Source organism: Oryzias latipes, chromosome 6, assembly GCF_053564925.1.
Source record: "Oryzias latipes strain Hd-rR chromosome 6, Olatipes_Hd-rR_3.1".
Lineage (NCBI taxonomy): Eukaryota > Metazoa > Chordata > Actinopteri > Beloniformes > Adrianichthyidae > Oryzias > Oryzias latipes.
This window is the reverse complement of record NC_136242.1, coordinates 16,875,978-17,020,156: the sequence shown is the minus strand read 5'-3', so window position 1 is coordinate 17,020,156 and position 144,179 is coordinate 16,875,978. Positions and strand designations below refer to the sequence as shown.

The 144,179-nt window shown below is 40.1% G+C and overlaps 4 protein-coding genes and 1 pseudogene across 6 annotated transcripts; 2 read left to right on the top strand and 3 right to left on the bottom strand.

The window, feature by feature from the left end:
• Positions 1-32,489: 32,489 nt before the first annotated feature.
• On the bottom strand, positions 32,490-42,943 carry hbp1 (HMG-box transcription factor 1). 2 transcript variants are annotated; one of them, XM_011475958.4, is made up of 12 exons: positions 42,825-42,916; positions 42,376-42,435; positions 41,414-41,572; positions 41,136-41,313; positions 39,237-39,357; positions 39,030-39,144; positions 38,311-38,429; positions 37,638-37,794; positions 37,372-37,516; positions 34,802-35,089; positions 33,353-33,494; positions 32,490-33,275 (listed from the first exon to the last, which is right to left on the bottom strand). In XM_011475958.4, exons 3-12 carry the CDS (start codon positions 41,484-41,486, stop codon positions 33,258-33,260), a joined length of 1,356 nt encoding a protein of 451 aa, XP_011474260.1. In that variant the 5' UTR covers positions 41,487-41,572; positions 42,376-42,435; positions 42,825-42,916; the 3' UTR covers positions 32,490-33,257. The 2 variants fall into 2 exon arrangements, with proteins under 2 accessions (XP_011474260.1, XP_004069595.1); XM_004069547.4 differs by lacking the exon at positions 42,376-42,435 and having other exon boundaries at positions 42,825-42,943.
• A 269-nt stretch (positions 42,944-43,212) lies between these two features.
• hsp90b1 (heat shock protein 90, beta (grp94), member 1) lies at positions 43,213-61,357 on the bottom strand. The gene is made up of 28 exons (XM_078948567.1): positions 61,098-61,357; positions 60,425-60,530; positions 60,088-60,229; positions 59,868-59,984; positions 59,430-59,761; positions 59,199-59,310; positions 58,998-59,126; positions 58,648-58,764; positions 58,426-58,563; positions 58,258-58,335; positions 58,064-58,129; positions 57,639-57,908; positions 57,300-57,545; positions 57,058-57,194; positions 56,895-56,973; positions 56,666-56,821; positions 56,458-56,550; positions 54,475-54,793; positions 53,613-53,648; positions 52,845-52,897; positions 52,649-52,732; positions 52,278-52,384; positions 52,025-52,178; positions 50,834-50,935; positions 50,677-50,751; positions 50,513-50,581; positions 50,290-50,428; positions 43,213-44,473 (listed from the first exon to the last, which is right to left on the bottom strand). Exons 1-28 carry the CDS (start codon positions 61,144-61,146, stop codon positions 44,340-44,342), a joined length of 3,639 nt encoding a protein of 1,212 aa, XP_078804693.1. The 5' UTR covers positions 61,147-61,357; the 3' UTR covers positions 43,213-44,339.
• A 4,668-nt stretch (positions 61,358-66,025) lies between these two features.
• On the top strand, positions 66,026-79,144 carry nt5dc3 (5'-nucleotidase domain containing 3). Its single transcript, XM_004069928.5, has 14 exons — positions 66,026-66,461; positions 68,177-68,349; positions 68,497-68,571; positions 68,662-68,717; positions 69,552-69,642; positions 69,709-69,846; positions 70,515-70,575; positions 70,712-70,814; positions 71,029-71,130; positions 71,293-71,374; positions 71,475-71,561; positions 74,290-74,430; positions 77,799-77,863; positions 77,941-79,144. The coding sequence occupies exons 1-14, from the start codon at positions 66,170-66,172 to the stop codon at positions 78,200-78,202; spliced, it is 1,728 nt and encodes a 575-aa protein (XP_004069976.1). The 5' UTR covers positions 66,026-66,169; the 3' UTR covers positions 78,203-79,144.
• On the top strand, positions 78,568-82,344 carry LOC144992518 (pineal opsin-like; annotated as a pseudogene).
• Positions 82,345-86,364: 4,020 nt separating this feature from the next.
• Positions 86,365-137,831, bottom strand: LOC101165880 (A-type voltage-gated potassium channel KCND2). 2 transcript variants are annotated; one of them, XM_004069543.5, is made up of 7 exons: positions 136,617-137,831; positions 135,212-136,394; positions 91,973-92,135; positions 91,450-91,548; positions 90,415-90,513; positions 89,107-89,327; positions 86,365-87,884 (listed from the first exon to the last, which is right to left on the bottom strand). In XM_004069543.5, exons 2-7 carry the CDS (start codon positions 136,321-136,323, stop codon positions 87,710-87,712), a joined length of 1,869 nt encoding a protein of 622 aa, XP_004069591.1. In that variant the 5' UTR covers positions 136,324-136,394; positions 136,617-137,831; the 3' UTR covers positions 86,365-87,709. The 2 variants fall into 2 exon arrangements, with proteins under 2 accessions (XP_004069591.1, XP_011474258.1); XM_011475956.4 differs by lacking the exon at positions 91,450-91,548 and having other exon boundaries at positions 136,617-137,079.
• Positions 137,832-144,179: the final 6,348 nt, after the last annotated feature.

Genomic DNA, 144,179 nt, shown 5'->3' with positions numbered 1-144,179 from the left:
TTTTTGTTCACCCATGCAAGTGCTGTATATCTAAGTTGGAGATATTTATGAGGCATCTCATTCTGAAATCTAAGCCTCGTGATACAAACGGCTGATTTTTTATGAATTTTTAATTATCTGACTGCAACGCAATCAACCACTTCCTGTTTGGTGGTGGCTTGCGCAGGCACCGTCAGGTGTACACCCATGAAACTTTACACAATGAGAGAAGACCCTTATGAGTATCTCCTGCTGTAATTTTTAGAATGTCGGACAAAGCACAGAGAAAAGATAGGTCAGAATGTGACATAAAATGTATTTGTCAATATCTAGGTCGCGCTATGGAGTTCGTCCAAGATTGTCATATCCATTGGTTCAGAATGGAAGCCTCATCACCTCTATTGAATTTCAGTGAGATTGGACAAGGAATGTGCACGTGAGAGCAACTTTTCTGTGCATGGCGAGACGCCCAACTTCACCGCTCTGTCACGACCACACCCCCGCATTGAAAGTTATGGCTTTTTATCAGAGTAAACTTCAATGGCTTTTCAACAGGTGGACATCATTTTGAGGTGTGTCGGCTCATCCTACTCGGAGCAGTGATGCTCCAAGTAAAACATGTCATTTCCTTTTGCCAGCAGGTGGCGCTACACCTGTTCTGGATTTTTCCACCTCTGATGTGTTCAGAGTCAGACTACAATCATGCATATCAATTTTGGATCAGATTGGATTTTGCATGGCTGAGTAATGGCCATTTTTCTTTTCATGGCGTGTTTTCAAAATGACCTCCATTTTCGACGCGCCGCCACGGTCACAAACATCCGTAAAAACTTAAAAGCTTCGCAATTTAACATCGGACATGTGTTTAGTTTACAAAACCAAAGTTTGGAGTCATTACTCCAAAATCTCTAGGAGGAGTTCGTTCTAGAGCGAGGCCTGCAAATGTCCAAAATGAAGCAAAAATGACATATTGACCTCAATATATCAGACTTCCTGTGCGAGTGACAGGTGGGTCCTTTCAGACTTTTTTGTAGGTCTCCATCTGAAGAACATGCCCTGTAAAAATCAAGCTTGTACGTTAAAGCGTATGCGGGGCGTCGGGACAAAAGTCACTGTAGGTGGCGCTATCGAGCCGTTTTTGTGCGCCCATGCCAATCTCCTATAAAATACGAAATTTTTCGCGACTCCTGATGTGTGTGCCAAATTTGGTGAGTTTTGGGGTATGTTAAAGGCCTCAAAAAGGCGACTCTTCCGGTAGAATAATAATAATAATAATAATAAACATTCGAATTACAATAGGGTCCTTGCACTCCGTGCTCGGGCCCTAAAAAAGGGACCCTGGAAAAAAAGAAGGAACGTCACGGATATCTACATGAAGGAGGGATCCTCTCCCAGGACTGACAGGCGATGTACAAGAACTCTTTGAGAAGAATTAACTTATCTAACTCTACAACTACATATTTAAATAGTCCAGCAGATGGGCTTTATCCAGATGGAGCTGGGGGACGGTCTCGCCCAGAGGCGAGGTCCACAGCCAAGTTAAGGAGCACCGTTGAGCCAATTGGAATCTAGAATTAGTCCTGCTCCCCAAGAGGGGAGTGGGAAAGAGGGACAATACCACACTGCACCAAAGAGAGGCATGGGGAACTAAATGATAGATAAATGATCAGTAGTAGAGGAGAGAAGGAGAGGAGGAGTAGATGAGAAGAGAGGACAGAACCCCAGTGCACCATACTTCTTGCAGCCTTCTAACAACTAAATGTTATTAAGTTCAATTCAAACATGTTAATAGTAGGTTAAATATTCTTTTATTACTAGCTAGTCTGATAATAAGCCTGTCCAAAGAGGACTGTTTTAGGCCTAACTTTGAATGTAGAAACTGTGTCGGCCTCTCTTGCATGAGCTGGGAGCTTATAGAGCAGCTGGGAGCTACCATCATACCAATTTCTTGGTGTGATTTTAAAAAAAAGTTGTTTCTACACAAAAGGTCTTCATTATGGCTAAATCAGTAAACTACAAAGATGAGTGGGCCAAAATTCCTCCACTGTGCCACAAAAGACTCACTAGTAGTTATTGCAGTAGTTAGGTTGCAGTAGTTGAGGCTTAAGGTAACCATGCATGTTAGTAGGTTTAATTACTTTTTTTATTGAGGACCATCAAGCACACATTCAAGATATCGTAGTTTCGGCTGAAAAACACCCTGCACAAATTGCTATTTTTCTTTGATTATGGGTGGTTAGGAAAAATTTTAGCTGAGCAATATATGGGGAAAAAAAAACACGTCCAAATTTTAAAATGCTTGGAAATGAAAATCCCATTGTGTACTGTGGGAGTCAAAGTTTTGTTAATATTTTTGTAATTCTTACTTGCTCAGAGCTTTATTTTGCAATGACAGGGGGGACAAGTCAATAAATGAATCATGTCTGCCTCAACTCTTCCTCTAAACTCAATCCAAAAGATGGATGGAGAAAGGGACAGACAGGTGGGAAAAACTGAGCGATGGCTTCTACAGTTGATTAATTTGGTCTTGGGTTCAGAGTGTAAATATCGCCATACTACTGCGCTTGTTAATTTTCTTTTGTGGAGTTTTGAGAACGTTGCCCTTTTAATTCTGACATTTTAACAGCCTTCTAGCTATGCTGGGAAAGATGGCTTATCATGCTGCTTTATAATGATTATTTTGTAAACCAGCATTGGTTGTGCTTGTTTAAAACAGTCATTTTATATGTGACTCCAATTTTTTTTCACTCTTGAGGTTCTCGCCCACCATTTGCTTCAAGCTGTTTGACGCGATGCCCCTCCCCTGTTGGCACAGATCTTCTGATTCTGAAATCTGGAGGATCACGCCTGACCAAAATGAGGTCACCTGAGAAGGTGGGGGGAGAGAAACGGCTGCAATGGTTTAGTCACAGCCATCCTTACGGCCAGATATGGAGTGTCTGCAGGGATAAAAGTGATAAAAACAGGAAGCCAGCATGAAATATCAAGGTCGTAGACCGCTCTGTGAGCCTTTAGGGTGAAAATGTTCATACACAGTTAGTTCTACAGGCATACTGCCAGCAACATGTTTAGCAAACATTTATACAATATGTAAGGGTGAAGTAAGGGTGTAGTAAGTGAGATGCAGGTGTGTCGTACAGATTTTTCATGTTTTGAACCCCCCCCCCCTCCCAAACCCTATGGACTGCAAAAGCATCCCATTAGTGCTGTTCACCTGATAAGTGCTCCTTACTTGTTTGCCCATTTTTTTGCCAACAGACAGTCCATCTCTAGCCGTAAGGTCAGTTGTGACTACTGCCTCATGCCTTGGTCACAACCATTGACTGTACATGAGAAGTGGAGAGAGTAAGTGTGACATCATCCATAAAAAGGGACGTTCTTCCTGTTCCAACAAAATGAAGTCAATTCAGTTGCCATCTTTCCGGGATGCGGCCTTCGCCATGTATGAACCAGGCATTTTCTGAAGTCAGTCAGTAGGCAGTGATTGGTCAGAGTTGGTCCGAGTCCACGTGCCAAGACAAAACCCACATCACCTGTACCTGTGACCAACCATGGGGGAATTATTAACACCTAGGATTTGGTATAAGGACACCAGACAACAGCTTCACCTGTACCTCATAGGTGCAAGCAACTTACATTAGGCTTACGCAAATGTGCATTCCTAACTGCAAGACACACCCACACTTCCCCTAAGATTGATTTATTTGGTTGCTTCTCTCTAGACCCCACAGCACCTTTACAGGGTTGTACAGGTGAATGTGACCATACCTTTTCCCTCAGAAACACTGGAAAGTTGGATTTGGACCTTAAGACCTTGCTTATTGTAAATAACAAGAAATATTACAGAAATCCCTTAAAGTACATTAGGATTTATTTTATTTTAATCCTAATTTAATTTTTATAGTGTTGGCCAAAGTTGCTCGATATCCTTTGTTCTGAAGGAGCCTGAACACCTCAGTTCACTCATTGATCATGTAAAACCTTTTGAGGGGAGATCTCAAAATCTCTTTAGGCAATCAAGTTATGGTCAAGTTTGATATTTACAACTGAAAAACAACCACGCAAGTAATAAATTATACATTGCTTTACCATCAAAAGTAGAAATAAAAAAACAAAGAAAATATAGGACTGCAATTGCAGACAGCAGAGAGATAACACATCAAACGTAAAACATTTGGATCTGTATCTTAGAGGTTTATTTTTAGAGGATGCTTGGTCATGCTGCAGCTCACGAAAATTGTAAAAACAGAAATATATCAATAGGCCTCCTCCTGTTACGCAACAAAAGACTGAATCCTGTTACTTAACACCATGAAATTATTCCCTTTGATGCTAAAAACAGAAGTAGCTTCTTGACTATAATAGGTAAAGTTATCAATGAGTGTTCCTCTGTGCCAAAAGTCTGGAAAAGGTATTTTTAATCCACCAGGAAGTGCATAATTTTAGAGGTTAAAAAAAACATGGTTATGACCCAGTTTTTAAGGATTACTCACTCATTCTCTGACGTCACTGAATCACTTAATATTTGCCACTTTTACCACAGAGGAAGGGCAGCTTTTAAAATGTTAGAAGCTCCAATGACGATGTCAAAGAAAACTGCTTAAAATTCCTAAAACTAAAATGCTTGTGAATATTTTACGTAAACATTAGACTGAGTTTACATTTAAAAAAATATTATGCTTGCTCTTGATATTTTTCTCTTCTTCACAATTCAATTAAAAAAATAAACTATTCCCCAACAAAAAAATATAAAAAACATTTCAAAAAATGAAATTCTTTTGTCATATAGTTGGGGAGAAAAAGTAAAAAATAAGTTCTTATAAATGGTATTCTTGGTTGCTAAAGGATGTGTTAGGATTTTACTTTTCAGATCATCCCATTTATTAACTAAATATTTTTGGTACATTTGGTTTCCTGCAATTTGGATCTGCTGAAAAAGCCTAAGAGAAAATGTCTAGAGAATATCTTACACCAAAATTAAAAACCCTTCTGCTAATGTTTTTGCTTTTTTAAATGAAGTATTTAAGATTAAGATGATGAATCTATTTCTTTGCACCAAATAGATAGCACCCTAAAATGATTATAGCCACTCAAACATTATGATTAACTAGTATTTGTTTTGTTCTTTTAGGTTAAGATTTAACATTGACATTGACAATTACATTTTTCTGAAATGTTTCATCAGTAAAGCACTATAAGATACGCTTAGTTATTGTGTTGTTGTCTCCTGCGATGTGCAAGCGTGTCACTAGTTTCGGGGATTCATCTCAGTGGCTGTCCAACTGACTGCTACAAATGCTGGTGACAAGGCATAAAAGATGCACGCGACAGCTTTTCTCACTCAGCCTCTGAGTTATTCTGCCTGCCAGAAAAACAAATTAGGCATGTCCGTTAGCAGGAATTTAGAACAGCTTCGAGTCCTCCCATAGTCCGGCGATGGATTTCACAACACGCTGTTGTCCTTGTACATTGAATCTTTCCATTTTTGCATTCCCTAGTGGCACCAATTAGCCTTCGGCCTGCCAACAGCTAATGGCTTTTTAATTGAGTCTCCACAGGTAGTGTACCTGTTTGTGGAGGTTAAGTGAACACAGTAGGGACAGGACACAGAGCTCCCAACACGCTGGCCTTTTTTCTCTTTATCTACAGGAGCGAAAGGCTGTCTTTCATTCATAGGGGTCAAATGCTGTTGCACGCACTAAAATTGTCAGCAGTAAGCCTTAAATATTAACAATCCCTCCAAATATGCTCCTGTGTTCAGAAGCTGGTTTATTTCTGTGAGGCATAATGCAGTATTGATCACTTTGTAAGGAAATTGCTGCCCTCCAGGTTTCTCAAATTTATGATTATAGTTTTAGTGTTTGTGTGTTCCACTTCCCAAACTTAATGAAAGAATCCTTTATTTTTAATGAATATATGTGTGTTCTTTCTTTTTTTTTTCTTTTCTTGAAGCTTATTTCTCTGATATACAAACTCTGCCCTGGCCCAAGACCAGCTTCAATCTTCTTTCCAACATCCTAAATCACTTCTGTCCGTTTTCTACTTTCCATCATCATTTGCTTTTTTGAGCCAGATTTTGAAAAGCTTTTCTTTTTCTGACCGAAAGGACAGAACTTTGTCTATCAGTGTGGACTGTGACGTTTTGTCCCTTTTTCCATTTTTGGACAGTATTTCAAATAACAAATAGATTCTCTGCTTAAAAACAACTGTTTTAAATTACTACTTTACCATCAGTTTTTGCATAGACTCACATAGATTTTATAGAAAATATCCCTGAAGTCCTTGTATTGTTCTTTACCTTGTTGAAAAATGTAATAAATAATAATAATAAATTTAAAGCAAATAAAGAAAGTCATGAGATTGTACGCAAAATAGTAGAACATCGTATTCCTACAGTTAAGAAAAGCTGACCAATTTCATGGGAAACCCACAGGTTTTAAACTGGGATTATATTTAAGGTTTTGGCTCATATGCTCTCAATATTTTGATCGAAGCTTTAAAAGCTGTTTTGTAGTGAAACGTTTGAATGAATAAAGTCTTTGGTGGTGTATTGGTGTCCAAATGAAGTGTCTCCTTCAACACTTGCTACGAGGAACTGAGTAGGAATTATTTTCTCTGTCCTAAAAATAAGGAATTTCGGGGCTCCCTGCTAAATAAAAAGCACAATTTAAAAATAGTTTAGATTTTTATGAGCATCCGAAGGGGTTTTTGCCTGAATGCTGGAACAGGAAGAGCAAAGAAAACCATGCAGGACAGAGAGACTTAGAGAGTTGAAGAAAACAATATCCTTGAATGATGACATTAGTTTACTGCCTTATTATTCATGAGGCACACTGATCACTTCTGTGGTCATATTGATTTGTTTGCTGCATTAACTCATGTTACATAGTTTCTAAAAAGTATCATAGCGTCATCGCATCTCTTATCGCTGGGCATTATTGAAATGAGGAGCTTTCTGCATCGATCCGAGTCGTAAATGCATTTCTTTTTGAATGTGGAGTCGTTCAGTCTCTCGTCCAGCTTCAGTGATGAGGAGGTATTGATCTGACATGGATCTGTTTTGTGTGCGTGCGGTTATTCGCTCGCCTTGATGCTTTCATGTCTTTGAAAAGATTTAAAAATGTTAAAAACCACGATTTTCTGTTGAAGATTGAACCTGGTGTCTTTTCTTCCTGGCATTGAGGAAAAAAACATTCATTCAGACATTTGCGCATTTTGAGCTTCACTGTTGTTTATAAATGACATCACAGCCAAAGAAGGTATTTGAATTTTCTTTGGTTGATGAATGAAATCATTTGAAGTTTATTTTTCAAGTTTTATTAAATCTTGGAACTATGAGAGGAGGTAAAGAAGTGTAGCCATACTTTGTACATTCCACACACACTGTGTACTTTTTCTGCTGAAACAAAATCCTTTAAAATATCTGTTTAGTGTCACTGGATACAACACATTTGTGTGCGTGTTTGAATCCTTGCATGCACATCTATTGACCTCTGCCTCTGATTGACCTACCATTATATGACAGTCATCCTCAGTCAATAATCAACACAAATCCAGCTGTTCTGCCACAGCAGTGGGTATGACAATGATGTATGAAGACTGCTTTAGTTGAGAGTAAAGGCCCGTACACACCGGGACGAATATTCGCCAGGCGTTATTCGCCAGCGTTTTTCGCCACGTCTTTTGTGTTCACACCCAGGCGATTTTCGCTGACGATGAGCCGAGCGAACATGCAATTTCCTTCCCTGACATTAGATGGCGCTTAATGTAAACAGAAATACTCCTGTACACAAGGTGGCGCTGCGCAACTTTACGATTCTTAAAGTCGCTTTTCACTCAGAAGAAGAGAGCAAGTATTTACGCGCTTGTCAGAATCATACAAAGAAAACATGAATATTTCAAGCATCAGTAGCTCCAACTGGTACTTGGTAAGGGGATATTTAAGAATGTCCGTCATTATTTCTTCGCGGCAGTGTAGACGCTACTTGGCGTCTAACTTCTTCGCTGGTATGTGTGCTCAGCAAGGCAGTTTTGTGTTTGAGCGCCCCCAAGTTGTGTTTTACTGTAACTTCAGAAGCTCCAGACACGTGTGCAAAAGCGCCATTCTCATTGGTCGAATAGATTTCGACGCGACGCGTCGGAAAAAAAAAACGAACCCGCTGCGTTTTTTTTTTTGACGCTTTGGCGCTTGGCGTTTTTTCGCCTCGGTGTGCACACTCACATTGGTGCCCTTTGTTTAGTCACGAGGCGTTAAACGTCGGCGAAAATCGCCGGCGAAATTCGTCCCGGTGTGAACAGGCCTTAACAACATTTATTTTAAAGTCAGAACAATAGTATTTGAAATAAAGTTAAAAGTTCATTTTTTTACCCTTCGGTGTTAATTAGTCAAACTTTTATATTAACCTGTTAACCAGGATCATAGACATAATACACAGGGTGCAGAATCCCTGACATCACATGGGGGGGACCAAGGGCCTCACCTGACCTGGACCTAAGGCCTCAGGACCTAAGGAGCAGCTGGATCTTGGCCTCACCAGGTGGTACAGCAGTCAATAAGTAGGGTCAGAGGTGAATCCTGTGGGCTTGAGGTCAGGGCAGGAGACTGTTGACAGGCCGAGGTGGAATTTTTAGGTCGTAGCAAGAGGGACCAAAATCAACAAACAATTCCAACTTTAACTCTTGTGCCATCTTAGATGACCCCACTCCATGACAAAGGTGGATAAAGGTGGAAAGATTTCCTGTAATCCATGGACACCAGTGAGGTTCACAAATCATTGAAGAAAAAAGGTTCAGAGCACTGTCTAGTGGGTCTAGATGACCCAACTCCCAATGTTAAAGTGCCTAGGATAGCACAAGGATTACAAAAAAACAGAAAGGGTCATTAGTATGTCTGTTCAAAGAAGAAAGGATCCAATCAAAATCCAAAGTGAGAGGGCAGAAACAGGTCAGTGCTAGAACAGGCAGACATGAAAACAGACAGGTTAGCAGGGTCAGAGAGAAACAGAAGCTTGACTTGAGCTGATAAGACACAGGGACGATCTGTCAGGGACTGCACGAGTGCAGCCTGTATCTGAAGGGCATCTCCCCCCGGTGTGGCTGATGACAGCGATTACCTGAGCCAGGACCGGCTGATGAGGAGAAGCAGCGAGTAAACCGCAGAGCACCACCTCGCCCACAGCATTCTGAGCTGTAAAAACCAAACCTGCAGAAGGACACGTGTTTTGAACCCCCCAACACCAATCAAAGAAACATGCCCTTAAAAATAATGCTCAAATTTAAGCTTCAATTAAACTTCTCTATCTAATAATAAACATTGAATAACCCCCCCCCTCCCATCTAATCAAACCAAATCAAAAACTGTACTTATTCTTAAAGAAGCTGAAAAGACAACGGTGAGTCATAAAGTTGTCTTAAAAATACTAACATAAACACTAACGTACCATATTTTCTGCATTATAAGGCATCCTAAAAGTCTAATTTCTTTTTCAAAAAATGGCAGTGCGGCTAATAATCTGGAGCACCTCATTATTTATGGGTTATTGTGGTTGTGCGGAGTGATGACGTGAGAACTTTGGACAGAAGTTCGAAAATAGACCATTCATTGCCAAAGCACCTTATAATCTTTTGCGCCTTATACTCTGGAAAAGATGGTACATACTAATTTTAATATTCATTCATTCATTTTCTATTCCGTGTTTCCCTTTCAGGGACTGAAATCCCAGCCACTTGTGGGCGAAGGCAGGGTACACCCTGGACAGGTCGCCAGTCTGTCGCGGAGAAGAATGTCCACAATTACACACCCATTCACTCTCACACTCACACCTAGGGACAATTTAGATTAACCAATTAACCTATGAAGCATGTTTTTGGGCAGTGGGAGTACCTGGAGAGAACCCATGCATGCACGGGGAGAACATGCAAACTCCACACAGAAAGGTCCCCCATTGATGTTCTGGTTCAGGTCCCCCAGCCGGGACTTGAACCGGCTGGGGGCCTTCTTGCTGTGAGGCAAGAGTGCTAACTACTGCGCCACCGTGCAGCCCACTAATTCTAATATAACATGAACATCATTTTATAAACCTAAACAATCACAATTTAGACATAGAATTGAATCAGGTGTTATGGAATAATTAAAGTCACATTGAGGTGGTTTTAGCAAATATTTGTTATACCGACACAGCTAAAAACTTTAGCTAAGTTTGCATGGGTGCACTGTCACTCACACTTCATTTCTACACGGTGGGAGTCAGGTTTCGCGGTACTGAGCCCGTGACCTGATATGGGTAAAATAATAAATATGTCGTTCCCACGTATTAATTAATTTGTGCAAACGAAACAAGTATTCACGTCATAAGTCATTCATAAACACGGATGTGAGCAATATTTTGATTTACAGCAGATACCTTCAAATTTATGTCTGTGTGTGTCTCATTACAATGCATGAAAGACACAGATGATGTTTAGAGATCAAATTTTTTTTAATTTAAAAAGCACAAAAGCATCGGTAATCAGGTCTCCATGTCTGGATCCATTCACATACGCACTCCATCCTGCTGCAAAAGCCGCTTTCTGCCGCAACCTCCGTGTCTCTGTGACCCACATTTGTTCAAGAGGGGAAAAATAAAAACAAGAATGATCGATTTTTAATTGTCTCTATGAAAATAAGAAAAATATCATAAGATTTAGGATGCCCAAGCTTACTGCTTCGCCATACCGGTGTCGATAACCATTCGACCTGCAACAACAGTTCGGGGTCCTTCGACTAGTGCTGACGTCACATTATGTGATTGGCTGTCCATTGGTCTGATGACGTATCAGATAGTGATTGGTCTGGACAAATTACAATACTACCATAGAAGAAGATATTATGTGGTCCATTGTAAACAAACAGAGCTCTGACACAGAGCGAGATGATCTTCTAAACGTGCTTTTATTATTGTTATGATGATTATTAAGTGCATTGAAGTCAAACGGACTGCAGTCCAAACTCTTCTCTGGATCGCACACTATAACAAAACACCTTCCCTGCCTGCAAACCCAAAGCTACGAGATTCCAGCTGCTCTCCTCAGAGACACGGTTCATTCTAGCAGCCACAGATCTTTTTAAAAAGTGAGTTGTGACAAAACCTCTCCATAAACATTACAAAGAATAATGTCAGACACAACTTATGAGGGAAAAGAACTTTGGGTTACAAAAGGAAACGTGAAATGAAAATATGTGGGCATCCTAAATCTTACAATATGTTACTTACTTTCATCCAGACAATAAAAAAATTCATCATTCTTGTTGTTGTTTTTTTTTCCCTCTTGAACGAATGTGGGTCACAGAGACACGGAGGTAGTGGCAGAAAGCAGCATGGAGTGCGTATGTGAATGAATCCAGAAATGGAGACCTGATTACCGATGCTTTTGTGCTTTTTAAAATAAATACATGTATTTACTTGTGGGAACGAGAAATTTATTATTTTACCCATGTCAGGTTACGGACTCCGTATTACAGAGCTGCAGGTCAGAGAAAAAGCTGGCAACATCAGGTAATCTCTTATTTACTGTTTCTGGGACAAGACAAGTCACCTTTTGAAATGTTGAGTACTTGTTTGGTTTGATTATTTGAACAGATATTTGTTCTTTTTTTTAACTTTAATTAATATCTGCATGGATTTCAGCTAAAAATAAAGAAAACACCAGCATTTAATGTATTATTAAACTAACAAAAGGGGGTCTGTCAGTTGACAGCTTTACTGTTCACCAGCTTGGACAAAGTGGGAGGGTAACAATTTACACGTTTTTACCCAAAATGTGTTAATATATGATTTTAACACCAAGATTGTGTTAGAATTATACCAGGAAGTTGCAAAATAATCTGTTTGAGCAGCAACAATGTTTACATGGAATAAAAAAGTCTGAAATCTGGAAATGAGCAGTTCCACACAAGTCAGTAAAAGACATAAAAACTGGCAAATTATCCAGCATGTATCAAAACAATATCCATAATTCTAGCAGTGTGTTTATGAGAGGTTATAAATAATTCCTTGGCAAAGCTTTTTCCATGTTGGACCACCATTGTAGGTTGAAGGAACAGAACTTTTTCTGACTGCAAACTTGAGTCCATTCCTGCAAGTCACTCCTCCTTACATGACTTATATTCTTGAGGGGGAAAAAGAATGTTTGTCTTGTTTTATGGCTTTTATCTAGATTTTTTTTTTCCTCTTGATGTCACTTCAGGGTTATTACACATAATTGGTAAAATTACCCATCACAGGATAGCTTGTCTTCTTCTCTGACATCCATTAATGTGGAATAAAATTAATTTTTTTGCACTTATTGCGTCATTTTTTCGCATGGGTTCATGCTTCGGGCTGCAGGCACACTTTGTCGCACTGTGGGATGCTAATATGAGCACGCAGAAAGACGTTCAATATGAGCCTTTTGTCCGCTCATTTGCATTTGATCATTTCTGTTTCTCTTATTCTTTTTGCAGTGGAAAGCACAGATGCGACTGTGTGCTTCTGCTCTTCTTTCCCACTCGTTCCGCTCAGTGCGGTGGAGCAGAAAATGGCAGCGTTGTGTTGGATTGTGTTGCTGCGGGAGTGCGTGGGCGTTTGTACTTGTGCACACTTGGAGTGGGTGTTGTTCAGAAGACACGTTCGGTTGTAGACATGCGAGTTCCATGATATTTACTTGAGGGTCTTGGAAACATTAGTTCAGTTATCTTTCAAAGACAGTATAATTATTATAATTAAAAATGCTTTTTCAGGTTAAGTGTCATTTACATTTTAATGTCTGTCTCCAACGCCATCTATTATAATGATGCTGAAAAAAATTGTGTGACCGTTTCAGAGTGTGTGTTTTAGGAGAAGAGGCCAGAAAGCTGTGTGTGTGTGTGTGTGTGTGTGTGTGTGTGTGTGTGTGTGTGTGTGTGTGTGTGTGTGTGTGTGTGTGTGTGTGTGTGTGTGTGTGTGTGTGTGTGTGTAGGTGTGTGTGTGTGTGTTAGGGGGCAGGTGAGAGTGAAGGAGGATGGATGCAAATCTATGATTAATGCAGCATCGCCCTTTTTATGTTTCAAAAAGGAGAGAAGACAGAGGTGAGCACAACGGCATTAGAATTCTGGTTGTGCTTCTGGAGGAGTCTGCAAAGCCCCCACAAAGATCCTCTCCTGCTTTTTAGATCACTTAACAGATACTTCAGACATTTCACTGTAGATGCACACCAAAGTTTTCCAAAACTACACACTCCTACACTCACTTTGTGTAGTAAAAAGTGTGAATATATGCATTCCGTAAGTTCTTGACACTGATTTCTTTTTGGAATTGTGGTGCTACTCTATTAAAGGAGGTTGACGAATGTTTTCCTGACTTAAAAAAATTGTTTTTAAATAAACAGGCATAATTTAGACACACCTTGCTGCATATTTAAACTCATCACAGCCCTTTCTGTGCATGAATGACAGCAGGCAGAACTGTTCCTGGTCTGCAGGACAAGGAGCTCCAACACATGGATGAGCTGCCCGCCTGACAGTGCAACTTTTGACATTCCTGCTGCTGCTCCACTGCATAGTAATATTAGATCTATAAGCACTACTGAACCATTAAACTCCATTACAATTTAGCTTTTAACTTCACCAATTCTCATGTCAGAGCGGCAGAACCGTTTCAGTTGCCAAGAAAAAAGCAAACATTTCAGAAAAAGTAGAACAATTTTTTGACAGAAAAAGTTTTTAATAAGGGTCATCTGGAATTAGTTTTTGAAGTTAGATGTTTGGTCTCTTATGCCAGTTTTCCTAATTCTGAACCATCCAGGATGAATGAGAATTGGCTCGTTCAAAATTAACCAAGATCGATTATGAATTGCATCAGCAACCACAAATAATAATATGAATCCAATTGTTGTTAAAACAAATCTTTACCCCCTATTTGATTTGATTTTAAATGGTTTACTTCAAGCAATTAAAGAATAATGAACAATACAATACAATCAGCAAAGATGTATCAAACTTAGGATAATTAGACATTAAATGAAAGATTGCTTGAAAGGGAGTGGAAGGAAGCGAATTTATATAATCCCACCCCTGTAGTATTTTCATTACATGATTTACCATTATCTGGTTCCTAACTTCTATCAGTCAGAATTAAGAATCCTAAAGTATCAATAGTTCACAAGACAAAGAGTTACTTATTATGTAAAAATAGAAATAACTATTTTAGAAATCAACATAGCAAATACTGTGTCATGACTCTAGCGAGGCTAACAGACCCAGACGCTGGAACCCGGAAGGAGGACAGGAGATGAGTGAAAGTAAGTAATGGATTTAATGTTACGGGGAAATAAGCAGTCCTGTTGTGGCAGGGGATGGTGAGACCGACGACCCATCGGCGATCCTGAAGACGAGTCAAGGAATCCTGTGACGGCTCCGGGCGGACCTTGGACGAGGCGGGTGATTCGGCTGTGGCGTGGCTGGAGGTTCGGCTGTGGCTTGAGCTGAGGCCTGGAGTTCAGACGGCGCGCTGGAAGGAGGTAGGTTCTCTGGGGGTATCCTCCGCTTGGGTGGAAGTTGATTCAAGCGTCCACTCGTGGTTTTAGATGATCCTGAAGACAATGCAAAGGTTCGTGAGGCAAGAGCAAAAAACATAGAGCGAGAAACTATGAGGACCAGACTAAGCACCATCAGGGGCAACGAACTGGCGTTGAATTCTGGTCCTGGCGCTCCTTAAGAAAGACTGGCGGGTGATGAGATGAGTGGACGCAGCTGGGCGCAATCAGAGGCCAAGCAGAGAGGAGAGGGGGAGGAGTCTGCCAGAGGCACCATGACATACTGATCAGTTATCTAAAATATATGCAGATTATATTCATTAGAAAATCATGACTATGATTAACCCTTGTGCTATCTTAGATGACCCCACCCTTACATTGACGTGTTCTCCCTACCATGACAAAGATTTCATGTAATCCATGGAAACCAGTGAAGATCACAAATCATTGAAGAAAAAAGGTTCAGAGCACTGTCTAGTGGGTCTAGATGACCCAACTCCCAATATTAAAGTGCCTAGGATGGCACAAGGGTTAAAAATAATACTATATCAGGAAAAAATAGACATGACACTGTTTCAGAAATTTTCATAGCATGTGCAAATCAAGTGTCAAAAGTTATAAATATGTGAAATTATTTTTCATTTGGAAAAATTAAGAATCAGTCTTTGGATCAAGTGAAGTGATATAATTAGAGATAAATTATTTTAACCATCTTCAATAATTGTTTAAGCTTTTTTAATATATAATTATAAATTATATTTATATTACCTTTGGTGTTGAAGACCCTTTTTAGTCCAAAAAAGGGAAGTGAAAGTGCATTTGGCAACTTTTTCAGGCTTTAATGGAGACTCTGATAAGTATGGCAGATTATGAAAAACAAAAACTGCAAAGCAACAGGTGTTTCAGGAGGCCTCTCTCCCACGTCCCACCGCTCACACCATCCCCTGTCAATGAAACCACATCTGGTTGCAGTTTGTCACCTCAGCTGTTCACTGTTAACAGTTTGCAGGATTTTCTTTTTGCCAGTTTTGTTTTCTTTTCAGTCAGTTCTTTTACTGCAGTTTCTACCTTCATTTCTTTTTTAATTATTTATTATTATTGAAGTAGTTGATACGGATAACCAATTAGGTCTTAAAATAGATTTTTATTATTGTTTTATGGCTTTCAGTTGCTCAATGCACAAAAATGATGTAGTCTGTTAACACTATTAGATCAAATGAAGTCATTTTTGTTGTTGTAGGGGTTTGCTACTAAAAAAACGTTGTTTTTGTTCTATAGAGTGAAGATCATTACAGTTTCTCTTTTTTCGATCTATTCCAGCCTTTATCCGTCAGCGTCTTCGTGTTCACTGACTGGGCAAAAGAAGAATTTCACCGACACGCAGCTTGTTTCTGCCTCTGCCTCGGGTCAGAAGGCCGAATCTGACAGTAATACTTTTTCTGTTCCAGCCTGGACGAGCACAGCGGTGACTCAGGATGCAAAGCACTCGTCTGCGAATTGAAAAGTCATGGTCTGACTGCTCTTTTTTTCACAGTTCAAATATCGATGTGTCCGTGGGCAAAACGCTGACCTCATCACTGTCACTTCATCCTTTTGGGAGTCCGACTGGGAAGCAGACACTCCAAAATGATCAATATACCAGCTATATTTCCATCAAAAGACATCAAAGTGTCTTCTGATGGAAATATATTTTTGACAGATTTCAAAATTTGCATTTGTTTATTAAATTCTAATTAATTTTATTTATATAGCACCTTTCATGTAAAGGAAAAACAGCTCAAAATGCTGTACATAAAAAAAAACAAGAATGTAGAAAACACCAATCCCCATTCATGCAATAAAATAATTAAATAAGCCCTGCATAATGAAATACACAAAAACATTATATTACATTATTAAATTAAAAAAAATCATTATTAAGCTAATTTTTAAGTGATTGTATCACAGGTATGCAAAATAAATAAGCCTTATTTGAAAATAAACAGGACAGGAAAAATGATATATAAATCCGATGAGATTTTAATATACAAGAATGCAAAAATAGTTTTATGCCTATGTCTGAAAAAACAATTATTAAAGTAAAAAAGTCAACATTTACAAAGCTTAAAAGAAAAGATGAATAAGTCCTCCTAAAAAGTAAAAAAATAACAATATTTCAAATACATACATTTATCTTTCAAAAAAATGCACTGATAACTTGAACTGCAACTAGAAATTCAAACTGTTACAGTTTTTTTCTTGTTTTTTTTCCTTAAGTCCAACACTCTAAAAATGTCAACATATTCTCTGCATTAACTTAAGATAGATGTACAGCTAAGGGGCGGGCAAACCTTTTAACTCGTGGGCCAAATAGGGGTTCTAAAATTTGACAATAGGAAGAGGAGCAGATGATGAGTGTTTCGGTAATCCATCTCATAAAAGAAACAGATAACATGAAATCTGGACATAAACAGGCTAGAAATTTGATTGAAATTTTATATAAAACAGAACATTTTGCAGTTTTTATCTTAGTGGCAATTGCATCAATAGGTTGATGTCCAACAGGGAAAAATACAAATTTAGAGAAATATTCCATTCTTGTGCTTTTGGAAAGCTTGGAAAAAATAACTGTTCATCTCAGAAACAAAAAAGTCTTTCAACATCACATGAAGGCAAAACAAATGTATACGTATCAAAACTATTTCTTTGCAGTGCACCATCTCAGAAGAGACTCCAGAATTATAGGGAAAACATTTTTGGGGATTTTAAATATAATTTATTCCAGTTTGACAGGCCAGATTAAATTGGACTGATCTAGAAAGTCAAAAAATGATCTCTGTCGGAATTCCTACCCTAATCCCTAACTCCTAAAACCCTATATAGTGTGGGACTATAAAGTGCCCTGGATTTTAAAAGCAAGTCGGACACCATGCTCACTACTTTCTGTTTTTATTGGCGAAAATGATGTCATAGATTTCACAAAGAGAAAATCTAATTAATATGAAGGTTCTACAACAACTATTTATGAATACACTTAGTTCTTAAGATAATAATAGTGATGGTTTAATAAAAAAAAATTAAATGCTTTTTTTTGCAAAAACGTTTCAAACACAGTGCAATGTGGTCTAAATTCGCCAATCTAGCATCAATGCACACTGGTTTTTCGCAGAGACTTCTGGGAAATTTCTAGGGCACTCGATTATTGAATTGTAGCTTTGGAAAGCCCTGTGTTATGTACATAAAGCAAACGAAGCACCTGAAAAGACATCTTTGCAACTTTGCAAGACTGGTTCTGGTAGAATTTTTTTGGATCACATGCGTCACAGCTTGAAGCTGAAGTCCCGATGCAGAGAGACTTTGCGGTTCAGACAAGAGCAGTTTGTTTTGGTGAGATTCTGTGCAGAGCAAAGACTTGTGAAGTCAGAAGTTTGCGAATTGTCACTTGTACTGTTCATCTCCCATTGTAAGTGTGAACGTCTCAGCATGTTGCTCCATCTGTCAAGAGGGGTTGTTGATCAAAAGCTAGAGCTGAAGTTGTACCTGCTGCTGAAGTCGTGTTTCAGACCTGAGAGTTTTACCGTCACGTGAACGGTTAAAGATACTGCTGCTGTAACTTTATCTGTCCTTTTGGAGACAGAATGACCCTTTCTACCATTAATAACTCCTTTGTTTATCAGAATCAACAGTCAAATGATGACTGAAGGCGCCATAACAATCTCTTCATCTGTTTGTGGTGCTTTCTTTCCCTGCTTTCTCCTTCTTGGAGGATCCTCTTTCCCATTAATGTTTTATCTTTCATACACTTTCTGCACAGCCGTGAGACGAGCAGCCTTTTGGACATTGGATAGATCTCCTTTGGCCTACTGTGGTTAGCTGTGTGTAAAAGAATCCCTTTATTTCCTCTGTAAATGTGTTATCTTTGGGCTGTGTGAAAATGAAAAAAACTCCATTTATTCTCAAAACAGTGAGAGATTCAGAGTATAGAAAGATTCATTTTTGCTTTTATATCACCTCTTTTTTTATCCCCCTTTCGAATGACCTGAAAACTGGCTTGTTTTCAATTTGAACAACTTTATTGCTTTCCTGCTTTTAATAGAGATCTTCCAATGACTTTTTTTCCCTTCTCTGTGAACGGTTGAAGGAGCAGTCCAACAAACTGTGGCATCACACTTCTTCTTATTTACATAATATGTGAAATGAATCAGAGGGAACTGGAGCACGCTGATACATTCACTACCTTTAATGTTGGATTTTTTTTCCACTGATTGAAAAACATAAAACAACTGAATGTTTTTTATGTGATTTTATTTACAGAAAAAAAATGGTAAGAGATTCAAATTTTAAAATGTGAACTGTGCCAAGAGAACTGTGCATTCTCTCAAAATTAAAGTACTAACCCAAGAAGTATGTCACAGAGTTTATTGTAAACCAACTGTGACACACTTAAATTAAGTGAGGCCCCTTCTATAAATATTTTTTGTCAAACTCATTTGGTTTTAGCCAAGATATTTCTAAACTTTCCGTCAGAGAGGCATGAGTCACAATAAAGATAAATTAATTCAAAGGTATGAATTAATCTTAAATGTTCTGTTATTCAGAAAGAAAGATGTGCAGTGTTTTATTTAATAAGCTATGCGCTTTGTGTCCCATTTGACATCCTGTAGTAGACCTTTGTGATGCAGCCTGAAGCTGCTTTGTGAGATCACATTGCACAGGCGTTTTTCGTCTATGCAAAAAGTTGGTATATTCTTTCTATTTTTTATTGTAAAATAAGAACAAACATATCAAGAATGTTTTTAAGTTCTGCAAAACTATGTTTGTGTCTGTTTTGAATAGTTTTATGCTCTTTAACCTGGGAGAGCTGCACGGTGGTGTAGTGGTTAACGCTCTCAGCTCACAGCGAGAAGGTTCTGGTATGAATCCAAGGTCCTTTCCGTAAAGAGTTTGCATGTTCTTCCTGTGCATGGCCTGATTTCCTCCAGATACTCCCATTTTGTCCCACAGTCCAAAAACATGTTTTATAGGTTTATTGATGATTCTAAATTGATCAAAGGTGTGAACGTGTGTGGCCCTACTACAGGAGGGTGACCTGTTCAGTGTGTCCCCCGCCTTAGCTCAACAGAAGTTGAGAAAGGCTCCAAGCAACCCTTTGACCCAAAACGGAATTGACTGGGTTTAGAAGATGGATGATTAAATGTTTAATCCTGCGTCAAATTCACGCCTGTTGCCTCTCTTTTGACACGTGTCAAATTCACTGCTCGACACTTGTCCAAAAATGTTAACAATCATAAACCTGAATTTCCAGCTTCGTGTGGGAGGAGCCACAGTCTAAAGTTTTCAGCCTCATCACTGCATGGAAGCATTGACTCTTTATGTCATATACACTTTGACACATGGGCTGGCAGGGGGGAAACCGCTCTACCTCTGTAACACAGCTTAAGATTCAGCCACAGGCCCAGACAACCCAAAAACCTGCAGCACCCGGGCGGTTCAACCCCCCGTTGCAGGTGCATGCGACTAAGGCTTCAAATAAAAGGAAATGAATTCTTTCAAATCCTTCTGGTGATTCTGTTTCTACAGAGATGCTGTGAAATCCTGTGTGCGAACAAATTGGTGAAGGCTTAAAAGAGGGAAAGGAGAAAGCAGCAGACACCCTTCATGCCGTGTGTGTGACTGAGCGGCAGATCTTGTGGTATTTCCCTCACACTCCTCACATTCTCCTCGTGTCATAAGGCTGAAAATAAAAATAAAAAAATAAAGTCAAACTAATCCAGGCTTCTTTCCCAACACATCACACTCCAGAAATATCTGAAGGTGATAACTAGCTGAGGTTGTGTGGCAGGTGTCCTGTCACCTTCCCCATTATATACAGTATGTACATACGTGTGGGCCGAGGTGCTAATTAACTGTTATTTCGCCCTTTTTTTAGAATGTTGCCATGGCAGCTCTCCCCGGTTCTCTTTTATTTTCTGAAATACTCTTACCCACCTGCTTCGTTCTCTTCAGGTATGTGTTGTTGCATTGGGTCTCCTTTTCTGCTGCCTTTTCTTTTCTGCCAGTGCTCATTTTGAGATCATATAGAAAGACCCATTAGGTTTTTATAAAACCTTTCATGAAAAATTCTTTCTTTCACTGCAGCAACTGGAAAAACCTAGACACACTTTGCTCATTTTTTAACCAACCAACTGATAATTTACTCTTACAGCTTATAGTTAAAGGTGCCCCTGGAGCAGGACTTTAATGCTGCTAAAAGCTTGGACTAGGGGTCCTTTCAGGATAAGAACGAATGTCCAGGGTTTTGAATTTGTCCTCATAGTCCTTCTTACATTTGTTGCCCTCTTATTGTTACACAACAAATCTTCATAGTTGTTTCACAAGTGTAATTTTGGGCTTGAAACAAGTGTGTTTTGCCTGTTAAACAACTCAACTTCACTAATACAGACTAAAATTATATGTTTCTACCAAAACAAGAGGATTCGATGCCCAACTTCCAAAAAAAGCCACCCTGGATTTAGGGTGTTCCAGACATTTAAGTGTCTGCTGCACACCAGTGTGAACAATGATGTTGTGTGAACAATAATTTAAAAAAGAAAAGAAAAAAAAGGAAAATGGCTTGAATGTTTATGTTTTTAGTTTTGAGTCTCAATAATTTAGGGCAGAAGGTAGAAATCCAGTGGAAAGGTCTAAAAAGAAGAGGAGACCCGACTGCCAAACAGGCAATAAAGCACTTGTACTCTGTATTAATAAGCACCTTTTAAAACATTAAATGAATGATTGTCCTCTGCTCTCCTGCATCACCTTCCTGAATGAAGTATTAAACTAAACACCCTGTCAAAAACTGAATGAATTAAAAGCAGGAGTAGGATATCAAGAGGTGTTCATTATTTTGAGAGCGATATGACATTTAATTGATGATATCTAAGCTCCATGAAAAACCTCTTTACTGTCTCCCATAATGATGATGGAAAACAGGGAGAACGTGGACCAGAGAAGCTAACATTAACACAGCGAATCCATTAAGAACCTGTATTCTTTGAGCTTCGTTTTTATCTCTTTTTCTGAAGCTCATAAATCTTTGTTGTAACAACTTCTGGAATCATGAGGGACTGTACAATGTGTTCGGTCTGATCTCCAACAACGATGAGATGGCCTACCTATGATCAAAAACCTGGGCTAAACTCCCTGACATGTGGAACATCTACTACAAGTGGTGCCAGACCATGATCATGTAAATTGGGAAGAACCTCAGGCAACCCAACAACGGACTGTTTCCCCATCCTCCCAAGTGCCTTCGGTTCATGAAGGCAAGCAGAGAGAATGAAGAGCAGCTTCGATCCTCAGGTCATTTGGAGGGACACTTGAACCTTTTCCTCTCCTCTTCTGTCACCTTGTCACTTTCTAGCTTGGCAGAAGTCACTTCACTGCATATTACGACCTCAGCATATCAACACTTTGACATTTCCGACAATCTTGTCAATTTTAAATTTCATTTCACTTTTGTCAGTTACTGTTGCAGGTTGTACTGCTGACACCTTGTCCCTGTGCATAAATATGAACTCCAGTTTACACCCATACTGTAGGTGTTAAATCTGATATTTTTTTATTTTCGATTTAATAAATATTTATTTTTAGATAAAACAGTTTTGCTAGTAATTTTATTATTATTTATAAACTCTTCATCTCTAAAGCATCTTAATGCGTTAGAGATGGACTCTGAAATGTTTTTTTTTGTTTTCTGTAACTAATGAAGGTTTGCTTTGCCTTAAAATTTGATTTTTCTTACTTTTCTTTGTGAAATTAATATTTTATCTTGATTTTCTGATTTTCTTTGTTTTTTAATTTGCAGAAATTCTGTTGGCAAAAACAATATTCCAGTTTCCTGCTACGATAAACTGCCACAACAGTCACGACAACAGGGCAGACTTGAACTTGCAGCCTCCACATTCACCTCACGTTCACACACTTCTCCCTCGATCAACTGTCACACTAAAACAGTTTTTAGTTGGGTAATGTTCGCAGTTACTCACATACTGTATTATTTAACAGAGCTGGATGCATTTCATAAAATATGGTCCCATTTATCTTGAGAGAGACTATGAAACAGGGAATGCTTTGGGGCAAAGCTACTTCATCATAGCTGCTGCCTAAAGGTCTGAAATGTTTCACCGCTCAGGCATTCTCAACTCTCACTGGTAATATCCTGCTTTACAGTGCTATCGAAAAAAAATTACCATGAGAGACATAGCGACAAGATTTTATAACACAAGTAAAAATCACATTTTTTGTGTGTTTTTTTCTTTTTTTTTCCAAGTTGCTCTCATTTTTACTGTAGGGCTCAGGCTGTAAAATGGACACAACTTTCAAGAAACTGTGACCAGTCTGTACTAAAATATCCTTCATGCAAACGGAAATGTGGATATTGGGGACCTCATATGTAAGCTTGGGGTCATTTTTATTTTTTTTTACTGGATTTGATGTCTCCATGTATGAAATTAATGATAAACTGCCCAAACCCTGAGCAGTCTTCCCCATTCTTCCTCTGCAGCTTCCAGCAGTCTCTTTCCTGGTGTGAAGTTCAATGCCAGGTTACAGCCTCACTGTTCAAATACCTTTGGACTGTATTTAGCTCAATTTGTTTCAATTACAGGAAGAAAAAGTAGTGTGGTGGATTTCTAATACATGAAATAGAGGACTAAATAGCTGACATACTTACAAACGTGTTAAGAAAAAGAAAAAAATGTGACTTTTTGATATATTTTCGATCAAATCTCCAACATGTTGTAGGTTTGTAGTTCAGGCGTTCGCCGCCTGTAGTATGCATGATAACATGGTGCTTTAGAAGACCCAAATACAGGACAAAGTTTCAGAAACGTCATAAAAGCATATTTTTCAGACCATAAATCGCCTCGGGGTTTAAGTCGCAGACACCACAACATGCAGAATAAAGAGGAAGAAAAGAAAAAAAATCCTATTTGGGTTGCACTGGTGTATAAACTGAACTTTTGGGATAAATTTAACAAAAAACGAGACTAAGAACAGACGTTTTATCTTGAAAGGCAAAACATAATAATGGAATAGATAACAATATTAGACTGAATAAATGCACACTTCAGTCCCGTTACACACTGATGCTTATTTAGCCTCATGAAACATCAGAGGAATCCAGTATCTTAGCCCAACATATGGACAATTATTCTGATAACTATTTTATAAAGAAAATGTTAACAAGTCAACTAAACTCTTTTTATCACTTCAAATCACGAAATCTGTTGAATTCTTCATCCTCCGTGTCGCTTTGGAACATGTATCCCAAATCTGACATAAGACTGAGCGGCGCTTCTTTTTCTGCGTTGCTGTCAGTGGTAAATACTGATCCACACACCTACAGTGCCCCCTAGTTGTTGCTTTTTTATCCCAAAGAAGTCGCATCTGAGTATAAGTGGTACTCCCGGCTACACCATGCAAAAAAAAACATAACATACTCAGTTTAGCAGAAAAACAACCCCGAAAAACATAGAAACAAAGCTGAGAAATAATTAAAACCTAAAACATGAAGTACCACAAGGATAAAGACAAGAGGATCTGGCTGTGAGCAAATAAAAATTATTTTACAAATACACTGAGGACTATTTAACAGAACCAGCTGGATGAGTGGTGACCTAAAGCAGAAGCAGCAAATTAATACAATTTTTGTGCATTAACATCCTGAAAATGATGTCAGGGTCCCGCCTTTAACGCCTACCAGTTTTTGTTTACACCCTTTTTTAATATTGCGGCAGCTAAACATCTTCACGCTTAGAAAAACAGTCTGTTGGGAGATACTGACTCAAACCACAAGCAGTGTAGTTGCGGGCACTAATATCTATTAGAAGGGCGCTAGAACCATTTGCAGGAAGGTAATGCACAAGAACCACACTATTACACATAACCCGAATACAAAACATGACATTAGTAACTTTGAAGCAAAGAACCAAGAACACTAAATGGTAGCAATCTTCTTTCAATGTCTTAATGGATTGTAATTGAGTCCATTACAATGTGTTTACGAGAAAAACTTAATACACTTTCCAAAAACATTCTGCTTAGGTACATATACAGTTTTCTATGTGGACAGGAAAAATGTTTCTAACACACGTTTGACTGCATATTTAGCCTTGTCTGAAAATCAGAGAGCTCTCAGCAGTGGGAGGAGAGGGGAGAGCTGGGTCTCACCAATGGCACCACTCACAAATCAAAGGGGAATTTCTATGTCCTAGAAAGTGACCTTTTCTGTTGTCATTCATTCTGGCTCTAAACAGCATAATTTAAATGATAAAAAGATTAAAATCAAAGCAAAATGATGACTTTAAAGGCGTCCCTCCGAGCGTTCGTAATATTGAGAAATCCTGGTTTGGGCAATGTGACTATTTTAAAATCAGGTGAGTGCCATGTTTTATTTTGGGTCATCTAGAAAGGATCAGCTTGCATGTCTTTTTAGAATATCTTGTTTGTTTTAATCCGAAGATTTTTCATTTGGTGCAGGCTTAAACAATAAAACAAGAAATTATTGAAAGCTTAAATCAATCTGTTCTAAAAGCGTTCAATCTTTGTACAGAGGTGCCTTGAAGTTCAGTAATAGGTCTTTTACACAGTATGTGACTATAGGATGGGTTTACAGCAGGGGAGGATTTGATCTATTTTCTTTGTCATAGCTTTAAAAAAAAAAATACTATAAATGTTCTTGCTTTCTCAGCTATTTCAGACTAAAATCTACCTCCAGGAATTGTGTAGAAAAGGGAAAATTGTGGTTTCCAGGTAGCAAATCAAAAGGTTTTTGCTGATCCCTAGCTGTTTCATCACTTAGAACCACCTTCAGGCAGACTTTCACATCTTAAAAAATACTTCAACACTCGATAGACTCATGTTGTGTGCACAGCAGCTGTACTGCCCCTCTTCGCTTAGACAGATCAGCATGTTTTTTACTGCTTCTGATCAATATAAACTAGAAAAAATGTGAAATTCATGTTGGATTTATATCAGAATTTTCCGTTTGACTAATGAGCAAGCTAAATATAATACACATATGCAGATTTTCATGTTTGATTTTAATATCTCTATTTGTTTTTTTGTTTTTTATACAAATAGCTAAATGAAAGCAGCAATCCTCAACTTTACACTGATTGCTACAACTGTTGGAACAGATTTTATGCCTGCAGTAGGCAAGTGCGTACCACCATTACATTCAGGTTATAACCACTCTCAGTCACTCCCATTCATATGCAAATTGGTACAATTAAGCCAGAATTAAGATAATTTAATTAATTGCTGAACATTCAGATATGCTAATAGGTTTTTGATGGAGTGTATCGAGCACCTTTGGGAGTTTGATATTAGGCTGTGTCACGGCAGCGAGCTTATCAACCTGCATTGTTAACCTTCATGCCACCTTTCTGAGCTTTTATCAAGGATTCAGTTCATAGGGGCTACTTTTCTCCAAATGCAACTCTTTTTTTCTCCATTTTCATAGGAGTCAGATGTTTCTTATTCACTAATCCCTGACCCACTCTTCTCACGGTCAGCTTAGCTTGTGCGCCGCAATCCTGAAAGAAGCAAATCTTCCCTCAGTCAACCCTGCTATCACGTCACGATTAAAACCCAGTTTGTCTTCATAAATTGGCTGTCTGCATAATTCACTTATTGGTCTGCTGACACAACCACAGTGAGCTCGCAATAGCAGCTTAGACAGCTCAGGGGGGTTTATGAGCAAACGAAAAACATGCAGATGAGCATGGAGTGATTATTTAATATCAATGCTTATTTTTCATTTATTTATGTAACCCTGACTTCCTGCTGTCATTTTGTAAAGCCTCCCAGTCACAGGAAGGCAACATGAAGGGAGTCAGGTGACTCACTTACTTTGTCCCATCGTCCCTCGCTTTGTCATGTCTACATCTGCATGCTCCAGTGTTACGGATTTCTGCAAGATGTTAGGTTTGCTGTCAGACCTTTCACCATGTCCTTTAATTTAGCAAACACAGGAAATGAGGATGTCCGATTAATTGTACTTCCTGTTTTCAGTAATCGGCAAACATCACTGCAGAAACGCCCTCATACAATGTCCATTTTATACAACCAACAAATTTAGAAGTGCAAAATATCATGTTTTTTTTTAAGAGCATCAAGATCAAAACTTTTTTCTTACACAGAGCAAAGCCCTTTTACATATTTATATATATTTTAAAAACTTTTATTTTAAGAAATAAAAATAGACAGTAAATAATAGTTTATATATAAATAAACTATTCTCATCTGATTCCCAAAAGGATTAAAGTTATGGCGGTTGGTAATCATATTTCAATTTTAGCCATAACAATAAGAAACCTTCAGAGGAAAATGTGCCAAATTTTATGATCAGTTCTTAATAACTCAGATTCTGTCTTTGGTAAATTATTCTAAAAAACAGAACGATTATTTCTGCCAAATAATAATTTAGTGATTTGTTGAACAATTACTAATCATAATCTAAAAACTAACCCCATCCATGACCCATTTGAGGTCAATTGTTCATTTCTATCAGAGAAAGCTGAGCTTCTGTTTCTGTAGGAGGATTAAACAAAATGAATACACTGAAAGAGAGAGAAAAAAGCAGCATTTTTGTGTTGCTTATGATGATTTATAAGAACTCTACGGGTCTTTATGAGCTGGAAGCTGGCGTTCTTTCATGCTACACACCAACTCATCTTGAGCACTGCATGTAAATTAGCTGTTGACTTTTATTGTGTAGAATCATTTTAGCTTCCTGTGAAAATTGTGCAGCTATGACACTAGAAAAACTTCTGGAGCACTTTTTCCGGATCACAGATTTCAACTAAAGTTGACGAGAATACATTTTTGCTTTTACCAGAATGCTTGTGAACATTTTAAAATAAATTAATTGACTAGTTTTCTTTAAAAAAACAACAACTCTGGAGCTAATGAACTGTATATATCTCCATTGTTATTTAGTCACTCTTTTTCTGTTTTAGTAGTAAATTATCTTTTTGCATCTTTTGATTGGTCTGAAACAATTGAATTATTATGGCTGGAAAGAGAATACTTGGAAAATATCTACTGGCACTGTACCAATTTATAGCATAAACATGTTATACTAACAATATAAAAAATATGCTGAAAAGATTTTTCATCAAACACATGAGAACCCTGCATTGTATAGATCAGGGGTCTGCAAACTGAGGCCAACCTGAGCCAAGTGCAACTCTTTTCTTCCCTTATTGTGGATCTTTGGCTTTAAAGAAGAATGCAAATGCTTTTAAAAAATAACAGGCAAGTTAGTTATTTGTCACAGGATGCATTTATTTTAAAAGGAACTGAGACGTGCTGCTGTCTAAAGTAAAATAAATTAAAATTGTTATACGTACATATGGGAAAACTATAACACTGTTCTATTGCCATGACATAATGGCAACACAAATAAAAAGGTCTATCCTTTAAAAAGCTTTTTTTATTTTTACTTTATTTTTCAAAACATAATTTATGAAGTGGCAGAGAAATAGACATTTTCTTGGTCTTTCCAGATTGATTCATAATAGTTTAGAATAGTTTTTTTTATTCCTTCAGCCTCACATTCCTTTATCATAACCCCATTGAGTTATTAAAAATCCATCTATCCATTTTTTTGTTTTTTCCAACCTCATTCAATCCCTTCTGGGGTGAGAGGGTCGCTTGCAAAGTTATTGATAATGCTTTTGACTTCTTTTTATTTTAGCTCCACATGGTATCAACAGAAAAATCATGCAGGTGTGTCAATGAAAAGTCCTCTCAACATTTAATTTTTATCAAGCAGCTAAAGCATTTAAAGCGTGCCACGTCAACAGAAGGCACATTTGTTTTGGCTAATTTGAAGGTAAAAGCTTTTAGAGTTGAGGCCAAACTTACTCAGACTCCTGGCTTATTTGGATTGGAAGTTATTTTTATTCAGCCATCAGGAGCCTCCCAGAAAGATTGTCTTTTAATCTATTGCAAAACAGTTCCCAGTGGTCTTTTAATGCTGTTTTTAAGCCAAAATAAAAAAAATCTGTCATTTTCTAGGATACAATTTATTCAATAGTTCATCAGAGATTGCATTTGCATGGCATTTACAAATTGCATTGCATTTTGTCCATGCCAGGTACAAAATGTTCTGGGAGTATGAATAATATTGGATGTGACTGTAAATGAACTGTTAACTTCCTAGTTAATTGTGATTTAATTTGAGTTGCAGTTAGTAAAGTGGCTTCAACTATTTGACTGGTGTGGCATAAGGCATTTTAACCCAGTTGGGAAGAACGAAGGCGTGTATCAAATTAATGCTGACTCTGCTTTCCATATGATGAAGCCATCCGACACCACTTGGTTGTATTGTGACTGCAGCTGCATTCACTGCATGGCGAGCATTGCTGCGTATTATAATGAGGCAGCATTGTGTCCCCAGGATGTCAGTGGAGCTCTGTTTGACTCTTCCTTGATTTGAGTCCTTTCATCTGTGATGTTGCTCGGTTGTCTGCGAAAAAGCCTGTCAGCGCCACGGCGAAACCTCAGGACCAAGAAGGAAATAAATGGAACAGTCGTCGGCCATTTGACTTTGTCCACAAACCGTCCAATTAGAGCTATGAAACACAGGGGAGGGAGCAACGGGCAGGCAGATATGTGGGCATCATGAGAGGACAAAGGCAGTGAGGCTGTGAATATTGTCAGAGAAGAAGGAAGACGGGGATGGAGTGGATGTGGTGTCCACATGCTTGTTTTTGTGTGGAGGATCAGAATGTCTCTGCTTTATGTCCAAATTGTTCTCACACCTACATGTTTCTATGGAAAAATAATGCAAAAATCATCTCAACTTTGTAATGTGTCGGTTTATTTATCTCAGTAAGCCTTTTCACTGACAAACAAGAAAAAGAGCAAAATGCATTTGTGCTAAAACGACTGAATCCTCTGCCAATAGAACAAGGCGTCTTGCATAACCTTTTCATTGCTGAATGACACAAAAGCCATCCCACATGATCGGGCAGCAACAAATGCATTTCTGAAGAGGCTCTGCGAACACGTATATGCACAGCAGAAATCAGAAGACCGATCATCCGAATGCTTTTCTAGGGTGGTCACACCTGATCACATGCAGTTCCTAAAAGGATGTGATGAGCTGCACCTGCATGGCTGCTGTCTGCACTCATTTCTGTTCGTTAGACACAAGTAGCAATAAAGCATTTCAACAATGAGTAATCCTTTGGAAAAGAAAAATGTGAACAACTAAAAAAAATAAAAAGGTAGGACATCCCTTTGGATCTCAAATAAATGTTAAATATTTTTGTAGTTTGATATTTTGAATAAGTGATAAAAGGGATTTTTTTAAAGAATTTTAAAATATGACGAGTGTTATGTATGTGGAGGACCCGCATGCAGAGAAAGGGAAAGTTAGATTGATGGAATTAAAAAAAACAAAAACGTATTAAACTCATGACTGAAAACAAGTTGAACCTGTGGAAACAAAACTATACCAGCTGAATGCATGGAGAGACTATTTCCAATTAATTAATTAAATATTAAACAAACTTAGAAAAGCTTTGGTGATTGCACAAAGTGCAATCAAATCTGCTTATAAAAAATCAAAGCATATTAGAACCTCCATCGAAAAATCCAATAACTCTAACATAAGTCAAAAAATGTGAGGATTTTAAACATTTATCTGAATGTCACATTTATGTATGTGAAAATATTATTACTTTTTCTTTTAAATTTCTTTGTTTTATTGACAAATCTTCATTTGTAAAAAAAAAAAAATCTAACTAATCCATCAATCCTCACTAAAGAAGTTGCATACCATGATTTTGCGTTTATTTTAGCAAACTAACCAACCACAGAGATGGTTACATTCTGGTCTTTTGTGTCTTAAAATCCTTAAACTTCTGTCATATTTGTAAAAAAAAAAAAAAACTTTTTTCAATTATTCTGATGTAAATATTATTTCGATCAACTTAAACCTTTTTCTTTAAAAATGTTACAGTTTTAGGGTTTGTGCCTAATCATGCAGATTATAGAATATAAAGTATTCAGCTAATGATAACAGATAATATTATTAATGCAATCAGTGGGTTCTTCAGGACTTTAACATTGCCAACACTTTTTTTCTCCTTTTTTTTTCTTCCTGCGTGGTTTGCGTGTTTTCTCAATTGGCCAACCAGCTGGAAATAATTTTGAAAAAAAAAACGTGAAAAAATACTGTTTTCTAGTATGCATTTTTCCCTCCTGCTTTTCGTTTTTTTATTCTTTTGTATTCTCACTTTTTTACAGCAATTTGAAGCTGTTGGAAAGCAACAGCCTGAGCTTCTGGAGCCTTCCCTCAATGTAAAGACGGATGCAAAGCAACCAGATCCCTAATTCTTTATTATATATTACAACCCATGATCAATGTCTGTGTAATTTTTACGTAATCAGTGTCAAAAAATTGCCGTCATGGTCAAAACAAAATGATTTTTCCAACTCCACCTCTTTATAAAAGCCCTCCTCTCACAAAGTCACAGCATCTGCTGTCTCTCAGTGAATTTCTGCAGCTAATTGCTCCTAATTGGACAGCACTGATTGAGGTGAAGCCTCTGATTTATGAGGAGGCCATCGGTGATGATGTCTGCCTCAGCTTCTGCTGCTCTAATTGTTCCTTTTCTTATCGTCTCTTTGTCATGTGGCTTCATGCATAAATCCAGCCGGTTTGTCTCCCTGCTTCACCTGTGTGACTTTTCTGTCACTCAGTGACCTCAGATAAATTGATGAATACTTTGCTGCAGCTTGCAGCCTCAGCATGTAATGCCAGTGTGTGAAAGCCCAAAGAACACTTCTCTCAGGTTTTTTCTTTTACCCTTTTCTCCTCTAAAACCACATTAAATACAACTAAAGTGGGGATTTCTTTCAATAGTAGCACCTACAAATAGTTCCAGTCCTGCTCCAGCAATGTGGTAACAGACAGAGTAAACGCATCAAACTGTGACAAGGTCTCCAATTCCAAACAAACATCTGCTTTTCTTCAGGCCTGCTTTCCTTTAAGAAAAAAGAGGAAAAAACTCCAATGATGTTCAGCCAAAAGTGATGTTTTTCATTTTGCCCTCTGTGCAACGTAAACATAGAAAGTTTAATGCATATCCCTATAATTTTTTTTCATGCCAGCTCAAAAGAGGCCAAAATGTTTTCATAAATCAATTCAAAACTTCCATGAATCGCGTGAGGGATGCTCTTTCTTAACCACACTCAAAGTTTTCAGTCATGTTGCAGCAGCGTGTTACAGTTTCCTTACCCACAGATGCAGCGTTAGTGTTATCACTGGGCTGCCTTTCTAATCTAATTGTCCTCTACAATGAAAGTGAGATGAAAGACGTCCATGTCATAGAAAAGAGCTACTCCTTCATTCTGCCAAAAAAAATTGGAGATTTGGCGCCCTCTGGTGGTGATGATATGAATTGTTTAAAACTCCAATCTGCAACCAGAAAGGATTTTTATTCTTTTGACTTGTAGGGAAAAAACGGCCTCAATTGTGGTGTATATAAATTTTAAGTGAGAATATAAGTTACTTTTTATGTCATTTTGATTAACACAAGTGCTATCTTAGATGACCCCACCCTTACATTGATGTGTTCTCCCTACCATGACAAAGGTGGATAAAGGTGGAAAGATTTCATGTCACCCATGGACACCAGTGAAGATCAAAACTCATTGAAGAAAAAAGGTTCAGAGCACTGTCTAGTGGGTCTAGATGACCCAACTCCCAATGTTAAAATGCCTAGCATAGCACAAGGGTTAATGAAGTCCCCTTTATTACATATATACGTTTGATTATAAAAAGAACTTTTAAACATTTGAATCCAAGAGAAAACTTAAAATTGAAGATGGGTGAATTTTTGAAAAAGAAAAAAAAAACTGAAGCTTAACAAATTTTTTCCAGACTCCAAAAGAAGCAGTGAGGTAAAACCCTCTAGTGGACAGACACAGAATTGCACACATTGTGGAGGAGTTTTTACAAAAAATTATTTATAATATGATACAAGGTTATTTGTGCAAGAGGTCGTTGTTGGGTCAAAACCTGTACAAAATGAAGAAAGCAGTTTAAATTCAATGGCAACCTGAAAAGCAGCGCAGAGCATGGCTGCTGGACCATGACTGTGGTGATGTCACCAAACAATTACTGAGACATGTTTGCGTATTTATATAAAGTGCAGACAGGGTGAACACTCGCAGTGAGGCGCCGTTTGGCTGAGAGTGGACCTGCGTCGCATACTGGAGAGCAGGCCGCATTAAAAAACTCTTCACCAGCGGAATATAGACTCTATTACAAAGCGTATGAAAGGGTAACGGTTTTATGCAACATATTGAATCGTACAAATATCAATATGAACACTTGTAGAAAAAGGGTCTTCTAAAATTCCCATTTATACAGTTAATAATAAAAAAAATGATGCTCCGTTTATGGTGAAGCACCACAGACTTAGTTCTCCCCCACAATGACCTGAAGTAGAAGAAAGGCTTAACGTGTTGTTCAAGGGGAGAAAAACGTCTGAGCTATAAGAAAATATATGCAGTTAGTGACTTGATTACATGTTTTTGAATATATTTCATTGTTTTGGGGTTTTTTTTTCCAGGTTACAAAAACAAAAGCATCACAGTCGAGTCTGGAGAATACAGGCAAGAGAAGAGACACAAAGTGGTCCTTGGGACTCTTCAGCACCTCTCCATGCTAAAATAGCAGTTGCTGGGGGTTCTGCCTGGAACATCTAGATCTGCTGGGAACCCTGTGGACAGTAGGGTAACTGTGAGCAAAGTTGTAACGAGCTGCTTGATAGTGGTGTGTGTCGAACGCAGTCCTCACCGAGTTGGTTCGTTTGCGTTTCCAGCAGTCCGGGTTGATTCTTTTCTGTTCCTCAGCCAAAGCTTTGGCCTCCATGGTGTACATCCTCCTTTCTTCATTCTTCATCTTCTTCCACTTGTCTCCCAAGATGACACTTATGGCTCTGGGGGAAAAAAAAGGAAGAGTTGAGAGGATTAATCATCTTTTATCTCCAAAAAAGACAGAAAATGTAAAAGAAAAAAAAAGAATTGAAAGATGGAGATAATAATAGACAACACGTTCAATTGTTGGAACAAAAATGAAGGTAAAAACATCAACCTTACAAGCTAGGAAATGATTCTATAATTCATCAAATCTGAATTGTTTAGCTGCATAAGAGAAAATCACAGAAATGAAAACTTTTCTTTACCATCACGTTTAAAAAGGAGTCAATTACAATAAATATTAGGGCCACCATAGAAGAAGAAAAATAAACAAATGTTTGTACATTTATGCTTCAAAAAGTCACAATTTCCCAAGAATAAACCCTTGTTTTTTTTTTAGAAAATAAATGTTACATTTAGCATTGAAAATGTCTCAACAAAGAAATGTTTCATTTATGTTGCAGACGTTTCAGAGTAATCAGATTTCTTTTTTTTGTTAATTTAAACCTATTTTCATGAAATTACAACCTTATTTTTACAAAAGCATGACTTTTCCTAAGTAAAATTGTGGCTTTTAAATCACATTTTACAACTTTATTCCCATAAAATTTTGACTGTTTTCTTATCATTCTTCTCACGACTTTTCTCATAATTTTACGAGTGTATTTGTGAAATGTTGTTTTTTTTCTTTTGATTTATTTTTGTAACATTTGGACATATTTCTTATACTTTTAAGACATTTTCTTCTATTACAAATGTATTCTCCTTTATTTATTTATTTGTCTTTTATGATGGCCCTGACATAGTCATAGTCGGTAGCAATTGTTGTGTTTTTTGCTTTTTTAAGAAGAAATGGACCAAAAATGGAAAAAGGGTCCTAAATAGCCTCTATTTAGTATAAAGTACAATATTGTTTATAATAAAAACTAAATAAATTGTACCTTTTATAAACATCCATAAAGTAAATGTTCTTAATAGCAAATTTCAATAATAAATATAGCAAGCCCTAATAAATAAAGGTTCAAGGCTAGTGTCTCGCTTTTTACAAAATGTTTATATAGAAATGAATATTTGTGCTGGGTGGATGTAGACACTGACCAGAGGGTGAAGCCCCTCTGTGGGTGGAGGAATGCAGACCGCTCTACCAGAAGCTTTAGGACCAGGCGGCTCTCAGACACCTTTTTAATCAGCCTTTAAGGTTAAGAGTCTTAAACTCTGAAGAGCTTTGAACTTTTCTAAAGCTTCATACAACTTCAACGAGCCAGATGAGCTCGATCTTCAGATATCATTTCCTCAAAAGGTGCACCCAACGTGTCCACATGCTCACCTGTTGTCTTTCCCAGGGTACATCTGGGTGTACTCCACTCTGTATTTCTTGGCGAAGAGCATGAAGGCGTTCATGGGCCGCTTGCACTTGGTGGGCGTGGCGCCGCTGGCCGTCCCTGAGTTGTGGCTCCTGCTTGATTTGCTGCTGGAAGACTGCGGCGAGCAGGAGCGCTCCAGCTTCTCGCAGTCTGGACTGATGGCGCCCCCGCTAGAAAGGGAGGCCCTTCGCTGGCGGGCCATGCTGCTCAGGACGTATACGGCTGAGGAGTCCAGGGGGGTGAAGTCATAGCTGCAGACAAACAGAGAAACAGCAGCACTTGTTCATTCAATTCACCAAACACAAGTTAGCCGTTTTGGGGTGGATACCAATAAAAACCATTGTTTTCTCCCTCATTCTTAAAAATGTCTGCTCTACAACCATTGAACTCAGATGAAAGACTATCTTAGCTGTATATATTTTAGATACCGGAAAGCAAAACAATAGAAATGTGAACAGAAATCTTTGGAAAATATAGCAACATTTACTTTCTGTTCTACTCAGAGGAGGGTGGAAATTTCCATTAACAAAATAGTTTACTACACAGTCCAATCTCCATATAACGAAAAGCTGCTTTAAATCAAGAGGAAAGTACAGCCCTTTGGAAACCTGAGTCCAGAAGACTTTGTTCAAGAGCAAGCCTTGCATTTGCATTCAGGAGCCCAGTGAACTGCCTGGAAACATGCAGTGTCAACAGCTGGTCATGTGGGGGCAGTATTACCCAAAGTCTAGGGGACTGGTTAAGATTTTTTTATGCTTTTCTTCTTTTTTATTGCCTTCAAACAAGTTTCCTTCAATAACTGTGTTATCTCTGCTCAAGTGAGAGCAAATCAAACTGTTTCCAACGTTAAAGTCTGCCGTCCTCACGTCAAACAGCCAACGAGTCCTGTTGACGACCAAACGATAGTGTGAAAATGCCCTTACATTAAAGTTCATATTTTTAATGTCTTCCTTGAAATATCAACTGCATTTTAAATATGCAAAAGCTGCAACCTGAAGTTTTATTATACCGAGAGGCCAAAACTATTTATCAGTCACTAATTCTGTCCTATTTAAAAGGATGACAAAAGTCTGTCATGTTCATTATAAATACACTACAGAATAAAAAAAAGCATCCAGGAAATCCCATTGGATAATTTTCAAAGAATTGATTTGAATAATGGTGCAGAAAATAAGTATTAAGCTGCTATAGACGAGCAAGAACTCTGTCCCTCACAGACCAGTTCTTTCTTCTTTAAGAAGCTCAGACTGCAACCTCTCCCCCATGACCAAGACCAAAGAGCTGTCAAAGGACACCAAGAATAAGATTAAACACCTGAACAAGACTGGAATGAGCCAATCTACAATCAGAAAGCAGCTTGGAGAGAAGAGATCATCTGTTGGAGCAATAATTAGAAAATGGAAAAAATACAGGATCACTGATGATCCCACTCTACCTGGAGCTTCATGCAAGATACAAATGATCTTGAGAATGGACAGGAAACAACCTAGAACTACGCTGGGGAACTGGTCAATGACTTGAAGAGAGCTGGAACCCGAGTGTTACTATAGTGACACTTTGCATCATCATGGATTAAAATCCTACAGGTCGCCATAGGTCCCCGTGTAAACCAGCGCATGTCTAGTCCCATCTAAAGTTGACCAGAAACCATCTGATTGATCCAGACTAGGATTGGGAGAATGGAATGTGGTTGGAGGAGAAGATTGCTAAATTGCATTGCAAAAACACCATACCACACTGTGAAGCATGGGGGTGGAAACACCATGGTTCGGGGCTGCTTGTTTGCAAAGGGAGAAGGGGACGACTGATCTGTATTAAGGAAAGGTTGATGGAGCCATGTATGGTGACAAACCCCTCCTTCCACCAGTGAGAGCATTGAGGGGAAAAAGTGGGTGGATCTTCCTACATAATCCCAAACACATCGCCCGCGGAACAAAGATGTGACAAAGTAAAAAGCATTTTAAAGGTCTGGAGTGGCCTGGTCAGTCTCTGGACCTCGATCCAATAGAGAACGTGTGGAGGGACTTAAAGGTTTGTGTTGCTCAGCAACAGCCCCAAAACATCACAGCTCTAGAGAAGATCTGCATGGAAGAATGGACCAAAATAGCAGCTACAGTGTGTGCAAACCTGCTGACCTCTGTCATTGACAACCAGGGTTACGTTCCATAGCACTGAGGTTAATTCTTGTTATTGACTAAATACTCATTTTCTGCACATTATACAAGCCAATTGTTTAAAAATCACACAATGTGATATTCTGCATATTTTTGTGTTTACATTCTGTCTCTTAGTAAGAGTGTCTATGATAAACATTACAGATCGCTCACGTTTTAAGTTGGACAACTTATAGAATTGGCGACTCAAGTTTGTATAAAATTGAGGGTGATTTAATTATACCCTAAGATTTTTTTTATATATAGTTATTGTCTAAATAAAAATATCCAAACTACCTTGGTTTCTATATGGATGAAATATTTGTCGTTTTAATGACCAATAGGAGTATAGAATGGCCCGGACGGCCTATGATGGTCACCTTCTGAATGTGTCAAAGACAACAGAGTCATCACAGTTGATGGAATCTGGGTGGTTTGGTGGCAGGCACACATCTCCAAGTTGCATCTCATAGCAAGGAATCCCATGATGCACCACTGTAAGGCTCGGATAAAATGAAGACCAACCTGACAAACGGATAAAACGTTTCATATTAGTTTGAATTCTGGAGAAGGAAAACAAGCTGTCAGGTCCACAAAAGCTACAACAGAGAATCCTCCTCCTCAGCATGAGCAGCTGCTTCTGTACCTTTGTTCTTGACAAAAAATGGGTGGTCCAGTCTGCATTCTGCGGTCAGAAGGCCTTTTTCCATTGAGCCCGAGTCAAAGGTCAGTTTAAGAACTGCCTGGCCAAAAGAAATCGTCTCTTCATGACTCACCAACTTGAGTCCATCTGAGCCATAGCGCTAAAAAAGAAAAAAAAAGAAAGGAGATGTGTTTTTAACAGAAAATTAGATGAGGACTTATTTTACACTCCATCTAAAATATTCAAGTCAAAATCAAGAAGCAGTATTTGACAAAAAGTTTGCTGCAAATAAACTTTTCATGACTCTCTTGAAGCAGGAGATCTAACTGTGTTAAGTTTTGCATAAAAACTAAAACAAATAAAATAAATAGGCATAAAACATTTGATTATTTGTTTCAGTTTGTTTGCTTTTTGTTATCTAGAGTTTCTTTAAAGAACAAGAACATTTTTAAATAAATATTTACAGAAGACAGCGATTCCAAAGAGGAGGATACATTTTAATCTTTAAATCTTTCCCCGTATCTGAAAGTCATTCAATGGTATCACTGTATGACTGATCTCCCGCTCCTGACATGTCTGCCATCTTGTGGACACTCCTTGCCACAGTATCAGCTGATTCCCAGCTGCTGGGATCTCATATCCCTTATTGTACTTCAGTAACTTTTGGAAGCAGTACCTTGAGAGAGAATGAGGACGGCATCATAGTTTCATCGTCGGACTCGTCGTCTGAATCCCTGAGTTCGTCAGCTTCCTGCCACTCCACATTTGGACCTCGATGGAAACGTAGGCGAGTCCCTGAATATTGACGAGAACAACTCATGAAAACTTTCCATGTGAAAGGAAATATGTGCAAACAATGATAACTGCTTGATGGTTAATCTTTCTTTTATTCTCAGGCTTCTTATACTGTGAGGAGATTCATGTAAACTCTTTCTTGGGCTGTCCAGAAGCTTACTTATGGGAATTCTGTTTGCCTTTTAAGGCTGAACTTTATCAATAAATGCTCTCACACCAGTTTTCATCTGCATGTGTGGCAAACATCTGGATGTTTCAATCCTTTTTGGGTTTTTTTTTTCCATTGTTGAACCTTTTTTAAATTCCTAAGCACTTCAGCTAAACTAAAAAGAAACTCAGCAGAAGTGGTTTCTTTGTTTGGGCCCTTCTGAATGCATACTGTCTGTTTAACCCTTGTGCTATCCTAGGCACTTTAACATTGGGAGTTGGGTCATCTAGACCCACTAGACAGTGCTCTGAACCTTTTTCTTCAATGATTTGTGATCTTCACTGGTGTCCACGGATTACATGAAACCTTTCCACCTTTGTCATGGTAGGAATAAAACGTCAATGTAAGGGTGGGGTCATCTAAGATAGCACAAAGGTTACAAATGTGCAGACCTTTCAGGAAGCAGTGCCAGGCTGTTGAGGGCCACGAGTGAGACCAGGCCATGTCTTCATCATCAGAAAACGAGGAGGACATTGAAAAAACCCCAGACTCCGATTCACTGCTGGCCTGTTCAGAGAAAAAAGTCAAACATTTAATAATCAAAAAGCACACAACAACCGAGCATCAGAGGTGCGTTGCAAAGGGAGAGGAGGGTGTACCCTGACACGTCTGCGCTCCCCGAGGTGGCCTCTGGACGGGTTGGGTGCACTGCTTGCTAATGGGGGCCGGGCATAGGAATGTAAATTATTGCTGTTGCCAAAGATGTGAACTGGAGATGACCTGAAATCCAAGAATATAACAGAGACATATAGATTCCATAAAAGAGATGATGAAATTAGACTTCTGTGAGAGTCATAGAGTCACATTAGAGAGTTGTTCTGGATTGTAGTGATCATGCGAGGCAATTGATGTTCCAGTACCCCTGGAGAAACCTCCCTGTTTGTAATGTTGTGCAGATGTGTCCCTAAGGCCACTGTTTTCTTATCAAATTGTTGATGCTTCCTTGAGTTTCTTCAGTTTCTGATTTTGATCCAGCTCCCCCGACTTATGTGTGAATATCTCCAAAAATATCTGCAGCCCCCTCAGGAAGTGCACTGTCTTCTGATCTAAGCCTTAAGCTATGTTAACATCGCCCTCAGCGACGCACGCTCACGCGACCACTTCCAATGAAAAGTCTACATTAATGTGTGTTTCGGGCTTCCGCATTGAACATTTTCAGGTCTGCACGTCTCTACGTGAGTTTTTATGACTGTTTTCAGGCTCTACATACAAAAACGCCCGGCCTTTGAGCGTGTGTTGAAACTTTGACCAATCAGGGACTCCGATTTGTTGGCGCTGTATGGTTGTGTCTCTTTTAATTCAGCAAAGTGCCAACCGTTTGAAAATTGATCTTAGAGGAGAAATGAATAATTGCAGTTTGTGCCAGGACAGAATAATATGACACTAAGTCTTTCATATAGTGATGAAAGAAAAAGCTTGGAGCGAGATTCATGAGATTTGCACAGTTTTGTCATTACACACCAAGCCTCATCCAACTGTAGGTGGTGGACATGCACCAGTAAAAAGTAGAAAAAAAAGGAGAAGAAGACGTTCTCCCTACTTGTCCGGTGTGAACACCATATGCTGAATGCATGTTTTGTACAGTCCTGACCGGGCGTCACATGCCCCATTGTTAATAAAGGATTAGTGTTGCATTTTTTATCTCTTATCTGGAGGAAGTGGCCGGAGAGAGAGAAGTCTGAGCATCTTTGCGTAACCCTTGTGCTATCCTAGGCACTTTAACGTTGGGAGTTGGGTCATCTAGACCCACTACTAGACAGTGCGCTGAACCTTTTTTCTTCCATGATTTGTGATCTTCACTGGTGTCCATGGATTACATGAAATCTTTCCACCTTTATCCACCTTTGTCATGGTAGGGAGAACACGTCAAAGCAAGGGTGGGGTCATAGGATAGCACAAGGGTTAAAGTGAGACCTGGTCCCAGATGTGCTGAAGAAAATGATTGGATGGTTGGGAAATCCAAAAATTTCTCATTTGATCAAAGTAGTAAAAATAAAGCAGTCAACTAGATTTAATTTATCTTCACTATTGAAGATGTTTCACCTTTTCTCCAAGAATCCTGATTTCGATTCTCCAAGGAAACTTAAATCTCTTCTTCTTACCACTGTTTTTCCCATTTGAGAAAGTCTCTCTGAAAAGACGCGAAACATCTTCCGTCTACTACTTTGATGGAATCAACCTGAATAAATAAGAATCTTCAGAGACATCTTTGCTTTATTCTTTTTTTTTTAATGGACCGCAGCAACTTTCAAAGGTATATTATGATTTTATCATACAGTAAGTCTTTGATTTTTTTTTCCACCAAATGTCAGATCATGTTTAGACAGCATTACAGTAAAATAGGCTCAATTGAAAGAGTTATTTCAAGCTTTACATACTAACATGCCGCTAACTTGCCAGTCCTGTTTTTTGGACGCCCCACAGGTATACCGGCTCATGTTTTCACAGGTTTGAGTCGGTCTTTGTATCTACATTGCATGTATGACTGAGTCACGAACCTTATGTGTAGAGCATCCTTTAGCAAAGGACTCTGGGGACTGGTGGCAATTTTGGCCAACTCAGCGAGCCAGTTGGTGTTTGGGGCGCCGCTGAGCCCCTGATGAGACACCGCTCCCACCTGGAACAAGGCCGGAGACCTCTGGTCCTCCTCCACCTCCTGCAAGTCTGGCATATCATCTGAGAAAAAGTTGGGTTGCTTTAACGTTCAGTCCAAACACAAGAATCGGTTTACTTTTGTCACACGTGACTTTCTTTGTTCTGCTTTGTATTTATTTACCATAATCCATGTGGCACCCAGGTGATGGAGACAGGTCCTCATTACATTTCAGAGGATCAAAGGACTCGTCCATTGTGACAATATCTTGTCTTGTTTCTTTTTCCAACAGCAACAGCGCACTTATACCGCTTTCATCATCAGACTCTTAGCCATCAAATTCTGAGGGGAAATAAAGCAAATAAAGCGCTCCTGAAATCCATTTTGACAATGACATTTATTACTCTCATTCATCAATTTACATCTACGGTGAACGTGTTATACCGTTAAATCAAATGAACTTTGCATAATATTTTATGCTAATATAAACTTCCAGATTAAAAAAAAAAGGTTTTTCAAAATAAGGGGTCATAGAAAGTAAATAAATGTCTACCTCCACACTGTTTTTTAACGTGTTTATATCAAGGAATTAGGGGCAGCTTTTAGGGAACCATTTGTTCCAACACAGAAACCTCAGTGACGGATCATGTGACACGCTGCATGGAGGCCTTGTTTATAAACTCGGAGGTTGACGCATGCGCAATTGTGCTCATTCATTCATAACTGCGCAGCCAAATTCGATAAAAAGGCAGAAATTCGTCGAGAATAATAAGGCGAAGACCCCAAAATATATGCCACATCTTAACTACTTTTGATGATGTAAACAAGCTAAATGAATATGCGCGACGTTTTGGATTATTTTACGTTTAGTTTGTGTTTTATAACTAACATCCATTCTCAGGAAAAACAAATGAAAATATGTCCAAAAACAAAGGCAATCAATCAAAGAGCTGTAGTCATTTAAACACTAACAGCAGTAAGTACTCTTAAAACGTAAAAAAAATAATAAAAAAAAATGTTCGGTTTTACGACATCGAGAACACTGGGAGCATATTATTTCTGATTTTCGAGAAGAAGAAAAACACCCATTTAAAACATACATTTATTTTCAAAAAGACGAATTATATACAAGGCCCGGACATTACCAATTCCTCAAAAGCAGCAGCCGTTTGTTCCGCACAGCAGTAAGGCTCTTGAGTCTAACACTGTAAACAAAAGAATGTCAACAAGTTGAGGCATGACGCAACCTATGCCAGTTCAAAATGAATGACACCAAGACCTCCAGACGTCTTTTATCGACAATTATAGGGTAACGATAGCATTTGGGTCATTAGAAAGGCCTGTGAGAATCTACGAAACGACATTTGGGGTGTGTTTTTATTCAACAAAACAACAATCGTCATAGCGGAAAAAAGAAGAAAAAAAAACATTGGTCGATCTCTCTGAACCTTTCATTCGACACGAAAAATAACTCAATGACAACCTCTTTAAAACGCCAAATTATCCCCCAAAACGGCAGAAACGCACTAAAATGAAATCATTCCGTAGTCTAAACCGTTTATTTTTTTCAAAAAGTGCTAAACTTCTTACTTACCATACCTATCGCCTACCACAAACTCTCGGATTCAGTCGAAGGGTGGAAATGAATGTTACCACAGAAAGACTCCTATTGGTGGAGATACACGTCAATAAAACCATTCCGGGTTTTTCATTGGCTGACACCTCCAAGAAAAATAGAGGCGGGTCTTACTTTATTGATCATGTTCTGATTGGCCGAAAGTACAAGCCTGTTACTACCCAGTAACAGCTGATTGGCAATAACATGAACAATGCATGGGTGATTTTTTTTTTTTGCAAGGAAAGATTTTTCGTACTTTGTGATCTTTTAGGATTTGATTTTCATTTTAATGAAGTAGTCACTACCCAACGTTTGTTTTACCACTGTATTATGAAAAAAATAAGTTTGATAACGTCACACACTAGTACAAAACTTTCTTTATTGACATGAAAAGTGAAACGTACATGTCATCTCTGTTTGCCTTCAAAATGGCTTGTGCCACCAGAGGGGATAAAGTCAGCATGTTTAAATGTAAACCCTGTTTAAAACATTTCTGCTGCAGAAATACAGATGACTCCATATCTCGATTTTGCTAAAGGAAGAGGACACACATTGAATTCCCACTGAAAGGGGAATTTTTTGGCAGAGGTAGGCAGCGATAAAAGCTGTCTCAACAATGTATAGTACACCAACACAAAAGCAGCATGAGTAAACATTTTACAATTAAACAAGTGAATTAAATGATCTCACAACATTGCCTATGCTAACTTATCTAGAGTGGCAACCTTTCAAGTCAAAGGGGGCTTATATAATAACAGGTAATACTCAATTTTAAAAGTATAATTTGTTGTATGGTTTAAAAAAATCATTTGTTTTCTTAAAAATGTTCATTCTTTTTCTATTTTGTAGAAGCAGAACATTAGGCAAACAGCCACACACATTTAAGAAGTACAGTTTATGAAATGCAGGTGAAACCAATAATAAATGTTTTTTTTTCTTTTTCATAAACTTCAATCTGATGCAGTCAAAATGCAAAAAAACAAAATCCGAATGTATATACTTTCGATTTTCTCGTCTGTCGTATGTTCCAGCTGTGATAGGACAACAGGACATAGTTATTAACAATGATCCAGTAAGAAATTGCTTTGGCTTCAGGTTTTTAATACAGTGTAGATGTTACAAACAAAGCAATGCTTTAAGCGTAGCTATAACACCGGGGAAACATTTAAATTAACAACTAACATACCTGGCACTTACAAGAAGAATGTGTACATTTTTAAAGGTGAAAGTCTCTGAAAACGTAACAAAACGAGCTTAAAGCAACTCTGCTTTGGCTAATCGACGTCATGACATCTGTGACAAATTCTACTTAAATGTGACTATTAAGTATGGTTTACTTATTTGACACACAAATGCGATTGTGTAGTATTTATTCACATTTCTTGTAACAAAAAAAGGCTTTTAGAAGGGCTATGAAGAAAAACATCCACACAAGTATCCCCACCCCCATCCCACCACCCATCTATCCCCTCATGGTCCATTGGAGTCACCTCATGCACTTGGCTGCTCAATTTCCGGGCTACTTCCAAAAAGGCTCTGCAGCTGCTCCTCATAGTTTGCGATGTTTCTTTTCATGATGTCCATGCACGGGCCAAGCAACCTTTCAAACGCTTGGACGTCCATGACTGGTGAGGCAAGAAAAGCAAAGGTTGTTAAAGACATACTGGAACTTACATCATAACTGTGGATTTTTAATGAAGAAAAAAATACACTTTGATGGGTATCTTATGTCTAAAGCTGATATTTTACACTTTAATGACAAAACCTTCAAAGGGATATAAAAAAAACAATTTGGTTTCAAAATATTTTAAAAAACATAACACTGTTTAGAAATTGAATAACCTTGTGAAAAATCGGTGTAGTTTATTTAAGAACATTTAAAAAACAACAATAATACAAGTAGAGTTTTTTCTGTGTAAATGGATGTAACCCTTGTGCTATCCTAGGCACTTTGACATTGGGAGTTGGGTCATCTAGACCCACTAGACAGTGCTCTGAACCTTTTTTCTTCAATGATTTGTTATCTTCACTGGTGTCCATGGATTACATGAAATCTTTCCACCTTTATCCACCTTTGTCATGGTAGGGAGAACACGTCAATGCAAGGGTGGGGTCATCTAAGATAGCACAAGGGTTAATAGGGGTATAACAATTAATCAACTTAATCGATGAATTTATTTATAGTCTTACAATCCAACTGGGTTGATCTGTCTGAGGCAAGTTGTTAATCAAATTGCCCTATATCATTATAAAATCATTTCAAAATGAAATAAATCGATCATATCTTTGTTGGAAAATACCATTTGGAATAAATGTATTATTAATTCTTGTTTACTTGTTTGTTTGTACACATATTTATATTATACTTGATTATCTTGCAAGAAATACTAGGAATTTGGAAAACTTTAGCTGCGCAGTGGTTGAAGTTTTAGCTAAAGATGTCCTGGATCCATGTTAGGTCAGTGAATGGGATCGTTTCTAAGTGAACCAATATGGATTAAGAATTGTATCAGCAACCACAAACTAAGAAATTAATCAAATTGTTGTTCAAATGGATTGTTATATCCCTAGGATTTAACCAAACATGAGCTTCTTCAGAGAAACTTTGGTCCTCCAATTCCTTTTTTAGAAGGGTTTTGGTTTGTTCTGATTTCATTTTGATCGCAGCATTTTTTACTGAAGGAAAGACGCCGCTTTTGTTTGGGCAATATTAAATCGACTTTATTCGAACAATCATATACATTTTAAGATGTTGCTGATGCTATAGTTTTTCTCTAATGATTTGTTGTTCAAAAATGTTTGTTGTTGTTTTTCTAAAACTTATTTAATGCTTTAAAGTTTTCCTTGCGCATTCAATTTTTTGAAAATGATTTCTACATGTAGTCACTGCACATAGGTTTTCACCAACGTGTGCCTCTTATTAGTTGATCACAGCTGCCCCTCGTTTACTACTATTATTATGTAATCACCTGAATCTCACACTCTCATTGAATCTCCGAATTCTTTCACTACTGCCTAACTTAAAAAAAAAAAAAAACATATCGCGTCGGACTATCAAGTGTCCTGGATTTTAACATAATACGGACAGATGCTCAGTAGTTTTTCTTTTTTTCTAAACTACTAAGATGATGTCACCCCGTTGGCCAAAGTAAAATCCTATTGTATCTGAACAACAACATTCACCAATTTAGTTAGCATCACTGTACCCTAGTTTTTCGCAGAGGCATCTGAAAACTCTCCAGGGGACTGGATTATAGAAATGTAGATTCGGACACCCTCAACAAAATGCCAAACGCCCTAGATAATGCTCTAACTTTATCCTAATTCCCTAATCTTGTTATATCAATGAACATTGGTATTTTAACACTATCTTCCTTATTTGGGAGAGTAAATGTTTTTGCTGCAGGGTTAGTTCGGTCTTTCCCTCCTAGCATTGTAACAGAATACATGCTCTTAAAGAGGCACGATTTTGCAGCTTTATTAGATGATGTTGGTTTCACCCAAAGTGTGAATGAACCCATTCACTGTCATAAGCACACCCTGGACCTTGTTCTAACCCATGGGATAGAGATCAGCCAGCTGAGTGTCCTTCCTCTTAACCCCATCATTTCTGATCACTTTCTGATTACCTTCCAGCTTACACTGGAACATCCTTCTGCCCCAGTGAATAAGAAACAGCTTAGAAGAACCTTAACTGACCGTTCTGTGTCTGAGTTTAAACACACAGTTCAGCCAGTACTTAGTGATATTCTGAGAAAATACTCTGAGACCAGCTCCCATAGTATCAGTCCTAGTATAAATGACCACTTTGTTAATGATGCCTTACAAGCCCTCAGGAGTACACTCGATGTTGTTGCCCCCTTGAAACCTAAGTTCGTCAGACAAAACCGAGTAGCACCGTGGTTTAACGCTGAAACTCGTTCTCTTAAACGAGAAACCCGTAAGTTGGAAAGAGAATGGCGCCGCTCCGGTTCAGAGCAGTCTCTGGATATCTGGAAACATAGCCTATTAAATTATAAAAAAGCTCTGCGTAGAGCTAGAAGCCAGTACTATTCAACCTTAATATCAGAGAATGGAAACAATCCAAGATTTCTTTTTAGCACTATAGCTAAATTAACTCGCAGTCAGAGCTCAGTAGAACCACATGTTCCTGTTTCTCTCAGCTCTGATGATTTTCTTACATTTTTCGATAGTAAAATCTCAAATATTAGACATAAGTTAAATCAAGTTATTCCTACTATCAGCCCAGAACAGGCTGAAGCGGTAGAAATGGAGGCATCCATAGAAACCTCTGTAACATTAGACTGCTTCACTGCTGTGGATCAAGCGGAAATAACATCAATTATTACGTCCTCCAAATCCTCAACGTGTCTGTTAGACCCAATTCCCACTAGACTTTTTAAAGAAACTTTTCCCCTAATTAATGATCCCATATTAACAATGATAAATGCCTCTCTGGAAACGGGTTACGTGCCACAGTCTTTTAAATATGCAGTTGTTAAACCTCTTCTGAAAAAGCCCAGTTTGGATCCTAGCATCTTGGCCAACTATAGACCGATATCAAACCTGCCCTTTATTTCTAAAATCCTAGAAAGAGTTGTAGTTAAGCAGCTTTACTGCCACCTACAGGACAACAGCCACTTTGAAGACTTTCAGTCGGGGTTTAGACCTCACCACAGTACGGAAACTGCACTAGTTAGAGTCTCTAATGACTTGTTATTGGCCTCAGAAAAGGGACTACTTTCTATTCTGGTCCTGTTGGACCTCAGTGCTGCCTTTGACACTATCGACCACGGTATTTTACTCCATAGATTAGAGCAGGACATAGGGATCAGAGGATCTGCTCTCCAGTGGTTTAAATCCTATCTGTCTGCTAGGTATCAGTTCGTTAATGTAAATGGCCATTCCTCTCAGTGCACTCGAGTCAACTATGGAGTCCCACAGGGCTCAGTCTTGGGACCGATCCTGTTTACGCTTTATATGTTACCCCTAGGAAACATAATCAGGAAACACAGCATTAATTTTCATTGTTATGCCGACGATACGCAGTTGTATTTATCCATGAAGCCTGACCAGAATGACCAGATAGAGAAACTGAACGCCTGCATCAGTGACATCAAGACCTGGATGACAATTAATTACCTCCTCTTGAACCCAGAAAAAACTGAGGTCATTATACTTGGTCCTAAAAACCTCAGAGATGCTCTGTCTGCTCAGATAGTCTCCCTGGATGGTATAAGTATAGCCCCCAATTCCACAGTTAGAAACCTTGGGGTTTTACTTGACCAGGATTTATCATTTAAGGCTCACATATCTCAGGCATGTAGAACTGCCTTTTTTCACCTGCGGAATATTGCTAAGATCAGAAATATACTTTCTAAGAGTGATGCTGAAAAACTCATCCATGCATTTGTTACGTCGAGGCTGGATTACTGTAACTCCTTGTTAGCAGCGTGTCCTAAGAGTTCCTTAAGAAGTCTCCAGCTTGTTCAGAACGCAGCTGCTAGATTGTTAGCTGGAACCAGCAGAAGAGATCACATCACTCCTGTGTTAGTTTCGCTCCATTGGCTCCCAGTTGATTCTAGAATTAAGTTCAAGATCCTCCTGTTAACCTATAAGGCCTTACATGGAATGGCCCCGTCCTATATTAAGGACCTCATAGTCCCTTACCAACCAATCAGAACACTTCGCTCGCAAAATGCAGGACTGCTTGTGGTTCCTAGAATTGGTAAAAGTACGGTTGGAGGTAGAGCGTTTAGCCACCAAGCCCCTGTCTTATGGAATAAACTCCCAGCTCATATAAGAGAGGCCGACTCAGTTTCTACATTCAAAGCTAGACTGAAAACATTCCTCTTTGGACAGGCTTATTGTCAGACTAGTTAGTATTCAGAGATTATTTAACTTAATGTTAGTTTGTTTAAATTAAACTTAATAATAACTATTTCTTTTAAAAGGCTGCTAGAAGTTGAAGCTGGGGTAACTATGGTGCACTGGGGTTCTGTCCTCTTTCCTTTTTTTACTTCTACCCTTCCTCTCCTCTATTCTTGATCATTATTCATCATTTAGTTCTCCATGCCTCTGTTTGGTACAGTGCGATTCATGTATTGTCCCTCTTTTCCTCTCCCCTCCTGGGGAGTGGGAGTGCTTCCAGACTCCAGTTGGCTCATCCGTGCTCCAGTTCCTGACCGTTTACCTCGCCTTTGCTCCTGCTCCTACACCTGGCTGTGGATCCTGCCTCTGGCTCATCTCTGGCTCGTCTCTGCTCTGTACCTGACCGAGTACCTCGTCTCTGCTCCTGCTCCTACACCTGGCTGTGGATCCTGCCTCTGGCTCATCTCTGGCTCGTCTCTGCTCTGTACCTGACCGAGTACCTCGTCTCTGCTCCTGCTCCTACACCTGGCTGTGGTTCCTGTCTCCGGCTCGACTCGCGCCTTTGACTGTCCCGATAACCACGGCTGGATGAAGCTCGTCTGCTGGACTTTTATATATGTAGTTGTAGATTTAGATAAGTTAATTCTTCTCTAAGATTTCTGGTAAATCGCCTGTCCGTCCTGGGGGAGGATCCCTCCTTCATGTGGGCACCCCTGAGGTTTCTTCGTTTTTTCCGGAATCCGGTTTTTTTGGGAGTTTTTCCTTACCGCGAAGGGGGGTCTAAGGGCAGGGATGCCAGTATAGCTTAGTCAGTTTGTTAGTTCATTTTAGTATTTTTCTATTGAACTCTTTGTATTCGTGATCCTTTTGATTTCATGTTTTACTTCGAAGCCCATCGAGACGACTGTTGTTGTGATTTTGGGCTATACAAATAAAATTGAATTGAATTGAATTGAATTAATAAAGAACTGCAGTTCTTTATTAGTTAGTCATGGGGAAGTGAAACCCCTATATGTACATTTTTGCTTTTTTTATGCATTATTTTCTTGTCCTTATCTGTTTTGAACAACGAATGACAGAAGTGAAGCTGTCATTCACTCAGATGTGTTTGTCAAAGAAACAGAACTATGTCCTTACACAAAAAAAAAACAATCCTGGAGCTAAAACTTACCCTTAGCAAAAAGTAGTACGCTTGAGTTTTATTTTAATAAGTAAACTTGAGTACAAGTATTACTATAGGAAGTCTACTATACATGATGTTTGTGTAGTGTAGGAAGTATACTTACTGAATACTTCTTCAGACTAAATTGGAACATTCTAAGTTTACAATAAATAGATAGTATATAAAAAGTAAACTTAATATATTATGCCTCATTTATATATAGTATAGACTAAGTATACTTGCATAAATAGACTACTTTAGCTATGGGCATCGCTGAGGTTTTCTCATAACACAACTCCCTTTGCGAGTTCAACCTAAATCAAAAGAAGCTGACTGAAGAATGACTAGACACAGCATTTTCGCTTGGCGGACACCAACAACATAAATAAGGCAACTGCACAAATGTACCCAGGCATTTGACACTCCCCACAGCATAGGCAGATGCGGCTCTTGGCTTGTTTGTGACCAGAGCCAGCTCCCCAAAATACTGGCCCCTCGTGCAGGTCGCAATTTCCACCTCTTCCTCCTCCTGATCCTTTTTTGTCATCTGATGGGAAAGAAAAATAAAGACAATAAGGAAATCCTACACCATCATAGATCTATATACTGTATTACAGGAACAACTGCATACCCGGCTTCTCTTCATTGTGATTCTAACTTGGCCACTCTCAACTATGTAGAAGCAGTCTGCCAAGTCACCCTGGAAGGAAGGCAAATTCTTGTGAAGAGAACCAAACCCAGTATCAAGACACAAAAGAAAACAAAATATTAGTAAATAAGGGAAATATGCCTCACCTGAGCAATAATTTGCTGTGAATCGTTGTACACCCTGGTGGAGAGGACATCTACCACCTTCATTCTCTCTGATGTCTGCGGGCAGAAGAACATTACACTGCGTTCAGTCTAAATGCATAGTGGGCTTTGGTAACTCTAGATCAAGGACTGTCTTGACCTCTAAAGATGTCAGAAGTGGTAGTGTTTCGATGAATGCCTCATAAAGCCTCCTCTTCTTGGCGTTGTTCTTCACTATGATTCTCCTGAATGTCAGACGATCCTGAATGAATAAAAAACAGTGTAAGTCATGAAAAACACTCACATTTTAATATATCTTTTAACCATAACTATTTAAATCTATGTCTTTTGTTCTTTGTAACTATCTATAAATAAAAATATCAAAGGTAAAAACCCAGAATCCACAGAGACAGACATCACTGTGTGACTTTTTTTGTATGTATGCTCCAGCTCTTTGTAACAAACAATAATTCATATAAACTCATGGAATGTAAAGCAGCTCCAGATATAGAAAAAATGCACTTTTTGTGTTGCTTTAAATAATGCAAGACCCTCGCTGTTGCATGTCACTTCAGCAACTTCCATGTAACAGAGTGGGTGACGCCCCTCTGGAGGATTTGTAGCTGCTGCAGGGAGCATCAAGCTGCTAAAATCTCCATACCTGACTGAGTCACTTGGGCCTAAGTGGCTCTGATTAACCACTACAAATTACTGCTTGCTCAGATGTTGTGTGGCAGAAAAGCCTCCGTCCAAAACTGACCGCTGACCGCACACTCAGCGGCATTCTTCAAGAGCTCAGGTCAGCGGGGGACACAGCGGCACACCACCTGCTCCATGCAGGTAGATCAGAGTTCCCTTATTTAAGGGAACGACCCTCAATCATGACTCATTTCAGGGACTGAGTCAGAAACGAACAAGTCACGTCGCTTTAAGGGGTCAAGTTGCAACTGCATCCTCACACAATTGTGGTGGCATCCAAAGCAATTCAATGCTGGTTAAAGAAATGACACTTTGATGCTAAAAAGATCCTAAAATCAAACACAACATGCTTGAAATTTGCTCAAACATTCTCAGTTATAACAGAAATAAAACCTTTGTTACATTTGCTACTTTTTCATGATTGCAAGCGTTCCTAAAATCATATCTGGAGTGCATGTAAATGCTGTTATTTCTGCCTATCCCGTATCCTGTGTGTTTAAGCGGTAAAACAAGATCTTTTCTCAGGGTTACCAGGGAGTCACGCTGCTACAAACAAGCTATTTAAATTGTACCAACTGACTGCACAGCGTGCTAGAAAAACTAAGTAAGGAGCCAGCTGTGCTCTTGCAAGAGGAAGTGATGGTTTACTCACCAGGCACCAAAGGGCTCCAGGCGAGGTGGCAATGATTGTGGCTGCTCTGGGGGTGTTGTACATCAGCGCTAGTTCTCCAAAACTGCCTCTGTTGTCATAGCAGCCCACCAACTTCTCAATGCCATCCACCTTCACGAAAATGTTAAATGTCCCACTGGACAAACACAAGCAGAAGATAAACAACCAGCATGAAGAGGAAGAGAAGTCATTTACAACATGCAGTGAGGAGAAAAGAAAAAAGCTCTGAAGGCACCTTTCAATAACGTAGAAGTTGTCCCCATCATCATCCTGATCAATGATGTGCTCTCCTTCTGTGCAGAACTTCTCAAACATGGCATCCAGCACTTGAGATATTTCTTCCTGAAAGATGAATAAAATATCAAACATTTTAGGTTGTGGTGATGAAACAAATTTGAATCCACGCTGTTGTTTTGGCATGCAGAATAGAATAGAATAGAATAGAATACATTTCTATTCATTCCACAAAGGGGAATTTACCTTGTTACCATAGCTCTATTTAAAACAGCAAACAGATAATAAATAACACTAAAAATACACTTTTTTAGTGTTTTTTTTTATAGGACAGAAACTCCTATATCTGTGCTCATGGAATAATCTACTCACAGGATCCAAATTCTTGAACAAAAGAATGTCCCTGCATGCCTCCTGTAGTCTCTGTCTCTGTTCGTCAGTTTTGGGGTAGGTGACCTTCAGCAAAGAAATCAAATTCTTGTCGTTGTTCTCAAGAAGGTGAAGGAGAACACAGCAAAGATTTCACATTGTTTTGGAGTTTTACTCTTTGGCTTGGTCTTCAACTTACTCTGGGCTCTTTGTCTTCTTCATCCTCATCAGGATTGAATGCCTCAGCACACACTGCATGGCAAAAGATAAACAAACCAAAGAAATGTGAACCTTTTAGAGTATTTGCATGTTTTACTTTCTCCCAAAAGTGAATATTTTCCTGAACCATGAATTCTCTTCTTCTCTTAAAAAACAACCACTTCCTGTCTGGTTGCTACTTTGCCAAAGACTAACATCCATGTTTAGCATTTTTGGACAAATCAACTGTTAAAGGAATCATGCCTAAAATGAACCATTTTTGTAAAAGGAGGAGCAGCAGATCCTGTATAACCTAGTAAAAAACTACTACCCTATAAATTGACCCCATATGGGTTCTTCAAATTGTAAAGGAATAGATAATAATGCATGCAAGACCCATTTACTTCCTACTTCTTTATAGGCAAGATTTGCTAATATTAAAAAGATTTTATGTGAATATGCCTTCTAAAAATCAAAATTAGAAACATTTTTTAGTAAGTAAACGTCACATACGTTTGGATGTTCAATCAATGACATTATGCATCAGAGTCAAGCCGAATTGGCCCCAGGGGCCTCTATAAATCAGCTCTTCTCTAACAGGAAGACATTTACAAAAGACAGATGGGAAAAAAAAAATCATCAAACTACGGCAGATGTGGTGTGGATGTTTAAGTATCAGCAAACCTGTTTATGTTTCCTGCACTGACACTGCGCAGGGCTTTCCTTAATGACACAAAAAGCATCATTAAACTGCAAAACATGAACTCACCTGATGCTCTCCTGATGAATCTGTTTATCACCGGGGCTGCAAAGCACAAAGAAACATTACATTTGATCAGATCCTTAACAGGGAAATGTGTGCTTTTATAGTCAACCTTCAGCTGGACTTTGATCGGGCTTCTGAATCCCAATTTATATAAGAAACAAATAAGAAGTCAAATGTGAAATAGAGCCAAGTGTAATCATAAATCAGTATGAAAGAAACATCAGGTGGGCGGTTCATCCCTGGGACAGTGGGAGTGAGACCAACAGATGTGATTTAACAAGTGAATGTGGCTTTTATGTAACCATTGCAGCCTGCCTGGCAGACCCCACACTCTCCACTGTCACAAATCTCCCACAGCTGCTGGCAGTCCGGCATTGTGGTTATAATAAATGATATCACTTCAATAAACCCCATTTGGTCCAAGTGTGTGTGTAGGGGAGGCGCGTGACAGCTGACCTTCCGCCTTTTACCTTTGTAAGCTGTCTTCCATTTTTGCTATTAGCCTAACAGGGTAAATAGGGCCCTCGGGCCCGCGCCTGAGGCAGGAAATATTCAAATGAGGCGGCGGCTTTTGTACAACAAATAACAAAACATCGGGTCTTGGTTCCGAACCTGTCATTTAAATTCATTAGAAACGTGTGTTTTTTTTGGGGGGGGGGTGTTTTTTGTGGAGATGAAGAGCATGACCATATATGGAAAATGGATGCAAGGTAGCGTGCGGCGGAGCATCACCGCGCGCTATTCCTTTTAAGTGCCACCGAGCATGGTCGTGCACGCGGCGATAAGCGCTCGTGCTACTAAAATACGTGTTTTTCCCCACACGCAGGTAAAGGCGTTAGCATCGTAAATACTTCACTCCCCCTACCTATAAACTCCTCGTCGTCGTCGTCGTCGTCGTCCTCCTCCTCCTCCCCGTTCTCGGAATCGATCTGCATGGCTTCGTCAATGAAATTGACCGCTTTTCCAGATCTCGGGGCCGAATTTTGGTCATTGCCAAAAGCGGCCTCTTTCGTCTCGTTGTCCTTCAGCTGGGTGAAGTACTGCAATGCAAACTCGAGTAAATCCCTTGGCTGATTCCTTAACACTTCCACGGTAAAGCTCTGTAACAGCTCCGTCAGTCCTTCAGGAATTTCTATACTCATTCCTGTTATCAGTCTATAAATGTGGACAAAACCGGTTGAAGCGGTAAATGAAGGATTATCAAAGCAAGCAGTCGAGATTGAGAATAATCGGATGTCGTCGGGTCATCCAGGCAGGAAGGCGTCCGCGGCGAATTCGCTCTCTTTTTTTTTTCTTTAATGAAAATGGCTCTGGATTTTTGGTCCAAGCATCTTCTGCTGCTTCTGGCTATAGGAAACCCACGCATGTGACCCAGGAATCCATGGCAACCACCTATCCGGGGATTGCGTATGAGCGGCAGCGGCGCAGAAGCTGCAGTCAGTCGCAAAAAATACAAATAAAGGGGAAGAAACGAGAGAGCTCCCTCAGATCAATGTTTGGACCCAAAACGGAGGAGGATCCAGAAAATACAACCATTTCTGTTACATAATCAGCTTCTACGACATGATCAATACGTTTCAGTTAAAATGTCAGAAACGTGGTCACCTCAAGTTAATTTTTGCAACATAAAACTGTATACAAAAAATCCTGAAGTTCAAAAAAGGGTCATATTTATGTTGGTTTTTTATGTTTGAGATTTATTGGAACAGAAATAGTCTGATCTTTGCTTGCATGAGGAAATTCGTTTGCATTTTGGTTGCACTTTAGCACAGAAAGGAAGCCAGGGGCTGTAGAAAGGAAACTCCCTTGATGCTGATTGGGAGACAAACTGCAAAACAAACTAACCACATTCTCCCATCACCCCAGATGTCTCATTCTCCTGACACCTTCCACCTCTGATCCACATTCATCCCCTTTTATTAATGAGGCACGTGCTTCTGGTAAAGCTCCTGCATGGTGTCACCAAATAGAGCATTTCCCAACTTTGCCAATTTTCCTTTCAAATTAAAAGCCCTCCAAATAACGAAACATTGAAGTTACATTTCAATAACCCATTCTTGATTTATCATCTTCAACTGATTATGCATTGGGTAATACTTCAATCCGCTACTGAAACTACATCCTCTCATTCATATATTTGCCATTAGCGCCCCCTGCTGTCCACATAATTGGAACCCAATGACCCCCCCCCCCCCTCCCATTTTATTTCTATTTAAAACAGCTTGTTTCAATTGGAAATATGAAAAGAATGACTTTCCATTTCAAGTAACTAAAATCACTGGTTAGAGCTGCAAATAACAGTTTAAATACTGGTTGACCCACAAAGAATTAAGTATTTTAAAAAGTCATTTACCTCCAGGGTTTGTGTCCAGGAAATGAAGCTATAAAATTGTTTAAATATGTTATATGCAGATAGAATAGATTGTTTTTAAATAAATCATCTGAAGCATTTCAAACAAAAATCCATCTTTAGACAAAGGACAATCCAGGGTTTATTTTTTCAAGGAAACATTTATTTGATCAATACGGGATCGTATTTTTCCATAAAGAATTCAGTTAAATATTAACAAAATTTACAGTCACAGGGAATGTAAAAAAAAAGAATGAAAATGAACAAATGCTTGCCTTAAAAAACCCCAACCCAGAAACCCCACCCACCCAGGGTAACGTTAACCACAGCAGAACTAGAACCACTGGTTTTCAGTTCTCAGCTTCACTGTTCCACGTTCTCCCATGCAGTGCTTCACAGTTCATCCTTCTCTGTCTGCTAGGACAAAAGTAAAAGCATGAGCTATTAAGATGGAAACTGCATCAAGTCATCTTCCTATTGAGAAAAGGGTCTTACCGTTTCATCTTCATCATCATCATCTACAACTTCCTCTTTGGCTTCAGAGTCGTCTTCTGCTTGTTCCTCTGGTTCCTCCTCTGGTTCTTCTTCCACCTGGAAGAGAACATCCTCATAAATTAGATTTTTTGTGTCTTGATGTTTAAAATATTGATGGAGAGAAGCAGGGAATGCAGGTCCACCCTTACGAAACATTTGCTCCATGCCTCACCTGCTCATCCAGAGGTACATTCATGCTGAGTCTGAGCATGCGCTCTATCCTGTCTCCGTAAGCCTTTGTGTCGGCCAGCTGGTAGCCGGAGCGCAGTGTGGCCGTCTCAAACAAGACTACGGCCAGATCTGAAGCGGTCTGGTCTTCTGCATCATCCTGAAGGTGAATAAACAATGTTCAGCTTCAAATTCAAAATATGAGACTGTCAAAAACTAATGATTGAACTTACATTTACTCTGCCGAGCATCTGTTTGATGAGAGGATGTTTGGGATTGATTTCCAATGTTTTCTTCTGGCTGGCGTAGTAACTGAGAAAGAGGAGGGACGTTTCAGAGAAAGGTTTCTCGATAACAGGACTATCAGAATTGAGATGTGGGTTATGTGGTTCTCACCTTGTAGAAATATCTTTTCCTGTCTGGTAAGCTTGAGCCTTCATGATTCTCTCCATGTTTCCTGACCAGCCATACTGACTGGCCACCAGGGCGCACGGGGAGTCAGTCAGCCTCTGAGAGAGGACCGCCTTCTCAATCTGTCATGAAGGGGGAAACAAAATTAAGATGATAGACATAGAAAAGAAAAAAAAAGGTAGGTCATTACTGCGAGCATAAATATGAAATATAGATTTGTCCTCAACCTTGTCCTTCAGGGCTTTGTCCTTCAGCCAAGTCATGAGAGGCTCAAACTCCTTTTCCAGGGCCTCCCTCTTCTCTTTGGCCTTTTCGCTCTCTTCAAACTTGACGCCCTCCTTGGCCACATTCTGGAAGCGCTTGCCGTCAAACTCGGGCAGAGCCTGGATGCAGTACTCATCCACAGGCTCGGTCAGGTAGATCACCTCGTAGCCCTTCTTCAGCAGCTTTTCAACAAACGGAGAAGACTCCGCCTACAGAGGAAGGTGATGCGAATGGGATTTTTAGCCCATCTCATACAGCTTCATTAACGCGACAGGTCATCCCCCCAGAGCATCACATCTCACCTCCTTCCTGCTGGTTCCTGCCATGAAGTAGATCTTGTCCTGCTTCTCCTTCATGCGCTCCACATACTGCTCCAGGCTGGCCAAGCCTGTTTCGCTGTTGGAGGTCTGGAAGCGAAGCAGCTTGGCCAGACGGGTCCTGTTGGAGTGATCTTCAATAACACCCAGCTTGATGTTTGTTCCAAACTCCTTCCAGAACTTCTCGTTGTACTGCTCCTCAGCAATCTTCTTGATCATGTCCAAAGTCTTACGGACCAGCTTCTTGCGAATGACCTAAATGAGAAAGGACCACTTGATGGGTTTCTCTTTTTTTGTAAAAACCTCTAGATTTAAAAATAATGTTTGTTGAAAAAGTATTTTCCTTAACATTTACTACAGTTCTTGAAATTTAATTAAATGTTCACGTTCTTGCAGACTCTTAAACTCACCTTGAGCAGTTTGTGCTGCTGCAGCGTTTCTCTGGACACATTCAGAGGAAGATCATCAGAGTCCACCTGAGAGAAGAAGTTTTTCATATCAGTACAAATAACACTAATCATATGAGGGGTTTTAATATTTGAATTATTTCATACATCCAGATGAAGTTTTATGGAGTACATTACTGGAAATAGAAGGAACATACCACTCCCTTGACAAAGTTGAGGTACTTGGGCATCATATCATTGAAGTCATCTGTGATGAAAACTCTCCTGACAAACAGCTGAGAGAAGGAAAAAGCAAAGACTTAGAAATTCGATTTTCTGAAAGCCTTTTCTTTAAAGAAATATTTTCAATCAACAAAAAGACAAACCTTGACAAAGTCGTTCTTCTTGGAGCCATATTCATCAAAGAGGCCACGAGGAGCAGCACTGGGCACAAAAAGGATGGACTTGAAGGTGACCTCCCCCTCAGCCGTGAAGTGGATGTGAGTCAGAGGATCCTCACTGTCCTGTTGAAGTTAAAATGAGATTTCTAAAAACCTTTAGAGCTATGAAGCTGCTATTGGGGGAGGTTCTCCTGCTCAGGTGCCTACCTTAGAGAAGGTTTTGTAGAAAGCCTTGTATTCATCTTCCTCCACCTCCTTAGACGGTCTCTGCCAGATGGGCTTGATGTCGTTCATCAGTTCCCAGTCCCATACGGTCTTTTCAACCTATGACCACAAATATTTAAGTTAAAAAATAAAATAAATACATAGCTTGAACAGCAACTAAAAGGTTGTCATCAAGACTTTCTGTAGAAGTCCATCCAGCAATACCAAGTTCTTCTCTAAAGTTTAAATCTTATTAAAAGGAATGACTTATAGCACCAAACTGATCTGGGGATTGTATGAAAAGGTGAATTTTTTGGTATATTCCTAAAAAGAAAGGGGGAAAAAAAAATTACCTTCTTCGTCTTTGGCTTATCTTTGTCCTCTCCCTCCTCTTCCTCGACTTCAACCTCATCTTCAGAAGCCTCTTTCTCTGGTTCTTCTGTCTCAGCATCCTCCTCAATAGGCTCTTCAACTGTCTCAGTCTGACAGAAACAAAAGGTTTACTGCACTGTTTTTCCTCTTTAGTGCATTTCGACAATATCCAAAGTGCTTACCTTGCTAGCCCAGACGTAGATGGGGAAGTTGATGAACTGAGAATATTTCCTGACGAGGTTCTTGATGGTTTCCAGCTCCAAGAAGTCTGAGGCTTCCTCCTTCAGAACGAGCCTGGTGTTGCATAAAGGGTGGGGGCGTTTGAAAAACCCACATTAGTCGTGCAACACAATATTACTTAACCGGTCACCAAAAAATAAATCAAAGTAGTTTTTGAAAATAAAAGAACTTACGTTATGGTGGTTCCTCTTCCCAGTGTGTCCCCTCTGGGGTCTTCAATCACCGAGAACTGATTGGAGTCCGACTCCCAGATGTGCTGAGTGTCGTTGTTGTGCTTGGACGATACGATGACCTTGTCGGCGACGAGGAAAGCAGAGTAGAATCCCACACCGAACTGTCCGATCAGCTCTGAGGTAGACTGGCCCTCAGACTGCATCTCCGACATTTTGTTGAGGAACTCGCTGGTGCCGGACTTTGCAATGGTACCCAAGTTTTTAATCAGCTCCTCTTTAGTCATTCCAATACCGGTGTCAGTGATGTGGAGCATGTTCTTCTCTTTATCAGACTGGACAGGAGCAGGATAAATGGAAGCATTTTAGAAATAGTCGCTGAAATTTCTAAATAAAATGTATTAAAAAAAAAAAAAAAAAAAAAAAACGCTGTGTGCATACTTTAATCTTTATGGTCAGTTCTTCATTGGCAGCCAAAGCATCCTCATGAGTCAGAGACAGCAAGCGGATCTTGTCCAGAGCATCTGAGGCGTTAGAAATCAGCTCCCTGAGGAAGATCTGAAACAGACGACCAGGAGATAAAGCACCACGCCAAACGTGGAAGTCTAAGACCAGCTAAAACTCCTAAAAATGTTTATAAATTATGTTTTTTCCAACTCACCTCTTTGTTTTTGTAGAGAGAGTTGATGATGAGCTTCATCATACGGTTGACTTCAGCTTGAAACATGTGTTTTTCCGATTTCTCTCTTAATTCTTTAATTTGAGCTGCATTCAAGCCATCTAGCTGGATAGCCTCTTCCTCCCTTGAAAAAAAGAAGTGGAGAGATGCAGAACAATACAGTTATTACTACACCAAAAAGTCTTCTGGAGCTCTGATCCAACTAGGAGGGTTACCACGACCTTGTGGACTGGTCATGTTGACTTTGGATTGTTAAAGTTAGAATGACCAGTGCATGTGACAATCCTCAGAGTGCTTCCAGGTAGCTGGGAACACCTACCTCTGCACCACCTCATCATCTGTTCTGGAACCATCCCGGCTTTTTCCCAACTCTTCCTCCACCGTTGCGTCGACGTCGACCTCATCATCTTCAGCTCTCACAGCAGCTACCAACCAAAAGAGAACATGTAAGATCAACTAAACTGAGACAAATTTCTTCTTCTTACAAAAAAAAAAGTTTCTATTTTCAGAATAAACAATAAAAGTTAGCCACCTTCATTTCATTGTGAAAATTTCTGCAACAGAAAGCCTCCTGGAAGACATCTTGTGCGTTTTTAAAATAACACTTTACGTGAAATTAACAAAATAAAATACTATGAAAAACAACGAAAAATATTAGTGGTTGTCCACCAACAACATTAAAACGCAAAGAGTTAGCATAACAAACACTTTCCCCCCCTGGAAGAAAGTTCTGGAAAGGCTAGTAGTACCAAATAAATAATAAATAAAAATAATTCAGGTGAGAATTTCAATTGTTAAGTCGTGACGTTCGTTGTTTTAAACTAGTTTAAACATCGTGCATCCCACAATTGAGCAGATTAAGCGGAATTCTGCAAATGTATGAGCACTTTGGAAGATTAACGGAAATTAACGTTAGCATTAACTACTAGCAAGAATGACTAAACCGTTACATTTGAGCTTAAAACGATTGAGACTATTGTCCAAGGACTCACCAAATGCTAGAAGTGCACAAAGAAGCCCGACCACCCACAGCCGTTTCATTTTGAGTTACTGCTTGAATGAAGGTGCAAGTCTCCAACGCCTGAGACAAAAGCCGTGAGTGCAGCTCATGCAGTACTGTCTCTCCACAAGAGGCTGGCCAGCTACATCTCCACCAAACGAGCCCACTCACTCATACCCCGTGACATCCGACCAATCGCTGTGCACCACGCACAAACCCGGACCAATCAGCGAACAGCTCATTGGCCACGCCGTCCAATTAGCTTCTTCTACATAAGTCGATGCCCGAAAATCGTGGCTCGTCACCATTGGCCAAGAATGAGCGTTCACCACGTCTATACCTAAAACTGAGATTTTCATTGTAAAAAAATAAAATAGAACACTCAATCATCCACTTGGATGAACTTGAGGTTTTATCATTCCTGATAAAACCTCAAGTTCATTCCTGTAGCAGAAAAATGATGAAGATAGACGTTTGCTTAGAGGTTCTAACTCTACATCTATTTCTGTATCAACTTTATGACTTCAAATATAACATTTTCTAGAGTGGCAACACTTGTAATTACTTGTTTCCCTTTTACTTAGATCACCATAAACCTATAACTGAATCGAGATAATAAATGAGATTTCTGCATCACTTTGTTTTATTGTTGACCACAAGATGTCGTTGTTTAGCCAGAACTCACAACAGTAAGTAAACACATCTTTTAGAAGAAGAAAAAAGGACCAACAGTTTGAAAATATGGTCTGTGGAAAGTATAAGGAGTGACTATATGTGTGGTTTAGACAGCAAGAGTATAACACTTTTCTGAATTAGCTAACTTTGGTGGGCTGTAGGGCCAGTTGTGAAAAATCCACATATTTTCCATGCATTGCTTACTGTCAATGGTCCTATAAACCATACTTTTTCAACCTTTTTTGAGCCACGGCACACTTTAACCTTGACAAAAATCCCGCGGCACACCAGCATAAAAAAATTCATAAAAAGGAGACTCTCATGGTCTTTATTGATCTACAGCCCCTCCGCAATCTCACCTGCATTTTTGTGATAATTGTGGCAGATTGAGCTGGAAGTTGCAGCTGTTTTTTCTAAAATATATAATAAATGTTAAGTTAGAAGATTTAAAAACTTTTACATGTGTTCGTTGTGGTTTCAAGACGTTTAACAAAAAAGACTCATTGTGCCCTGAGATGGTGTCACTTTAACCCAATGCATCATGGGAGATGAAGTACAAAAAGCCGCCGAAAGCAGACAGACTCACGTCTCTGAGTTTCATTGTTTTGTTCACTTTTTCCACGGTCTGATACCGGATTCTGTGTAAAGCTACACCGCTAACGAGCTTTAGCTGGTATTTTTGTTAGAACTGAGCGACTTTATGAGCAGAATCAGAACAAGGAAGTGAAGATTTTAACCACTTTTGTTTGTTTAGACTGATGATGTGTGATTAAGCCTCCAAGAATGATTGGTGGAGACAGTTAAAGGGGCGGGACTGTTCCGAAAACAGCTCAAGCTACGGATAAATCGCGGTACAGTCATTCTTATCAAAATATCTTTAATAGAATCAAATAAACACAAAGAAAAAAGTCTTTTATGATCTTTTATATTCCTAACTAACTACTATCAGGGCCTGTTTGGATGAACACAGAGCTGACATCCTGGAGATGGAAAATGTTTTTAGATCAGTTAATGAGGGCAATTTCCCACAACACACCTGACCATCTCCCGCGGCACAGTGGTTGAAAAACACTGCTATAAACCATCTGCTTCATTGGCTTCCACTGAATTTTTCTTCTGATGACTGTTTCTTTCCTGCCCTGCCAGATCTTACCTGTGCATAGCAGATGGATGTCATCACTAAACTGGATTCTGTAGAGGATCTTTCCCTAACCTTACATTTATAGAGATGGTGTCTTTCATATAATTGTCGTTTAGTTGCTCAGTATGGCCGATACACCAACAATCTTCCAGTCTGATCACCTATATTGTCCTTTAGCATTCAATTACAACTTAAATTTCACTTCATTTTTATTCTTCATTTTATTCATTGCAAAAAATTACCACAGTTTAACATTGAATTTAAATACATGAATGAAAAAGAGCAGAAAGAAGCATTAGTGTCTTCGCCTGATTTGCAATATAACATTTCTGGTTATAATTTATAACTATATAATTATTCAATTACAAAAGGTAAAATACAACTTTTTTTAAAATGTCATTTCATAGCACATGATTTTACAAAACAGAAGCTGCACCTCAGCTATCTCATACATTTTTACCACACAAAACTATTTAAATTTACATTTACATATTTAGATTTCTTAATTCTACTGTCAAGTCTGTTTCGTAAACTGATGTGTTTCCTTGAAACACACCTTTTCTGTATCACTGAGCTGAATTTTTGTATTTTATAAAACACATTTCTTTTCAAACCGTAAATCCTTTAAGTAAGTCTGTTTTGAAGGTTTTTGTCATGCTTTTCTGTGTGCTTGACTTGATGTCAAGTTTACAAGCACTTCCCCATACTTCAGTAACACAGTTTGGATATAGAACAATCAGTAATTATATATATTTGTGCATGGTAAAATTAAATTGAATTTGAAGCAAAAATGTTAAAAGAACCTTTCTGTAAATTAGGAACATTTAAAAAAAAATAATTAGCTGGACACAGTTTGCTGTTAATGTTTTTCCAAAGTTAAAATTAATCATTGTTATTTTAATTCTTAAAGACAGGGAATGTTGTATTAGTCTGTTAAGTAATTCATATGGTACAGTTGGTAAAAGTCAGAACTTAGTCCAGCAGATGTTTTTACAGAAGCATCTCAGGGCTGATTGCCAGTGTATCTCAGTATTAAAAATACAAAGGAGCTGCAAACTTGGATATAGGTAAAAAATGGGACACCTTCATAAAATCTGCACAGAATTTTACATAAGGCTACAACAGTGGTGAATGCACAGTAACAATTGTGGCGGCCCATGCAATTAAAAGAGTGGGGAATTCTACTTGTCATCTGTCCCAAATTTCTTTAGCAAATTTAACTTTCTATACAGGCATGACATATACATTTGACTGTTGTATGTAGATATAATAAAGCCTCTGTAGAACTTCTTTCATTTGGTATTTTTCAAGTAGAAAAGGATTTCCACAAATGCAAAAAAAAAAAAAAAAAAACATCTGTGGACAAAGCTTTTGTGGTTACAACAATTCAGGTGCAATATAATTTTGCGCTTTAACAATTTCAATATTCCTTTTATTAGAACAATTTGTTTCCACATATGCAAAAACACTTTCTGTCCTCAGAAATATTCTTCAGGTTCTGTAAACAGCTCTCACGTCTGCACAAGCATTTTTTTTGATGTACACAAAAAAGTATATTATCTCGAAACTTAGCCCTTTTTACAGTTCAGTTCACTTTGGTCATGAAGGTGCAATCTGTATGATGATCCAAGAATGAGAGTAGAAAGCCATACTATGTTTTAGTAGCAAAAATAAATGACAAGAAAAAAAGAAAATATATTGGCTACTTTGGCTACTCTCTAAAACAAATGTGTCAAACTCAAGGCCCGCGAGCCGAATGTGGCCCGCCACCTCATTTTATGTGGCCCACGAGGGCATAAAAGTTTTTCATTTCTTAAAATAAAAATAAAAATTGGTGTGTATTCATTCATATCTAGGGGGAATTGGACTTGAAATATCAGATTAGGCAACTAGACATTAGGACTGAAAGACTGTCCATATAACCTATCCTTAGAGAATCAATTTAAAAAGGATTTATGCTAGAGTAACAAGCAAACATATATTTTCTATGCAACTGCAATTGTCAAATTAAAAAGTTATAATAAACAAATAAGTTATTTAACATTAAGGAGTAGTAACATTTATTTTTCAATACATTTAATTACATGTATAAATTATATCTGGCTCTTTGAGGACAGGCACTATGCTGATGTGGCCCTCGGGAAAAATAAGTTTGACACCCCTGGAGAAGGAATATTCTTGTCAAGACTTAGAAGTTATTACTTGAGTTTTTGTTTATAGATCAGTGTGTGGTGTGTATGTGCCTGTGTGCACTTGTGGAAAAAAGCCACTTGAGCATCTTTCTTTTGCAAGTGTGCAAAACATTTTTACATCAAAAACCAAATGTATTTTTCTAAATCAGAAAATTATCCAACATTTTTTTTTTTATTATTTTATTTCCTGATGGAAAACATCGTTATATGTGTGGATGTTGTTTTACAACTGCTAAACACTTATGAACAAATATAAATCCATAACTTTCTGGTTCAAAAGCAAGTCTTTAGAAATACCTCAGATCCTTAAAAATGATTTTATCTGCAATTTTCCACAGAATTGTCATGTGCCTTGCCCATGTGTGGGAATGACAAACACTTAAAGAAATGACTCCAATTGAAAATTAGGAAAACTCTTGTGACCTTGGTTCTAAAGCCAAAAGCTTAAGTATTGGAGTGTTGAGCTTTGTGCTCTTTTTATCTTGTCTTTTCTCACAATCCTCTTTTTCATGGCTTGATTCAGTGTGACTGGAAAGCTTAGAGGACAAGACTTACCTGAGTGCATTAGTTCTTTTAAGTTCATTCAGGTAGGGAGATTACCTGCATTCACGGAGGTCATTTGTGCAAGTGGCCTCCAGTATTTACACAGTGATGGGATGCTTTAACAGTCACGGCAGGCCATAGTTAGGGACTAAGCTGGTCAAACTGATTTGTATTTTATTTCATTCCATTTTATTTTGTTTTATTTCATTGTGTTTTGTTTTGTTTTATTTGATTCTATTTTATTTTACTTACACATTAATATATATATATATATATATATATATAATTTTTTACCTGACAATAAAGATCTAGTTCCAAACAACGTGAAAAGTTACTGCTTCGTTAAAGTGCTTGACCGACTGAATTGAAGGACAGACGCATAGTGCTCTGATTGGCTGACTGACCGGGACCTCTCCAAATCCGGAAGTGACGCAGGAAGCCGCACTGTGTTGACATTTTCAGAGGAGCCTGGGACCGCACGCGCTCGTTTCCGAGACTCCTCTCAATCTCGCAATGGCGCCCATGCCGCTGCCTCTTTCGTCTCTTCTGAAGTACACGGAGTGTTTCCAGAGGGCGCGTGGCGTCTGTAATGTCTTTCGGGATTTGCCCCACGGATCGTCCTGGCTTCGCCCGTGGAGGAGGAATTTTTCCAGGGCGATATCTCGTGGAGTCGGTCAGCCGTGGTCCCAACATCAGCCCCGCGCCCCTAACTGCGCAGCATCTGTTTGCAGCAACTACTCGAGCGGCGAGGGCGTCACAGAGAGACTGTGGTCTGTTTACAATGAGACCAAGAGGCAAACACAGGGTATGCGGTTAAACACACACACACACACACACACGGTCACATTTACTGTAACACCACGTTATCAGGAGTGTTCAAGGATGAATCATGCAGGACCAACCCAACCTTTGAGTACATTTTGAATAAATAGCAACCGTCAGTGTAAATAAAGAAAAATGTGTGATAAACCGTAAATGACTTAAAAGGGTTTTCTATTATCAGCGATCGACTAAATAAAATGGAAGTCAACATGCAGAAGTCAGTGTGTTTTTAACATCTGCTTGTTGCATTTTTCTCACGATGGAGGACATGCATAAAGAAAAAAAAGCTTAAAATGTCCTGATGTTTGAAAAAGAGTTTATTTGTGACGTAGAAAATCCACTGGGTGGGCCTCAAGCTCCCTGCTTCCACTAGATGATCCATGTAGGTCTCCTTTCTCCTGGTCTGAGCTGGTATATGCCTCCAAACTGTTCGGCTGGACAGCTCCAATGTTGCTCACTGCTTTTGTTGCATTGGTAATGTTAGACTGGGGGGCAATCACTGTCACCAATCAGGAGTGGACTTTGTGGTCGTCCACACCCTTCACTGAAAGAGGGCTCAGGATGATCTGTCAATCGGACGTTTCAAACTTTTTAGATAGGGGCCAGCGGGCAGCACATGCTTTTATTCAGGCTGATTGGCCTGTTTATAGCTATATAAAAAAAACATATATAAAAAGAAAACATTATTACAAACTTGTTAAAAAGGTATCTGAGCAAGAATGGTTATTCTTACAAATATAATGACTTCTCTGTAGAAGTTTATGGGATTCAGGCTTTTTGGAACCAGCTGGTACTTCCTGTATGCATCGTGAGGGGGAGGAGTCACTCAGTTCTCATACAAAGTCAATGGTGAAAACGTAGAGCTCTCACTTATGGGTGATAGGACCAACAGACCCGGCCAAAACTTAGAGGGGAATTTCTGATGAACTACTTCCGCTCTGCAGAATCTAGTCCTAGAGATCAACACAGGTTTTTTTTTTTTTTGCCTAATAATGACATAATCATAACTAAAAGATCATTGGGAATCGATCAAAATATGATCGGAGTGGGACTTTAATGTGTTTTATTTTGAATCTCTTATGTCTGTGTTCCAGTTTGAATTGAAAACAAGAGTAAACTATCAACCTACTCAATGCTCAAACTTTCAGGTTCACTTCAGTGCAACATTGATCGGTCAACATTTCAGATTTTCACTGTAAAGTAATTTCATTTATTGTGTATTTATAAGTCATAAAACATATTTTTTGTCAGTTGTTGATGTAATAACATTTACTTTTTCTAAATCAAAGTTCCACTATAATTTATTGAAGTGATCATGTTGTAATACTTTTAATTGTTTTTCTTTCAATTTATCTCAGACCAGTAAATAAATTGAATCCTCAAAAAAAAAGAAACTTTTTTTTTCTTTTTAATGATACTTCACCATGACATCAGGAGTAGACTGAGCATCTTTAGTAGAAACAGGCTAGTAAGTTAACTAAGTGTTTTTTCTAACCAAGCTGTTTTCTTTATTTAGAACCTCCTTTGTGGTTTTATATTGAAGTTATATTGTGTTGCTGCATAACTTATCCATATTTTTTTTAGAAAATGTCAACATAAACCTTTGCTTTTGATGTAAGCTGTTAAAAGTAATTATTGATTGTTTTCATCGCCTGTTCATATCAGAGATTTACCTTCAGGTTGTGAATCTGATTCCAGGTATTTCCACTCATGAAGTCGACCCAGACACCATTTTTGCAAACAATGAGATGAGCCTACGAGACATAGAGATCTATGGCTTTGATTATGACTACACCCTGGCCTTCTACTCCAGTCATCTGCACACGCTGATCTTCAACATAGCGCGGGACCTCCTCATCAGTAACCACCGGGTGAGGGCATTAGAGGCAGACTTGGATTGTTCAAACGTGCATTCTTTGGGTGGTTTCTAGTTCATGTTTGAGATTTTAAGTTAGCAATGTTGCCTATTTAGGAATCAAGAACAGTTGTCACTTCAAAGCTTAACTTGATTGTCTTAGTATCCAGAGGGCCTGCGGAAGTACGAGTATATTCCCGATTTTGCTGTCAGGGGACTTCACTACGATGTCCAGAAGGTAAGAAAAGATTTGTCTTGTTATAGTGTTCTGAAACTTTGTGATTAGATTAGTTCTTCTTTTCTAATAGTACTGTATGATTTTCAACAGGCACTCCTGATGAAGATTGATGCTTTTCATTATATCCAGTTGGGAACTGTGTACAGGTAAATGAACCCTTTATTTTTTAAATCATGTTGATGGAAAATATAGGCAACTGTGAGAAGATTAAACTTCAAATATTAAAAAAACTCAAGTTAATTTAACACTTTTTATACAGAGCCACCATGAACCAAAATATTTGTCCTCATGTTGGGTCTAAAGCACTTAGCACTAACCTTTTTCAGGCCACAGACCAGATAACTATCAGACAAGATTTTCATGAATGAAGCGGGCGTCCAGTTTTCTTTAGTGTCCTGTTTACCTTTGACTTTTAAGGATAAAGTTTATCTTCATACTCTGTAAAATACCTGCAGCTGGATTAAACTATATTTGCAGACTAGGTTTTGTGTGGGAACCATTAAAATGTGATATAGATTTTCCTTTAGCTCATAACTGTAAAAAGATCAGACGCCTAAGTCAGGCTCAGGTATATTCTAAATCCGTCTGTTAAATGCCGCTCTAGTTTTCTTTAGTTTTGCTTTCTGGCTCTTTTTTGCATAAAGAAACTTTCCAAATATGTTTTATTTTTTGGTTAACTCTGCTAGCTTGGGGGATTTAATTTAGCCGTCAGAGCAGTTGCTTCACCAAAGTAGCAGATGTATTTTTGACACGTGATCGAGTGGCTCGACATGTGTTAAGAATGACTCGGATGTGGTGAAGGATTCAGTAGTTTTTCAAAATAAAACTTCCTTCAGAATCAGATTAGAAATTAAACGGGGGGAAAAAGGTGGATCATGTTGTTTTTCTCTGTGGTCCGGTTGCAATTGGCCCACAGACCGGTACCGGTTTGCGATCTAGGGGGTCTAAAGGATTTGGGGTACTTCTCGTTTCTCATGCAGAGGTCTTCATCCAGTTCCTGATGAAGAAGTCATTGCCATGTATGAAGGCTGTCACGTACCCCTAGAGATTATGAGTGACTTCTATGGCAAGGTAATGATGTCTGTTCCACCTTAACTGAAAGATCAACTCTAAGAAGGGTTGATTTTCGTCCCACAGAGTTCACACGACCACACCATGAAGCAGTTCATGGATATTTTCTCTCTGCCTGAGATGACTCTCCTGTTGTGTGTGAATGACTACTTCATGAAGCACAACATCGACTATGAGCCCGTCCACCTCTACAAAGACGTGAAGGTGAGTCAGAGTCCTGTTAGCTGGACTGGGCCTGTTCAAGCATTCGCATGTCTGTCCTGTGCTGCTCCAGCCTCTGCCTCTCAAGTTTAGCTCTGAAAAGCATCTTCTAATTTTAGTCGTTCATAGTCGCCCCCAGCTATGCGACTGGCGCTTCACAGGAAGAGCGGTGTGAGCGGAGCTTCTTCTGTGAGGCCAACTGTGGTGCTGCTGGTGTCTGTTCAGCCTCACTCCGTTACACTTTTGACAGAGACTTGTCTTCCCCGCACGTGTTCTGTTTGAACGATGCCTCACATATCTTTTCAGCACAGCCTCTGTTATCTTTTTTTTTTTTTTACTCTCCTGCCTCAACTCTTTTTTTCGCACTTTGAGTTTTTCTGTGTATCAGATGATAAACAAGCCCAGTTCGTCCTAACGTACCCAGGCTTTCAAACGGGAGTCTGTGCGTTGATTACAATCACACAAGTGTGCTCTCACTGAGTCAACAGAGCAGCTAAACTCCTGCTGTCTTCATTTTTCATTTGTATGCCGGGATCTGCGTGCTTTGTTCTTTCAAATCAACTGTTTCACCTGCGGAACAGCAAAGCTGCTGTGAGGGCTGAATACAAATGCGTTTGATGCTTGCATTGGTGTTGGGACTTTCTGGTTCACGGCTCTCCTCTTCTTCTCAGGAAACCATTAGAGATGTCCACGTGAAGGGGATCATGTATCGAGCAGTGGAGGCAGATATTGGTAAAGTTATTACGATGAGCTGCTTGTTCAATAAAACAACAAGTCATTTTGCCATTGCGAGGTCATATTGATTTTCTGGAGGATGCCTTGTTTGAACAAAGTCCCTCATATGTTCTACCTGTTTAATTGTTTTCAGATAAGTACATTTGCTACGGGGAGCAAAGCCACGCTGTCCTGAAGAAGCTGTCAGCGCACGGAAAAAAGATGTTCCTCATCACCAACAGCCCCTTTGACTTTGTGTAAGTGGGAGCAAGTGGCAGTTCAATTCATCAGCATCATCATATGTTTGCTGCTTTACTTAACTGGTGCCTCGTTTTAGAGCTTGACATGACAAACGTGGGCGTGCTTAAGTTTGCAGTTCTCTGCGAAATTGTTGAGGAACCTGACAGATTCCCACCAGCATGTCTCTTGCTGTGTGGACATCTTATTACTGCTGTGTTATTGTCTCCTCAGGGACCGTGGAATGAGCTATATTGTTGGAAAAGATTGGAGGGATCTGTTCGATGTTGTAATAGTTCAAGCTGACAAACCTGGTTTCTTCAACGACAGGAGAAAGTAAGCAGGTTTTTTCTTTTTTCTTAGTGTAGCTTATTTTGTGGTAAGTTTTGTGTATCCCCCCCTTGGGGACTTCTAAGGCAGATGCAATTACGCTAGCTGATACCTGTGTGGCTTGTGCAATAAGGTGCAAACATGTCCTGCGCCTGGCTTTTGTCACAGACCTTTCAGGCGTGTGACAGACAAAGGTGCACTGCTGTGGGACAGAATCCACCGGCTGGAAAAAGGGCAAATCTACAAGCAGGTGCTCTGCCAGGTTTACCTTTCCCAACAAATTACTTTGGATCCTACTCATCATTCAAGCTGTAATTCATTTATCCTTTTTATGTGTTTTTGATCGACAGGGAAACCTCTACGAGTTCCTCAGACTGACGGGTTGGAGGGGATCTAAAGTACTGTACTTTGGAGATCACATCTACAGTGACTTGGCAGTAAGGCATTTATATTTACAACAAATGTGGGAACGGAAAGATCAACAAAAACTACCACTAAAGCAGCCTAATTTCCTCAAAGTCCCACTCCGATAGTCTCTTTATAACTTGAATAACTTGTGATGAAGTGATAGTGATTTTCTAACTATTATGATGCCGTTTTTAGCCAAATTCAAAAAACCTGTGTTGTTTTCTAGGACATAGTTTCTGCAGAGCAGCAGGAGTTTATTGGAAATTTGCCTCTGAGTTGTAGGTGGGACCACTGGCACAGAGTAACCCCTTCCCAACACCCATCACTGAGCTATTTCTTTACACTTTCTCCCGCTAGCTTACAGCTCCTCACACCCCCAATCTAACATAACCCATAACTGCTCCTGATTCACCACAATTTGAAAAACGAAATGCTCAGAAATGCAAGTTGGAGCTCAATATGTCCTCCATCATGTCAATGTCATGTCATGTCAAATGCCACAAAAACATGTTAAAAACACAATTTTCATTGGAGTGGGTCTTTAAATAAAGAACTCATCCACATATAAAGTTATGACAAAAACTGTACCTCATTTTCCTTTTTTCCTTTCAATATTTGTCTCGGAGTTACATCAATACCTCCAAAAAGAATAAGTCATTCTGATCTATTTATAAATGCGCTTCTTCAGCCTTTAGGAGGGGTCTCTCTGACAGAATGTCTGGTCAATGGTTGTCAGCCATGACTTTTTCTTAAGAGCAATGGAACATTCAGTTCAATTCAATTTTATTGGTATAGCCCAAAATCACAACAACAGTCGTCTCGATGGGCTTTTGTGGTTTGCTACAACTCAGCGGAACAGGCCTGTTACTGCAAATACATGTGAAGGAGTTAGTTTATGTATTTAAGGTCTAAACCAGTGGTCGGCAACCTTTTTTACTCAAAGAGCCATTTGGGACCGCCCCTAATGAAAAGAAAGCACCCGGAGCCACAACCCGATTTGCCATCATTATATATATTATGCATGTATATATATTATATCAAGGGTGCTCATTACGTCGATCTTCAAGGACATGAGTGTAGATTGCGGGCCAGAAAAGATTAAAAAAAAGTACCTCTTAAAAATCCACCAGCCAATCAAAATCCTCACTGAGAAGTACGGGGCTTGATTGACATGTAGATTGGCCAATCAGACATCCTCTGAAACATACATCACTGCAAATGCACATTGTGTTCTTTAAAGGATGATACCACCAAAAAAATGGCGTTGGGAGTCACCAGCTGAAGTTCTGGTCTGATCGCTGCATGGAGCGATGTGTTTATCAATGCATGGTAGAAACTGAGAATGTGGAGAGATCAGGTTTATTATTTTGAAGAGTTCTACTTGGTAATCATGTTTCCATGTTTGAGTTCATAAAATCATCCCAGAGAAAGTCTCTGCTTCAACTCCCGCAGGAAAAGCCGCGTCTCAATCTGACACCCGTGTTTCCATCTCTCTGACAGAGTTTGAAGCCAAAGCCCCTCCTCCGCCTCTTTACCTGCTTTTTCTCTCTACCTGTTCACCTGTTCACATCTTCTGCAGTTGAGAGTTGTTTCCCCCGCGCTCCTCAGTGTGTCCTACACAGAGATTGCAAAATACGATAGTCGGGGCGCTCCAGCGCCGCACAAGGATGAAAGAGCCGGACGTAGGTTATAGCGGGGATAGAGCGGGTTAAGCAAATGAATGGAAGAAGGCGGCCTGCTGAAGAAATATTCAATATTGTACACATTTTATTATTAGCCTGAACTATCTTTTATTTAGAAAAATCTTTTATTTTGCTAAACAGTCCAGTGCGGAAAAAAACATCAACAAAAGTTATGTTGGGCGGTTCTTGGCTGGGTTTGGCGGTTTTCAGATGACTTTTGGGCTGGAAAACTGGGACTCTATCTGGCAACACTGGCGCAAACTCTGTCATCAGCGAGTTTCTCTCTGCCCCGCGGCACGTCAAGTTCCCGGCAGAAGATCACTCCGGACCGCGTGTGTACTCCTGCTATCAGCTCTGCAGTTCTCGCCCGATAAATACGAGCTCATTGAGGAAGCTGGTTTTGACGTGGTACGCGCTTCGTACGGAGCCAGCAGATGAACAAACTAAAATAAAATTTAAATATTATAAAACACTCATTATTTTCCAAAGTCACAGGGAGCCACAACAAAAGCATGAAAGAGCCATGGGTTGCCGACCCCTGGTCTAAACATATATGTCTCAGATCCTAGATTGCTCAGACACAGTTATGAATCAGAACTGAAAAAGCTCAACAAAAAACTAAGATGATTACTCCACATCAATCACACAATGAAACTTGTTGCCATATATATTGTTTTTTTTTAACTTACATTACCATACGAACATTTTATAATATATTTGTGTCTGGTTAAATTATAATATTCCTCTGGTATAGTTGTCTTCTGCCCTGTGGGACCTTTCTGACAAAGACGTTGTGCACATTTTCCTCTCCTCATTTGTGCAGCTACACTGAGTCTTTATTAGGCTGTTAAATGTCACTGCAGCATCATCTTAGTGGGAGTATGAAAGTATAATTGAAGAATATTGCTGCATTTGATCTCATGTTGCTCTGCCTCTAGTCTATAAAGCAACATTCTCTGTTCTTACATTTTTCTCCTCTAATTTTTTTTTATTTTTTCCAGATATCTGACACAAATCCCCCAACTAAATGTGTAATTTTGTTCATCCTACGTGAAAACCTTATCTGTTTCCTCAGGATCTAACCCTTAAACACGGATGGAGGACAGGAGCCATCATCCCTGAGCTGCGGAAGGAGATCAAGATCATGAACACACCAGAGTTTGTGCACATGATGTCCTGGTTACAGGCCCTAACTGGACTTATCGAGCAGATGCAGGTTAGAAGACCATAGAAGATACTTTTTTGTTTCAATTTAGTGAGATTGTTTTGCCCTTTTGTTTTGATATTTTAAATGAAGGCAGTTGTTTAACATTGCATTGTTTAAAACTTGTTCTATACAATGTCCTTTTATTGTTCCATCTTTAAAGTGGTTCCCTGACTAAAGCTTTTTCAGGTGATGCCCCACGTCCACCTATAGGGTTTCTTTGATTGGTTAAGCTTCTCAAAGTGCCCCCCTGTCATTTAATTCAATAGTACCCAGGACGCAGACTGGTACCGGTTGTTGGGACAGTTCGTAACGGGTTGCAGAGAAAAATCAACACGACCTAAAATTTTCTGTTTTATTTATAATCTGATTCTGATGGAAGTTTTATTTTAGTAAAGTACTGTGTTCTCCACCACATCCAAGTCATTCTTGACACATGTCGAATCACTCGGTCATGTGCCAAAAATACATCTCCTACTTTCTGAAAGCGACTGCGCTGACCGCTAAATTGAAACCCCCAAGCTAGCAAAGTTAACAAACGTAAAAGCAAACGTATTTGCACCTTAAAAGTGAGACGAGGGTTAGCATTCAGTTGGCGTTCAATTCTTCATCTTCCATTTTGACATTTATGGGTTAAGGGATAATTTATATCACATTTCAATGGTTCCTGCACAAAATCCATTGTATAACAAAGTTAAAACAGCTACAGATATTTTACAAAGGTTTAAGATAAACGTTACCCTAAAAGGTTAATGGAAACTGGTAGCTAAAAAAACAACAAAAAATAAATAAAACAGCCACTCCAACCCAGTACAGGCCAGTTTCATGAAAATATTGTCTTACAGTGGGGCCAAAAGTTCTCCCACTTAAGAAGATGAGAGGCCTGTAATCTCATAGGTATACCTCAACCACGAGAGACATACTGTATTTAGACAAAAGAATCCAGAAAATCACATTTTCTGATTTTTGAATAATTCATTTGAATTTGTATTGTATAAGTATTTGGTCATCTACAAACAAGCAAGATTTCTGGCTTTCACAGACCTGTAACTTCTTCTGTAAGAGGATCCTCTGCCCTCCACTCATTACCTGTATTATACACGCATGCACTTAGAAATTCACACACCTGTCCACAACCTCAAGCAGCCACACTCCAAACTCCACCATGGCCAAAACCAAAGAGCTGTCTAAGGACACCAGAAACAAAATTGTTGATCTGTACCAGGGTGGGAAGACTGAATCTGCAATAGGTAAATAGCTTGTTGTGAATAAATGAACTGTGGGAGTGATTATTAGGAAATGGAAGACATACAGGACAATGATAATCTCCCTTCATCTGGAGCTCCCCCCAAGATTTCACTCTGTGGGGTCAAAATGATCACAAGGACAGTGAGCAAAAATCCCAGAACCACATGGGAGGACCTAGTGAATGACCTGCAGAGAACTGGGACCAAAGTAACAAAGGCTACCATCAGTAAGACACTACGCCGCCAGGGACTCAAATCCTGCAGTGCCTTACATGTCCCCCTGCTAAAGCCAGTACATGTGGAGGCCAGTCTAAAGTTTGCTAGAGAGCCTTTGGATGATCCAGAAGAGGATTGGGAGAATGTCCTATGGTCACATGAAACCAAAATAGAACTTTTTGGTAAGAATTTTACTCGTCGTGTTTGGAGGGGAAATAATGCCAAGTTACATCCAAAGAACACCATACCTACTGCAAAGCACGGAGGTGGGAACATCATGCTTTGGGGCTGTTTTTCAGCAAAGGGACCAGGACGACTGATCTGTGTAAATGAAAGAATATATGGGGGCATGTATAGTCAGATTTTGAGTGAAAACCTCCTTCCATCAGCAAGGACATTAAATATGAAACGTGGCTGAGTCTTTCAGCATTACAATAATCCCAAACACACTCCCAGGTAATGAAGGAGTGGCTTCGTAAGAAGCATTTCAAGGTCCTGGAGTGGCTTAGCTAGTCTCCAGATCTCAACTCCATAGAAAATCTTTGGAGAGAATTGAAAGTCTGTGTTGCCCAGCGACTGCCCCAAAACAACACTACTGTAGAGGAGATCTGCATGGAGAAATGGGCCAAAATACCGGCAACAGTTTATGAAAACCTTGTGAAGACTTACAGAAATTACTGCCGTCACTGCCAACAAAGGTTATATAACAAAGTATTGAGTTAAACTTTTGATTTTCTGCATTTCTTTTCTCTTTTTGTCTCTTATAGTTGAGGTATACCCATGATGGAAATGACAGGCCTCTATCATCTTTTTAAGTGGGAGAACTTGCACAATTGGTGGCTGAAAATAATTTTGCCCCCCCCCTGTTTATTAAACTGCTCTGTGTCCTGAAATAGGTTAGGGACCACTGATTTATTAAACCTATTCTTTAGAATTGTTACTTGCTATAATTTCTTTGCACAGAAACACTTGACAGGTGTCATGGATATGAATACACAGGAAATACTTCAGGTAAAACTAACACCCTATAAGGAATTCTTTAACTCAAATTATCAAAGAAAGAAACTGTATGTTTAGATCGAAGTAGTTTTAGTTCAAAGAAATACAATGGTCAAATGGTGTGGGAGGGGTATTTGCATTTTCTTTTCTGCTGCTTTTGTTACACATCTTTTAGAAATTGCTTGTGTGACAGATGCAGTACAGTAGGGCTGTCATTTTTGTCCCCCAAACCTCTGGCCAATTAAAACCCATCATGATAATTAGAGAAAGTTTATTGGCAAATCCAGCTTCATTTTGAGTTTGGCCCTTTGAAATAGCATGAATATCCAACTGTCAGAGTTGTGTTACTGTCCATGAAAATAAGCTGCTAACACTGGTAAGAAATATCTTTTAGGAACATGAAATAACTTGGGCATCCTTTACGGCCAAAAACAGACTTCAAAAGCAACTTGATCAGACCAAAAAAAAATTCTAAGAAGCACAGCAGAAACCCTTAAGGATATGTTGGAAGAACTCCCTCCCTTGTACCCTACCAGAAAGATTTGCTCACATCAGGAATTTGGAATATCTTTCAGATTAAATGGATCAAATGAAAACCATTCCAATTCACAGTCTCATCAGTTGTCACACACCTGGTTGGGTGAAATTTGTGCACACATTTGACCCATCCTCTGTACTAGGAACCATTTGGTGGTACAAGTTGCCAATCCAACCCATTGCCATTTTCTAGAATCTTTGGTACGACCTGATGGTTTTGAACTCCCGACTTCCCAGTCTCACACTCTACCACTTACCTGGTCATTCTAACAACTCAGTAAATTTGGTTTTGACTTTCAGACTGTTTGTGCCAACTATAGAACATGAAAGCCAAGAAAACACACAGAATTCCTCATAGTTCTTCTGTACTTTTGCTGGCAGGTGCACTGGGATCCAGCATCTCAAGCTGTAGTTGAAGAGTGGATCAAAGAAAGAGATGCAATGAGGTAACAAATACCAAACATTTGGGCTGCTCCATTCATTTATTTAAATCACGATTTGAGGATATGGGTTTTCTCTGCAGGTCACAAACGAAGGACATCTTTAATGCACAGTTTGGGAGCCTCTTTCGTGCGTACCACAATCCCACCTACTTCTCTCGCCGACTGTCACGCTTCGCTGACATCTACATGGCCTCCATTAGTTGCCTGCTTAACTATGACCTCCGGCACATCTTTTTCCCTCGCCGCACTCCTCTGCAGCACGAATCCCCATACTGGCTAGAATACAATCCCTCCGGTTGCTCGGCCTCGTCTCCAGCCCCTAAGGACCAAAGCAGAGTCTAATTCATTCATCAGAGAGATTATCAGAGATCCAGAAATTAAATGTACTGTCCAAACTTTGTTTTGTCTTAGGGGGTGTTTTTAGATATGTGTGTGTGATTATTTTAATGGTTGGGATACATTTGTTAAACTTAAAACATGTTAGTTATGTGTCCTTTAAAAGAATTTAGTCTTAAGAGAGGAACACTGGTTTTTTTTGCTATTTAAGTAAAAAGTGTGTGTATTTGTATGTGAGTGTGTGTTTCTGAGAAGTGTATTTATTTAAAAATGGATGCATTGCCTAACCTAACACTAGGGGGCAGACAAGGTGCAGGTTTTAACGTGCATTTGTTGTGCATTGCCTTTTTGTCCTTTGCATCTCTAGCGAAATGGGTATTTTACATTCACATTACATACTCCGTTGCCTTAATCTGCACTTCACATTGCTGCCGGCTGTGTGTTTTTATAATAGGCTAATGTAATTTGTGGCAGTCAAGCTTTTTGTAAATTTCACCAGGCGGCATCTTTGTTAATTCAGCACTCATGCTGACACACATCGCACTTTGATCTACTGAGATCTTTGCGTTTAATAGTTTTAGATGCTTCCACACATAGTCGACTGATTGCTTCATCTCAGAGGAGGAGGAGGCAGAAGAGGAATGAGAGTGTCTCAGGAAGAATGGAGCGTCACTGGTACATTTGGTGGAAATGCTGCGTTTTAATCTGTGAAGGAAGCACAATTGAGCTCCTTACACTTCAGTTTTGCAGAGGATGGCTGAAGTCTTTTTATGTCTTGACATAAAGGCTTATTGAGAAGAAATTTGACAAATATAAGGGAAGGGAATATAAAAGATCTGCGAGAGCTGGGACTGCAATGGAGATTTTTTGTTGTTGTGTTTCTTATGCATATTAATGATGTGTATTTTTATGTCATTTCACTATTAAAGTCCCATTGATTGATTTTCACCCAGTATTTGGGCTCGTATTTAAAGGACTTCATGAGGCCTTAAAATTGATGTTTCAAAAAAGGCTATATCATGCCATTCTTAATTATATGCCCCTTGCATTAGCAATAAATCTTGTTTGTCTCCAGGTCTCTTCTGGCGGTTTAGCCATAATATGACGACATCAACCCAACCTCTCCCTTTGTGCTGACTGTCTTTTCATTGGTTTATTGTTCAGAGGCTATCACAGCTGTGCAGATTGAAATCCACAAAATTTGTCATCAGTTGCGTTTGCAACCTCGGATAAAATCATTTTTCTCCTAATGCACAATTACAGGCAAGTAACATAAAAGTCACAGGGATGTGTTGAGATTGAGCTTGCCCTATCCCAATCTACAAAAGAAAAAAATGACAGATATAGAGTGGGGGCAATGTAACTATATACGTTCAGGGATCAAACAAAAATTAGTCCAAAAGCGTAGACACTCTTGACTAGGAATGGGCCGAGATTACATTTTTCAGATCGATACCGATATTTCCCCTGCAACTGTGGCCGATAGCAGATATTTGCAGACACCAATACTTAAGTGTCTACAGTAACACAAAGTTTAGATTTCCTTTTTGTTTCTGTATAAGAAATGCACAACTTGTCTATTACTGGACGTTCACATTGTACTTGACCTTTTTAACATTCAGCAAAAGATCTCATAGGAGCAAGTTTCACTTTAAATCGTTCATATAAATATATCTGAAAGCATTCAGACCATTTATTGATTATTGAACATAACTGTAAACCATAAGCTCCCCATTGCCAGGGATCCATAGGAAGAACATGTATCCCTATCAAAAATAACATTTACCTGAAAACAGTCAATTACTTTGGCTTCCCAATCCCAAAAATTTAGGATTGGAAAGAGTCCCTGTTCAACTGCTTTAACTTCCCAATGTTGAAGGAGTTGAACAGGGACTCTTTTTAATTCACAGAAGTGCCAACCATTGGTCGTGGAAGGGAAATTAATAATTGCGGTCTGTGCCCGGTTGGAATTCTATAACACCACGTCTTTCATATATCGGTACCCTTTCGACATTTCACACCAAGCCTCTTCCAGCTGGAGGTAAACACGCTACTAGTATTGGGTCCACTGTAAACACCATACGCTAAAAGCGAGTTCCAGAACCCCCTAAACGTTGGTTCATGAACGAACATTACATGCATTACATGTGTACATAGCATAAAATACATGCTGTGCTCTCATCCCCCCTGATCCCTTACACGCTCGTGATCACAGAAGAGCCACAGGACCCCCCCCAATCAAAGCAAGCATCCAGACCAGGGAGTTACCACTGCTCTGCCCCCGTTCTATGAAAACTTATCCACTTTGTGGAAGATCCCCCTGAGGAAAACACTGGAATTTTCGTGCTGTAGAATCCATCTCTTCTGATATCAGCAACTTGAATCTTCAGACTGGCAATGTCCGTTTAATTTTATGATCGCCCTTCGTGGATTGGAAGTTGCTACAAACTCCCATGGTTGGCAGTTAATTACTTTGGTAAAACTACATTCAAACAGCTTTTCTTTGAATGAATTTAACCTTTTGTTTGTTTTAAATTTCGTGTAAAAGTTTTGTTTCTCTCGCCCAGGTTTGGATTCTCCCTGCACCGTAGCCAATCTTGCCTTTGAGCTCTACAATGCAATGAGCAGTCCAAAGAGTAGATTCAGGCTTAGCGTGCACAGAAGCATCACGAACCCGCTGTTTGTCTGGGTGTTCTGCCTGTTTGTGGCCACTATTCAAGGGTTCCTTAAGGGGTCCATACTCCTTGTTCTATAGCTTGGGTGGGGGGGGGGGGGGGGTGTGTCATAGAGCAACTACAGCTTTCATGTCCTCTGTGCCGTGCTCTGCTTTATCTACTATTTCAAAGTGCTGACATCTTAAAAAAAAGAGGCTGGCTCATTTTCTTTTTGTACATTTATTTTTTTACTCTTTAGTATTTCAAATGCATTATTTTGACCCTCTTTGCATAACACGGGTTATTAACTTCGAAGTAGTTAAAATGTCTCTCCAGCTGAACAGAAGCCTTGAGCAACAGGGGGAGCACTCCAGGCAGAGGGAACCAATCATCCCATCTTAATGATCCTGGGTATGGTTGTTGAGTTTTTTATTTGTTGGCTACCCTACACAGTGTTGTCCGTGGTGGTGGTTGCAGCTCCAGAGCTGTGCATTTCTCCATTGGTTGCCACCTTGCCCGTGTGTTTTGCAAAGACCAGCCGTCTCTATAACCCCATCATCGACATCCTTTCAAACAAAAGGTGAGAACATCTTTGAACTCATCAGTGGCACTTCTTCTTCTTCCTCTTCTTTCGCCTGTTCCACCAGTTGGGACATACAGTAGGTCACAAAGAAGAGCTCTCCAGGCAGACTGGTCTTGGGCGAGTCCTTCTAGCTGTTCCCACGGTTTCCTCATGCTATTGGCCCCTGCTTCCAGTCTCGGCGCCACGTGTTCCTAGGTCACCCCCTTTTAATTTTTCCTTGGGGATTCCATGTCAGTGCCTGCCATGTAGTGCTGGATTCAGGTTTTCACTGAAACTAAATAAACTACAATTAAGTAAATACAAACTTTAAAACATACAATTAGCTTTGAACTTGCAAAAAATATGTATTCAGTTTTATGTTATTCTATCTGATAGTTACCTTTTTTTCAGCTTGTTTTACATTTTTGAATGCTTTTGTTGAACTCCTTTTTTCTAGATTTTTATATCTTACAAGATAGGCCTTATAAGATTGGCACAAAAGTGCCACAGCTTGTACTGTTCTTGGAAGACCTTAAGGTCACAAGGACACCAGGTCAGGGAACCTGCAGTGCAGGTTTTCATTGATAAGAGAGCTTTAAAGGAAGGTTTGTTGGTATTTGCCAGTACCCGAGTGGCACTTCAGGAGCCGGAAAACACTTTCTAGAAAAAGATCGACTCAAGTGACTCTTCTCGGCCGAGTGTTATTTTTATAAAGAGCTGAGAACGAAAATCCAAAAGGTCAGAGTTTATCAGACATCTGCAATGATTCCTTTGAAAAAAACAAGTCAGGTGCAAGATTGACTTTCAAAAAGAGGTTGTTTTTTCTTATCTCTTCTAAAAATTATTATATTTAATCTATTTTCAGATTGTGTTATATGGCTGGGAGCACTTGTTTTTCTGCATCTGTTTCTTTCAGCGAGAGAATTCAATAAGGCAGTTTTCATTTCTGTGATTTATTTGAGCTAAGCCAACTGTTACCCTCTGTGTGTGTGTTTGTTGATGTTTAGATACCTATGGGTATCTTAGGAACTCAACAAAGAGTTTAAACCAACAGAAAACACACACAAAAAAACTTTTGTGACAACAAGGAGGTGGTGGTAATTTTCCATTTGTATGCATTTTTAACAAGACTATAGGCAGCCAGACTGCGTGGATAAACAGTGAGAAGGCGAAACCTCATTTGTTCCTAAACTAAATCAAGTGTGCCTGGGTTTATGCGCTGGGGGTAGATAAGTCTTTTTAGGATGTTAGATATTGAACAATTTCAGGATGTCTGCTACTTCAATATGTAGGCTATAATTACATTATATCATAGATACAAACAGTACAGCCGAGTAGTCACATCTTTTTGTTTTGTTTTTTGGAAGCCTCATATTAGATAGACAGAGACGTTTCCTTTGACTGCAATAGTAGATTGCATAAAATCACTGAACTTAATTCAGCAGAGACCAAAGGTCATCAAGTCTGCAGTTAAACGAAATTATTATTTTTTTTTGCTAACTATGTAACTAAGTGTTTTAAATAAATAAAAACCTGACAACAGTGCACAAATAAATAAGAAAAATATGTTGAGCTGCAAAAGCCAAAATAAAGTCTTCTTTTGATCAACTCACAGCAAAATCTAAAATGATTCTCATGGATTATCCCGTCACTAATCAAACGTAAAGCTGAAAAATTTAAATTAAATAGATGTGATGATTAAAAAATAATAATTTGTTGTGTCTTAAATTCATTTTCACAGGTAATTGTGTTTGAATTATGTTCAGCTACAAAAAGAGCTGCTATTTATTTAATTTTACTGTTATGCAGCAACGACGGGATTCACAGTATAGGACATAGACTTTGCTCCACTTTGGTTCCATAATCAATAATGGGAGACGCTTTTATTTAGTAGACATTACAGACTCTCATCTTTGGTTAAAGTGTAATTGTACGCTTCTGATTGTGATTCTGTTGTTTCCTTCTGACACCTCCATTCCCACATTTACTGCTCATGCTGTAAATTTAAATTGGCTCATAAATAAGGTGTTTCCAACCCTTTCAGCACCCTGAAGTAGCAGTGATTGTTGCGTGACTCATGATTTGTAAAGATGTCCTGTAAGTTGTTGAGCAGATTATGTTCCTACGTTCAAACAAGATGTTTCTTTAGTCCAGTATGCAGGCTGGTCAGCAGCACAATAATTGTACTAATCTAATCCCAGATTTGGCGTACTTCTTAAAATTCTACATTTAAGCAAAGAGTATTTTACACTTCATCTGTAAAACAGGATTACACAATGTTGCGCTCTAATCCTGCAGCCCTGCTTCTGTCGAGAACTCCTTACTCATCCATCAGGCAGGTCCACTGCCAAGCTGTTAACCTCAGTGGGGGTTGGTTTAAAATGAAACAGACGGCGCTGAGCTGCGGCACAATGCCATGCCATCGTCATTAACGTCTCTCAGATCCACCTCTGCCTACCTTCATAAAATCAAATTTGTCGAGGGTTGAGGCAACAATGACGTGTTTGCGATCCAGTTAATGGCAATCACTTGTTCCCCCCAGTTGTTGCTGGTGCACTTCACAGGTTTTAATGAATGTGAACAGGGAGGGCTCCTGAGGGACTCGCCGGTGCTGTGGAGTGATAATGAAAAGGGCGGGCACTTTAGTGCGACTCGTCGAAGGTACAGCTTTGCTCATAAGTCATCCGTCGGAGACCCAGTCTGGATGTTTGCTCAATACACAGAGTGAACACACACAGCTGAGCATGTTGACTCCTTGAACCTGAAGATGAGAGGCCAGTCAGCACCTGCATGGGACTCTGGGAATGTCACCGTTTGGGAGGAATACATCAACGTTGGCCTTGTGGTAGCAAACAGCTTGGTTCTGTTCATCACCTCTTTTGTGGGGATAGCTGCAAACAGTTTCGTCATCCTGGCAGTATACCATCAGAAGTCTTTGCAAACGTCTGTGAATGCGCTGGTGGTGAACCTTGCCGTCATAGACTTCCTGCGCTGCACAGTTGACTGCCCCTTCCTGCTAACCATCATCATCACTGTGCATCAGGGCGGGCGTGTGGACGGTTGGGTCTGTGACACACAGATGGCTTCTTTCTACTTCAGCAGCTGTCTCCAGTTGTTGACACTGGCGTGCATCAGTGGGGAGAGATACCAGGCGGTGGCACAACCCTTCAAAGAAAGTCGGCGTAAGAGACGGCTCGCGGTGCTCATTCCGCTCACGTGGACATTGGCTGTTCTGGTGGCAGCTTTGTGTTTGAAATACTTGAAAAACTCCCCCGTTTATGTGAGATGCACCGGTCCACTGAGGGGACCGTCCTCCCCCTATGACACCGTTGGACTGTACATGCTGCTCCCTCTGTGGGCTGCCTGCTTTGCTGTCATTATTGGATTCTACACTCGCATATTTGCCCTTTTGAGATCACACAACCGCAAAATATTTGATGAAGGTACCTCAGCTGTGAAAAAAGACCCAACTGAAGGTGACCAGAGGAAACTGGACATGTCCATTTTGGAAAATGCCCACAAGAAGTCGGAGCAAAAGCAAATCCTGAGCATACGTGTTGCTCCAACACAGACAGAGCCAAATCCACTACAGGAAAACTCCCTGCTGACCTCTGGAGAGGCTGCGCGATGTGTCTCAGTCGGCTCTGAGAAGAAAACAGAATTTAAAAATACACTGGAGATGAGTCAGCCCCTCACAGAGCATGCTGTGGAGAAACAGTTCAAAACACAGCAATGGAGAGAGTGCTCCATGAAAACGGAAGCAAAGGCATCATATCAACTTTCAGTTGTTGATAGGGAGAGCATGAGGATGCCGGGGGTGTCAAGCGATTCTAATGGAGAGAAAGAGCCCAGAGAACGTCTGGAAACTGTCAAAACCCCCACAGAAACGAGCCCCAAGGCACTGTTCCAGGATCCTGAATATATTTCTGTCCTACAGTCTGATCTGACACTATCTAATAACAAAAAAGAGGAAGCAACAGCGGCTGTTTCAGCATTACATCAGGTGTCCTCACAACCCCCAGTCAATGACGCTGTTAAAGAGTCTGCAGTGATGGAAGGAGCTGTTTGCATGATGCCGTCAAAAGCAGGTAAAGAGAGAGCAAGAAAAAAGAAGGAGAGTAAAATGGCCAAGCGTGCTGGCTACATTATTATAACCTTTCTCTTATTCTGGCTGCCCCTGATCATCACCATCATGGTGAATTGTCTCATTAACAGAAACAAGAACACACAGGTGAGTGAATGGACCAAACCCCTTCTTACATCATGTTGGGAGATTTAATTTCCAAACAGGTGGCTGTTTAAGACTTTTTTCTTTCTTTTTCTGTTGTTTTCAGATGTTAATCGCTCAGAACTTGGATGTCCTGTCGGTGTCGGTTGCCTGCATCACTTCCCTGAGCGACCCGATGATATACGCTGCAGTGAACCCTCAGTTTCGCTCAGAGTTTTATAAGCTAAAGAATTGGGTTAAATCCAAAGTCAAATGAGCCAGTTCAATCAGGCAGTTTTTTTTTATAATGTTTACTGAGTAAAACCCAATTGCAACTAATCAGCTCCCTACTTGTTAAAATGTGAGTCCTTATTTGGACGTAAGAGACCTATTATTTTACACACCACTGTGCTATGTTAGATTCTACGCAGGCTGACTTTTCATAATTTGCTGAGCAGTGCAGAGCGGAGGAGGCGCTTGCTGTGAGGAGCTGCCCGGACCAGTGCAATCATCTCAGCAGGGAGATGCTGTGAAGCTCTGTGTCAAACATTTGCTGGGGCCAGTGCGTCTGCCTCCAGAGACCCTGCTGTCAGCTCCCACCCCTGGGTCAGTCAGGTCCTCGCATGTTCCGTGGCAGCACCTCCTCATTATCCAATCCTCCTATAAGTGATGCTACTTGAGATATCAGGAAAAAAGAAAATCCCTTCAACTGTATATTACATAAAAGAAAAGAAGACATGGGCAATTTAATGGTTGCTTCAGTAGAGCTACACTTTTTATTCTATCACTGCACCAAATGCACAATGTGTGATCATTTGTCCCTTTTCGTACCCCTCACATACGCAGTCCAGACAAGAGGAGCACTTTTATTGAAAGCCTTGCAGGATGTACATCAGAACACCTCTTGGGGTTTCCCTCCATATTTTTTCAACCGACAAACCTTCACCAAGAAAAAGAGACATATTTTAATGAAACAGAATTCTGCAATGACAGCATGCAAATCCTTAATTCAACCAGATAACAGACAGAAATAGTTTGCCAACGACCGTTGAGCTAAAGCTAGAAATAAGAGCTGACTTCAAATGCATTGGTAAAGTTCTAACAGAAATATTTACAATATGAAAAATATACAAAATGGCTTTTTTCTTTAACACAACTAAATGTACCAAGTCTTTGTCTATGAACACTCATTTATGAGGAAGTAAATAGAATCAATGATCAACACTCTTTCATAAGGTTTTCCAGGTAAATACTACAGTATGTGTCCATATTAGGGTATTTGTTTTGCCAAGAACATTCACTTCTGTTTCTACCTTGTGCCCTAACTAAATAAATACCCTGTATAGTCTTAATATCAATTGTTGGCTAACAGTTGCAGCTTTCACAAAGGTCCAAAATGTCAAATATGTAGGGTTTGTTCGACTCTCACTTCACAAACATATCAGGATGTGCGGTAGATCTTACTCACCAAGCGATGACAATAACCAGATAATTAGTCAGCTGATGAATATTCACAATAGTTTCCCGTCCCAGTAGATTTTTTGTATTTACAATAGGCAAAGGAGAATGAGTGCATGAGAAGAATTCAGGGGTTTTCAAAACAATCTCTGTGAATGAGCGGTAAGTGAGTGAGGCAGACAGATTTCATACTGACAAAGATGGACTTCAGGTGAGGAATACATGTGCTTTGTCATTAGAGGTCGACGACCTCTGCATTTCCACCTTTCAGTCAGACAACAAGTACATTGACATTACATTTTCAAAAATAAAGTTTTTTTTCTCAGTATATTTCGGCAAGAACAACGCATTCTACTCTTCCTTGTTCTTCTGTGCTTAATGACGCATGATCTGCTGATTCACTTCTACCTCCAAAGCAGCTGTCCCCATCTTGTATTTTTTTATTTTTTTTAAATACCATGCAGAGTTTGACATCAGATGAGCTCACTACTTCAAAGAAAACTCCAACCTCTGTTAATCTTATAATCCCTCTTGATTATGGCAGGTTGATGCTTGGTGGTCCCTCTCCTTAGCATCTGGTGTTTTTTTTTTTTGAGACCAGTCAGCTGATCAGATCAAGATAGGCAAGACGTCTACAAGGCAGATACTCGAACAATGTTGCTCTGAGAGTAGGCTGTGGTGGTGGTGCTGTCCTCGTCTGATGAGGTCACCGGCGGCGCGGATAGGCTGACCATGGAGGGGCTGATGTAAGGTTCGTTGCATTTCAAGGGCACGGTCTCATTCAGTTTGGCATTCAGGCTGGAGCGGCTGCGAAAGGAAATAAGAGTGAAGGAAGCAGCCAGGTCTGACCTTGTAAATATATTACACGAGGCTTATGTCCCATGGAGTCTTTACACAAAGATACCCATTGTAACGCAGTTCTTTTTGCAGAATAAAATTACCCTAAACAACATGTTTTATAAAAGTTTTTTTTTTATTTTTTACAAAATACCATCATAAATTCTGTTTGAAGAAATGTTAAAAAAAAATTTATGTTGAAGCAGGTTGTATAAAAACAGACATAGTAATTGGCATTACATCACCTCTTTTATTGCTACTGTAAATGCTTGGGATTAGATGAGACTTGAGAAAAAAAAATCTTTTTCCTATTTTTGCCTGCTGTGGGATTTTATCGGCTCAGGAACTGGACGCCTGCGGTCTTAAGCTTCATAATGTGATTGGGAGATGGCTGGATAGTCCATCAGTTGTCACAAAAGCATGTTTTTTGTAAAGGACAAGAGTTCATCTTGAAGGCTTTGGATCACTAGAGGATCCCAAGAATTGAAATTAACTTTAAAATGTTCTCCAAATCTTTTCTTTAAGTACCAAACAAAATCTGCTTTATAGAAACAGTTTTTTTTTTACATACAGAGGGATAGTGAATTCACACCTTTTTTGCTGATTCTCCTTATTATCATTTTAAATTTATATCTAACCATCTTCTGGTTGTCCTGGGAAGAGCCACAGGGTTTGCTAGAGCAACCAGTTTCCAGTTACCATAAGTCAAAGGTGGGGTACATACTGGACAGTTCACCATTCCAAGGCAGCACCACTTACACCCTCAGAAAAAAAAGTCAATTTAGAGCTGCCAAGGAAACTATGAAGCATGTTTTTGGACTGTAGGAAGCCAAAGTCCCCAAAGAAAATTCACGCATGCACCAAAAGAACAATTCAAACCAGGGGCAAACACTGCTGACCCCCACACCACTAAGTATCCTTAAACTATGAGTTGTGTTCTGCTGTCAAGTTACACTTTTTAAGCATTTTTTAAAATTATATCTATACATTTTTTTTGTCCAGAATATATTAGGAGCAAATTGGCATGAAAGTGGCTGCACACTGAAAATCACAGAAAATCTGTCATTTTGTCTCCTCGTGGATCCAACTCACTTTATCTAATCTTAAAGGCCTACAGGTTTCACTGTCTGCATGTGTTTATTTAATGTGTGTCAAGAAAAGCAGAGATAAGGCAGACAACCTGGCAGACTACCTGTTGGCCAGTGGCCTCTCTCTTATCTGTATGGTGCTGAGCTCCTGGTTGTTTGTGCTAGGCAGGCTGAAGCTGCTCTTCTTCCTGTGGCGCCGGGAGCAGCACGAGCTGAGGTTGTGCGGAGACGAGGACAGCGAGGAGGAACGAGAGCCCGCCTTGTTCACCACGGAGATCTCCATGCAGTTGGCCTGGAACGTCTGCTCGTCCACAAACTCGTGATTCTGCGGTAGAATCGCAGTGGAGATTTGGATTCAGCTCCAAATGTGCTTTTAATAGTCAGAAGGAAGTGCAGTCGTATCATTCAAAGAACAATTTACAAAAGGAGACAAATCGTAAAAAGAGACCCATAAAAAGCTGATAAAAATGATATAGCCGTTATGCTCATGAGTTACTATTTAACGTTGGCCATCAGCTTTGCTAAATGAGTAAAGATGTTTAACCCTGAAGATGAAGCAGCCTGATCCAAATCTGTGACAAAATTGTTTGATAATTGCAAAATTAATCATAGAGGGAATACAACTATATTTGCCCAGATGTCCATATTAGGAGCCATCTGTGAGAACACAACTGTTATTCATGAGACAAGGGAGAGGAACGTGAAGGTCAGGCTTCAAGTTTGTTTCAAAGGCGTGCCAGCAGGTGGCAGAGCGACACCGCTCAGGGCCCGGTGACATGCTTTGAATCAAGTCTCTGTTCTTCATTCTGTCATTCCTGCTCTTCTATCCGCTATCTATAATGCAGACCACGACAAGCTTGATGTAAACATTGGTGCTGGAGTGCTATGTAGTCTTTCTGCCTGTCTTTTTTCAAGCTTTTTGCCAGAGCAACCACATTGATTTACATCACATTTATGTCATGTGCCCACACAGTGTTTGAAGCTGCTGCTGTCAAAAAGAAAAAGGGCACATCACAGCAAAGCACCAAAGAGGCTCTTACCTCTGTAAATTATAAATAACGTTAAATGTAGTCAGTTGATTTGTTTGGGAGAAATAATGTAACTGGCAGGCAGAGTCGTGTTATCTTTAGCATGTTGGTGGCAAGGGGACTCGTGATTTCCCAGTCGCATTTACAGCTATTTTTAACTCGCGCTGCTATGAAATAGATTCTACAGTTTGAGCGTGGATGAAAAAAATTCACTTTGCTTCTATTTGTAACTCACAGTAACAGGTTTGTGCAACTGATGATGCGGCGCAGACTGCAGGAGTGATGCAATTATCCATGTAGGGATTCTTTTTTTTTTTTAATTTTCATCTGCGCCTCAGAGAAAATGCAAAAAGAAGCAGGGAGGGGAGGAAGAGGATGCTTTACCGTGGTTTTTTCCAAGCAATGCAGCAGGTGATGATGTTGGCTCTCAAATGGAGGGCTTGCAGCCTTCCCCACCAGAGCTTGTCCCGCCTTCTTGGAGGCCTTGAAAGACACAAAGTTAAAACAGACAAAGACAAGAACAAAGCAGCAGTGTAGTTGAACAGGTTCAGACTCAGGGGGAAAAAGAAAACAATCTCAGGCAACAGCTAGTAGCTGGGTGATGTGGTGGAGAGTAGCAAAGCTCTGAGTTGAAATGCTGACCTGTAGCACAGCAGCCAGTCTGCATAACCTAGTGAGATGGGGATGTTTAAAAGATGCATGGAGGCAGTGGAAGAGTGCATGTTTGACTGGTAGAATTGTACTGTTTTGACGAAAGGGGAACAAAAATAAAGAAAGTATTCAAATCAAGCTGAATTCATCTCAGTGCAACAGCAGGGGCACACCTGGACAGAGTTTTCGAATAAAATTTGGACCAAACACGGACGGAAACGACACAACACACCCCAACATACACACTGAAGCTCTGCACGGCTCTCGGACGGAGTAGATCTACTTTTAGACTGCACTACAGCCTGGATGCTCTAGAAAACCACACACAAAACACACAGCAGACCAAACACAGAGTTTAGAGGAGATGCAGGCTGAGCAGACAGCCTCCGTGGGCGACCTACTCTCCAGAAAGTTCCCTCGTTCCCCTCCAAACCCTGGTGGACAGACATGCAGAGCTCGGGCATGAGTCAGTGTGACTGTAATGGTTGTGTTCCACCAGAAGGCAAGTGTGCCACCCTGGCTCTCCTGCTGTTTGGACAGAGAGAGTGTGTCAATGCTGCAGCTGAGAGGTATGATGTAGGAGGACGATCACACTGAACTGGAAGCACTGGAATGACAGCAGCCCCTGCATCGCCAAACTCGCCCGCCCCATCCCGCATCCCGTGGTGGCATGGTCCCCCGAGCAGTGTGGCATGCAAGCATCGGCGAGGCCCAGGTCAGTTTGCAATCCCCACCCCTTCCTCCCAAGCTGCTGCTCAGCCCCGTTACCTCCTCCAGTGAGTCGATCAGGAGCCCATTTTGTTTGAAGTGCATATAGGCATTAGTGCCTCGAATCTTCGCTGCACGGATTCTAGCGAGGCGAGTTTTCTGTTTGAACAAACAGACCTCTGTTTTAGCCGCTGACGGTTTGCCTCTCACACTAATTGGCTCTCCCCGGTAGCCACAGCATTCATGAGAAAAGAGCTATGTTTAAATCTACAAATTAGTGAAAAAAATCTGTCTTGGAAAACAGTTTTAGAAAAAAAAAGTGGTGAAAAAAGGCACATTTTGCAGCTGAAAAGCTGCTGACACAATTCTATGAAGATCAAGGTTTTTTTTTCCTCTGCTGAAAGATTTTCAAGTAAGTTTGAGCCCACACAGTACACACAGACACACAAAGACAATAAAGGATTAATATTAAAGTTGGTAGTGTTTTGCTCTGTCACCCTGAACGGCGTGGATAAGACAGGGACACAGGGGGGAAAAAAAGGGCAAAGACAAGCAAAATGAAGATCGTGAGGGGGGTCAGTACCCTCTGGGCTCGTCGCTTTTCCGCCCGCTGGCTCTGGTGGTAGATACGACTGAAGTTTGACACAATGACAGGAACAGGCAGGGCAATGACCAGCACCCCGCTCAGAGAGCATATGGACCCAAACACCTTCCCCACAATTGTTTTTGGCACCATGTCGCCATACCTGAAACACAGCAAACAGATAAGAGGGAGCACACTGAGTAAGTAAATGAGGAAAAAATAAAGAAATGGATGCTAGCATAATAAGCTGTTGTGTGTTTGGTGCTATTTTTAATCGTCTTGAAATAGTCCCACCAACCCAGGAATGTTTCACAACTTCAAATAAGAAGTCACACATTTGAAGAGGGCGAGGAATAAATAGGACTTCTCTGAAGACGCCGCTTCTTGGCCTACTTTCTGCATTCAATAGGACGTCTCTTGCTTAAAACGCTGCTTTGTACATAATTACACACCTGCTGGCAGCGGCTAATGCTTTCACGTCAATGACCAAGTGTGCTACACATCCTCTGTGACCTCTCTTAGCCCAGCAGCTAGAAAAAAACATAAAAAAAGATGCAGGGAGCAGAGATGCTGAACCCTGGAGACATTGGTGAATATCATGGGCCTCAGCAGCAGCCACCGGTGAGTTTTGGCCTTTCCTTTGCATTAAAAATAGATTTCAGTGCAGAATTCAGAACTAAAACCGTGAAAGATAAAAAAAAAAAAGACAAAAGCTCTTTGGAAATTGCACATAATACTAATCGTCTTGGCACAATCAGGCTGCATTCAATATCGCAGGCATGTCAGACGGGACCAAGTCATCCCATCACATTAACGAGTCTGTCCTCTGTCAGAAAGTCAGACGTGTTTGTGCTCAAGGTGATGCTCAAGCTCATCCTGACCTCTTTTTTCCCCATGCCACTTGATAGACAATGCAATCAGGAATACAAAGCTGAGCATTCGGCGGCAGAAAGACTCGAGGCTCCCTGTCATCAAGCATCATTAGGCAAGCAGGAAGAAAACCCAGATTCCTCAAAAATATGGTTAAAAACCTGGATGCACATAAATCCCTCGGTGAGTTGGTGATGACCAGCAGTTTACAGGACTGGAGGTTGGTGAGATGAACGATCGGGATCCTAATGCACAAATGACCCAAGACGACCATTACCTTCTGGGAGTAAGATGAATGGAGGTAGGAAGGGACATCAGCACTGCTCAGTGTCTGTGACAGTGGCGCATCTCTCAAGTGAGGCAGGGTAATGTGAATGTATCGCTACACGGGAGGTTGACTGTTTCATAAATGAAGTTGTCTAATGCCCACAGCCGTCTGTTTGACTCATTAGCTTCAGGTTTCGTCGCAGTGGGCCCAGCAGCCCGAGCTTTCACACAGCTTGGGCGGGAAGATGTAAAAGTGGACATTTTAATATCACGCTTGACGAGGCTTCATGTACAACAGTTTGCTTTCGAGCTGACTAATTTTCACACAGATTTCATTAGTATCCCTTTCCATTTACAGGTCACGTCATTTTTCCTGTGTAATCAGACACAGAGGCTGACAGCAGGTGTCAAATTACAGATGCCGGCGGACAGCGTTTCCTTGCAGGGATGCTACAGGCCACATATGCTTTGTTTGCTTTTTCCCAGTGTGAGGCGTGGTGATACCATATTGTGTATTTCAGCCCTCTGAGCGAGCATCAGCCTTTGTAAGCAAAGGATGGTATGGAGGCAGGTGAAAAAAACCCAAAAAAGCAAGGGAGCAAGTGCACTCATGAGAGAAGCACTAACAGTGATGGATTGTTCGTAAGGGGGAGGCTGAGGTACACAAAGCTGTGCATGCCGGATGATGGCAGAGGTAGGAATTAACGGCAGCGGCAGATTAAAGTAATGTTCCTGTTTTGTTCTTGCCGTCCCTGACTGCCAGGTGCCCACGTTTGGTAGACGACACGACTGAGACACCGAAAGATGGATGGCCAGATCCTTATCCTCACCGCAGAGGTGGAAGGGTAATGTCGCTTTGACTGAGTATCCTCCCCACTTCCACCCACTTGAAACCATCCTGCCTTCTCACCAGACTCGGAAACAGTGCATTCTGTATGACTGTCCTACAGCGAGGTGACAGCACTGCAGATGGAGCCACTGAGAGGAGCCAAACTGCAGATTTTGTGGGAGAAATGTCAGACGAAAGGGAATATTTGAAGTACGAAAGCGGGGAATCAAAGTCCCCGCCTGGCTGGGATAATAGACCAATCAAACATTCATGAGAGCCTGTGTCAACCTGTGTGGCGGGGCTGCTGCCTCTGACCTCCATCATGGGGGGGCTTTGAGACAGATTTCCGTGCATGACCTCACCGCCTCACAGCAAGCGGCGCCAGCACCTAAAACCAGAGCACTCAAGAGTGCGCACATTTATGCCGCCATGCCAACAAGCGACTCTTTCCTTCTGTCTGTGTGTGAAAAAGCATTTAGTTTGACATCTATTTAAACCAATCCCACTTCCTAAAAAAAACAATTTTGTTCCTTGAATATCTTCCAGAACCCTGCGTCTGAAATCTGACTGCCATCTGGTTAGTGGGAAGTGGAGGAAAAAAAAGAGATATGGATGATTTTGTAGACACGTCATTTGTTTATTTCTCTGCTCCAAGATGCAGTAAGTGGGTTTTTTCCGACAACCCGACAAAAATGAAATGAGATTTCCTGAAGTAAAATGAGCTTTAACTGTAGATCCTGGCTGTTCACTCCTAATTTGTGCTGCTGGCTGGTGCTCACACTTAAAGTGCTTATTGTTAGCAAATGCATGGCAAGTCACAGCTACTCCCATTTCTGATAAAAGTGGTTTAAAGCAAGTCCTACTGTCCCACCACGCACATTCCAGTTGTGATCATTGCTGCAGCTTAGCAATGCTGACAAAAGGATTGTGGCTGATCTTTCTGCTGAGACGGTTTTGTCAGGAGCATTAAAATCCAATCATGGTGTGGCACCTCTGTCATACTTCCAGCTCCCACCTCTCCGGTTTTAATGTGTCACCAACTCACTTCCAGCAGAGGAGACTGTCAAGTGCATCAACAGGAGCAAAGTAAACTGCTATCATCCATGAGTTCAGGGGCCAGGGTAAAATGCATTTCACAAGAAACAACCGCCTAATAGAAAATGCAATATTTCTAAAGGGAACGAAATGTTTCCTAGCTAGGAGTTTGATGAAGACAACAGTGTCTGGTAATATATCAGTGTCCCTTTGTGGAAATTGTAAAGTGAGGAAGGAAGAAAAAATCAAATTAAGAGTGACCTCTAAAGAGGAGCCTCGACTTTCTTCACACTGTTTCTTACAGACTGCTCACATTTGTTTGACTGGTTGCTTAAAGTCCCTCTCCGGTCATCTTTTGATCTACCATAAAAACGTTCCCACTGGTCTTTTCATTATGATTATGCAATTTTTAACCCCCAAAAACCCTGTGCTGTTTTCTAGGGCATAGTTTCTGTAGATTGGCAGGAGTTCATTAGAAATTCACCTCTGACTTGAGGCCAGGACTGCTGGCGTGAAGCAACCCCGCCCCACTTCCCCTCCTCGCTGCTGAGAGATCTCTGAGGAAAACAAAGACGTTTGTGGATCTACAAGTGGATGCATCAGAATGGAGCAGAGCAGGGAACACGTGGTTCGCCAACTGCGGTTTCTACATCACACCTACAAGCTTTTTCCGAAGGAATTTTTTCATCTGCTCCTGATTTACAACTATGTAAATAAAAAAGTTCTCAGAAATGCTATTTTAATCAAAATGCTCCTAATATATTTTCTCCATCATCAAAAATTGCCCCACAGACATATGACATATGAAAAACACTAAAAACACAATTTTTATCTGAGTGAGACTTTAACTGATTTAGTGAGCTCCTCATACATGGTAGCAGACCTATGTCTGGGTCTTAAATTGTAACCATCTGCTTCCTTCACTCTCTGCCCATCTCTCCTTACATTACCCCAATCACCTGAAACACTTAGAATTAAGAACATTCAAAAAGTTTCTTCTTTTTTGCATTTGTGTGTGTGTTGTTGCTTCGCATGTCCACTTGCTTAAAAGAACATAACATATCTGTGGCAGAAACAGTGTGTTGCAGGTGCATAGATGTGCTTAACCCTTGTGCTATCTTAGATGACCCCACCCTTACTTTGACGTGTTATTCCTATCATGACAAAGGTGGAAAAAGGTGGAAAGATTTCATGTAATCCATGGACACCAGTGAAGATCACAAATCATTGAAGAAAAAAGGTTCAGAGCACTGTCTAGTGGGTCTAGATGATCCAACTCCCAATGGTAGGATAGCACAGGGGTTAAAGAGCCACTCAGATGAAAATTGTGTTTTTTGGTGTTTTTAACATGCTCTTCTGACATTTCTTTACTGGGATGGACACATAAAGAAAATTAAGATTAAAACTGCATTTTTGAGTATTTCTTTATTTAAATTGTAGTGAATCAGGAGTAGATGAAAAATGTAGTTTGAAAAAGAGTTTATTAATTGCATTGACAACACCCTGGGTGGGCCACAAGCTCCCTGCTCTGCTCAACAAAGGGGAGGCGGGGTTGCTCTGTACCAACGGTACCGCCCACAACTCAGGTGAATTTCTAACGAACGACAACATCCTAGAAAATGACAAACGTTTTTAATCATTTTAATCATAATTTAAAGAATGCGGGGAAAGAATTTACATTAGCTCAAAAAACAATTGGGGTGGAACTTTAAAGGGCACCAAATATGATCTAAGGGGCTAAATTTATTACTATAATGATACCTATTTACAATAAAAATGGTCCAAAATGGTAATGTTGATTATTTTCTAGCATGCCTTTGCTAAAGCAGCTCGCCAAACGTAAGGGCCCCTTCATTATGCTTGAAACACAAAACCCCACTTTCATCCATCACGTTAGTCCACACCACTTTGATTTTTTTTGAGGAGAATCAGTGGAATGGAGCTAGTTTAATTAAAACATGAACTATTTTGATTAATCAGCTGATTAGAATGAAGATGAATTGAGGATCCTGTCCTATCTTATGCATGATCTGTGTGTGTTGCTTCATGGCAGTAATTACAGAGAACCCGGCAAATTTGCTACTCTGAATCTCAAATTTATTTTTATCTCACTATCTTACATCACTTTGATTCACTTTCAGCTCCCAATATGTGTTTATCTAACTCTTTTTTTGTATATAGGTGTGGTTTTATAATTTGTTGAGTCACAGAACTCTATTTTTCAAAACAATTTTCCTTTAGAAACAAAGGAATCATGAATAATCTGATTACCTAAGCATATTTTTTCTATTTTTTGAAAGAATTGAGCAATAAATTCTCCTCCATATTGAGCATCCCCAACCTGTCCTTGATAATTCTATGAATGCCTGGTTTTCCTCTTGACCTTCACCGGCCAGCCCACTGCACACGCCTCCCTATCATGCTTCCTGAGGTAATTTTCCAGCTCCCTTTCAGAGCTCAGTGGCTTCTGCAGTAAAGACAAGCCCCCACCCTCCATCAAAACACGAGACTTGTCAAATACTCGGAAACTTGGATGCTGTAGCCGGCTGCACATGAAGTTAAAAGCAACAGACGGCAGCTTTAAAAACTCAGCGGGAACTGAGGGATAATGAAAGTAGTGGGAAGTACTTTCGGATGACTAGATGTAGGCACTGCAGAAGATCAAAGCATGTCAAATTGGACTTAACAATTTTCTTGTACAAACTTAACAATGACAGTTTTCTGTCCAGCTAAGAAAATGTCTCGTTTTTCGTTTTTTTTTACAAGTCATGACAAAGAGCAAATGGAGCATTGTTGCACAACAATCCAATTCCCTGTACCTTCTCCACAAGGCTGAGAGAGCACAGTATTCATCCTTGCTGACAGTTAAATAATAGATGTAGCAAAAAAAAAAGTAATTTTCCCTCAGAACTCCATCATGGTATGAACTATGAATTCAGAATTTAAAGGAAATGGATTATACATCCTGTACATGCCGCAGAGGGACACAAACATGAGTGACGTGAAAAAAAAGGGGGCTGAATTCTCTGCGGTTGTATTGTTTCTGAACACGGCGAGATTTACGGCAAGCCACAGTCGACGTTGTGAGGAGGGTTTTGTCATGCTAAGAGGACTCATAAAAGATTTATTTTGAAAAAAATATGAAACATAAAGGCGAAGAAAAAGCAGGGAGCCATTCTGACCATCGACTCCAAGCGGAGAAATTCAAGCCGAACTGCTGTAAATAAACAAGCATGAATGATTGCAGCTCAATGAGGCAAAACCTCTGTTTTTTTTATACTACTGTACCATATCTGCTCTGTATCAACAGCATGTTAAAATATTCAACACATTCTTTATTTATCTGCTACTCCTACTGCGAAAATACAGTAAGAGACTGCACATCAAAAGTCTATGTAACTCCAGCATATCTGTCTGGCGGCAAGCTGCAACAATTTTTCAATGCAGTGGTCCAGCTACAGCATGAAGCACTGCAGTGCTGGGAGATATGCTACCAGATTTCCTGAATCTGAAATGCACTAAATGAAAATTATCCTTCCTCATGCTCTGCACCACATCCTTAGATCGAGGACAAGAGTTCAACATCCCAAAACAAGGTCTGTCTATACAGGCTGGACAGCAAGGATAGATAGACAACTTTATTCATCCATTTGGGAGGTTCCCGCATGGAAATTGACAAGGAGTGATGGGATTAGGAGTATGATAGGATGCTGCCCTGATGTCGTTCCTCAGATATAAATCATTATTTAAAAAAAAAAGAAAAGAAAAGGGTGGGGAATCCCTAAGGCGGAGGGATTAGCTCACTAGATTTTCACTGCAGGTGATAAGGGAGAGAAGGAGACGCTGGCACAACTACACAACATAATGGAGAGATGGGAGAGTGGCGATAGGATGGAGCCATAGGGCCGCTCCGCCCGCTGTAAGGCAGGAGGCTGGAACAGCAGAGCGCTGGAGTATGAGTAGCTGTGAACAATAGCTAAAGGGAAGGACAACCTTGAGATAGGTGAGCTTCACAGTCTCCGTGGATGAAAACACGTTTATCTTTGCCCGCCCTTTGAAATTTTACAACTAAGTTGACATCCGGTATGGCGGCAGATTCGCAAAAGAGGATTGGTGGATTTGAAATTTGGCTTTAAGCTCGAGCAAAAAAAAAAAAAAACCCACACAGTGTGTGCAAGTCTGCAACGGTGCATATAAATGAAAAGGAGATGAAGACTTTGTGGTGCGGCACTGTCGATGAAACTTTGATCTCCTAGCTTAGCCCTCACTGAGAAGTCTTAGAACCCACACTGACTCAATAAAGCCCGGTGAAACGACTTTCTTTTAGCCATGCAGATACAGATAGACCATATAAAATAATCCTCCATGTATAGTTCTAGCAAAGGCACCTCAGCGCTCACTCAAATATCAAACATGTATTCCTCCCAGCTCTTCAAATCCCAGCTTAACCTTAACCCTGCAAAAACCAGGCGGCTAGTTATCACCGTGGCGTTGACATTAGCATGCACGGCCTCTCTCATTTGGGAGATCTTCTTAAAAGTCAGGGATGATAAAAAAGCCTTTCCTCTCTAGCGCTCTTCCGTTCCTGACTTTGACTCACCCTTCCTCTGCCTGGACCTGACTATGAGCTGGAGATGAAACGCTTCATTCTCCTTCTTTTTTCCTCCTTCTTTTTCTATTATCATGCGGCGCTAGCACAGCCTTGCTTGACATTTTTCTTTTCTTCGGCTCCCATCCAGACTCTCGAGCTACACATGCTGACACTTGGGTTACAACTGCTGTCCTATGCAAAAAAATCAAAAGAAAAAACACCTTTTTCCCAGTTGTTTTTCTTTTAACCCTTTAACTGCCTGCTCAACCAAACGGTTGAGCAAACTTTGAGTCACCATATTTTTATTAGAGAAGTTTCTAACTTAACTCAAACTGATTTAGCCATCTCAACCAATTGGTAGAAGCATGCAAAGCTAAAGAAAACCAACAGATGGCACTGTGTCAGTCAGTGGTTGCTTGCCCAACGTCTTTGACTGACAAGCAAGTCACAACTTGAAAATGATCATACACATTTTCTTCCTTTTTATGAAAATTTGAAAGGTAGGAATATTTTTCTTACTTGGAATTATTAGTAAAGGCGTTAATCAACAGAAATATGTTCTTAGATAAACAAAAATAAACAAATATCTGTTTGTAATAATTTTTTTAAAACATGCTCTACCAAACGGTTGATTTGTCACTTTATGGTATAAGTAACAAAATCAAGCCAATGTTAAATAAAGGGACTGTTTGTCATAAAATCAGTTAAAACAACCTTCTAAATCATCCATTACTAAAGAAATATTCATTAACACATCATAAATAATAATTTAAAATACATAATACTGTATAGTTTTGTTTATTTATGAGTTTATATCAGCTGGTGTGTAAATAAATAAAAAATCAAGATTACTACAACCAATTCATTTAAAACTAAACAAAAAAAGCTGCAATAATAATATTAACAACATTTACAAAAGTTTTTTATCATTTTCTTTTGTTTTACAACTAGTAGACAGTAAAACATTCTACAGTGCAAGACCATGACAAAGTCCACATGAATCAGATGCAGATCTGTATGACAGTGATGATGACCCAACGGAGGATCCTGATTATCAATCCACTCATGCAAAGGGCATTGGTGACAGTTCTTTTGAATCCATGGATGAAGAAGAATCTCTTTCAACAAGCAGATCATCTACACTGCCACCTCATAAGAAGAACTGAAAAAGCCAACACACGCCATTCTACCCCACCAAGAATAGCCTGTCTCCTCCAATTTTGTTGGAGGAGACAGGCTATTCTCCTGACTCAATATCCCCCTCTAACCCAAGCAAAACCATAAGAAGAATATGGAAGCATGAGGACATTGAGGAATTCAAGGTTCCAGAATCAAGATTTGAGCCTCCTGAGGATGTACACACACCCTTCCAATACTTCAAAATGCTTCTCACTGATGAAATGATTGAGCATATTGCTTATAGTACAAATCTACAAAGCTAAAGAGATCTCTTTGATATGCTGGTGCACCTGTACAAGACCTGTACAGCTAAATCTAGGTGACGGTACACTCCCCTGTTTGGATACATCATCGATTTGTGTGTCACTTATTCATGGCTGGTCTACAAGAGGGACCTACTGAAGCAAAAACCAGTGTTACTCAAAAGGTTCTGCCTGGCTGTTGCACACAGTTTAAATAAGATCAACAAGCAAGCAATCAAAGTTGGCTGACCATCATTGAGCTCTCTGCCACAGATGTGGAAAGGCCACACACGAAGACCATCACGACCAAAACAACAGTGTGCACTACGACAACATGGTGCAGCGCTTCTTCATTCTGACAAGCTGGGACGATGAAACCTCGGCCCAAATAGGTCAAGATGTCAGAAATACGTTTTCTGTGTTTCATTCCAAACCAAGAATCTTTCTATGAAATACCATCAAAAGTGAGTCAATATCCAAAATCGTTGTAGTGTCAAACAACTTCTAGGAAATATAGGTCAAAATTTGCTTTGTTTTAAAAAAGTTCAATGTTTGAGGCATGATAAAAAGAATGGACACAAATGCCCTTAATATTGAGTGTTAATAATGTCTAAATAAATTGGTTTACATGATTTTTTCAAATATTTGTTGTATCTGTATGAAATTTTGCACTTTTACCATTAAAGGACATCTCAACCGTTTGGTAGAGGTCATTATTTAAGAAACTAAAAGGTCAATTAAAAAAAACTAAACAGATTGTGGTCATTACTTACCTAAAGCAATAAGAAATGCAAACAAATAATTTTTTGATAGCTTTTTTCTTGGTGGGGTAGTTAAAGGGTTAAGGAGCCACCTTTACTTTAGTTTCTTGTCATCATCATGCCCAAACGATATTCACAAGGGTACTCAGTTTTAATTACCAAATGAGTGATACATTATTAGGAAATTTTTACAGTGTTAAGTGTCTGTGTGAACTCCGTTAATAACATGTTGACCTGCAAAGGGAATAAAAAAATAATCAGGGAGAATTTAAAAACGCCCCTCAAAATGTAGAAAAATAATTAAATGATTCAAATGTTGCTCAGCATCCAATGTGCCATTCCATGTTTAGATTTCTGCCCGTCTTCCTTACATTAAGTTGGGAAGCGGAAGCTAAAAATACATTCCCACAACATCGTAATATTACCCTGATAATGCAATTACACTGCTTTGTTGTATGAATAAGGCCGGGCAGAGGAACATGAAAGAGGGACCGGGGGCTGGAAAAGGTGCCGAAGCTTCGGATTATACTAGAACATGATAACGAAATAAAATCATCAGACACTCAAACGATTATGCTAATGAAGTCATTATGTATTCATCTTAGGTTAATCGGCATGCCGCCGAGAGAGCGGTGACATTTTCTTTGATTTAGCAGGAACCAACCTGTCTCGCCGAACAAGGTAAGAATACATATATTTTAAAGTTGATAAGTTACAGAAAAAAAGTCATTTGCCTTTTTGAAATATTTTAAAGTCAAAGTAAAACACTAATTATAGGTAATGAAGTTATGTACATAAAAAGCTCTACTGATGCTCAACTATCACTGAACAGTTCAAGGTCAATCCTGTGACTGCTTCTGTCTGGAAAAGAGGAAAAATGTGAAAGGTCCTGTGGATTAGTGGCTCTGTGTTGGTAGGAGGAACTGGTCCAGGAGCCTCATCACACTGACAGCAGATTAGTGCTCTGCAGTGCCGGAGCAGACGGTGCAAGATTAACTTTGATGTGCGATTCTGCACAGAGCAGCCTCTGGATATCAGCTTCCTCAACCAAATGGCCCTCTAACTCTGAGTCTGCAGTTTGTGCATTTATGAGCTACAGTATCTGTGAATACTACAGTTGGATTTACAGTATCTGCGTCTGTCATACCACACCTACCATGAAGTCCTGTTTACACGATTTTTAACTGTAGTGTTCCAATTGTGTTTTTTATATTCATTCAGATCTATTTTTAATGAATGTTTTCACCCCAACAGCTTTATAGATAAACATCAGCTTCTCCGTGATGCCATGCTGAACGTAAATATCTCTCCTAAAGACAGCTGCACAACGCTTCCTGCTGATCTTGAGGACTTTTATTAAGTACGACCCGAGATTATGTCACAGCGTTGTCATCAGGGTTATCTGCATTCCGGCTGAAAGACTTCACACTTGGAAGATAAAGCCTTTGAATGTCAAGTTTGAAAGAAGCTGGAATTTACCAGAGAGGGATTAATGAAAGAGGCTTTCGAGTTGAGTCTTCCAGAGTGGTAAATTGGAAAAATGTGATCACTTTTACCTCTTTAAAAAACCTGTCTCTGTAACCCTTGTGCTATCCTAGGCACTTTACCATTGGGAGTTGGGTCATCCAGACCCACTAGACAGTGCGCTGAACCTTTTTTCTTCAATGATTTGTGATCTTCACTGGTATCTATGGATTACATGAAATCCTCTTCACCTTTATCCACCTTTGTCATGGTAGGGAGAACACGTCAATGTAAGGGTGGGGTCATCTAAGATAGCACAAGGGTTAAAACTCTTCACATTAGCGTTCACTCGAATCACTTGTTAACCGTTTAAAAAAATTCTAAATGTATATGTCAATGGGCCTGCAAATGACTGGTGATGTGTTCAGGGTGAACCCCGCCTTTTGCCTAACAGTAGCTGGGTTGGGCTCTAGCAGCCCTGTGACCCCAAAAGGGATTTCGCAGGGTTCTGAAGATGGATGAATGTATATGGTAAACAATGTTTCAAAATCTCAGAAATCTTTATACGGAGGAAGATAAGGTCCTGAACTTTACAACCAACTGACCATGCATTCATAAAGTAGAAACCTGCAGATGGTTCTGTGTGGAGTGTACTCATATTTACTGGTTCATTTTTGTGCCAACCAAAAGACTCAGTCCGGCACATAACCCTTGTGCTATCCTAGGCACTTTAACATTGGGAGTTGGATCATCTAGACCAGTGTTTTTCAACCAGTGTGCCGCGGCACACTAGTGTGCCGTGGGAGATGGTCAAGTGTGCCGTGGGAAATTGCCCTCATTAACTGATCTAAAAACAATTTCCATCTCCATGATTTCAGCTCTCTGTTCATCCAAACAGGCCCTGATAAAACACTGAGGAGTTAGGAATATAAAAGATCATAAAATACTTTTTCTTTGCGTTTATTTTATTTTATTAAAGACATTTTGATAAGAATGACGATACAGTACCGCGATTCAGCTGCACCTTCGGCTGTATTTTGGAAACGTTCCGTCCCTTTAACTGTCTCCACAAATCATTCTTGAAGGCTTAATCACATGTCATTAGTCTGACCAATCAGAAGTGGTTAAAATCTTCACTTCCTTGTCCCGATTTAGCTCGTAAAGTCGCTCAGTTCTAAAAAAAAAATACCAGCTAAAGCTCGTCTTTAGCGGTGTAGCTTTCCACAGAATCCGCTGTCAGACCGTGGAAAAAGTGAACAAAACAATGAAGCTCAGAGACGCGATCTCTGGCCGTTTTATGCACTACATCTCCCATGATGCATTGGGTTGTGAGAGTGACAGCGCAAACGGATATCTGTTGTTAAACGTCTTGAAACCAACGAACACACATCAAACTGTTTTTAAATCTTCTAATTTATCTTTTATTGCATCTTTTAGAAAAAAAACAGCTGCAGTTTCCAGCTTTTTCTGCAACAATTATCTCAAAAATGCATGTGAGATTGCGGAGGGGCTGCAGATCAATACAGACTATAAGTTTTTCCTTTTTTTTAATTTTTGGATGCTGGTGTGCCGCGGGATTTTTTTTAAGGTTAAAGTGTGCCGTGGCTCAGAAAAGGTTGAAAAACACTGATCTAGACCCACTAGACAGTGCTCTGAACCTTTTTTCTTCAATGATTGGTGAACCTCACTGGTGTCCATGGATTACATGAAATCTTTCCACCTTTATCCACCTTTGTCATGGTAGGGAGAACACGAGAACATTTTCAGTCTTGTTCAAAATGAATCAACATCAACTATAAATACGATCTGCGAACACACATTAAATTGCTATTAAAATTAATTGTTACACCCCTATTAGATTTAGTCCCTACCTCAGTAAACAGCTTCTAATAATCAAGAAAACTACAGAACTCAAAGGCTTATCCTCGCTCTTTCTGATCATGTATTTTTAAGATAAATATTAGCTAAATTTGGTGGAAAATGAATGTTTATTTGTTTTTCCTTTTGGTAAAGTAAGTAACCCCACATTTTGCATATATAATTTGGCCTTAGTTTAATTATTAACTGCTCCCCCTCCTGGCTGAACCCTCTCATTTATCCAGGCTTGGGACTGGCATAATGGAAAAACTGCAAAGTGAGTTGCAGTAATTTGCAGACCCTAAAAATCTGAGATACTAATCAGTCTCAATCCTGCTTTGCTTCTAAGATGGACTTGTGCATTAAATACATTAATAGATCATTTCTGGTCTTTCTGTGCAGTTTTTCTGCTTGGGATTCATTAAATGAATATGAAATATTGCCAGAACCTAAAAAACAAACAAACAAAAAAACATAACACTGCTTTACTTTTCAGATATGTTGACGCATTCCTGACAGCATCAACAGCACCCTAACTTAACACATATCTTGAATTCATCTCATTCTATTAATAAACACTGTGCCCAGCCACTTAAGCCATTAAATATGGTTTGGTCGTGCACCTCAAGCAATAAGTTAACCCATATCTTTAAGCTCCCATCACCATGCTTCAAATGAAAGTGTGTTTCTTCAGTAGTCTGTAATACAAACGTCAAATGTGTGTTTTTAACTAAAGCCATATTTAATGGCCACCATGACCAGTAGTTGTTTTTTTAAGGACCTGGAAAGCTTTTACAATAGTAAGGCTATCTTTGGGCGTCTTCCCTATGTTTCACCACTAGAAATTGAACTGCAGGATGGTTTGGTGGATGTTTTTACATCAGATGCCCTTTCTTTGACTTTGCATGCTTGACTGAATCTGTGACCTGCTGTGTTCAAACCCAGCAAGGTGTCAGTTGATCTAATCGGAAGACAAAGAGTCCTCACAAAAATCATTTTTGGTAAAGGTTTTATTAATTGACAGATCAAATCCAGACAATAAGAAGCAACCTTCATTTTATTTTTTTAGCAGCTTGAGTTTTGGACCCCTCCAAATATTTTCTTTTAAAGTTTTTAGAAATTCTGCATCAAGAATCAAGATTTAAAAAAAAGACCAAAAACATATTTCATGATGTACACGAAGATATTGTAAAACACAAACAACGTCAAAGATTTCACCCTTAAAATCAGCAACCATTTCAGGACTAAAACCCAGACATTAAATAAAGAAATACTCAAAAATGCTGTTTTAACCCTTGTGCTATCCTAGGCCATTTAACATTGGGAGTTGGGTCATCTAGACCCACTAGACAGTGCTCTGAACCTTTTTTCTTCAATGATTTGTGATCTTCACTGGTGTCCATGCATTACATGAAATCTTACCACCTTTATCCTTTTTCATGGTAGGGAGAACACGTCAATGTAAGGGTGGGGTCATCTAAGACATCACAAGGGTTAAAATGCTTTGGCGATACTGTTGAAAGCTCATTTTTATCTTGTAGATGTTGTAAATGTTATAAATGTTGTAGATGTAGCACAAGCAGACCACAGCAGTTTGTATTATCTTTGCTCTACAGATTCTATCATTTCACTGTGTTTTGGGTTATTCAGGGCTCTCATATCGGGATGAAATATTGTGATTTTGGGCTATATAAATAAAATTGAATTGAATTAAAAAAAAACTCAAATTATTAACAGTCCACATAATATCCACCAGAAGTCTACATTCGATCACATGTTTCTGTACTTTGTGAGAAAATCCACAGAAAAAAAACTCTGCCTGAGTACAAAAGAGTAACCTCCATGCTGTGATTCTGCACTGCCGCACTGCCTGTTCTCCCTCCCAACATGCAATTATTTCATTATTTGCTGCCACCATATAATGCGTGGTGAAGCAGGTCATTATAATTTGTGGTATTATTGTGAGATTACGTTGTGAAAGCTGCCCGTGGATTAGTGGTTCAACAACCGCTTTAGAAGTGACTAATCAATTAACCTCCATTTAAGTCAAAGTTTGTAAATCGGCGTTTAAAAACAACGTGCCTAATAAAAGAAAAAGAAAAAATTCACAGCCAAAAATTGTGTAAAAAGCTTTAGAATTTTAAAGCAAGTCAATAGTTTTAGGATAACTTTTTCAGGATGCAAACAACACTGAAAAACTTCAATGCTGTTTGAGGTAAAAGCACACAATGCCTTTGTCAGCTATCTGTTTCAAAGATGAAAATAGAAGAGGCAGTCAGGCATTCAGAGAGTTTCCAGTAAGTTACCATGGGTACATATAACCCCAAGAATATTTGCAACGCCAATGTACTGTATTATAAATGCCAAGAGACTGTCTTTGAAATAAACAGACTTACAGTTTTTTTTTGAGGGATGACAACTGCATGTTCAAGGGAACATCTCAAAGTCTTATAGTGAAACTGGAAAGAATTTCGGAAAAGTTGAAAAAGAAAAGAAAACACTATTTCTGAGCGTGATGAAAGAGCGCTGAGCCCCAGCAACAGCGGCCAGCAGAGACCTGTAAGAATCAGATGGTTGGTGTTGGAAAGCTGAATCTCCTGCAGCAGCTGTTGAGTGGCCCCCACGGAGCAAAAAGCTGCTGCCCCATTCACCTATGTCACGCCACTTCATGTGCATGGGGGCATCATTAGTTTCCCCATTTCACTCCACAAATCTTTTCCTGTCAAATAAAAAAAGAAAGAAAGAAGCCAAAGGAAAATAATAACTTCTGGCCACAGCCAGAACAACAACAGCACAAAGAAAAGGTCATTTCATCCGTGAAAATTGGTCTCACATCCACACAATCTATCAGACATCAAAGGCTTTACTGCTGTGTCTGCTTTCACGGCAGGGGAGGCTAAGGCCTGAATTAAACTGACCCAGGGTCAGCGTACTTAATGACAAAACTCCCATCATTTATAACTTCAACATCTTTGTCGGGGCGGAGGACAGGCCTGCTGATGAATAATGATGTGAAAACTTTTGAGGACAGGCAGGATGAAGGCCCCCAACCCCCAACCGCAACTTCAAGTGTGCCACTAACAATTGTGACTGAATGAAGGTTATTCTTTGTAATCACACTACAGCACGCCCCTTCTTCCTGTCCCACAGGGTTGCTATATTTAAGCACTTTTTCATTTCATTTTTTTTTTCTTTTTTCTTTCCTCAGTCCTGGCTGATGGGGAGGCAGCTGCTTTGTGCCCTTGAAGAATCAGACACCAAAGAGAAATATTTATATAGACAACACAGACGTGGGTTGAGTTGTGGAATTTTTATCACGTTAGATGCCTTCATTTTTGGACTTGAGTATAAAAAAATAAAATTAAATCAGCAAATTGTAAGGTTTATTTTTTTTTGTCTCCGTCATGATTTAAGTTCTTAAACTCCACTTGAGCATTGCCTGTGTGTTTAAGAGAGGAATAAGCGTTAAACGTTTATTTCCCACTTTTCCCATTTCATTTGCCCACTTTCTAATTGGACTTCTCCATCTGTTGTGCAACCCAAGTTGTCTTCAGGGGCTGCTAGGACTAAACCATCCCATCAAACACATAAAACCAGCAGGGACACTCCTCCTGGAGTTGTGCCATACCAGGCATTGAAGAGAAAGTCTGTGAAGAGTATTTTTTTGTGTGAAAATGATGATACTGATGTTGTGTGGGCTTTAATCTATTTTTTGAAGATGCATAAAACACAACAGTCTTGGTGACTGGAGGGCTAACCCCTTTTTCTTTAACACAGCTTAAAAACTGGTTTTAAGGTAAGCTTTTTTTGTGAAAACTGGCTTTTGTGCCATATGTCTGGACATTGCAGCTCTCCCAAGCAACAATTTTAGTACAATACCTTTAAAGGCAAGATGGCTTAAAAAAAAAACCTTTGTTAAAGTTGCTTTTAATTCAGGAAAGTTTGGAATTTTGATCAACATTTTAGCCGTTCTTGAAAAATGTCATATCCTCTTTCGGTTTGGTTTGAATTTGCTGACCTCTTCAAAGACCCATTCCAATGAAATTTGTGTTTTGGGGAATTTTAACAAGTTCTTGTAGAATTTTTCTGATGATGGAGGACATACATTTAGATAAGTAAGATTAAAACTGCATTTCTGAGTATTTCTTATTCAAATCGTTGTGAATCTGGAGAAGACAAAAAATGCAGTTTGAAATTGCTTCAGTTGGGATGCAGAACCTACAGTCATCAGGCCACACTCTCCATGCTCCACTGCATCCTGATGCATCCATTTGCAGACAAATAGATCCATATACGTCTTCATTTGCCTCGTCTGAGCTTGCATCTAACTCCAAACTGTACAACTGGATAGCTCCGACATTGCTTGCCATTTTTGTTGCACCGGTCATGTTCGGTTGGGTGTTTGAGGGTCTGTAAGCTTGCAGGGGAGCATGTAAACAGATGCGTGACGGCCTACTCTGTGCTAACAGTCCCACCCACAACTCAGAGTCGACTATCTAAGGAACTCTTTAATCTCTGCAGGAACTATGTCCTCGAAATCAACACAGGTTTTTTTTATTTTGACTAAAAATAGCATAACCTACGGAGCCCGTGTCCTGACATTAAGATATCTGTGGGAACAATACATTAATCTGTGGGAACAAGATATATTTTTATATCTTAGTGTCAGGACACGGGCTCCGTACATAACCATAAATAAAAGAACACTGGGAGGACTTTTACAGTAGATAAAAAGATGATCAGAGTGGCTCTTTAAAATAAATTACTGTAACAGCTGCTTGTTTTGTTGCTATACAGCTAAAAACTTTCACTGACCCATACCTGTGAATGAAGATGAAGAGAGACCCTGATGACTAACTACTGGTAAAATACTGACTCAATTTTATTTATAATTAAAGAAAAAAAAACACCTTTTCATTCAATGAAAACCAATTGTATTGAGTGACAAAAATAATTAATAAATATCAAAATTGGACATACTTTGATTTTGGTTGTGAAATTGAACTGTTAACAGTCAAGTATGGAGCGGCTGAATTGCATTTTGACTAGCCACCTAATGGTTACAAGGTGAACTGACTCTGCTCTAGTTACCTTTCCGTTTTTTTTTTTTTTGTTTTTTTTTTAAACAGCTTCAAATAGACAGACGACACAAATTTAAAGAGCTGCGGATCATATACGCTCACACTGCAGGGCCTAATGCTCAATTCCGATTTTTTGAAAAAATCCGATTTTTTTGCAAGGCTGTTCACATTTCCAATTAAATGCGAATTTTTCTGATCTCCTGTGTGAACGTGAAATGACCCAGAACTGACCCGCATGCGCAGAAGAGTACTCAATGGTGAACGACGTCACTCGTTGTTTGCGGAAGTGGCTAACGTTAACAATAGATGTCAACAACAGTGTTGTCAACAGCGGAGCTCTTTTTGCATTATTACATTTATTTTCACAAAGGAGCCAGCACAATTACACTCTTCTCATTTTAAGAAGGCATTGGAGCCAGGATCGTCTGTACCCACTGTAGTGGAATGGGTATGTGTTTGGGTGGGGGCGCGCGCGAGTGTGTGTAAGAGACAGGAGAGCGCATGCAGCGAAGTAGAGAATGAGGGGGGCAGTGTGGGCGCGCATTCATGTTGTGTGTTAGGGAGGAAGGAGAACGGTAATAAATAAGGCTCCCCCAATGCTGGGGACTCTTTATTGACCCATTCTGCAGAATCCTGGAGAATCTAATGGTCCGAACGGGGAAGTGAACCCCGGAGGAGGATCCGCCTTGGGTCCCCCGCGCTTCTGACCACAGTCGGAAAGGGAGAAAAAAAAAGTAATTTCGGGGAAGGTTCAACACCACGCTCGTCCATTTCGCTGGAATTTTTTTTTAAACCGCCCGGTTGCGATAAGAGCCCTCGAGTTTGGCCTGAAAAGAGCTGTCACCCCAAATATGAATCAAATCGGTGACCTCGCTTCCCTTCCACTGACTGGTCTCAGCAGCATCGTCCGCCATGGTTGAGGTTTATGTTCTAGTTCCCGCCTACTTCAACACAGAATAATGACTTTTGTAGCGTCTCAATGACGTACAGATCGGATAAATGTGGCCGGTCAGACGGCCGTCGCATTTCAAAAGATCGGATACGTATCGGATTCAGGACCACATACCCAAGAGGCCTGAGTCACATTTGAAAAGATCGGATCTGTTTCGTTCAGACTGTCATGAAAAGATCAGATACAGGTCGCATGGGGGCAAAAAAAACCTAATTGGGTCGTTTCAGCCTGCGGTGTGAACGTAGCCATAGAAAGGTTGTAGACTATCTCTTGGGTAAAGGTGGAGCACTGTGAAGGTGAATGCGCCTGGGAACTGCAAGCCTAGTTTTTTTTTGTCTTTGTTCTTTTAACCCTAATGGTCTCTTTTAGACAATGTCACAGGCATTCAGGCAGCTGCTGTAACTGTCTGTTCAAGTACTAGAAAAAACCCTAACTCTTGAACTAACTATATTTCAAATGAGACTAACAAAAAAATATTCTTATTAATATTATTTGTGCATGTTCCAGCATAAATTAATATTGCTTTCTGTTTTACAAAATATCTCTAATGTATTTGTTATTTTCCCTTTTTGATGTATGAATGTAGTGTCCATGCATGTGGCGGTGAGTGCCATTTAACAAAGCAGCTTGATATTTACTGTATGTGTGGTCAGAACACACTCCGGCTCCATATTTAGCTCGGTGCTTAGAATGTAGGCCGCATAATTACGTTTAATCTCTGTTCATGACAAATTAATGCTTGGGTAGCTTTTGCACAGCTGTACCTGCATTGTGATTTGTGTGCTGATGATTTGTTGTGAAGGCTGTGTTTTAAAGTTAAAACAATTGAATTATTTATCAAAAATGCTTACATAGAGCTCAGTCAGGCCTGGATGCAGGTTGGAACAAGGCAAGCAGGAAGTTTTCCTTAGGAAAGTCAATGTCATGTCCTCCAAAGTAATAGATCCAAGGTGTGTGTATGTGTGTGCACCTGTGTGATGTATAATCAGAAGTCCAGCAGCAGCATACAGCCTGCAGATAAGTAGACATGCTGGATGCACTGAGGTGTGATTTGAGGCTGGCAGAACTGGCTGATCTGGGAATGAATCTTTCTAGCAGGAGGCAGATCTGTCATTACCGGGTGGCATTCTTTAATAAGAATTATTTCGCAAGGTGACAATGTTGATGGGTGCCTAAAACACAGTGTCGGTGGTATTGACCTAATGCCACTTGGATATTTAATAAATGTTTCACCTCTGCACTTCCTCCAAGATCCAAAGCAAAGAGAATGGAAGTCTGAAAGGCTGTACATTTTTGGGGGGATTCTCTGCCAAAATCGTGCTTGAGGTTGTTAATAATATGCAAAAATGTGTTCCTTTAGCTTGTCACTCTTTCCATCCCATTGACTGGGAGTTGAATACTCTAAAGCGAGCACTGGGATGTGTGACAGAGTATTTGTGGTGATGATTACAGCCCATTAACTTTGATGGATGCTGTTTGATGGGAAAAAAACCCTTCTGCTTTGCTTTTCCGCCACCGTCGTGTGTACACAAAATCTCGGAAAGATTTGCTTTAGTGGATTTCATGATGAATTGATTTTTTTATTCTCAAATCAAAATGACCAACTCCATTTCTGGAGGTGAATACGCAAAAGATTTGTTTCTTTTTTGTCTTCCTGGATTCTCAGATTCTGTGAAACTCCCCCCCTGTACTGCGCTTCCCCAGGGGACAACAAAGTCAGGAGCATCAGACAGAGCTGTTTATGCAATCTGGAATGTAAGCAGCATGTTTAGGTAAGCAAGTACTCGCCTGTGCAGCAAATGAGGCTAAGCTTTGGTCTGAAACTGATTGTATTGACCTGTTTTATTAATGTTAAATGTCTGGACTTTTTTTTTCTCCCAGTTTAGCTCACTTGCGTGCAGAAACCAGACTCATTTCATCTGCCTAGAGCTTCTGTGTAAAGATGAAACCATGTTTGCCAGAAATCAAACCTTTAAGCTTCTTCACAGGGATTACAGACAATTGGCTGAAGGGAAAAAAAATGAAAATAATAATCACGTTTATGTGGGTTTTTTTGGAGGGGAGGAACAGTTTGCAAAAAAAGTAAAAAAAATAAATAAAAAAAAATAAAAGACAGTCATGCAACCCTTAGGCGGTGAAAATCTGTGAGGTTACACCTGCGACAAAAGGAAATCCTTTAGATGGAAGCTGAAGCTGCAGCTCTGATAACACTGGACAAGTTTATCAATCTACTAAGCAGACAATCTGGTTCTCACATCTCTGAATAATCTTATCTGTCTGAATGCCGCTTTCAAATTATTATCAGCTCATACATTAAAAAGGCACTAGCAAAATAAGATTTGCATATTTTTTCAACAATTCCTACATTTTGACAACAATGCTGTGTTACAGAAAATTAAACTGCTAATATATGGAATTTTAAATGATTTGCATTTAAATATTTAAACCTACATTACATTTGACTTTTATAAGAAATAAAGTTTGAACAGTCGTGTGTGTAGAAGGCTTAACATTTCCTATATTAATTTATTCACTGCAGAGCTGGAGCTCAAAATGTCACAGGTGACATCAGCTCAATAACATAGATGCTTTCTAACGCTGCTTTGACAAAAGTTCAGGAGGCTAATTAGTCTTTCAATAAAATGGCAGTCCACACCAGAACATAATAATCTCACGTAATTAGTGATTTTTTTTAAGCTAATTTTTCTAACAGCTAAATGTAAACAGTGAACAAATGAGTTTATGTTTTGACAAATATCATTACGCTCCTCCATGGTTTCCATCACAGTTTTAGTTTTACCGGTTAAAAGAATTCTAGAGGCAAGAGACCCACAACATTGCAGTTAAATGTTTATAATAAGGGTATGTAGTTAGTTTTACTGGGTAAAACTAAAACTCATCAACAGGAGTGCAACTGCTGACATTAAAATACAGGTACCACACAAAAAGCCTGAGCCCATTTTTAACGTGTTCTTGTGGCCGTGGTGCAGCGGTAGGGCGGTTGACCCATGATTGTAAGATTGCAGGTTCGATTCCCGCCTTGATTGCAGGTTCGATTCCCGCCTTGATTCCACGCCCATGTGTCGAAGTGTCCTTGGGCAAGACACTGAACCCCACCTTGCCTCTGGTGGGAGGTTGGCGCCAGTGTTTGGCAGCGGAGCCGCCATCAGTGTGTGAATGTGTGTGTGCATGGGTGAATGGGACTGTGACTGTAAAGCGCTTTGGGCCTTCGTAAGAAGGTAGAAAGCGCTATATAAGTATACGCCATTTACCATTCTTGTGGCATTTTTCTCATGATGGAGTACATGAATCCTGGTCTGAGCTGGCATCTGGCTGAAAACTGTACAGCTGGATAGCTCTGATACTGCTTGCCATTTTTGCTGCACTGGTAATATTAGGTGTGGTGTTTGATGAGTTATAACCTAATTGTAGAGCTTGTAAACAGAGAGCTCTCAGTTATAGGTGACGGGAACGTGGGCAGGGTGGCTTGACGGCAACGGTCCTGCCCACAATTTGAAGATGAATTTCTAATGAACTCCTGCTGCTCTGCAGAAACTTAGAAAATGACACAGGTTCTTATATTTTTCCTAAAAATATCACAATCATAATTAAAAGACCACTGGAAACGCTTTAAAAGTACACCAAAAGATGATTGGAGTGGGAGGGTATTATCTGCTGGAAAGTGGTTCCCCTTTTTAAGAAGGGGGAGCGGAGGGTGTGTTCTAAATACCGGGGAATCACACTCCTCAGCCTCCCTGGGAAAGTCTAAGCCAGGGTACTGGAGAGGAGAGTCCGTCAGATAGTCGAACCTCAGATCCAGGATCAACAGTCCAGTTTCCGTCCTGGTCGTGGAACACTGGAACAGCTCTATCCCTCTTGAGGGTGCTGGAGGTTTGTGGGGGTTCGCTCATCCAGTCCATATGTGTTTTGTGGATTTGGAGAAGGCGTCAGACTGCGTCCCTCATGGTATCCTGTGGAGGGTGCCCTGGGAGTATGGGGTCCAGGGAGCCTTACTGAGGGCTGTCTTGTCTCTGTATGACCGGAGCAAAAGCTTGGTTCGCATAGTCAGACTTGTTTCCGGTGCATGTTGGACTCTGGCAGAGCTGCCCTTTATCACCAGTTCTGTTCATAGTTTTTATGGACAGAATTTCTAGGCGCAGCCAGGGGCCGGAGGGGGTCTGGTTTGGGGACCAAAGGATTTCCTTTCTGCTCTTAAAATCATTTCTTTGCAGATGATGTTGTCCTGTTGGCTTCATCGAGCTGGGACCTTCAGCGAGTGTGAAGCAGCTGGGATGAGGGTCAGCACCGCTAAATCTGAGGCTGTGATTCTCGACCGGAGAAAGGAAGGTTGCCATCTCTCGGTGGGTGGAGTGTCCCTGTCCCAAGTGGAGGAGTTTAAATAAATTGGGGTCTTCTTAACGAGTGAGGGAAGACCGGAGCATGAAATTGACAGGCGGATTGAAGCAGGGTCCATAGTTATGCGGTCGCTATATCGGTCTGTTGTGGTGAAGAGAGAACTGAGCCAAGAAGCAAAGCTGTCAATTTACCGGTCGATCTTCGTTTCAATACTCACCTATGGTCATGAGCTCTGGGTCATGACCGAAAGAACGAGGTCCCCAATACAAGTGGCTGAAATGAGCTTCCTCCGTAGGGTGGCTGGGCGCTCCCTTAGAGATAGGGTGAGAAGCTCGGTCACTCGGGAAGAGCTCGGAGTAGAACCACTTCTCCTCCTCATCGAAAGGAGCCAGTTGATGTGGGTCGGGCATCTAGTCCGGATGCCTCCCTGGGGAGGTGTTCTGGGCATGTCCCACTGGGCGGAGGCCCCAGGGAAGACCCAGGACACGCTGGAAAGACTATGTCTCTCGGCTGGGAACGCCTCAGAGTCCCCCCAGAGGAGCTGGAGGAAGTGGCCGGGGCGAAGGAAGTCTGGGCATCTTAGCTTAGACTGCTGCCCCTGCAACCCGGTCACGGATAAGCGGAGGTAGACGAATGGATGGATGGAAATAACAGCTGCTTCTGTTTTCTTTGTGAAACTGAAACCTAATTTGGGAGTGTAATTAATGTTGAAGACGTTCGTTTAAGCCCATTGCATTTCAAATATAAACCTTATTTTAAAAGATTACATGACAACGTCACAAAAACTTCAGGCCCCCAACAAAGTAAGAAAGATTATAACCTATTACTTTAAACAGTTTGCAAATGCATAGAACCAAAACTTCTCTAATTAACAATAGAACAGCTGTGGTGACTACAAACTGAGTAGAGGTGTGAACTCTGACCAGAGTTATATGACTCAAAAGGAATGGCTAAGCTAATAAAAAACAAAAATAAATAACTTTAGAGAATAAGAAGAAAAAGAGGAAAAAGTTAAAGTGAAGCTTTGGTGCAAATTCAATAAGTATGTTCTTCCTTACTTCCAGGTATGCTGGATTGTCACGTCACTTTACATGCCATTAACAATTTGGCCTTCACCTTTAACCAACAGCCAAATAGCCCGCCTTTTTTTCTTAGTCATTTACTATCATGTTTTTCTCATTAAATTCATAGATGGTTGTCTCTGCAATCTAGACAACTTACCAGTCCTTCTCTGTTCATGCAGGTCCAGGTTTCAGTGGTAGGTAGAAATATGAAAGATCATAAAATACATTGAGCTTCTTATTTGAGACATGTTAAGAAGAATGGCTTTATTTTTGACGCATATTGGTCCAAATATAGATCAAACCACTTTTTTGCTCCAGAATTTCCTTAATTTAACATTTATTTAAAAGCAAAAACATAACTGAAATTGCTGTAACTAAATTCAGGCATCAATGAGTTTATACAGACTATAAAGTTTCTTTTTTTCTTTTATTACATCTTTGGTGGCCTTGGTATTTTTTTTTTATCAAGGAAAAGGTGTATCTTGGGTACAACAACTTAAAAAATACCTCCTTAAATTGCTCTTTATTGAAATATTATTAAATTAATGGCAAATATTGTCAAATTTATGTCAAAATGTTGTCTGGCAAAGTGAGCCTTTCAGTACAAAGTTGCATATTTGGCTACTGATATTTTAAATTTGATTGTAGATGCTTGTTCATGTCTAAACATGTTGGGAACACATACCATTTCCTAACTTTTAGATTTGTTAGAAAACAAAATAAAAATGGAAAAAATAACAAATTATTCCAAAAAAGGCTAATATAGAGTGGCATGGTTACACATTTTGTCCTTTTTTCTATTAAGTTCCACTCTGATCATCATTTGAGCTATTGTGAAAGTGTTCCTAGTGGAATTTTAATTATGATTATGTCGTTTTTAGGATAAATCAAAAAACCTGTGTCGTTTTGTGGGACATCATTTTTTTCAGAAAGGCAGTACATTAAAATGTACCTCTGAGTTGTGGGCTGGGACTGTTGGCACAGAGTAAGACTGCCCTCATTCCTCATCATCCCTTTGTTTACACGCTCTCCTGTTAGCTTATAGCCCCTAACAAACCCTAACCTAACCTTAGAGCTGCAACAAAAATGGTAGCAATATTGGAGCTTTCCTGTGTAGGTACCATAACCGTTCGGCCTGGAACTTCCGTTGGGGGTCCTTTTGACTGAAGGTAACGTCACACTACGCTAACCCCACTTGGACAAACTACGTAGCGTCGAGATCTGTCGGGCTCTAAAAATTTTCATTTCACGTTCCTTTTTGTAAAGTTATTTTCCCTCATAAATTGTGTCTGACAATATTCTTTGTAATTTTTATAGAGACATGTTGCCACAATCTGCTTGTTATTCCAGTTTAAGTTCAGCCATGGCTGAAAATATTGTCAGCACGGGTTGTTCTTCCGGGTCCGTTCTGCCAATAATAAAGCACTGGGCGTACGGATTAAAAAAACTATAACTGAAGATGCATTTAATAAGCACAACAATAATAAAGGCACGTTTTTTTACAACAGACTTCACAATATTTTGTTCTATGGTAGTATCGTAATTTGTCCAGACCAATCACTATCTGACACGTCATCGGACCAATGTACAGCCAATCACCTAATGTGACGTCAACATTAGTCCCAGGACCCCGAACAGAAGTTCCTGGCCGAACGGTTATGGTACCTACACCGGCCGTACGTTACAGACATGGAAAATGCAGATGTAACATGAATCTATCTGTCTACAAGTGGATGCATCAGAATGGAACGGGGCAGGGAGCTTGCCGATTGTAGTTTGTATGTAACAACAACACGTATTTTCAAACAGCATTTTTTTATCATCTCCTGATTCACTATGATTAGAGTTGACATACTCAGCAACGCAGTTTTAAGCTTAATTTTCTTCGTATATGTCCTCCAACATCAGAAAAATCTGATCTGCATCTAGAATATTGGGATCATTTTCCTTTTTTTAAACACATCTCCTGTTTACTCTTTCAAACTTCATGACAATTTTTGTGGACAAACTGTTTGGACTGACAAGCAGGCAGATCGGCGGTGACATTCACAGAGCCACCTTAGTAAAATGACATCTGTAGCCAGATGTTTCTTTATAAATCTGAAACAACAGTTTGTCGTTGTGGGATGCCACTATACTCTACAGACGGGAGACAGACAGCAAGAGCTGCCTTGCACCTGTCATGCAAAAGCAGAAGCATTTTATAGAGTGGATACAATTAAACCCATTGTTCTATCAAAAAAACAAGATTTGATGAAACTCAATTCTCTACGCATCCAAATTGTCTAATATTGATTCGAAAATTCACACAAAAATGGGCATTTACGAAAAATGGGTGAAGAATACAAATTTTCTGTGTTATGGACAGCAGGATAACGAAAACAGAGCTCTTCTGTTATCTTTAAAGTATCAGACACTCGCTTTAGATCAGCTGAAGGTATGTAAAGGTGGGAAACTGACAGGGAAAAATGACCCAATACTATCACAATTTAAGATGTCATCAATCTGTACGAGACGACGCAAAGGCAGTCGAGGAACAAAGGAAGGTGTGATACAACCTGTAGGAGTAGTTGGAGGACAAAGAGAACAATACGGCTGATAGCACATGCCCTGTTTAGTTTTTAGTTGACCAAATGGCCTACATTAGGTGATATATTTTGCTATTTATAGGAGTCGGGGCAGGCGGGCAGGACGCAGCTGCCATGTGTCAGGGTGACAGGCTGACATCCCTCATCTCAGCAGGACCTCCCTGCCAGGCAGACAAGAGGAAACTCTTTATATCCAAACTGAAATGGAACATGCATACTCCTTCTCATTTACACAGGAAACAGATGATATTTGGAGCCTGTAGCAAAGATGCAGCATTGAATCTGGGTTACTTACAGCTTCATTCAAAGCCCACATTTTCAGCCATTTACCAGGTTCAGATCTTTTTTTTTTTTTTGTGCCTCTTGAGGGGTTGTTGTAGACTGGCACAGGATTCTTTGGGTCTAATTAAAAAAGCGGATGAACATTAAAACGAGGATTCCGGTTTACACAGAATCTGAATCAATATTTATGACTTTGCCAAGATTCTGCACATGTTCAGGTAATATGAATGCCGGCAAACTGATTTTTAGGTAATGAGCTGGCACCGAACGATACTTGTTCTGTGGGAATTGATGACAAGCAATGCATTTCGTTCATCTCCAGAACACGGCAGGCTGCATTGATTTCAGGACTCTCAGAGGACAGCAAGCGTTAATTCGCTATCAAGCCCCGGAAATGTGACACCCTGAAACGAACGCAAGGATTGTGTGAAATTTCACTGTAAACAGCGTCGCTGGAACTGGTTTCTCTCATTTTCAGAGTCAACTTTGCCTTTGAATTTTCAACCATGTCCTGCCACTCTTTTGAAGTGGTGTCATGGAGACAGGAGTTGCATAACTCAGTGGATTCTTTTGTTTCCGTTTCTCGCCCGGCACACTGATGACTGCTGTTTGCTATAATCTCTGAAGCTGTGCTGATCACAGATGCCGGCGTGTTGGCTGAGGGCTGTTTTTGATTAAAAAAAAACAAATGTCAAGAGAGGGAGATGCTCACACACTGGCAAAATAAAAAGCTGGAATCATTTCAAGAGATTGTGTTTGAAAGATCGTGTTTGCAGTGCCGTCCCACGCGCCTGACAGACATAATCGCGGAAAACAGAAACACCCCCCTACCCCAAAACTCCTCACATTGATGGGTGAGATTATCACAACTTTTTTTTATTTTTTGGATGCACACGTGTGCTGCAAAGCTGCACTTTGAGATTACAAAATGGGCACAAGAAGTCCTGTTGAGCTCTTGGAAACAGAGCTTCTTTTGTAACTGGCAGTCGTGCTCAACCCGTCTGGGAGAGGGTGGGGTGGCTCTCACATGGGAACAACACACAAAAAAACCTAACATCCAAACATGAAAACTAACAGATTTCTGTGCTGAGCTCAATCACACAAAAGCAACAAGTGCAAGACAAGAGACTAATGGAGTTCAAATTCAAACACATGAACGGTGGGGACCTTTTTACTGCAAGGAAGCTGCCACTTTTTAAGAAGGGCTTGTGAAAGTCAAACATTGAGGGGTTTTTTTTATCCTTTGTTCTTTCATATTATTAGAGCTCAGTGCATTTCATCTTAAAAGAACAGCACCCGCTGTCTGTCTGAGCCTTATAAATAAGTCTGATTTAAGTTATAAAAGTGCTATTCTGTACTTAAGGTTTAACTTTAAGGTAAAGAGTTTTTACCCATAAAACTCAATAAAAGTGTGACATTTTTTGACCATCTCAAAAAGAGACATAATGTAAAGCGTTTGGGTCTTGTTCTGTTAGAAGCAACCTACGGATTTTAAGGCCCTTAACAGCCAACAGACATTAATGGTTTTGTACAAAAAAAAACATACTTTGACCTATCATATCTGACTGTAAGCAAAAAACCCAGGCAGGAACTGGAGTTTACCTTAAAAAAAAAATTGACCTTTGGCCTTTTCTATTATGAATAATTTTCATCCAAAGAATGTTTTATTCTGAAAGGGAACTAAATACATTCAGCAGGAGCTATTTTATGCAGAATTATCAATCCTATTACAAGGTAGAGACTCCAAAAAGACAAGGAAGAAAAGATTTTTACCATGATCCATATTCAAGACCAATATGTATTTGTTGAGTCATACCATTTTCATAGATGTGCTTTCAGAATTTAAGGACTTAGAATATCTTGATCTGAATAGGCTTCATTTGTTTTTAGCCGATTTTGTGCTCAAGCTGTCGCGTTAATTAGTTTCTGTTTTCTCTTCCCCTTCATTACAGTTTAGGTTATTCATCATCACTGCTCCTTTCTGTTAGTTAACCAACCTGGAGTTTATTTAAGTCTGTGAGTTTATTAGTCTTTGTCCAATCCTTGCTTATTGCTACCAATGCCATGCTTCAGTTCAGTCCTGTTTCAGTTACATTTAAAATATTTTTTTAACAACTTGATAAAGTTTCCAATATACTTCCTCTAATATCCTGCACTTCCTGAAAGCTCATTTAAAGACAGATAGTGGGGAAACTAGTGATGGGAGAAATGCTTTACAACAGTAGTGTGGTACAGCATTCTAAAACTTTTTGCTGTAACGAAATAATATAAAGTCCCACTGAGGAATTTTGAGATACCTGATTCATATCATGCCCAGTAAGTTGGATAACTTAATAGACCTCCATCCATCCATTTTCTGATGGTGAGAGGAAGCCGAAGTATCAGGAGAAATCCCACACATGCACGAGGAGAACATGCAAAGTCCACATAGAAAGGCTCCACCCGGGATTCGAACCAGGGCCTTCTCGCTGTGAGGCTAATCACTGCACCACCATGCAGCCCTAATACAACACACTATCAGTTCAAAAGGAAACTGTTCAAAGGAAAAGACCATATGATCATAAATTCCCACGAATATCTTTTTTATGTCATTGTCTATCCCTGCACTCATTTGTACTTAACACTTTTTAGCTAAATTTCCTGTAAGTCCTCATGAAACCAAACACTCTAATTGAATTTTTGCATTCCCAATACATGTGCTTGATCACAAATCTGTCTGTTTTGGTAACCTTTTACTGGTTTTAGTTTTTCTGAGGTTCACACATGTGTTGGGTTCCCTGGTTGTGTTGTTCCTTTTTTCCAAATTAGCCTATGCTTTTATTTAAAGCTGAGGGTTGCTCTTCTTGCAGTCCTTAAAGTTTACCTGAAGGTAACAATATTACTGGTAGTCAGTATTAAACCATGTGCCCTTCATAATGTAAAAATACTTTATACTAAATCTTCTTCCTCTTTCGGCTTCTCCCATCAGGGGTCGCCACAGCGAACAAGTCGCATGGTAAACTTGGCAATGTTTTACGCTGGATGCCCTTCCTGACGCAACCTTCCCAAACCGGGCTTGGAGCCGGCACAGAGGTAGAGAAGGGAACAGGGAGCAGCCCGGAGTTGAACCCAGGTTTCACGGACGGAAGGCGCCGCAAACCAACACGAGCTAAACTGGCTCCCCATATACTAAATACTAAATACTCTACTAAATACCCACATCTGGGTATCATAAAGAAAGTAAGTTGAACGTAATACAGGACTCTCATGAGAGTAATATTATAAGGTAAGAGATATATTTTTAAGAATAATAAGAATTAATCTGTAATGCATGACAGTTTAGAAGTAACTTGAACAAGACTGTTCACAACCAATATCCTCCCATCCATCCATTTTCTTTACTCGCTATATTCCTTTCGGGGTTAAGGGGTTGCCGGAGTCTGTCCCGAAGGTTAAACCCTGGACGGTTGTCAGTCTGTCTCAGACAACCAATATCCAAAAACTGAAAAAGACTCCTCCACAGCTTTCTACGAACTTAAATATATCTTTCTACAACTTGACTTGTCTCTCAAGCTGAAACACATTTCGCACAGCGCCTGACTTTGAACATGCTTTCTCTGACTTGGTTTGAGCATACGTACTATTTTAGCTTCTGTGAGATGACTAAATGAGAAGTAAAATCGATCAGATGCTCTGTGATCTCTGCATATTTTCATTTTCATTTCATTGCCATGTTTTTTGTTAAGAAAAAAATATCCAAACGTATTTTGGATAACGGGCTGTCAGAAAGATATGCTCCCCGCTCCAGGACCTTCTACTACAATCATGCATTGGTGATGAACGCGGAATATAAAGTGAAGTTGAAAAGTGCATGTTGGATGTTATTTTCAGGGTAGCATAAGATTCTTTTTCAAGTTTTAATGTAGTTTCTGCTTTCATCCTGCTATTAGAAAAGAAAAACCTCACAACTCACTTAAGCTAAAGATGACAACGCAACCATCAAAGGACAAACGCTTAAACACATTCTGGTCTGGATGATGTTTTTTTTCTTCCCTTTAGAACAAAGGGTCACTTTGACAAAAAGTTTAAAAATTCAATCAAAGTAATCTCTCAACTGTGTGGGGCTGTGAGCCATAATTGATGATATTATTGGGGTTAGAGATCACTATTGCCAATTTCCAAAGAATTTCTTACTTTTGAAGCTCCATTCTGGTCATCTTTTGATCTATTGTGAAAGCATTCCCCTTGGTCTTTTAATTATGATCATGCTGTTTCTAGCTAAAATCCAGAACCCTGTGCCATTTTTAGGACATAATTTCTGCAGAGCTGAATGAGTGCATTAAAATTTCCCCTCTGAGTTATGGGCAGGACCGTTGGCGTAATGCAACCCCGCCCTCCTCCCTGTTTACTCACTCTCCTGCTAGTTTACAGCTTTACACAACCCTAACCCAACAATACCAGTGATATTGGAGCTATCCAGCCGGAGCTTGTGGTCTGGCCATTGTATTTTCTAAGCTCTTTTTCCAACAGCAGTTTTTCATCTGCTCCGGATTCACAATGATTAAATAAAGAAATGCTCAGAAATTAAGTTTTAAGCTTAAAATGTCTTTATATATGTCCTCCATCATCAGAAAAATGGCACAAGAACTCGTTAAAAACACCAAAACCATTGGTGTAGGTCTTTAAGGGCTGAAATTAACCAAACTTTAGTTTTCAGTTAGTTAAAATACTTATAACTTCTGTAATCTTTCCACAGTTTTTTTAACAAGTTATTGCTGTTGATCTTTTCAATAATTTTATCACTGACTTATTTAAAAGCAGACACACTTAGTCCGTCTTTTGTGATCAAAAACTTAGCTTCTAGCAAATATATGAATCATAGTTTAGCAACAGATGATAACACAACTCGTCTGAAATAACATCATCATTATTTTGTTTTCACAGGACCAAGTGAAATTAGATGCAGGCATAAAAAGCAGAAAAAGGCTCAAATTAGCACATCAACAGAAACTGCAAAGCGTAAGGTGTCGTGGGATCACACTCAGAAAATATAGAAATATCAAACGTATTAAAGATGGCTAACATTTCTTCTGGCTCTTACATGTCTATTCTGTCCATATTTCATTTTTCTATTCTCGAGTTGTACAGTTTACATAAATACTTTTTTTTAAAAAGAAAAAAACGAATAAAAAGTTTATGTAAGATGTTTTTAAACAGAGAAAAATGTAAAGAGTTGTTGATCAATGTAAAAGTCCTACACCCGTCTGATTAAAGATATATGTTTGATGACTCTTAAATAAAGTTTTATTCTTTAAGCTGTTCACATCAACAACTCGGTGACAAAAATCTGTCAAATCTGGAAAGGGCCTGGCATTCGATGGTCTCTAAAAAAAACTTTTAAAAAAACGATGTATACTGTATATGTAGTGTAACTGGCCAGCCGTGTCTCTTCTAGTCCCCCAAATATCTCTTTACAGAATACATCTTTATTGATCCCGACATGACAACTCAACTGACTGAGTGCTTAGCGCAGCGTAAACGAGCCAACTAAAGAGAATCCATTTAGAAATTTTCGTGCACATTTTAACAAAGTGATGATGGGGCGTTTTGTGAGCCTGCATACCAATATCCATGACGAGGCAAGCCATTTTCATCTGTATGTAAATGCCGAATATGTAAATAACCCATGAGGTGCTGGAGGAGCAGATAGCTGTTGGACCTGGATTTATCACTCGCATACTGTTTGATCCACTGATCTCCTGGCACGCACTCCTGCATCCGACATCTTTTTACAACGCATCTACTTTGAAGATGGGACACAGTCACATAATAGGCAATATTTCCCCCTTTTCATTCATTTACTCAAGCTGGGTCAGGGTTTCCAGGCTGTTAGATTGGATGAAAGCGGAGCCAAGGCAGAGCAAATGCTGTCTTCCAGCAATGAAATGGAGGTGATGTGTTTTCTCACATATCTCCTCATTTCCTAATGCAGCGATGCCGCATTCATTTGGAGTAACTTTAATCTTGTTCTGGAAAATTCCATTAATCTTCAGCCGCTCCTTGCAACACAAAGAAGATAAAAAATGCTGAGCAGAGGGGGGGAAAAAAAGAACCCATCGATGCCGCTCTTCATAGCTTCACGTTGGTCGGTCCAAGCTTCAAAAAACGCCAGTCTGTTACCCTGCAAAATGCAGAACATTCAAAGTGAATTAATGACCCCCCCACCCCATGTGGTATGTGTGTTATTTGTGCCGTCTCAAAGATGAGTTGTCAAACAAATCGAATCAAATGGGAGGACGGCAATTTCGTCCTTGCTATATAGATTATTTATCAGTCTGACCATCCGCAGTGATGCATGCCTGCTTTTAGAGTCAGTTCACATACACAGTGCCCTCAAATCAAGCAAGCAGCTGGCCATCATCTGTTTTTCACTTCAGGGTTGAGTGACCGCAAACACACACGTTGGCCAACATTAACTGTCAGCAAATATAATGTCGTTAAAATCAAATTTAAAGTTCTTAAGATCCTGCATCTCATAGATGGTTTAAAAAAAATCTTGTAATTTATGACTGGCTATAAAAAGTAGATCAGTCATTTCAACCCACACTTCCACGACTCCCCGCTTTCGATCTCCAATTCTGCAAAAGCCGTTTCAGCAAACAAAGACGGTGAAGGCAATGGTTTCCGTTTAGCAGAAAACAGAAAATCTGTGTCTCCTCTTTCTTCCAGAGTGTGTCTTTCACAATGATCTTAATCTCCTCTGAGGATGACTGCCTGTTTCCGCTCCCCACTCTTCCTCCTCCATTTCGCAGTCATTTGCATGGGCAGAAAGGAGGTTTGCTCAGCACACATTTTGGAGCCTGGTTCCTCTCATTAAGTCACCTGTCACTTCAGAACCATTATACCAGTCTCACATTAGCATCACGTCTCCTCCCCAATAAAGCACCCGGGGGGTGAAGGGGTGTTGGTGGGGAGTAAGCCTCTGGCTGAATCTCCTTTCCTGATGGCCACTTGTGTTTTACACCCTAGCATCACTAAGAATGGGTTGCAGATTTTCATAATGTGCACTGCTTACACATTGCCAAGTGGTGTAATGTATTCAGCTGAACACAGAAATAACACTCTTTGCACCACAAACCAAACACACCAAATGTTCTCACCGACTGTTGCGCGTTATGTGAAAAAAAAGGAGAGAAAAAAACAGAGTGAGAATTTTCTGCACTACCAGCCAGAGGCGCAGTAACTTATCCAACCACATGGGTGCAAAATCAAGAACGCACTTGTTATCTCATGGGTGCAGAAGCAACGAAAGGCCCTCCAGATTGTTTCTGTACATTTCACTTACACTTGCAGAGCAGAGTTTGGACTTAAAAAGATTTGCTCTGCACCACACTGAAGCATGACGCTAACGCATTGCATTGTAAGCATTGACTGCCATGGGGCTGTGGTGTCAAAACTGGCAACCATGATAATGGCTACACTTGTTGTGCTTTATGGGCCCTACAGTGACCCTTGTGTGTGTTAACCTTGCTTCCTTGCTCTTATAAATCCTACCCTGAGAGGTTTATGGACTCACTTGTCAAGTCTCTCCAGATGTATTTGGTGGGTGGAGCTGCTGCGACGGCGACTCGGCGATAAATTCAGCCTCTGATGAGCGAACACAATGTGCCAACATGTTTGTTGCACCGTAGGACGATGCAGATGGCAAATGTCACGGCAAATCGGTAATTAGGATGATTTTCTTTCCTCTCAGTAGCACCTCAACACTGTAAATTAAGTGCATGTGGGCATTTAACATAAAATTATTGGCATACCATAAACTTTGATGCTCCCCAAGACTCGCAAAATTAATGATCAGCTGTCTGCTGGAAAGATGAAAGAAAAGTTGTGTGATCATGGATTCAAAAGTTAACTCTTGTTGGACAGCTCCTGATTGTCTTCTAAATTTTGAGCAGCTAGCAAGTATTTGTGTTTTGAAGCAGGGCAGCACCTTCACTGCTGAAAAGACAAACCAAATCGAAGACATGCAATTAGAGATAGCAAATTGTCTGCAAGAAAATGTCAGCTTTGCAGTCTATATCTCTTGTTTTCTCCGTGTTGACTGCTGGCCTGTCCACAGAATATGTTTTCCTTCACCCACAGACAGCTTGAGCAAGGTCCAGTGACAAACTGTGTTATCCTTATCACTGGTGGGAGTAATACTACCAAGGCAGCACTTTTTATTATTACTTTTTAAAAAGTATAAGACAAACAATACATTTTAAAATATCATCCTGATTTTTTTAGGATTATATTTGCCACCTGTTGCATCGTGTGAATATGAATAGGTGAATTAAAGGTGGACATCAATATAGCCAACACTAATAGCTCTCAAGAGGCTATTTGTTTTCTAAATGTGTCAGTTTGCGTCCAAGAGACTCAAAAGGAACCAGTCAGCATTTAAAGCTCCCACTTAAGATTCCAATGAGCACGTCTGGAGAGTCGCTTAAACGATTGACTGGAAAAAAAAGACGACAAATGCTTTGCAACAAAAGCCAATAGGTTAAGAAATCAACCGAACTCAGTCAAAAGATTGTGGCTGCTCATCATAAAAGAGGGGAAACTAATCTTCCATATGTTTCACTGCCACAGCAACTGCTGATCTAAAAAGTAAAAGTCCTGCTTGAAACCTGTTGTGGCTAAATTAAATGAGATTTCTTTCTTATCTGCAGGACTGGTGAGCCATCTTCTTCTAGAAATTGTGACTGTCACATTTCAACATTAGAACAAAGTCATGGCTGCAGCTCTTATTTTTTTGTCTAAGAAAGGAAATCTGTTTTCGGTTCCACAGTGAAACACACTGTGACAGTGGGCGTTTTGTGTTTGCCAGACAGGAAAGTCTGTTAAAAATAGGATTACCTTGATATGCTATTAATAGTATATTTAACAAACACCCTTCTACACTTTATTAGGTACATCTTGCTGGATTCACGTTGGTTGCCTTCAGAACTGCCTTAGTTCTTGGTGGCACAGATTCAACAAGGTACTGGAAACATTCCTGAGAGCGTTTGGTCCATAATTTCATGACAGCATCACGCAGTTGCTGCAGATTTGTCGGCTCCACATCCATGATGCCAATCTCCCATTCCACCACATCCCAAAGGATCTCTATTGGGTTGAGATCTGGTGACAGTGGAGGCCATTAGAGTCCAGTTAACTCATTGTCATGTTCAAGAAACCAGTCTGAGATGATTCCAGCTTTATGACATGGAGCCGTATTCTGCTGGAAATAGTCATCAGAAGATAGTACACCGTGGTCATAACGGGATGGACATGGTCAGCAACAACACTCTATTGATTTTCTTAACTTGATCTGCAATGTGTAGTGATGATTACTGGTTTACTGTGATAATGTGTTTAAACAATAATCAATAATAATTACATATCGGTTTCCGTTATTGATTACTAAAATCATGAATGAATATTTTCTGAAGATAATCAATCAGTAATAGGCACTGGATTTTGTGGCGTGAAAAGAATCTTTCTGATCAGAACCGGACCACAAAACAGTGTAAAACTATAAAATGAAATAACTCAGTAGGGGTGGGGTTGTAAAAGCTCGCTTCTCCCCACTCCTTTTCAAGCAATAAATCAAGTTCTACTTGACTTTAGTTGATGATCATTATATTAAATTAAGCAAAAGTGTCATGGTTTGAGTTTGTTGTGTCTTGTTTTTCGTTTTAGTTCTTGTTCTGTCTTGTTTGGTTCTGTTTCCTGTTTTATTTTGAAAGGTTTCCTGTCTTGTCTTGTTTCTTGAGCTTTACTTCCTTTGGTCCCCATCTGCCCTGATCGTGTTCACCTGTGTCTTGTCTGCCCTGTCTGTATTTAAGTCTTGTCTCTGCCTTCCTCCTGTGCTGGTCCATTACCTTTTGTCATGGTGTTCATGTCTCCTTGATTTTGCCACGCTCATGTTTCCATGTCCCTCGCCACGCCACGGTAAGTTTTTGTTTGTTCTGAAATCCTGCTCTGCAGCGCTTTTTGTTCATTAAACCCTCTAGTCCCTGAACTCCGTGCCTCCGCCTCTGCATCTGGGTCCTACCGGCTCTCGAGCCTACCCCGCACATGACAAAAAGTTATTTAAGTGTCTTTTTTTGTTTTAATTTCTGTCTTTTTTTTTTCTATGCATTTCATCATTTCTGTTATGAGTTGGATAAATCTGTGTACAGTCTGTATTGCTTTGACTACAATTCTTGAAATCAATCAATGCTCAGTTAGGCTGTGGTGTTGTAATCACACTCAGTTGATAGTAACCCTTGTGCTATCCTAAGCACTTTGACATTGGGAGTTGGGTCATCTAGACCCACTAGACAGCGGGCTAAATCTTTTTTTTTTTTTTTCAATGATTTGTGATCTTCACTGGTGTCCATGGATTACATGAAATCCTCTTCACCTTTATCCACCATTGTCATGGTAGGGAGAACACGTCAATGTAATGGTGGGGTCATCTAAGATAGCACAAGGGTTAAGGGGTCCAAGGTGTGCCAAGAAAATTTCCCCCACACCATTACACCACCAGCCTAAACCGTTGATGTTATGGATCCATGCTTTCATGTTGTTGATGCTATATTCTAACTCTACCATCCGAATGTGGCAGCAGAAATGGAGACTCATCAGACCAGACAACATTTTCCTAATGTTCTATTGTCCAATTTTGCTAATCCTAAGTGAATTGTAGCCTTAGCTTTCCTGATCTAAGATGACAGGAATGCTACCAAGTGTGGTAGCTGTAGTCCATCTGCCGCAAGGTTGGACGTGTTGTGTGTTCAGAGATGCTCTTCTGCAGACCTCGGTTGTAACCAGTGGTTATTTAAGTTACTGTTGCCTTTCTATCAGCTGCAACCAATCTGGCCATTCACCTCTGACCTCTGGAATCAACAAGATATTTCCACCCACAGAACTGCCACTCACTGGATATTTTTGCTTTTTGGATCATTCTCTGTAAACCTTAGAGATGGTTGTGGGTGAAAATCCCAGTAGATCAGCAGTTTCTGAAATACTCAGACCAGCCCATTTGGCACCAACAAACAGATGATTCACATTCAGCCACTAAAATCACCTTTCTTCCCCATTCTGATGCTCAGTTTGAACTGTAGCAGATCACCTTGACCATGTCTACGTGACTAAATGCATACAGTTGCTGCCATCTGATTGGCTGGTTAGAAATTTCCATCGAGTAAGTATACATGGATGTTTCTGCTGAAATCAGAGAAACTCGTGAGTAACTGTATCTTCCAAGTATGTGATGTTTTCCGGTTTAAAACATCAAATAAACAAACAAAAGCATGAATGGCAACAACAGGCGCTGTTTGCATCTTCTTTTCCAAAAAGAATCAGACCACAGGTGGCTTTGGCTTTTCACATGTCAGTGTCCTTGGGTAAGATGCAACCGCTGTTTGATAATGGGTAGGACTATGTGTGAAACAATGTAAATGTATCTTGATTACCAATAACTAGAATATTGCTATACCAGTTTAGACTTTGTTATTTACACAGACCAAGAAGCAGCCAGAAAAGTCCAAAAGTTGTGAAAAAAGCAAAGCATCTGGAACCTCAAATAAAGACCCTCTAAGATCATTTTTTGATCTCTTTTAAAAGTGTTCCCAGTGGCCTTTTATTTATGATTATGTTGTTTTTTGCCGAAACGTATTGTTTTCTAGGTTATGGTGTCGGCAGTGCAGCAGTAGTTCATTAGAACTTTACCTCAGAGTTGTGGGTGGGATTGTTGGCATTGAGCAACCCAGTTCTCCCTTCCCCTCCCCTTTGCTGAGAGCTCTCTGTTTACACGCTCTCCCACGAGCTAACAGCTCCTCACACCCCTAAACTAATATTACCGGTGCAACAAAAATGGCAAGCAATATTGGAGCTATCCAGCTGTACAGTTTTGAGCCAAACCAGCTCAGATGAGGAAAACAAAGATGTACATGAATCTATTTGTCTACAAGTGGATGCATCAAAATGGAGCGTCACAAATATGATCTCTTTCAAACAGCAGTTTTTTGTCTGCTCCTATAATTCACTACAATTTGAATAAAGAAATACTCAGAAGCGTAACCTGCGTAATTTTCTTTATATATCTCCTCCATCAGAAAAAGGCCACAAGAACATGTCAAAAACATGATTTTCAATGGAGTGGATCTTTAAAGATGTTTAAACTATCTTGAAAATTATAACCTGGTCAGGTTTGTGAGTTTTCAGTCCATGTCACTAGTATGATGGCATTTTTATGCAGTGATCTTTAATCTGCACCAGAATTCTGATGCAACCCAAAACTACCCTGTTAACCAGTCACTGGTGGAATACAAGTAAAAAATGTTGCAGCTCAGAAACAAAAGAGCCTCTAACAAAAACACAGATGTAAAATCTTTTACATTTTTACAAGAAAACAATTTTCTCTCTGTGGGATTCAAAGACAAATAAGGAAAAAGTTGGAAAATGTTGATGGATAGCTGAAGGATGCAGTGCAGTGAAAAGGTGTAGCTGTTTCTTCGTACTACTTAAGTAATAAAAGGAGTGGTTTTGAAGTTCCTGGTCAAAGCATGTTTTAAGAATTAGCATCTCAAATAATTAGCTGTGTAGCTGCTCAAAGGTTTAGTCTTAGCTTCTAGGAAATAAAATACAAATGCAGCAAAAGAACAATCAGTAATGATCACTAGGAAGTGTTTATTTTCTTAAAGAATTCTAACCCCATTTTAAAACTCTCTTTTCTAGCAAAAATATTGGATTTTCACACAAAACCTAAAAGACGTTTATTTTTTTCCAGCTTTTTGTGCAAAATGTAGAAACCGTTTACACAAATGCACCACTTCTCACAAAAAATGTGTGCATATGTACAAAAAGTGGGCAGAACGCAAATGTATCTGAAACAAGTCTGCTTCTGGCCTGAGAATTACCTTCAATTTGTCAATTGAAGGTAATGTTTGTCTGTGTCCAGAGGAACAACTGTGTCTGTGTTCCAGACTGAACCATGTCCTCTTCCCTTGTGAGTTGCGCTTGACTTCCATCGTTTTCACAGCTGCTCTCAGCAGTGCACTCCATTACACCTTAAATCACTTAAAAGATCTAAAGCACCAAAAAAAAGGAAAAAAAAAAATTCCCTGTGCAGCTAATTCAGCCATGACTGCCAGGATCATCTACAGAGAATAATAGCAGGAAACCACTGTAACATCTGACTCCAGCTTCATCCAGGGGGAGGCTGTCTTTCTAAATAAGAATCTATTGCAGTTGAAGATGGCCAGCTTTAAATCAACGCACAAAAACCACAGTTTAGCACTTTTGGAAAATGCTGCAAAGCACAATAGAACAGATACAAATCTCTTTTTCGAAAACCCAGTAAACCGATTCGTAAAAAAGGAAAAAAAAAGTCTACACAAATCCATTCTGAGGAAGGCGCATTCCTCCTCGGGTGCAGATTTTAGGCTCGATAAGTAAGGAGGGCTAAGTGGGTCTTGTCCTGTGTTTGGTGGCACAGAGCAGAAGATACACAGAGGCATGACATGCAGCTGCACACAGCTATTGATTTTCCGCTGGTCTCCAGGCTCCCTTCCCTTTCATTCAGGCTGCCTGCCAAGTGACTCTGAACAGGAGCCCCCGCTCGCCCAATGTCTGCACGTCTGCTTAAGCACAATCAATGGGCCATCAGTGGGGGAGAGAGCACCGCTACTGTCTTTACTTCCACAGGGTGTGAGTTGGGGAAAATTGAAAATATATTTAGTGGAAAGGCATCAGCTTCCATCCGGGTATGTGGCATCATTGACCATCAGAATGGAATCAAATGCTTTGTCTTCAAGTGCAGGTTGCTGCCAAAAGGCCCCCTGGTGGTCTTTAGAGTGCTTATTTGCCAATAAATGAAAGGACCAATTCCCTTGTATCTATCTAAATAACTATTTGTTAGAGTTGGATCAATTTTTCTGCATGCTGGGCTCCGAAACAAACTCTCGTTTCCTCTGATCAGATCGGCATTTGAAAATGTTACCGGTGGAGAATCAAAACGATTTTCTTTTGGGTGTTTATGCAGACAATTGTGATTGAGACCTACAAATCCAAGATTGTGTGTTTTATGCAACACAGAAAAAACAAACAAAAAAAAACCTGTCACATTTGTCTCCTAGTGAGGGGTGTTTGGCCCCTCTCCACCAGTGGTCCACATGCAGCCTTTTGCACCACTGGAAAGGTTCAGTTTATGCAGCAAATCTGTCAGCCAGGTTGTCATGGCTCACAGTGACAGAGATGTGCCCATTACCAAGGACACTCCACTTTTATTCTTTCACACCAAACATCTTTTTTAAATCTATCTTGAAGAAGGAAAAAAAAGAACCCTGAGCAAAATCCATTCATTTCTTGCCTCCTAAGATAAATAATGCCGCTCCTTACGCTGCTCATCATTCATCTGCACTTGAACCTAAATAAAGCTCAACACTGTGCAGGAGCTTTAGTCATCAGAATGAGCACATCACTAATTACACGTTCACTGGTCGTTTCAAGGGTGAGTTGCAGTTTGACTTGCACAGAGGGAAGATTTGTATGTGGCATTGAAGAAGGCCCTCCACCCAAACAGCGTGGGAGCTGACAGAGAGGCGCTGGAATGGAATAGGACATGTTTAGATAATAACGGCCAGGTCGGGCTAATAATCTGAGAGGGGCAAACACCAGCGCTTGGCAGCAGAGCTGAGCGGCCATCATTGCAGATGTGACAGAGCAAGACAAAGGATAGTGGACCTCTCCTGCAGATTTTCACATCACAGCTGGCAGGCACACTTGTTCACATCTTGCTGCTCAATCAGACAGATATGCATGCAGGCAATGGAAAAAGCTGAGCACACACACTTTATTTTGCAAGTTTGAATTGGTATGTTAGGACTTCCTAATAAAAAAAACGTAATTTCAAGCAGACCTCGTTTCCAAGTCTTCAGTGAGGAGGAACACTGTGTGCTCAGTTATTGCAGTTGCAGCAGCGAGAGGAGACGCAGCCTCCATTTCTCCACAGAAACCACAAGTGCGCAAACTGAGCGCAGCTGTTTGCGTAAAAGTTTGCGGGGAAAACGCAGCAGGCTTGCAGCTGCAGTGAAAAACGGCAACGACAGTAATAGACTATAATAACCCACACCGAGCGGTTGAGCGCTTGAGTGCGCTCATCAATAAGAATTAATGAGATGTAATCGTCTTAACCGTGTTTAATTATTTTATGCTGCATCAGCACACAGAGCAGCTGACGTTGTTCACAGGCATGAAATGGGCATTCAAATATTTACTGTACCTCCTTGGGAGAAGGATGAGCTGAGGTGTGGGAGAAAGGTGCGCAGGCGCGTGTGGACTTAAAAAGTTTGCCTTTAATTTGGCCTCAGTTAGGCCCCTGAATGCATATCCTGTTATAGGAGCCTCTCTTTGGTCGCAGCTACAAGAGCCCCAGGATTTTTTTTTCTTGTTTTTTTTTTGAAACCCTGGGCTGTTCATTACGCTAACCTTTACAAACGATCCACTAAAGACCTTGAGAACGGCCAGGGATGAAGCCTGACCTTCAACATAATAAGAAGTGCTGCTGAAGTGCAGGTGCACTGATGCGCAAAGAGGCTGCTGCAAGCTGCTCCCTGATTGGCTGGAACGTGCTGGGGGCCTCTAAGGCATCCAATAAGTCCGCACCTGTAGCAGCGCATCCATGAGGTCAAAAGACACCGAGGAAATTAAGATTTTTTTTGTCATAATCATTAAGTCCCTGATTGAGTTATTAGTTTAATTTATTTAATATCAAAGCAAGAAAGTATCAAATTGGGAGAGCTTTGATGCTTTAAGAACAATCAGCCACCTACCCGAGGGTTGTCATGGTGACGATGGTGTACCAAAACGCTGCGGGGATGCTAGTGAACTTGCTATGCGCGGAGCCTTTCTCCGCGTAAAACATAACCGTGGCAAAGATGATGATGGCCATCGTGAGGGAGAAGAGCAGGAAGCCCAGCTCAGAAGCGCAGCTCTTTAAGGTGTAGCCCAGGATCCGTAGCCCCGCGGAATGCCGGGAGAACTTGAAGATCCGGAAGACCCGGAACACTCTGAGCGTGACGAAAGCTCCGCTCACCTGGTCGTTGTCGGTCATGACCAGGCCGATGTAATAAGGCATGATCGCGACCACGTCGATGACGCTCATCACACTTTTCACGAACTTGTAGCGGCTGGGCGCCGCGATCAGGCGGAGGAGGTACTCAAACGTGAAAATCATCACGCACGCCGTGTCCAAACAAAAGAAGGCTAGCGCGTAACGGTCCCCGCACGAGACCTCCTTTGATCTGTTGGGCATAGTCCCGCAGGGAACCGTTTCCACCACGTTGGCCATCACTGATATGGCAATGAAAAATCCGGTGACATAATAAAAAACCAGAGCCAAGGTGCTGGTGTGAGGGTTTTCAAAAGCCCGCCAAAGGTACTCCCGGTACGACAGGTTGACCGGTGCGGCTTCATTGCTTATGTCCATCTCCTCGTCATCCTGAAGCCTATCCAAGTTCTCTCGCCTCCGGTCCTTGTACTCCTCGTAACAGCAGTCCCCAATGATCTCGGGGATTATGCCAAAGAACATGAGCTCCTCGTCGTATGCAGATATGCATTCTTGACGCGGATAATGCAGCTTCCCCGTGCGGTAAAAATTTAGGATGTGTCTGAAGATGTCAGGGTCGCGGTCAAAAAAGTACTCATTTGACTCCTCGTGGAAGAAGAAGTCCCTCTCCGTGCTCCCCAGCAAAGTGTCCGGGTATCTCTCCAAAGTGGTTTTCCACGTCTGAAACTTGGTCCCGCTCACGTTGAGGATGATAAGCCCGTCCTGGGTTTTCTTCTTTTCTTGGGGAGGGATGGGCATCGGGGTGGTTGCCACGGGCATCCATCCTATGGCTGCTGCTCGGGCAAAGGGAAGCCATGCCGCTACACCTGCTGCCATCCTGACCCCTTAGTAATGGAAACGACCCCGCTCAGGTTGTCACAGTGCTAGGGTGCAGAGATAAATAGCATCTGCAGGAGTAAGAGCAGATAGAGGCAGTGATGGTCAAATGCTTCTGAAGCCTTTCGGTGCAACAGAATGTGATAACAGAAAAAGCGCGCACCTCCTCAGCATCCATCAAACCTTTATCCCACTGTAACTATGCGCGGGAAAGCTTACTTTGCAGCAAAATGCCATTTCAACATCCCATTCAAAACATTTATAAATGAATGTGTGTGTAAGCTGGGGCATACCTTAGATAAGGAAGCTGATCAAACTGAATCCACGGTCAGTTCAACACCTCTCCTCTCAAGAGAATACTTGCAATTCCGACACCCATCAATTTGTCACCGGAGCCAGACGACGGAGAGAGAAAAAAATGAGCAATGATATGGCATCAACAAGTTAAACAATTCAAGCGGCGGTCTCTGTGCGCGCAGTGGTCATTTGTCGAAGCGCTCCTCTCCTTTTCTTCTTTTTTGCTCTCCATCCGCAGGGCTCATGTGCACGGATTTTTTCCCTCCTTGCGTTGCAGCCTCAGTAAACTCCTGCGCGTCTCGTCGACTGCAAGACCCCCCTCCCCCCCCCCCCCCCTTCCTCACCACCACGATGTGGAGGGGAGGAGAGAAAGAGAGCACGAGGGGGAAGAAAAAAAATCTTATGCAGAGACAGAGGAGTGGTCCTATCTGCACCCAGAAATTCCTCTGCTGCTTGATTGCGCGGAGTCCTGCTCGTTGCGTAAAAGTCATATAGTCGGTGGGTCCAAAATCCCCAAGTTGGCGCGTGTTGCCACATGTGTTTATGAACAACAGCATATGATAAAAAAGCATCCAAATACCATGAGTAATTGCGTAAAATTGGGTTTTCTGTTCGCATATACTCAACAAAGACACAGAAACTCATTTGAAGTTGTTCAATTTGATCAAAAATTAGACAAAAGTGAACAAATCCGAAGATTTTTTAACATTAATATATAGAGCTCATATATAGGCTGCAGTAAATTATAATCAATACTGTTTTCCTGAAGTGCATTGTTCTTTAATACTGTCAAACAGCTTAAAAGGTCAACATTATTGGATAACACCATGCTGACATTTTCCAAAATAACCATAATCAATGAAATGCATGTGTTACCTGACATAATGCTGCAGGCATCTGAGGGGATTTGAGACAGCTGTGACTATGATGAAGCATGCACCAAATCTGGCTTGACTCCACATCATTAGAGCGTGTTCACACTGAGCTACAGGTCCTACGCTGGCCCTTTCAGCACCATGGATAGCTTCAGCAGAGCCTCCTGTCAGACAACAGGGCGCAGATTCCAAAAAGCTGCTTGGTCTGTGTTCTCCAGCTTTAGATAAATCTGAATGCTCTCAGATTCCTGTTGAAGTGCACACAGCCGGGTGGAGCTCGACGGAGAATGCCCAATGAAAATGAGGTGTAGAAAATGTGCTGCAGCTGTTGCTCTTATTTAAAGTACTGTAATTTGCAACAGACAAGTAGGAAGGGGGCTTCCTGCTTCACCCAGGGACAGCCTGACAGTCTAAGTGGCTGCTGATGGACACATTAAATGCTGCACCAGTCAGACCTTTGGCCTTTTGCACTGCAGAGCTCCAGCCAGCTCACTTCATTCCCACCCAGCTTCTGGTCCCCTCTGGCACAGCGCTTTGTTTTTGTGGGATAGATGCACAGGAGTGTCAGAAGTCCCATTAGTGTATGCCGAGCATGTCATAGCACACTCAGTGCTCAGTTTGAGCAGTCAGACCCAGGGGCTATGTATTCATCAGGGCATTTAAATTTTCCAGCGGTTGCCAATTGGCACCACATTCCAGCATCAGTGGTGGGTTGGATATCAGACTGACTACAAGCTTTTCAGACCACAGATGCAAAGCCTTTAAATGTCTCATAAGAGAAAAAGAAACTGAATCCTTTGTTTGACAAATGTGAGAGGTGCAGCCTACAAAGAGGTGTTTCATTTTGATAAATTAGTAGATATGGATGTATATCATATTGATTGTTTTCACATTTTAAAAAAATTAGATGATTATGACAATAGACAAAAAATCTTTTTAAAAAAATTAAGTCTTTTTTTTTTAAAAACTTGTCAATTAATGGGAATTATTTTTATTGTCATTGCAAACCCCCTGCAAAGATTTCAATGTGCCTTTAAATAGTCTGCTAGTCTGAATCAGTCCACCATAAAGAACATAGACCTCACCATCATTCAGGCCGTTGACATTCTGCCATTGACTGTAAATGAGAACTGGACCGAGTGAGACTGACCTCATCCATAAAAAATGGCTTACTTCTGGCCAAATGAAGTCAACTCAGACATATTTTCCATGATGTGGATGCTGCTATGTTGGAGCCAGACAACATCAGTAAGCAGAGACTGGCCTGAAACGGTCTAAGTCAACGTTTCTCATGGCAACAACTCTCACTAATCAGGAGTGAACTTGTTGGAAGTTCACACCCCTTCCACTGAAAGCAGGTGTGGGAGAATCTTTCGAGCAAACATTTTGAACGTTCAACGTAAGACTCAATACCTTTATTGAGGCTTTTGATTGGACATTTCATAACTTTAATAACTTGCACCACAGAAAAAAAAGTGAGTAGCACAAGATTGTGTTAAAAAGAAGGTACTGTAGCAGAGGTACTAACTTTTTTTGAAACGCAAGGTAGGACAAGGAAGACACAAAAGTTAACATAAAGTTAATTCAAAAGCTGGTTCTTCACAGAGTGCCGTGTCCATTCAGACTAATGGAGGTTTGCATGGAAGGATAACTTGTAAAAGAAAACTAGTGAACGAGCAGCAGACATACCTGAAGCTTTGAGAGGATTAAAGGAAGACAACCCAGTAATCTGGTGAACATTTATTAAAGCAAAAAGACGCCTGCTGGAGTCGAGGTTCATGAGCCTCAACACAGACACATCCAGGAAATGGACTTCAACTGTCCAATTCCATTTCACGCTCCAACCAGAGACAACAACAAAGTGGAACAGAAACTGATCTACTTGCGGTTAGAGTTACATTTTCTTAGTCAGTGACTTGGGGACCCACATTATCTGCTAGTGTCAGACCAAAATGTTGCCTTTGTCTGCTGACCAGCTTCATGGAGATGAGATTGGTGACATTCAGTAACATTTCTACGGTCGAAAAGTATTTTATTGGTAAAATTACTAAAATGACATTTTAAAGGAATATTTTTGTTTTGATCAGCCATAAACAATAATATTAGATGAAAAGAAGAAACAGATTAATTTTTCCAGTTTTTCTGTGATAGATTTATATGCAAGTTTCATTTTTTTAATGCAGTAATTAATTCAGTCAGTTAGATGACAGTATAAATCATGAGGACGCATCATAGTTTACTGTTTGATTGGCTCTTCAGTTTCCTTACTATCTAATAATTATAAAATATATTTTTAATCCCTTTTAGATGTATTCATGTCTTTTGACAACAGCTCTAACCTTCAGTCCTGTGGTTTAAAGCGATTGACATCAATCAAGGTGCTCATGAACTTTTCCATTTCCAAAGAGAACCAAAGTCATCTCTGTTGATGCAGAATTGGGCAGATGATTTAATTATACTGTCTGTGTGTTTATGGATTTAGTCTTCCCGTCAAGTAATTAGCGTGTGTCCTTAACAAGGTTATACACTTCATCCTGTAGCCTTAATGTAGCATTTTGTTTGGATGCTCTTCAGACAGAACAGACAATTCATTTATTTGAAGATACGTTTACAAATCTTTACAGCGATGCCACCGAGGGACTGTTTAGATGTCACAACACTGAACTGACTCCCAAGCCCTTTGGGGATTTGGTTGTGTAACAGGATGAATTTTGTAAACAGGTATTTAAGGATGCTCGATGTTGTAACGCAAAGGCAGGCACCCAAAACAAACAACTCAATCCATATTTTTTAATCTTCATCATCTGAGAAGAGCAGATTGGCTTCTGCTTAGGTTAATGCAACTCAAACTGGAGTCTGTTTTTGTGCTATATTTAGTGAGGCCAAGCTCAATGATTGAGATGATTAAACAAATAAGTCCTGCTCTCTTGAGATGTGCCAGGCATTGTAGTGGAAAAAGCAGCCATTATCAGAAATGTATCATCCGTAAAGAAGCTTCCTGAAATGATCGAGGTTAGTTTGAGTAGTAAAAATGTGAATATCCTTAAAGTCCCACTTTATTTTAATTATGGCCATGCCCTTTTTAGCCAAAATCAAAAAACAGTTGTGGGCGGGACTGTCTGTGCGGCATAAGCCCATCTCCATTTCCCATCATCCATCTGTGGATACTCACTCCCAGTAGCTATCAGCCCTTCACAACCTCAACCTAACATTAGCGGTGCAGCAATAATGGCGAGCCATGTTGGAGCTACCCAGTAGTATAGTTTTGAGCCAGATTCCAGCTCAGACAAGGAAAAAATAAAGGCTTACATGGATCTATTTATCTGTAAGTGGATGCATCAGAACAGATTGGAGCAGGGAGCTTGTAGCCCTCCGAGTGTAGGTTCTACGTCAGATCTACAAGCTTTTTCAAATGACATTTAGTCATCTGTTCCTGACTCACAACATTTTGATTAAAGAAATACTCAGAAATGCAGTTTTAAGCAAAATATCCTCAATTTTTGTCCTCCGTCATGAAAAAATACCACAAGAGCATGTTCAAAACACCAAAAACACAATTTTCATCAGAGTGGGTCTTTAAACAGAAGACATCCTAATAAACCAAAGGAAAAGTTAAGTGATGAACATACTTTACCATAAAGTATTTCAGGAAGATGAAAGTCCACATCAGGTCACAAAAGATCAATGGAAAAATACCAAGAAAGAAGAGTTAGAATGTCAAAACTAGAAAAAAAAATATGTGTGAACAAAGCAGGCAAATCTGATGTGTATTCCCATTTGGGCTCATAAGGAGCGTGCAGTGTTTTATGAAACGCTGCTAATGAACTCATGAATCGTCCCCGTGACCCTTGGGCACAATGACACTCTGATATCTGCAGGTGAACAGCCCACAGCCAACCACCCACCTCCCACCACGTCATCTCCCTCAGCTGCCTCTGCCTTTTCCTCGGCTCTAATGAGTTATTGACCCCCTGCGGATGTGTAAAATAGAGTAGGTCTTCATGGTTCTTTATTGCATACTGCAGCTGGTGTGTTTGTGTCTGCATGGGTGCACGTGTGAGTGTGTACACAAGTGCGCATTCACCTGTAAAGCTATTTATATGTGTATCCGTGTGCAGCAGGTAAATGGGAGTTTTTGGGGAGTGGGAGGCTAATGTTTGAGACTGGTTTAATCTCTGTCAAGACTGCTTGAATAATGCAAAATTTAACAAATGCCATTGGTCAGAAAGCAAAAAAATGGACACACGTATATTGTAATTAGACATGGGTTAAAGCCCCTGTAATTCTTCCTGAAGTTTTTAGACCTCAAAGCATGTCAGTTCTTGTAACTGAGGTTAGCAGAGGCAGCCATTATGTTAACGCATGCTTTCTGTCACTGTTGTGGACTGGCAGAAAACACAAATTTTGCAGCTTAAATATTCCCATTAAATTTCTCTATCGTTTATCAGCCTTGCTTACTGAAGGGGAAAGAATGAGATGGACAAATGTTCCACCCACTGGCGCTTTTTTAATTGTTTTTCCCCCAGCTCCCTCTGTCTCGCTGTCTCTGTAGGGAAAGTAGCTCTTGTCATCTGGTGAAGAGGTGTAGAAGAGAGCAGGAGGTCTCTAAGCATACACTCGACAGCATCTACGGAGAGAGAGGCGCCGCACAACATGAAGCACGTCCCCTGAGCAACAACTGCACACGAGCAAATCGGCCGGAAAATCTACAGTGGAGTAAAATAGTCTGCTTTATGTCTTATAGTGCAGAAAAACTACCGTAAGTGTTTGTTGTGCACCGTGTAATTAAACGCTATGGGCAATATGGGGCCCAACTGGCAAACCCTGCCTGCCATCCTTTGCAGGGGTTGCTGTGTTTTTCACATCTGTTGAGCACATCGGCTGAGGCAGAGGTGCTGTGCCGGCTGCTGCGTGAGCATCTAAACTCACAGTGTTTAACACATTCACACTGTCAGTGCTGCCGCCGCCACCCCTGAATGACACTTTTTATTTTGCCACATGTGGCAAGTGTTGAAACCTTCAGCTGCTTCACTGAAGTGATGGATGGGACAAAAAAGTGGGAAACAGATCAGGGATTGAACAGGGAAAATTAAGCTTAAAACTGCACTTCTGGGTACTTCTTTATTCAAATCAATGTAAAGCAGGAGCAGATGAAAAAAAATGCCATTGGAAAAAGCTTGTAGCAGTGATGTAGGTACTACAGTCGGCGCGCCACAAGCTCTCCGTTCCGTTCCATTCTGAGACATTCACTTATAGACAAATAGATGTACGTCTTCCTTTTCCTTGTCCAATCTGGGTTCTAAACTGTGGATAGCTGCAGTATTGCTCCCCTCTTTTGTTGCACCGTTAATGATTTGTTAGCTAGTGGGAGAACATACAGTATAAACACATGGATGATGGGAAATGGGGAACGGCTACTCCGCTCTGCAGAAACTGTGTCCTAGAAAACAACACAGCTTTTTTATTTTTTTTGATTACCATAATTAAAAGACCAACTGAAAAACTTAAAATAGATCAAAAGATAATTGGAGTGGATCTTTAAGAAAATTGACTAAAACTGTTAGAAAAATTCCAATTTATTCTGCTGACGGTTGAGATATTTGTTTGGCAGAAGTGAGGCACCGTTCGTCTGGCTTGTGGTCAGATCTTCATCGCCTTTTTCAGCTGGTTGATACTTAAATGCCGCTGGCTTAAACACTGTTGGCAGAGACAGACAGTAGTTATTTAATCTGGATTTTGGATCTGCTGTCTGTCGTCTTTGCGGTTAAGCTGACTGCAGCAGTCTGAAAGTCTCCACATTCAATAGATTTATTCTTTTTTCCCAGCAACTTTGCTCATTTCCACAGGGACAGCTATAAGTCTAAATTCATTGATTAATGTCTCGCAAGCATGCAACTGCAAGTTTAAGCAGGGGTCAGCGAGTGGCAGGACGTTGAGGCGCGGATGGTTGTTTGGGCAGGGACAGTGCTGGCTTCCCCTGACGTCATTTGTCAGGACTTGGCATCGGCCGGCCTGACCGGTGACATTTGCTTGCCCACCATGTGGCCCCTGTACTTTGAGGCCAGATGGCAGATGATGCCTCCGAAGCAGACGACGCACGAACATTTCCGTACACTCAAGTCTCCCCACTTCACGGAGCGGATCGAGGGAGGGGAAAGCAGCAGATCGATTCGTGACCCAAAATAATTTATAAAGTCCTGATAGATTGCACAAAAGCAAACTTGGCGAAAAGTAGATGTATTATGATTGGAGCCTGCCAGATCGATGCTTTCGGCTCTCTGTGGGGATCATGGTGTTTGTTCAAGGTGAAATATCATCATGAAGGCACAGTGCAGATCTGTTACACCTCCTCCTTCATGTGGCCTGCCAAATGTTTTTGTCTTTCAGTCAGTGTCTTCGTTTCCCTCCTTTCCTCGCATATATGAGCTTTCGTCCCACATGAGGTAATCATCTGTCACCTCGGAGGAGGAATTTCTTATTGAACTATTAGTCATTGAACCAGACATCTTCTGACAATTGTTAAAAGGCAAATCTAGCACTTCACTGTCGCTGTGGAGTCGGCATGAGGACGACCTTATGTACCTGACGGGAGGAGGCAAATCAATTTACCATCTTTGAAAACGATATCAATCAAAAGCATCCCAGCTTATGGGGAAACATGAAGAAGCAGTGAACTGCGATAAG

Bases quoted from the DNA above. Each gene is read 5' to 3' on its own strand.
- nt5dc3 (XM_004069928.5), top strand. From the start codon at position 66,170: ATGGCGCCCATGCCGCTGCCTCTTTCGTCTCTTCTGAAGTACACGGAG. The intron at 71,375-71,474 runs GTGCTCTGCCAG...TTTGATCGACAG, and splicing joins AAGGGCAAATCTACAAGCAG to GGAAACCTCTACGAGTTCCT. The intron at 71,562-74,289 runs GTAAGGCATTTA...CTGTTTCCTCAG, and splicing joins ACATCTACAGTGACTTGGCA to GATCTAACCCTTAAACACGG.
- hbp1 (XM_004069547.4), bottom strand. From the start codon at position 41,486: ATGGACGAGTCCTTTGATCCTCTGAAATGTAATGAGGACCTGTCTCCA. The intron at 41,314-41,413 runs GTAAATAAATAC...ACTTTTTCTCAG, and splicing joins TGGGTGCCACATGGATTATG to ATGATATGCCAGACTTGCAG. The intron at 35,090-37,371 runs GTGACCATCATA...GTTTGTCTGCAG, and splicing joins GTCTTTGACACATTCAGAAG to CTATGACTTCACCCCCCTGG.
- LOC101165880 (XM_004069543.5), bottom strand. From the start codon at position 136,323: ATGGCAGCAGGTGTAGCGGCATGGCTTCCCTTTGCCCGAGCAGCAGCC. The intron at 90,514-91,449 runs GTAACGGGGCTG...GTGTCTTTCAAG, and splicing joins TGATCGACTCACTGGAGGAG to GCCTCCAAGAAGGCGGGACA. The intron at 87,885-89,106 runs GTAGTCTGCCAG...TTCCTTTCGCAG, and splicing joins GAGAGGCCACTGGCCAACAG to CCGCTCCAGCCTGAATGCCA.
- hsp90b1 (XM_078948567.1), bottom strand. From the start codon at position 61,146: ATGAAACGGCTGTGGGTGGTCGGGCTTCTTTGTGCACTTCTAGCATTT. The intron at 59,127-59,198 runs GTAAGCACTTTG...TGTTTCTGTCAG, and splicing joins TCTACGTCTGGGCTAGCAAG to ACTGAGACAGTTGAAGAGCC. The intron at 56,551-56,665 runs GTGAGGCATGGA...GTTCTCTTCCAG, and splicing joins ATGTACCTCTGGATGAGCAG to GTGGAAGAAGAACCAGAGGA.